General features: G+C 39.2%; 2 protein-coding genes and 2 pseudogenes across 2 annotated transcripts in view; 2 read left to right on the top strand and 2 right to left on the bottom strand.

Annotated features, from left to right (window-relative positions):
- Positions 1–31,748: 31,748 nt before the first annotated feature.
- nxph1 (neurexophilin 1) lies at positions 31,749–109,131 on the bottom strand. The gene is made up of 2 exons (XM_084919539.1): positions 108,538–109,131; positions 31,749–33,741 (listed from the first exon to the last, which is right to left on the bottom strand). Exons 1-2 carry the CDS (start codon positions 108,589–108,591, stop codon positions 32,986–32,988), a joined length of 810 nt encoding a protein of 269 aa, XP_084775665.1. The 5' UTR covers positions 108,592–109,131; the 3' UTR covers positions 31,749–32,985.
- On the top strand, positions 39,770–41,213 carry LOC146362401 (uncharacterized; annotated as a pseudogene).
- LOC146362400 (uncharacterized) lies at positions 54,894–55,836 on the top strand (annotated as a pseudogene).
- Positions 109,132–120,824: 11,693 nt separating the features above from the next.
- Positions 120,825–144,179, bottom strand: part of thsd7aa (thrombospondin, type I, domain containing 7Aa) — a 167,689-nt gene continuing 144,334 nt past the window's right edge. Inside the window, exons 23-28 of the mRNA XM_084919656.1 lie at positions 143,002–143,175; positions 142,659–142,754; positions 140,101–140,183; positions 133,312–133,525; positions 125,091–125,178; positions 120,825–122,984 (exon numbers count right to left, since the gene is read on the bottom strand). Of these exons, the coding sequence (XP_084775782.1) occupies positions 122,897–122,984; positions 125,091–125,178; positions 133,312–133,525; positions 140,101–140,183; positions 142,659–142,754; positions 143,002–143,175 (743 nt within the window). The 3' untranslated portion in view covers positions 120,825–122,896. The remainder of the gene's footprint in view (positions 122,985–125,090; positions 125,179–133,311; positions 133,526–140,100; positions 140,184–142,658; positions 142,755–143,001; positions 143,176–144,179) is intronic.

Genomic DNA, 144,179 nt, shown 5'->3' with positions numbered 1-144,179 from the left:
AGCCAAAGCCTGGCCTATTTTCATCCCAATTCTGTTAATCTATCATTTTGCTGCTGTACTCATGTTTTCAGGTTGAGAAGCGTCCACCTGTATTGACCAGAGACGGGCAGTAACGCGTAACGCGTTACTGTAATCTGATTACTTTTTTCAGGTAACGAGTAAAGTAAGGGATTACTATTGCAAAAACGGTAATTAGATTACCGTTACTTTCCCGTAGGAACGCTGCGTTACTGCGTTACTAAAACCGTGATTTTTTTTGCGAGAACGTCTCATGACAGTGACGTCAGCGAGTGCGACGTTCGTGACAACAGCTGTGTGCAGATCAACAATGGATCATATATCGAGTGTGGGAGAGAGTATGAGCGTGCAGCGTTTAAAGCGTGGAAGTACTGACCTTACTTTGAGTTTGATTCCATAAAAAGTGACAAAAACATTAGCGTCCGCTGTGCGTGGGAAGAAAACTTCTTTTTACAGCGAAAAAAAACCCCTAAACTTCCAAGCAAGCACCGAGTGCGCTACGACGTGATGGGAAACTCACAGAGAAACTCGCGGATTCTTCAACTGACCGCTGCAGCACACCTGCACCAGGATAAACCTCCGCCTACCCTACTCCTGCTTTACAGGTGAAAATAGAGCAACAGGACCGCTAGTCTTTGATGTTATTTATTTTCTGCTGTGTTTTACTTGCATCTATTTGAAAGACTGAGTGTAAACACAAAAAAATATTTTATTTTATGTGCTGGAATGTGCAGAAAATAAGTTTAAATGTTAAACAAATTTCTTCCAGTCAGAGAATGTTGCATATAATTTAATTTTTGCCTGATACATAAAGTTAAAAGATTAAAACTAATAAAACAAGTTTTAAAAAGAGAGACTTTTCCATTTGATTACATTTTGTATGATGGATTATGCAGAAAAAGTAGAATTGGGCTGACAGATCTATCACTTTATCACCTATTCAGGTTGTAAATCGTGTTGTAAAAAAGTAACTAAGTAATTAATTACTTTTGAAAATAAGTAATCAGTAAAGTAACAGGATTACTTTTTTGGGGAAGTAATCGGTAATTAGTTACTGATTACTTTTTTCAAATAACTTGACCAACACTGGTATTGACACACTAAAACATTTATTTAATATAATTTTCATTACTTTTTCTTAAGACATTCATTCGCTTCCTCTACCTAGATTTTAACATGTCTCTCTCTCTCTGGGTGCACACTCCACACACCAGCCAGTTTCCTTTTATGGGCATGCAAACATGTTCACTTCCTGCCAGACACTTCCTGCCAGACACACACACACACACAGCCACACACACTCATATTTTGATCTGTTTCTACAGCCTAATCAAACTCTTATTTTGTATTTACAGTCTATAAACCCTCTGTAACTCTGCTAAATGTTGATATAAAACGAATGCTCTCAGTACACGCACACACACACTTAAATATACTAAGCTCTTTGCATTTGGAAGCATTCACATCAAAATCTTCAGCGTGCTTAGCAGAGCTCTTTCAGACCTGAGGACAATTAACAGTTTTTTTTTTTTTCTTCTCACACCTATCACCATTCTTTAGCTCAGCTTTGTAGCCTCATTCACACAATACTCTCATCAGCTCTCAGAACAATGTGCACCTTTAATCATTCATCCAAATAATAATTTTACACTTCATTTATACATTCACACATTTATATATAACAAAAACTGCCACTGACTGCCAAGATAAATTATTTCCATTACCATATCACATCTTCACTTCATCTTCAAAACCTTAATACCGGTACACCTAACTTTTCGACTATTTTAAAAGCCTCTAAGCCCAGGTTCGCCCACCTTGCTGGTCAATTGTAGCTGTTATCTGTCCGGGACAGCGGCCCGATTTCTAAGCCCTATATTAATTTATAAGCGCTTCCCACAGCTCAACAGGAAGCCCCACTTATTGGCGTATAAACTTACGCCTTAAAGCTTTACTTAAGGCTCACCTGTCAGCCACGTTGAATGGTCACGCCCGAGGCCCCGCCCCTGTCGGTCAAAAAGCACGGTAAGGAAGTGGTCAATGACCACTTGGTTTTTAACGGGTACTCGAAATCCTGCGGGTACCACCCGGACTAACTGGACGCCGCCAGGCCTGGTAACGCGTCCGCCACCAGGAGGCGCTGTCACACGCTGAGCAACCACGCTCCTCGGAGTCTAACTCCTGTCCTGGATTAATTTAAATACATTTAAAAGCATCACTGTGGACTCTGACCGCCAGTTTATTATCTGATGCCCGAGTCGAACTCTGCTAATCAATACAGGGATAAATCCATCCCTTAACCAAATATCCTAACCTAAACTCTTTTTCTTGGCTGACGTAACAAACACTCACATACCACACCAACTTCAAACATACGTCACAACACCTTCAAACTTCACCCTAGAATTAATCACAATAAAATTTGTCAAATACCCCAAACTTTACTTTTATTTATCCCAAATTACCCAAAATTATCATGGACATGTCACCTAAAATCTACTTAACAGATTTTATAATTTTTTTCCAACAATATCTTTATTATTTTTTACATTTTAATGACTTGCAAACAGTCCAACATTCTAAATACTACATGAACATACACTCCTCTCAGACAGCAAACAGAAAACAAAAAAGTCGTCAGATGTATCACTCCATTAAAGGCCTAAATTTGTCATTATCCCAAATCAAATGTCATTGCCCTCAGTCCTCGTCCTCCTCAGATAATACAAATCCTTCTACGAAATTCACAAATGGTCTCCACACCTTCTCAAAAACATCCAATTTCCTTTTCAGTATACACGTTATCCGCTCCAATGGCAAAGCCACCATCATTTGTTTTATCCACTGTGTGATACTCGGTTCCCTTTTTTTTTCCATTTTAGTGCAATTAATCTTTTTTCTTGTAACAAACCCATATCAATAAACATTCTGTCACGTTTTGTGTACCTCATGTTTTCTGGGTACAATCCCAGAATAAGGAAGCCAGGATCCAAAACAACCTCTTTGGATAATATTTGTTTCATAGTTTGTGTTACTGCAACCCAAAAGGAGCCAATGTTCCTGCAATCCCAAATACAATGCCAAAAGTTACCTTTATCTTCATTACATTTATTACAAGTGTCTGGAATATTAGAGTTGTACTTATTTAATTTTTCCGGAGTAACATATATTCGCATTAACCATTTGTATTGCAACAACCTTAGTCTAGAATTAATAGTTTGTTTATGAGCTTTTGCGCAAACCAATGCCCATTGTTCCATGGATATGTCCTTCTTTAAATTATTTTTCCAGGCGTTCAACCTTCCCAACGAATTGTCAGATGTTTTGGACCTAATCAATTTATATATTTCTGATATTGCCCCTTTTTTTGAACTGCTTTTGCTAATTATGTCTTCCAATTCTGATTTTGGTGGTTTGGTGCAGGTATTATTTTGATTTGCTCGAATGTAACTTCTAATTTGGAGATTTTTGAAAAATTGCTTTCTATCTATATTATATTTATGTCTAAGCATATAAAAGGACATATCTTGAGAATCTGTTGCATACAAATCTTGGATTTTTTGGAGTCCTTTAATTGACCATTGTCTAAAAACTTCATCCTCTCTTCCTGGTCTGAAATCCTGGTTTCCCCACAGCGGTGTAAACTGTGACAATACAACAGGTTCCTTCATATATCTTTTTACATCATACAACACTTTGACCATGTTCTTTACCATTGGATTTTTCGCCTTTTAAATCAAGTTTATTGCTGTGTCTGAGAAAAAATATAAAGGTAAAGGTGGATGCAAATTAATACTTTCCATCTCTGACCATTGCGGGGCGTTATTTAAGTCAAAATAGTATCTTATAGATCTGATTTGACATGCCCAGTAATACAGATTTTATAATTTAGTTTAATTTCACCACTACTGAGACAATTTGACGGTCACGATCATCAACTCAGCGGACAAATAATTTAGAATTCATCCAATATGCACAAATTTTGAACAGGCTTGTGCTTACCTTTAAATGTTTTAGACCGGTCTGTTGTCCGCCTCATATCAGATCGCACCTTTGGCCACATTTGTTCTCTCTGGTAACCGGGCGGAAACACCAAATATTAAACGCGATTCTTTGATCCCCATGATAGAACACAGAAAACCCGACTCAGAGTGGTCAAAACATTTATATATTTATTCATCATCTTCCGGAAGAGAGAGCGCCCTGCACAGCCCAAAGCCAGTTGCAGAATCTCTAACGTTAGAAGCTCAAGATGTGTCTCATATGGTGTTATTTTGGTACTTCACACGTCACACATAGTTTCAACAACTCCTTATATGGTACAAGTTCCTCTTTTCTGTCTGGCTTCCTGTATTTATTAATATGCTTGTATAGCTCTACACTAACTTCCTGTTTTTCAGTCTGGCTGAGCACTTAGTTTGTGAGTCAAAAGTGGCCTTGCTTTACAAACCTTCATTATTAAAGTACATAAAACAATATAACCAGCAAATAAGCATTAAGAATATATATTAAATACATGACATACTGTACCTCTCTCCGTCCAAATTGCACACTTCTTCGGGTTGACCGTGAACCCCATCTGCACTGTACAAAAAAAAAAAAAAAAAACTAAAAGAAACCCAAAAACCTAATATTCCGGCAGCTGGGGCGCCAAAATAATACCGTAAAATAACAGAAAATAACTTTCTCATAAAAATACGGGTATTTTCAGTAATTAAAATACAGTTTGTTGCCCTAATTTTGCATGGAATTTTGCCTTTTCAAGTGCTTTTAAACATTAAATTAGGAACATCTTAATGTGATTAAACAATGACATTACCTATAAACAAGGTAAATGAATGTGGCAATATGAATAATAATGCTTAAATTTACAGAAATATACAGTTAAAATTGGTTTAAATAACATTATTTGATGTAAAAAAGTTGTATATTCAATTATATTTGATGTAATACTACAGTACACAACACAAAATAATTTCATTCCACTTTCAAAATGTGTCAAAAACTTTTCAAAAAACTATATATTGGGTTTGAAATTACAACTTACTGTAAGAGACTGTTGGTTTTATCTGTAACAAAACGTCCAAAGAACCCCTGATTATAATTACATCAAGATTATGTTAATTCTTGATCGTATGTTGTGTATGAGCAGTTTTTACATGTTTATTTTACTTATAAGACATGACACATGGTTTCAATCATAAACATGGGTTTTATTGACAAAAAGATAACCCTTCCTGGAACAACCCAAGAACAACTAACACTTATGCATGAACAAAGTCACATAGAAAAAAAAATCTAATTCAAACGCACATTTGAGCACAAAAGAAGGGGACACTGCCACCTCGAATGTTCATCTGCCTCCCCACTGTCACAGTTCTGGGTCATTTTGACCCAGCTTTTTCTGTTTCTTATGTTTTGGTGTTTTTCTGGATTATGATTTATGTTCTGATTATTTAGTGATACTGTTTTGTTTATTGTTATTATTGCAGCTTTAGTTCAGTGTCAGGTCTGTCTCTCTCTGTCTAGTGCGTGTCTTAGTAAAGTGTGTCTTGTTTCCTGTTTTACTTTGAAGGTTCATGTTCATGTGTGATGTCAGTGTGTTCAGTTTTACTTCTCCCCTGTCTCGTTAGCCCTAATGCCTCCCAGCTGTGTCTCCCTCCTGTTTTCCATTCCCTGATTACTCCCCTGTGTTTGCCTTTGCTCAGTGTCGCGTCGTACCATCAGATTTTGCCTGTGTGTTCTAATTTGTGTTTTTTCCCCCAGTTTGATTTCTGTTTTCTGCAGTCAGTGTTCAGTTCATATTTTGTTTATCGCCAGCAATAAAGCTATGGTTTTCAGTTGCAATTTGGTCTCCACGAGTCCTGCTTTTGGATCCTCACCTCCGCCTACCCGCACATAGAGTCCTGACAGAACGACACGACCAGTAATGGATCCAGCGGACTCACGTTTTGCCTCAGAGGAGGAGTATCTCGCGCAGCTGAGGGATTATTGCTGGCGCATACTTCACTCTGTGGATCACTTCAAGAGGCAACTGGAGGTAGTGTTTTTTGATAACTATTTGTCGTCCACTACCTCCACTGTTAGTTTTATGGACATAAAAATATTAAAACAAATAATAATTGATCTGAGAACAAGGCTCAGCTTTGAACTGTTTGGCATGGGCCGTCCGGGGAAGGACAATTCAGCTGCCCTTCTGGAAGCCCTCGCCACTTGGTATTCTCAGCATCAGCGGCCTTTCCCGTCATTATTTATTGCCAAATTGCTCGATCCTCCTTTAAGGAGGTTCAGGACAACCCGGCCAGCATCACGCCTCTTCAGCTGGGGGTCCTGGAGGACCCAGCCAGCACATCCTCAGCCACCACCTGCTCCACCACCTGCAACGTCCACACCGTCGCCTGCAGCGTCACCACCTGCAGCGTCACCACCTGCAGCGTCACCACCTGCAACGTTCTGGTAAATGGAAAGCTCAGATGCCACTACACCCTCAAACAGATCATCGCCAATACAGGGTGGAGGCCTGGCTGGCAAACATGAAAAAATGCCAGTGAATTTTAGTACCAGGGGTACTAAAATTTTCTGTGAATCCACCAACATTATGTCACCCCAAATTGTCACCAGCAATACAAAAGACAGTTGCCTTAGCAATGTTTCCATGAACATTCAGTCCATTTTTCTCCAGTTCTCTAAGATCTGCTATCAATTGAGAAAAAAACTTTCTCATGGCCAAAATGTATGAAATCAGCTTCTCGGCACAAAAGCAAAAGCTGCAAGTTGTCAACAGTGGATCGATGAAAAGCATCAAATTTTGCTAAAGTGAAGCAGACACCAAGCATTTTGTGTTTTTTCTTTGCCGATCCAAGGGGATTAACCACCTCGAAAGCATCTTGATACAGTATCACTTTTAAAGTGAGACCTGACTCAGAATAAAAAGAAGATTGGATTTAAATACAGATCTGTCGCACGCATCATTTAAAATATGAGGTGCACTTTCATTCCTTGGTGTAGAACCCTGTTCCAGCATACCAGCATCTTTTAGCAGAGCTTTCAATGTATGTTTTATGGGTAAATATTGAGCAAAATACTGTTTTCTTTTGTACTCTGTGGAAAGGGCTGAGCTGCAGCATGCATGGATATCTATCTCATCTAGGGTCTTCAACACATCTTTAATTTCTGTCTCAGATCGGTTTTTGTTTGTAACAATGTTTTATGTTGATTCTGTGTGTATTGCAGGCACATTCCATTGAGACTGTTCATTTCTTCTATGATCAGCTGCATTAAAGGAATAAGGTGTTTTGCCTGCAATTTCATGTAAAACATGCACAGATTCTTCATGTACAAACTTTTCATTTGTGCAATGTCTAGTACATCCTCCTCAGGGACATCATCCTGTGACCCTTCGTCTGACTGGCTTTCAGCAACAGGGGACTGAACCTCACTAGGAACTGAAGGAAGACAGTATGAACCAGAGACATGGACAGCTGTAGAGTGTTTGTGCTTTCTAGATAAGTGGGCTGTGAAAGACGACACCACCAAAAAAGTTTTATCACAGTTTTTAAATGGGCAACACACTTCCTTTCTTCTGGAAATGTGAGATTTTAGATGACAGAATAGGTCTTTCAGATCAATCAACTGTTTCTGACAATGAGGTTGTTCACATATAAAGCGTGCTTGCAAAGTCGGACACTGTCACACAGCAGATGACCGTTGATGATGGCGGTAAAAATAACATTTAAAAGCATAATTTCTGAACTAAAACTTGCAACCTTCTGTACAACACACAAACTGATAATGTGGCTTATTTTTATGAAGTCCTTGATGCTGAACATACCCTTTTCTCATTAAAGCAATCTTTTGACATCCTTAAATGCAGCACAATACTCACCTTTACAGCTTATTGGATAAACTCGAAAACTCACGCCACTAATCTGCAGAGAAAGAAAAAAATCTTTGAATCATGAAACCTGCCAAAATCCAAATACATGTATGCAGTGTCTGTTTATATATTGTCAAATAATTCACCTCAGCTGCTTTAGCCTACTTCCTCTCCACAAAATAAAATACTTGGCTTATCCTTTACATGTCCATTACATTTTACAGGGCAAAGCTAGCACAGTGGGCTACTTCTATTTCCTATTTCTCTCACTTCATCACGCAGCACATCTTGGCGCACACGAGCTCTCTACAGGAGTGCAGGTGTGTTGCTAGAGTGAAACAGTTCTTATGTTCCATACTTAAAATCACATTAACACAAATGCATCAGTGGCAGCTGGTCATCGCAGCCGCCTAACGGTGCATTCACACCGAACGCAACAGACGCGACCAAAAGGCGCCAGACGCCCCTAGCTGGTCGCTTGCACATTCGCACCTCGCGTTGGTCATACTTCAAAATATGCAATTTTCACGCGCGTGAAGCGGAAATGTGGGAGGAAGTAGTGCCAGACGGTATGTTTGCAAGATGGCAGCTGTCGAGCTAGCGTTTGAAGAGAAAGTCTCCCTTCTCTATTTACTGTGGAGAGCAAAGCAGCGGCGTAAAGGACGTCCTCGCCGTACCTGGGTCCAACAGGTCCTCCAGAAGCGCGAGCAGTTTGGTGAGTTTCACCACTTGCTCCAGGAGCTGTGTCTGGATGATGGCCGCGTTCAGCGGTACCACTGTCTTTCCTTCGCCCAGTTTGAGGAGCTGCTGTCCTGCGTCGGTCCAAGCATTGCCCGCCTAGACACCAACTACAGGCGCTCAATCCCACCTGCAGAGCACCTGTCCGTCTGCCTGCGGTTAGTAAAACTGTTTAATACGGTAGTCCTTTATTGATACCTGTGCTAATATATGCTAAACTATCCGTTTATACACTGATAACATGGATGTGGTATGCTGTCAGTGAATGCCGTCTGTGTTTACTGATAGCAAACTGTGGTATCCGAGACGCTTCTTCAGTTCTAGGGTCAAATGGTAGAGAGTCCCAGACTTGACCCTAGAACTGAAGAAGCTTCTCGGATGAGTGGTGAAACGTCTTCAAGCAACTTAAAGAATTCCAGACGCTTTTCTTCCCAAGCTCCTACGATGACCTGGATGACTGAGAATCTTCACAGACATAGATGACATAACATTTTCAGCAAAATTATAATTCAAATACTCCTTTGATTATTAATTGTTCTAATTAATTTTAGATCATTTTATATATTCTTTCATAGTATTAAATTTGTATTTAACAGTTCAATCTCTCAAATAACAGACGAATATTTGTGAAATTATGATAAATTTTTTTATTACATTTTATTACATTCACAGTGATTTTATGTTATTTTACATTTGACATGTAAAATCACAGTCTATTTATGTAAATTTAATGATATTCTAAAAAAGCAGGAAAAAACTGTAAAATACACAGTAAAATACTTTTATATTACATTTTGGTTTTTTTTACAGTGTGCCTCAGGGACTCCAGGACTATGTCCACTGACAAGGTGGAGATGGGTAACCAACCAGACATAGAAGTGGTGGAAAAGCAGAGTAAGATGGTTGTGTGATAGATGTAGAGCAGCGGTCCCCAACTTCTGGGCCTCGGACCGGTACCGGTCTGTGAGTCGTTTGGTACCGGGCCGTGAGAGTTGAGGCTCGAGTGTGAAATTTATGGTTTTCAGGGTTTTTATCGTTAACTCGGTTTTCCTGGGTCTTTTCCCGTGTTGTAGTTGTGTGTCTTATTTTGAAAGAAATATTTACATGTTACCATAGCAAGCGGAGAGCATCAAGGGGCAGAGAGGAGGATAATACTCTCAATGTTGTTGCCGCATTTCAGGAAGTAATAAAGTTAAAATGATAGACCAAGACAAAAACTGTGGTATTTTGAAAATATAATAATAAACGCAAATTCACTGTGTAATTACTTATTTTGTTGTATTTATCCACGACACTTCAAAGGCCGGTCCGTGAAAATATTGTCTGACATTAAACCGGTCCGTGGCACAAAAGAAGGTGGGCACCGCTGATGTAGAGTGATGTAAAGTGACAAGGAACATCAGTAAAAAGGAAAGTAAGAAGTTCAACAAATACCAAGGGCTGAGAGAGAAGCTCAGGAAGACTACTGTTGCCTCAAGTGAAGGCAACAGTAGTCCCTGTGGTAATCAGAGTACTCAGGGCAGTGACCCCCAAACTGGGTGAGTGGCTTCATAAGAGCCCAGGAACAACATCCGAGATCTCTGTCCAGAAGAGCGCAGTCCTAGGAACAGCAAAGATGCTGCAAAATGACTGCCAGCAGTGTAAGTGGTGATTTTTAATATATATATATATATATATATATATATATATATATATATATATATATATATATATATATATATATATATCCACAAATTGTTCTGTAGAATTTTTTTAAAAAATACCTTGTTCTAATAGAATTCCTAGAGCTTCTTATTTTGATGAAATGGAGATTTTATGGAAATGGAAATTTCATACTGCTATCACCTCATTTCTGCTTCTAAATAAACTCTTCCTCAATTACATGTTCTGTTCCTGTTGTTGATTATACAGCATGGCGAACCTTGAAAAAGCACTATGCATGAGACCTGAAGTCTCTATCCTGAGGAAGGGTTCTGGTCCTTCCCTATTAATACAGAAAAGTGACAATCATTCATATTTTACAATTAAATAATTATAGCATTTGTTGATTTAATTAGGAACTACTACAAAGTGGTTTGATTTAAAAAAAAAAGTTAAAAAAAAATGCATATAGGATTTATTCAGAATAATCAAAAAAAAAATCTTTTCAAATGGAAAAAATCAATACTGACTGATATTTGCATTTATAGAGTGTACTCAACACCTGCCTCAAATAAGCCACTTACTCACTGTTCTGCCTTTGTTTTCATTTGCGTATGATGGAAAAATTAGTTCTTGTCCATCAAATCAAACGCCGCTGTCACAACCAATGAAGGAGCCCATTTGTTTCTAGACATTTCCACCCTGTGCACTCATACTAATACCAGAACAGTGGGCAAGATAGCCCAAAAAGTCAATAAAGGTTGGACACAGTTCAGTTTCACCCTCAGTTCTCTTTTTAGGCAGAAAAGCATGCTGGGAGAAAAAGCCTATTGAGCTGAGACCTCTAAAGCTTTTGTGTCTGTTTCCATGTTTGTCTAATATCAACTCTCTGTCTGTGTTGTTCCCCAGTTTAGTTATTTACTGTTTTATTTTGGTACATTTTTTCCCATGTGTTTAGATTTACTATCCCTAGTTCGTTCCCGCGATTAGTTCTTGCTGTTCCATATCACCGTCTCTCTTTAGGTGTCTAAGGAATTCTTGGAGCAGCTCATGTCTGGGGGCCATCTTCTTGGTGCATTGGCAGATGTGTTTCATCCTTGATTGTGGCTCTCACACTCATTAATCTTCTCCCTCCCTCTTTCCATTGCTCATAAGGCTCCAAGATACTGTAATTCAGTTACATTAAATGAAATGTATTTAAATGTTATTTATAATTTTATTTTATTATACATTTTTAGCTCCACCCCTTCAGTCCAGTTCCCCCTACACTCTCTTTGCAACAATTCATCTACACTTATACAGTCTGACTAACATCTAAGTATCTTCCCTATAGATCCCGGTGAGGTAAATCAGTGAGTCAGTATCTCACTCACTTCTGACTTACAGCTTGATATGTTGATATATTTGATTTACTATGAAAGTCTCATTTTAATTTGTTTTTGAGTTTGTTTGTTTGTTTGTGCTTTTTGTCTTTTGTTTGTTCAGTTTTTTCACTTTCACTTTTTCACTTAAACGTGTGTGGTTTAAATGTCAGAAATAAATATTTAATTGTTGAATATATTATTATTATCATCATCATTATATGTCTTTTTTAAATAGTATTTTAAATCATATTCTAATGAAAGATTTAAAGACCAGGACAGAAAGCCCGGGGATCGAACCGGCGACCTTCCGGTTACAGATGCGCTTCCCAACCTCCTGCGCCACGGTTGTATAGCACATTTAAAACCAGCGGTACACCACAGTGCTTTACAGTAATACAATTATTTATAGAAAGGAAACATTAACAGGGAATAAATACACCAACAGGTGGAGAGTACTAATTAGCTGCAGCACAGTGAAAATATGTAAAAGAAAATACAAACACAACTCGACTAGGAGATTATTCAACAATAAAATAAAATAAAATGATTAAAACTACATAAAAGAACATTTGCAGGATACAGACACTAACTAGGGAAGGCTAGATTGAATAAATGGGTTTTCAACCGTGATTTAAAAGATTGAACTGATTCAGACGCACAGATGCATGTGGTTGTTGATGCCAAACAGGCTTGTCTCTGTATTTCAGAAACTGCTGATCTACTAGTATTTTCCCACACATCCACCTCTCACGAACAACCAACACTCTAACCCATATGCTCCTTGAAGCTTATGGGTTACAGCAGCAGAAGGCCATGCCAGGGGGTCACTCCTTTCAGCTAAGAATGTGAAATTGAGGCTAGATTTCTCACAAATTCATCAAAATTGGACGATACAAGATTGGATTGCTGTAACCCAACAATTTCCACAGTCATAGATCTGAGTTCAGTAGAACACATTTTGGATGTGGTGGAAGGCAAAATTAGGATAAGCAGCTGATAAACCTGCAGCTATTGTGTGATATTATAATGCCAATGTGGACCAAAGTCTCTGAGGAAGGTTTCCAGCACTTTGTTGAATCTATAAAAACAAGAATTAATTTAATTCTGAAGATGAAAAGTGCTCCGTATGATTTCGTTATTATTGTTTTAACACATTAATTAATTAATGCTGACATGAACCTGAAAAGAAAAAAGTGGCTAGGATAGAAAAATGGAGAAAGGTGCAGGTCATTAACATAGATATTTTCATTTTAAAACTGTTCCAGACGGCAGTGTTGAACTAAAGTTGTTTGTAAGCACTGCAAAGAGTTTTCTTGTCTATTTCAAGTCTGAAGTTTCACTTAAATACATCACACACAATTGATGCCCAAATCACCTACCCAAAGTGGCAGGAGCCTTCAGCAGACTACGCTGCATGCAGCATGTGGGAGAAGTTGTCATGATCTGCAGTGGCAGGTTGCGTGCAGTGAATGAGGTGTGGACCCAAAAGCAGACAATAAGATGTAGAACTGAAATTAACAAAAGGTAAGCCTTTATTGCGGCGGATACACAAACGTAAACCAAATGAGGGAAACAACTAGAGGAGAGACTAACATAACATCTGAACCAGGAAAACCTAAAATACACAAAACTTAGAAATACTTGAAGAGACAGAGGACTTAAATACACAGAAGGCTAACGAGGGAAGTGGAAACACACAGGGAACACAGCTGACGCAAATGAACAAGACGCCACCGGGGAAGCAAAACTAGATACACCGAACAAGAAACACGAGACTGTCACAATGAAACGGGAAACACTGAGACATAGACTAACGCATGGCATAACTTGACACTGGAGCTGAGAGGACATGAGAAAGAACACATGAAGCACAACACAATAATGACACCACTTGGAAGACACGGCACTCAGGAGAACATGACACATAGGGAGGGAAACATGGGAATAGTAGAGAGAAACAAGACAAAAGGACTCACATAAACACAGACACACACAGAGGGACACAGGACAAAGACACAAATGGAAACACAAAATACTGGGTCAAAATGACACAGAACCATGACACAAGTTCAGAAAAACAATAGCAAGACAGTTTAACAGGCATCAGAGCAAAATGGATGGTTACAAACTGCAAGCCACTTAGATGTCAAAAATGTCGGTCTGAGGAATGTTTTTAGGATTGCAAAACATTACGGCATATATGAGCCTCCCTCAAGACACACTATCACAAGAAGAATCTTGTGAAAAAGAGCACTAGAAAAAGTGACTGTGTGACACTTTTCCCCTGCGCTGGGAAAACCTGGCAGAGGCCCTGGTCCACAAGATCTTCAACTTACACGTCTGGCAGAGCTTCAACAGCATTCCGAGGGAGACTGGGGACACTGAATCTGAATGGACCGTGTTCAGCACCTCCATTGCCGTTGCTGCACTGAGCTGTGGCCACAAGGTGGTTGGTGCCTGTCGTGGTTGTTATGTTTACATACACTGCTAAGATGGTGAAGGGTTGCTTTACAGGGGGGACTGAATATGAACATATACTCAGTTACCAGTAGGGGGCTCTGTGACTAATAGTGATAGAAGGATAGAAGAAGAAAAGAGTATTGTGATATGTTTTGGATGGCAAACTATTGCTGAATACACGTTCCATTATAAACCAAGCCCCGTCTCCATTCTTCTGTCGAAACACCACAGTGGTGATAACCCCCGAACCAAATGGTGGACACCAAGGTGAAGGGAGCCAACAGGCTGTAGAAGGACTGCTATCAGGCTTGGTTAGCCTGTGGGTCTTTGGAGGCAGCAAATAGGTATCGACAGGCCAAGTGGAATGCAGCTCAAGCAGGAGAGGAAGAAAAAACTTTCAGACTGCCTCAAACACATTCTGGCAAACCGTCAGGTGACTCAGGAGGGGAAAGCAGTGCTCTTCCTGCACCGTGTATATTGCTTGTGGAGTGCTGCTTACGTCGGCTGAGAACATTGTCGGGCTGAGGAAGGACTACTTCGAGGACCTCCTTAATCCCACTGGCTTATCTTCTGTGGGACAACTCATCTATCTCTGGGGATGAAGTCACCGAGGTAGTTAAACAACTCCTTGGCAGGGCCCTGGGATGGATGAGGTTTTCCCTGACTTCTTGAAGGCTCTGGATGTTGTAGGGCTGTCTTCAATTCAATTCAATTTTATTTATAACAGTCGCATCAAGGCACCTTATATTGTAACGTAGACCCTACAATAATAAAGGTGTGTCTTGGTTGACATGTTGCGTCGAGATCAGGGGTGGTACCTCTGGATTGGCAGATGGGGGTGGTGGTTCCCATCTTTAAGAAGGGGCACTGGAGGGTGTGTTCCAACTATAGGGGATCACACTCCTCAGCCTGCCAGGGTGCTGGAAAGGAGAATCTGTCCATTAGTCGAACCTCCGATACAGGAGGAACAATGCGGTTTTTGCCCTGGTTGTGGAACACTGGACCAGCTTTTTACCCTCTTGAGGATACTTCAGAGTGTATGGGAGTTTGCCCAACCAGTCTACATGTGTTTTGTGGACTTGGAGAAGGCACTGGACCTTGTCCTTCAGAGTGTCCTGTGGGAAGTGTTTTGCGAGTATGGGGTGTCTGGCGCATTGCTATGCCATTCAAACCATATACAATGGTTGCATGAGCTTGGTCTGCATAGCTGGCAATAAGTTGGACTCATTTCCATTGGGTGTTGGACTCAGCTAGGGCTGCCCATTGTCACCGATTCTGTTCATAATTCTATTCATAAGGTTTTTGCTTGAGTGGCCTCAGAATCTCATTTCTACTTTTCGCAGATGATGTGGTTCTGTTGGCTTCATCGGGTGATGGCCTCCAGCTCACACTGGAACAGTTCGTGGCCTAGTGTGAAGCAGTGGGAATGAGAATCAGTACCTTCAAATGTGAGGCCATGCTCCTCAACCGGAAAAAGGTGAAGGTGCCCCCTCCAGGTCAGGGACGAGTTCCTGCCCCAAGTGCAGGAGTTTAAGTATCTCAGGGTCTAGTTCATGAGGGATGCGAGAAGGGAATGCGAGATCAATAAATGGATTGGTGCGGCAGCTGCAGTGATGTGAACGCTCTCTTGAAGAGAGAACTGAGTGTAAAAGCGAAGTTCTCTATTTACTTTATGTACCTACCCTCACCCTACGGTCACAAGCTGTGGGTAGTGACTGAAAGAATGAGATTGCGGATACAAGCTGCAGAAATTAGCTTCCTCCGAAGGGTGGCTGGACTCTCCCTTAGAGATAGGGTAATCGTAAATGGTAAAATGGCCTGCATTTGTATAGCGCTTTACTTAGTCCCTAAGGACCCCAAAGTGCTTTACACTACATTCAGTCATTCACCCGTTCACACACACATTCACACACTTGTGATGGCAAGCTACATTGTAGCCACAGCTGCCCTGGGGCGCACTGACAGAGGCGAGGCTGCCGGACACTGGCGCCACCAGGCCCTCTGACCACCACCAGTAGGCAAACATGGGGTTAGTATCTTGCCCAAGGATATTTGGCATGCAGCTAGGAGGAGTTCCCTGTGGAACTCCACAATTAACCATTGTGTGAGAAGAGGACTCCCCATTTGCATGAACAAATTAGGGTATATTACATAAAAAATTATTGTAACCACTGCACTGGAGTACCTTTAATATCTATGGCATGCTCTAATATTTAAAATAAAATAATAGAGTCAGCAGTATTGGACTCTACACTGAGGTGTAGCAGAACAAGCACAGAGATGAGTCCACTATCTGAGGCCATAAGATGATTATTTTTAACCTTCAGTAACCTTCATTTAGTTTTCAGAACCAGGAGTTCTGAAAACTAAATGAAGGTTAAACTAAACCGTTAAATTAATCAATTAACGGTTTCACAACTATTCTTTCAAGAATTTTTCAGGTAAATGGAAGGTTGGCAATCAGCCTATAATTAGTTAAGACAGCTGGGTCTAGTGAGGTTTAAGTAATTAATTACTGCCAGCTTAAAGGCTTGTGGTATGTTGCCCAGTAATAAAGATCGATTCATCATATTTAAAGACTGAAGGATTAGTTAATGGTAACTGTCATTAACTGTCAGTAACTGTTATTAACTGGGTGACTATTCTCTGATCTCATAAGCAAAAAGAAGATTTCTTCCTTCTCTTTTTAGCCTTCAGGACTCCATTAAGATTAGCAAAGATCTCTCATTATATTATTAAAATGTATTATTTATATACACACAGAGAAATCAAAGTGAACACATATAAAATAAGTTATAAGAAATTTTAAAATACATTTACTGAAGAAATGTAACTGAGTTAAACAAAGAGAGACATGTAGAAATACTGATCTGATCTGTGGGCTTATGAATGCTGAAGAACAGAAAACGTGTGAGAAACAGATCACAGCGCCAGTCATCAAAAACCTCACCTTCAGACCTAAATGCTGTGTGAGAGTGCACTCTAACATGCAGTCAGAATACATGTAATTGCTAATCTATAATCTTTTTAATATACTTTCGCCTTTTCCCAATTGATCCTTTTCCAACCGGAACAGCAGCACCAGAGGCTACATTAATCCTGTTATTGAAAGACTGGAGTGTGGCTCTAGAAATCCAAATAGCTCTTTTACCCTTGTCACCTCACTCCCCACCCATCTGCTCCCTTGCAATTGTCTGTAATTGATATCTCCATCAATGAACCAAAAGGAACATAAAACAAGCCTTTTTTTTTTTTTAGCTGCAATAGGAATTTACTTCCCACTAAGTCTGCCATAATGTATAATAGCATAAATTGTAATTGCCACTTACACTGTATGTATGTATGTATATATATATATATATATATATATATATATATATATATATGTATGTATGTGTGTGTGTGTGTGTGTGTATATATATACATACATATATATTGCCTGTCCTGTCCAACACTGTAGCAATGAGAGTTATTGTCTGAAGGCCAAAAAAATGCCCAACAGATTTATTTATTTTCCCAAGTGGATCATTACAGCTTTTGCTATACTCGTCCATTTAATTGTCATAGTTTATTCGATCTTTATTATTTATTTATTTTTTTACTTTTAAGTTATTACAATCAGAACGGACAGGACCGTGGTAAGGAAAAGAGAAAGATGAAGAAAAGAGAAGTAGGGAAGAGAGTTAACAGAAGGACAGGGAAAAAAATGGATGAATCTGTTTGATCACCTGCTGAAAAAAAAGCAAAAAAGAAAACAAGTAGGGAAACCACAGCTTCGCTACTCTGTATGTATATATATATATATACACATACATATATATACAGGGGTGCACATAAGTGGTCCGCAGGTGCGCGTGCGCTGTCAAAGTAAAAGCCGCGCACCAGATAAGAAGTTGCAACGCGCGTTTGCGTACATGAGTTTAAGTTGTACCCAAACGCGCGTACATAACCAGTGGAGGAACACCAAAGTAACTGCTTAAAGGAGCTTCTTCGACATCTTTAAGAGTTCTAAACAAATGTCTGTCCTCCTCCAGAAAATCTTATGTACGCAAACGTGTGTTTCTTATCTGGTGCGCGTCTTTTATTTTGACAGCGCATGCACACCTGCGGACCACTTATGTGCACCCCTGTATAGACTAGTCCAGAGGAGCAATATATAACACTGGAGTGTGGAATGATATGTTTAGAGGCAGCAGCCAACCAAGATGTGTGAACACCTGAGTCCAGCCAGCGAGAACCACCAAAGCACCTACACTGAGATGTTCCGAGAGAGGTGCAGTCCAAGATGCGATCTGACACATAAACATAGACAAACAGGCACACAACGAAACAAACATGCATTCCCAACCTCATGTGCACATATGCAAATACTCAGCACTCGTCCAACATGGAGACACACAGAAATGAATACATTACACACACTCACACTCCCCAAACATACTCTATACTCCCAGGTCCAGGTACCATCACCCCCAGACCCAGAAGATGTTGCCCTTTGCCCTGGGGTGGAGACAAGCAGACTGCCCGCGGTCCTACAGCATCAGGGAAGCCCAACATCCCAGACCCTCCTACTGCCCCCCCGCCCCAGATGGCGAACAGAGAATGGGGGTGTGAAGACCCCATCCCTCACTCTGCCCACTCATATGTGCTGTTCTAAATTGCATTTAAAACATGGGAGGGTCATGGTACCAACGACCCTCTTCTAGATAGCAGCTGGTGTCAGCACGGCCCCTCCCGAGAACTCAAGGTCCTGCATGTGTAGGGGTGTGATGGAGCGTGAGGAGGGAGGCAATTGGGGATGGGGAGGAAAGGATTGGGGGAGGCAAAGTACCCCCTCCCTGAAGCCAGCTCACCTGCTACATTGTATATTTGCCCTAGTATTTGTTCTCATCTCACAAAATTACAGGAAACTTACATTTCTGCACAATATATTGTGACAAATAGATTTCAGTCTAGAAAATCTAGTTGTCTTTTTAAGATTTATTTTAAGATTTTGTTTTCTCGTGAATAAAATAAAATTTACTATTGATCCAGTTGTCAGAAACAATACATTTTTAGCTTGAGTTTATGGAAACCTCTGACATTAAATTATATTTAGAAATAAGGTTGAAGCTGAGAAGTTGAGTTTTTTCAATCTTTCTTACTCTTCACTTGATTGAGTATCTGCTTGAGTGGATGTCTAGTGTCTAATCAGAGAGATGAACACCCACTTGCCCTTACTTTAGTTGGCTCATCAGAGACCTCATCAGGCATTTCAGAAGTTCCAGAATTCTGTGCATAATGGACAACTTGACGGGAAAAAATTTACTCATACTGAGGAGAAGAAATGTGCAGAATATAAAGCAGTAGATGTGACATTTTCTGACATAAGAAAATTATATTTATGCCAGATTTATCATATAAAAGCAACTACTGATATTAAACACAGTTTTTAAAAAATGAGTGTCCACTGTTGTATATTTAGTGTTAGCCCTATATTTGCAGTGTGTTAAAGAGTGTGAAAATGCTATCTTCTAGTGAAAATAGAATTAATTTACAGTCACTGTACTAAAGTATAACCTAATTTAGCAAAGGTTCTGTTGATTTTTAAAATTAATATATGTTTATTTTTTAAATGCTTTATTTTTTTGTTGTTGTTGTTGTTGTTGTTGTTGTTTAAATTTGACTTAAGCTGCAGGTATGTCTAAAGGCAAATATTGAGAGTGTGAAGGAAGGCTGTGACATCATTTATCTTTTTATGGCTGTATCAGATCATGAACTTAGTTTTAACTCATAGTAAAAAAGATTTGCTATGCAAGTAAAAAAAAAATGAAATGTTACTTGTTATTGCCTGAAATGTATTTATCACTGTAGGACATTGCCATACACTTTAGCTTGACCCCAGAGGTGGAGAAAGTGACCTGCATTTGACCCAGTCAGTAGTCTTATACCTCCCTTATTGTCACCTGCTTTAAACTTATCTTTAAAAAAACTTTCTATTTAATAAACTTAAATCAAAATATGCACTTAAATATAAAAAGAGGTGTTGGAGGTTACAAAGACAAGGCCTGGAAGGGATATGGAAAGAGGGGTGTGTACTTCAGCAGGTAATTAATTCTCATAAATTAAAGCGCTTTGTTTTATCAGACATTTTCCAGTGCCCTGGGGCAGTGCTCGTTTAGACACATTCAGTATTAATTAAATTGTTTTCCGTAGTGTTCTTGAACTTTTTTACAAGGATAACAAACATCCTTTGAGAGGCCCTTATAGCTGTCTCAGTCCCTTGAGAAATGCGTGAAATTAAATATGAGAGTAAACCTTTATCTCTGGTTCAGTCCATATTCACTGACATAGGTCTAATGGAGTTTGAGCATGGGAGCAGTAAGTGTTAAAATTTTGATAAAGTTAGTAAAATGACATTAATTCTGGTGATTCATACCTATGTGTCCCTGTTATATGGGAACCATATGTGACATTAAGATTATATGAATCACAAAATTTTTTTTTTTAACTTATCCCAATTCCCAGAACTTATATCTACATTAACCAGCATCAGATGCTGAGTATTAGAGAAAATTGTATTTAATCTTAGACAATGGTAGAAATAACACCCAAAAAATCTCGAGTAGAATTAAATCCCACACATTCAAAATTCAGGTGAAGAAAGAAGGTAAGGAAACTGAGGCGACATTTCACATTTCACAACTCACCAAAAATGGACAATGGAAGAAAAAGACTGTACTCCATTAGCCTCCACAGTAAGCAGATCTCAGTCCAATAAAACATCAACGGGATGTGCTTGAATGGGGAATTTGGATGAGCAGCTGAGAAATCTGCAGCAAAATCTGTGGAATATTTCCACTGCCTTCTTGTGGTTCTCACATATACACACACACGGGCGGTCTTTATTCTTCCTTCCTTGAGCTTCCTTGTCTTGATGTCTCTTTGTTACCATCTGACTACACTTCTCCAATATGAACGACATTCCAATGTCCTTGCTGTATATCCTGGTAGTGTAGGTCAGTGAATCAATGTCTCATTCACTCTTGGCATACAGCTTGATGTCATCCATGTGGCCACCCAAAACTGAAAAATAATGTACATTTTAAAAAAAAACTGACAGGAAAAGGTCTGGCAGACCCAAAGCCACAACTGAATCAGTGGACAGCTTGGAGGATAAACAGCTCAAAGGACAACAGCTTCAAGCACAGCAAGACAAAGACCCAAAGGTCCAAGCTATGCCAGAACTACCTCAGGAAAAAAGAACAAGACGGTAAACATGAAAATATGAGCGGCCAGCACAGTCTCCAGACTAAAACCCCATCGAGCTGATTTGGGATGAACTGGAAAGTGGAACTTAGGCAGGCAAAGCAACCTACAAGCGCCACATTTATGGGAACTTCTGCAAGAGATATGGGAAAAACTTTCTGAAGACTTTTTGATTTCTATTGTAGAAATAATGCCACGGGTGTGTTCAGTTGTTATATCTGCCAAAGGTGGCTCCTTTGATGAGTCAAAAGTTTAGAATACATTTTGGTCTATAAACTGATTCCATGATGTCTTTTTTAAACTCCAATTACTTATTTCTACTATGCTTTCATTTCAGAGTGCAATGAAACATTAAACTTAAAATTTTCAATAAAAAACTGGAAAAACTCGGGTGTTCTAAAACGTTTCACCAGTAGTGTATATGAACCATTTAAGGTGCATGCTCAGTGAGAATAGCCCCACCAAGGCTTGAGATGGAGAAATACTGGATCCAGTAATCAGTACAGTTGCAGACATCCAAAAAAAGAGTTGTAAGCATGAAGACTTGGATAGTGCCAGGCCCTGACATTATTCACACCTATGGGCTAAAGAAACTAACTACACTTCATAAGCATCTGGCAGCACAAATTAGCTTCTACTAAGCTACTAATGGATGAGACACACCCAGCATGGCTTGCCGAATACCGGACAATCCTGATCTCCAAGGCTCTCCAGAAGAGATTTGTTCAACTACTGGACAAAAAGTCTGCCTCAGAACAACATAGAAACTCCTGTCAAGCAGCAAAGGAGGAAATAGAAGCTAAGATCCTGTGGGACTTCCAGATACAGATGGACAAACTGGTGATGGGTAACCAACTGGACATAGTAGAGATGGGAAAGCAGAGGGAAATGGTTGTAGTGATAGATGTCTTTGTTTTTGTTTTTTTTGCAATTTTTGCACACTGCATTTTATGTAGTCCTGAATTGACTGTCTGTTATATGTCATATGCAGCACCATGGTCTTGGAGCAACGTTGTCTCATTTCACTGTGTACTGTGCCACGGCACATGGTTGGAATGACAGTCAAGCCACTTGACTTGACTTGACTTGACTTATATTCTGAATACTTTGTATTTTTTAATATATTGTCGTGCTTTTTACAACTACATAAATGTACTATTGCTGTGTGATTTAGCATTGACTGCTTTCAGAACTACACATGATTATTTGCAGCAAGCAGATTGCTAATGCTATCCATCAAGTCTAACAGTCTGCAGCCTATGAACTAACCTCAGCTAATGCCAGCTAACAATGTTAGCTCGGTGGTGAGTAATAGCAATAAATCACACAACAATAGAACATCGAAGATACTGAAGTGACACATAACCCTGGTTGCTACCACAACTAAAACAAGGTAGTTGCAGTAGGCTAACGTTAGTTTTTAAAAAAAGAAATTACTTCCAGATATTTCTTTAGGGTTGGAATCTTTTGACACTGAGAGCAGCTTGGTTGCTGGCAAAGAGAGTTTGCATTGAACAGTTAGATTTCGCCCATCCCTTTAAATATGAAGTGGTGTTGGAATTTCCAAGTAAGAAATGCATTCCTGCCCGTGCCCTGCTGGCTCTGTTGTGCTGGCTTCGGGTCCATTGTGCAGCAAACGCCACCAGCATTAGCAGGACGCTTACATTAGAGCCTCTTATTCCATGTTTGTTTGGGTTTCCAGCAATGCGTTGAATTACCAAAATTACAGAGGGGAGGGAGAGGGGACATATGAAACAGAAAAAGACTGCCATGTAATTTATTTCAACAAAGTAACTGGATTCGACTACCATTCCTCGGACTTTCTCCCGTTTGGCTACAGCAGGCAATGAGGTGTGTTCAGGGTGCCTCTGTTAATTTGAGTTTCAATGAAAGTGCCATAAATAGGCATATACCTTTGTTTGTTTGGGTTCACTGTGATAAGAGTGTTATTGTAAACATGTTGCTGATTGTAATTGTTTTGTTTGGGTAGTTCTCACGACGATGATGATGACAACGCTGAGTGATCTTGTCGCTGAATGTTGAATAAATCATCTGTAAACAAGAACTTGTCCATGTGGTGGTTGACGGGAGCGACAGGTACATGTATTCTGTTACTCCCCAACACTGCTCATCCCTCCCCTGGAGAGAAGGGAATTTCCCAGTAGCACTTAGTCAAACACAGTGTCCAGGAAAAACTAGCAGTGCCTAACCAGTCCAGGAGCTCGTCGACCTGAGGTATGAGGTGAGCGTCAAACTGTGACACATCAGTTACTTTTCCATAGTCCACACAGAACCATACTGACCCATCTTTGTTTACCACAAGAACTATGGGGCTACACCAAACACTGTGTGATTCATCTATTACTACCATCTCTAGCATATCAGCCAATTTCTTCCTTGCCTGTGTTCAGGCAATATTTTGGGCTGTGACCTCACCGTCACCCCAGGGCAGATCTCAAAATGGTGCTCTACAAGAGTGGCGCTATCGGGCAGGGGAGAGAACCCATCTGCAAAGCGCAGGATGGAGAGGCACAAGGACAACATTAACAGGCCCAGTCAGGCATTGGATTCAGACCAAGAATGTTTTTGCTGTGACGATTCACCACTACATCACTGTGCTGCCCTTCTGCAGAGATTCTCAACTGAAATTATTTTTTTGATAAAATGTCTCTTTCTAACAATTTACAAAATGCCAAAAAGTAGTGATAAAAATACACTTTCAGTTTACTGTTGCCCTTTAAAAATGTCATGCAATACTTGTGTCATCTGATGTACTGATGTACAGTTTGTGTCTCTATCATGAAGGCTGAAAGCTGCAAGAATTTTAATGATATGATCTATTTATTTGTGTATTTATGTATGAATGTGTGTATTTATTTACAACACAGGTCTGACCTGATGACCAATGGGGACTTCAACACACAAAATGACCAATTCCCTAACTTTCCTACTTGGGACTCCAACCCAATTTCACTGTTTTCCTTTTCCTTGGGACTCCAACCCAGTACTGTAACTTACAAACTTCCATTATCATTACTTCAACTTTCAAACCTCATGAGATTTTCACCAAAATCAAAACAGACATTTACCGGCAATTTTTACTGAATAGACATTTAATTTTTTCATCCAATTCAGCACACTTCGGATAAAATCAACAGGCCTGTGCCTACCTCTTTTATAAAGGTGCCTGTCCACTCAGTTCGATTGCCGGGTCACGCCTGCCCGTCTGGCCACCACGGACCACCGAATTTCTCCGTCTACACCTCCAACTCTCTCCTTCCTCAATCACCGGACGAGCCCCCAAATGTTAAGGGTTCAATATTGAGGACGAGAGTAAAAACAACCATGGTCCAGAAGAGCTTGGTCAAACAATTGATTTTAATGAACACGCGTGGGAGATGAACACTGTACGCAGACAGCATCGATCTCTCTCGAACAGTACACAATCAGTTGTTTTTATACCATCAGGGAAATTTATAATGCCCCCTCATGTATTAAGCAGATACAATATATGCATACGTCAAATCAAAACCACAATGACTTTTAACACAGTTTGAAAAAGCAACATCGCCTCGTCTCCATGCCAGGTGTCTTCCTGTCGCTGCCGGACGCTCGCTTATCGTCTGGAACATCAGGCACACATTCTGCAACAAACTGTTCTTTTGCAGGCACAATTTTGCAGTTGCAAGCTTTTACAAAATATTATTTGAACCTTCACCTCCCCCTGAGTCTAACTGCTGTGTAAGTGTGTGTATGTGTACGTGTGTGTGTGTGTGTGTGTGTGGCTCGACCTCACACAAACTTTGTCTTATGAGAAGAGAGGCCAATTCTCATGTGCATAATAACCTAACTGAAACTATATCTGTAATATGTTGAATAAAGGTTTTAATCAAGAACCACTACTAAAAGCTTAATCAAAAGATATAAATGAATAAAGGACAATAATGAATAACCTGGTTATTCAAATAGCATCCTCCCAACAGCTCCTCAAAGTAACTTACACTAGTGCTTTAATTTCACTTTCACAAACATGCTCAAAAGCCTGCAGTTTCCTGTCTACTTTGCACAGAGTGTACTCAGAGTTAGGCCCTTCTTTTATAACCTACATTTAGGGTATCCTTGTTACAGAATTTCTCTGGAAAAAAAAAACAGACACAGTGAAAACAAATATTTCATCACAGTAATCACTGTTTCCGGCTTAAGATAAAGGTTTTCTTGTCATGTAGAATTCCATTATTGTCTTCTTTACCAAAACCTTACGGGAAGCAACAATCAACAGTTTGGAGAGGAATTATCCTGGCTGTTGTTAAAGAATGGAGATTCAAAGTGATTAATGAAAAGTAATATTTTATGGCAATTAAAATGATTAAAGCTGGAGGGTTTTTTGCTGTTAGTCTGAATTGCACCAGGAATGAGGTGGCAAAGAAGATGAGAAGCAAACTGCATTAGTAAGTTGAGGAGAACTGTATTAAAATGCAAATGTACATCTGTTAATAGTTCTTCAAAAACCAATAATCCCCTACAGTCAGTCATGTGTCAAAATGGTTAATGGAAAAATATCCCAGAGGCACGCAAGGTCCTTTTCCATTCCGCTTTTGATTAAAGCAAAAATTCTCTTCAGGGAAAAGCACAGTTTAGGTCAGGATGGGATTGGCAAAGATGGCTTAATGTGGGCAGGAACCCAAATTCATTGTTCTGAAGCCCCTATTTCACAGAAACGTGTTTCTTCTCAAGGGAAGAACTCTTGTCATGAACATGACACAATACCAGGATTTATATCAGATCTGCAGTTATTACCAGCATTTTTCATACAGCTGAAAAGGACCCAACCTGTTCTAAAAAAAAAACACTGACATGAAATAACGTTATGTATTGATAAATTGAGAGGGAGGGGGTAAGGATTTTTTAGTGCAAAGACCAGTAATTTTTATTTTTTTTTGTAATTGTGATTATAAAGCTAGAAAAGTGAAAGTTGTTGGTTTTAAAGATTAGGCAAATAAATAGGCATATTACATAACTAAGTGATATTATATAGTAGCTGTGGAAAATATATTCTGTAGAAGTATATTAGCAAATGTCATATTAATCCAGCAGCTAATAAAATGTGCACAATCAAAGGTTATTATTATAAGTGATCTGCTTGTAACAGCATACGTGCCTGCACAGAACAGGATGTACTCAGGATGTGCTATATACATCATGGGCCCCATAGTGAGAACAACAGGAAACTGGGGTGAGAGACAGTTGAGATAGCTTTCTAAGTGTTATAGAAGATTACCAAAAAAGGAATTATATCTAACTCACTAAGTTTAACTGATGCATGTTATGTTATCTGCCTACTCATGAAGGGGCGTGAATCCTGACATATAAAACTGTGTATCTAAGTGCTTACTCTTTGAGATAGACACGGAAGGTGGTATTGTGTACATCTCCACATGCATGTTCTTAATAAATGATTGTTGATTAACTGGACCTGCTCTAAGTATTAGTTGTTTGTTCTCAGCCCAACATCAAAGAATTTGGGACATAGCATAGTCAACCTACCTGCATAGTTAAAAAACAATGCATTTTAGCATTCATATTATTATAATACATCAATCATATACTTCTTTTTTTACTTTGTCTGGATTATAATCACAAAGCCTTAACACAATCAGAACTGCAACTGAACTCAATTTATTGTGTTTGATGGACCGCAATTGTATAAAATAGATCCATACATTAAGCTTCTGTCAAATGTATTGTATTTTGCAATAAATGATGATATTTTCTTTTTGCCTTGTGGGGTACAGTGAGTAAATGTTATTAATTGGTACACTACTATCTCAAAAAAGATTGGCACCTTATCTTGTATTTAGAAAAAGAGGTCCCCAGGGAATGCAAATGTGCGAGTATCACTGTGAAGCCTCAAGTCTGGAATTTCAAATGTTACCATTTTTTTCCTTTCTTTCTTTTTTTTCATTAGATATGGACACAATGGCAGAGCTGAGGAGTTGGTATCTAAGGCTGCAGCTCAATACCTTGGATAGCGGAGTATATCCAAGCTTGTGATCAACCAGAGTCCTAGAAAGAGTTATAATCACTCTTAGACTATCACAACTGTTCTTATTGTCTTGGAGCAACTGTAAAGACATAATTTTCTTGGGGATTGATAAAGTATTTTGATTCTGATTCTAACAAGGGGAAGTTTTCTTTAGAAGCATTGTTTGAATTATAAAATTATAAAATACATTATAAAATTATACTAACTGAACATTCTATCTTGTGAGGCAAGTAAAAAAGTAATTTTAAAAAACTGAATACGCTGTTAAGTAGACTGAAAATGGTGACCTCTTACTACAGAGTCTATTTCTTATCTTAAACTAACTGATCAAAAGTGAAGTGGTTGGTTTTCTAGTTTAAAATGCTGACACTGGAGAGAAGTGAAGGCTCTGACAATCCAGACAAATAAAACCAACCAAGACAAATAAATGTAACCAATAGACAGAATTTAGATGTTGACAACATAAAGAGCAAAACAAGCAGGCACATGACGATGCTGTTCTGTATGTTGCATGGCTGCCTTTTCTTGTCATAATTAAACTGCAGTTACCAAATGTCAGTGTAATAAAAAAGATCAGACATACAAATTTGCTTTCTTTTGTTGAACTAACATATTTCTCATTTTAAAATAAAGCGTCTGATAAGATCCACAATGTATGTGTAAACAGTGCCAACAACACCATCTACGGTTCTATTCTTTGCCATAAGAGTGTGGTGAGTTCTTGGCTATGAAACTGTAAGAGGGTAATGATTATACTGTTTTCAACAATACAAATCCAGAGATTTATTAGCTCTGAGAATTTTTCTTCTTGTAATTCAGGTATACTAATGCTCTGTGTACATAGACTGTGGTTGTATATACTGTGATTCCTGCTTCGCAGTTGGTATGACATGTGCTTATGTGCTTTATTAATAGTCAGAATTAATGAAAATAAAATCAGGAAATGTAACTAATCCCCACGGGGAAATTGCCTTTTTACCATGGGTCAAAATAAATTATATATAACCTAAAATGTAATAAAATAATTTAAAACAACTAACAAATATTTTATGGCAAATAATGTATCAAATGCAAAGAAAAACTGAGTAGAAAATGGCTCTCAAAGGAAAGCTGGGGCTCAGGAATTAGCATGAATTGTGTGTTTATGGAAAGGTCAAATGTCAGTGAGCGAGATAGTGTCCTAAATTGCCCCAGGGTTTAGTTACAGAGTGCTTAACAGACATAGAATAAATGGTTATGTGAATGTGTGGGTGAATAAGGATTATGATAGAAAGAGCTTTGAATTTGTATATAAGTACCTGTACATTTACAATAAAGTAACAGTAGCATAGTACCACAGAAACTGAAAGACGTAACAACCTAACAACAAAAATGGAAGCACAGCTAGTAATTTTTCTTTTAAATAATTTAAAAGAAAAACAAGGTGTTGCATGACACAACTGAAGTAGTGGCAAACTTGTGAGATATAAGAGTGACTTATGACGATCACTTTAAGTGCATTTGTATGTAAGAGATCAGGCCATTAGGTGGGTTTTTATTTTTATTTTTTAAAGCCTCCATATCATTATAATGCCTGTTAATTCTGAGAACAATTATAACAATTGTATTAAACAGCTTATACTGTTTTTTTTTTTTTAATTTTCCTTAAGCAATTGTGCTTCATTAAAAAAATGATTAGTTTCTAGTGTCAGTTGGAATTAAGAAGTTCAGCTTTTTTATATATTTGCTTCTACACTGATGGTATGTCGTATATACTCTCCCTTGCTTGTTAAAACTGAGGATTGAGGGTAAAGTTTTGGGAGGCAGCTTCTTAATGAGGACAGCTATAAAAGTACCCCACAGACCTCCAATGAAAACACAAACCTGGCATCCACTTTAATTACTGATAAATTGTGAGCCAGCAAAAGGCAATGGATTTCCCTTCCCTAGAGGCTCTAATCTGTTTAAAGCTGAGTACTGATCCTAACTGCCGAGTTGGAGGATTTGATAGCAGGTGCCACTGTGAAGTCCCACAACAGACGCTATCAGTCTTGCATCCCAATCTCCACATCTCCCGGGGACTGAATTACAAGCTTGCCTCTGTGTGTCCAAATTTCTGCCATGTCTGATCATTCAAATCTGCTTGATCACACATGGCACTAGATTAATTATAGTCAGGCACGCTGCTTATGTGTTCTTATGTTGTCCCTGTTAGTGTGAAGGAAATGTCGAGACAGACTGTTTACACATGCACTGTTTGTACACTGCACAAATGTGAAAATCCAAAGCTGTTTAATTTAGCACAGTGCACACTAAGTGCTTAATCAGTCATTTCTTTAGCCTCAGGAAAAACACAATTTTGTATACTGCTCAAAAAAACATTAGTAAACCGATAAAGATAATTAATTGCTACTAAAGATTATTACCGTTAACTACTTCATTGCATTATAACACATAAAAACTGTCTTATTGCAGAGTGTCATGCTAAAGTTTAATAAGAATCTCTGCAGTTTCTCATTACATTTTAACATGATAATCTCTGTAGTTTCCATTTTAATGTCAAATTCATAACAAATTATCTGCATTCACTGATTGTGACACATTTGTCACACATTCTAGAAAACTGTCAGTATAACCTGTCATTCAGTATAATCTGGTTTCTGTTTTCAGATCTATATCCACCAACTAACTCTATTATAACAGATATGTATCATATGTATGTCGATAATTTACAGTCTGTCAGGGTCTCTGGGTCTTGGAACCAGGACAATGCAGGGTTTTGTGATTCTTCATTTTTATATTAATATTTTGTAGGTTTCCTTTAAATTATATTCTATTCGTTGTCAATTTATTTTCAACTTAATCAAGGTTTTGGAATATTTAGTTATCATTTGTGCCCTGTCTCTGTGGCTGTCCCCTTGGATACAGCAGCTGTCCCAGCTACGCAGCCCAGATAAACATAGGTTCTTTCCATCACTCTACACCAACCAAGCAAAATCCAATGCTGAGTGAGAAGGACTTGTTGCCTCCTGCTCTCTTCAAGTCTGGGAAAAAAAAGACTATGCTGTGCCACAAAATCTGTAGAGACTAAGAATGATAGTTTTATTCTTGAGATGGCTGCTTATAACACATTCTCTTCTGTCTCCATGCCAGACTTTGTTTTCAGTTTCTGAACCGGCCACTACTTGTTTAATTTCCAAGCCTGATAATAAGCCCTTTTCTGGGAGGCAGTGGGGGACTAAGCGTACAACCCGATCCAGCGCGGAGGTGTGGGAAGCCAGATCAGGCGCCCCCCTTCCAGCTCTCCTCTCTGCTCTCTCCTATCTTGTCCCTTTTGTCTTACTCCTCTCTATCATAAGAGAGAAGGCTCCAGGCATCATAAGGCTACATAAATGTTAAAGATGTAAGTATTATTTCTCAGTTGCAGTGAAAAGATAGAAGAAAATAAACTATAGAAACTAAACAGAAGAAAGAGAAATAATAATTTAACATAAACCAGTGACACACTCCGGGGCCTGATCAACCCTGGCAGGGCCTCCTTGGATGAGGGTGTCTAGTGATAATGGCCAAAACACCCAATGAATCCAAGGTCCACTACTGGCGTTTAACCGGAGCCTGAGCCTGTGGGTCCCACATCTGATCTGAACCAGCACCTGAGCATCCGGTGACAGTGGGTCCTGCTCGACTTGAGCCAAAGGAAAAACTGGAATTGCCATCAAGATCAGCCATCAGCCATGCTACCAGAGGTATTCCATCACTTCCATCGACGTTCCTTTGTCAACGGCCTCTGACAAAGGGTTGCTGTTGCCATCACTGGCCACCTACCAAGTGATCACAAACCTGTGAACCTGCTCCCTCACCTTCACAGGCTTCCTTGAGATTTGCACCAATGGACTCCCGGTCAGCCTTCAGAGTTGCACCATCTGTGCCGCTGATCTCCAGAGTCCTGCGTTTGGGACCCACGCAGCAGCCATGACATAGTCCTATTAGTTATTCTAGAGGTGTTTAATATATGTGTGACCAAACCTCAATAAGCACACACATATGTATTTATGAGATACCACCAATTTATTTAAAATTACATTTTTTGTGCCTCTCACTGTTGCTCATGTTTTAGGCAACAAATCTTGTGTTAGATGGGGTAGGACTCATCACACAGATATCCAAGATAATGGAGAAACATTTAACATCTCCTTAATGTTGTGAAAGCTTGAATTTTGAGTGAAACCTCAGTCTTTTCCTGTACTTTGTTGCAGTTCAGTTTATTATAGTAAATTTTCCTTTGCCATTGTAGCCCATTGTCCTACAAAGATGGGTATGATGGTTTGCCGCAAACTTTCAACAAATCATTACTGATTTAATTAACTCACACATACCAGAATTCAATTGATAAAATTTCTGATTTCTTTAATCCATCTCCATCCCCAAACCTTCCCCCAACCCAGTAAAGAAAATTTAAGTCAATACTTTTATTATATTTAGTCAGTTCTAAATCTTCTGTACATGATTTCTGTTTTCATGAAATTCACACCTAGGGCTGCAACATCATTTTCTGTGTTAGAGGAACCAAGAACAAGCATAAATGGACTTTCAAGAGGACTTAGCAGAGGTGGTCAAAAACACAGCTCATGGGGCATATACAGAAGCAGCATAATTTGGATAAACTATGTACAATACAAACCATTCATACAAATTAAGCTCTAATATATAGAATTCAATACATTACATTTGCTATATTAATTGACAATGAACAAGTCTTATCCCCAAGAACCCACTGATCAGTCAGTTAATCCGAAATTTTGTCAGTTCAAAATATAGGCCAGTCATCTAACTGACTCAGTAGCTGGTTAAGTTCGTTATCGCAAAAAGCTCTCTGATGATGACCGAGGACTGATCATCTTACACTATCTGAAAGTCTGTTGTTAACAGGTTTTCTCAACTGACTGTAGAAGAAGCCAGCCTGGTAACCTCACTTATTAAACTACCTCACATTTCTAACAGCATCACACTCACATTTGAATCTTTGTTGTCATCCTCAGCCTCTTTTTCTAATAACATTTGAAGGATAGTTTTCATTCTTTTTAAACAAGGAGCTAATTTTTTTTCCATTATTCAGAATAAAACGCAGAGTGAAACTGGTACAGCAGGGGCAAACAGTCCATATACTATCAAGAGTTAATACACTGTATATTGAAATATGCTAAAAGAAAACAAGGTTATTAACATTCAGTTGGACTACAAGTGTGATGTAAAAATAACAACAAGAAAGAGCAGAGTTCAATAATGAACAATTCGTACTAGTACTAACCCAAGATGACCCAAAGGCCATTGCTTTCGACAAAATTCAGCTGGAATAAATCATAATTAAGGGATAAAATTCTAACTGGTAATCCAAGGTTACTTTTAAGCAGTTTACAATTAGCACATTTTGTAAGAATTGAAAGTTGCTCTTTGCTCTTTCAGAAGATTGAACAGGGGAATCATTTGGGCATAGCTGACACTCAGATATGGACATGTTAAGGGACAGAAGGGCTAACATACAAATGTCTCTGGCCTGGATAGAAGTCCTAGTCTGTTCTCCACTCGACCACTATGTAGTTTGTGAGTGTATGGAAATGTCAGCCAGAGGGAAAGTAGGGAGTGTCACTGTGGTAGTTGTAGTCTGGACACACTTTCTGCACCAGTTTGTAGTCGGTGCTGTAGAAGGAAATGAAGATGCAGATGACTTTGAATGGTTTGGAGCAAAGCCAGGAGACATGGCTCTGAGTTTGCTCTTGGTAGCATGTCTTGGATGGGTCAAAGTTGCAGAGTGTGTTCTTGGCACCCTTCTCAACCTTCTCATATTCTATGCGACAGTTGAAGGACTTTGAGTCCTTGGCATCAATGACGGACTGCTGTGCTGCCACATCAAACTCAACTATCTTTGTTGGAGGGACCAAGCTAACAGACACATTGCCCTGCCCTGTGGAGTTGTGGCGAAAGTAGACACTGAAGGTGCCATTTCCATGATCTACAATCTTACCAGTGATTAGCAGGTTAAGTTTAACTGTCTTAATGTTTGAATGGAAGTCCCCCCAGCCAAACATCTTCTTAAACTTTCCTGTCTTGACCATAGGCCGCCGTTTAGCCCGTGGTCGTGAGTCCTGCAGGTCCGTGGAATTTCTCAGCCAATCCCAAAGATCCTGCTCCAAATAGGGCTCTGGAGTGTCATAGTGAAGATCCAAAGCTGTGCTGTTCTCCTTGCCTTGTAGAGTCTGTGATAGCAGCCTACTGATGGACATTTCCTTATTACTTTGTGTCCATATATGCTTAAGCGTGGATTTCAGATTTCCTGATTTGACAATGTCTGACTTTGAAGGATGAGCACTTGTAACCTGGGGAAGAGAGTAAAAAACATCTATTAGCTGGGAGTTTACATCAATATGAGGATGCTACGTTAGGATCTAGATATCTATGAAATGAGCAAATTGCAAATGAGAAAACATTCCTTTCACCAGGTGCATATCTACACCAGTTAATCACAACGTTAAAAGTTTGAAAATTGAAAACGTGAAGAAAATATTCAAATTTAATGTTTTGTATTAAAACCTTGGACCCTGGTATTAATGTGGATGTTACTTTGACACATACCATCCAGAGAGTCCATACGCATCATAACACAACACCCAGAGGATCTTCTACCACACAACACCCTGTCCCTGCACCTTGGTCCTGGCTTGTAATGCCTGATGTGTCAACGAGCTGTTCTGGCAGTACTCAGGGGATATACAAAATATTTGGCAGGATGTTTTAATTTTATGGCTGATCGATCTTCATGGTACTGTATGGAATGACATGCAGTGTTTACATGGAAGGTTTTGATGCATGGTCAATCATGTGGGTAAGGAAATCCCCAAAAACTTGATTCTGTTCCCCTGGATAAACTGTACATTTGCTTAATGACTGAAAATGGCACCACTGATTAACAGTGGACTGTGGGGTCAGTTTCCTGATCATATGCAAATTGTCATGGCCATTGATCAATGACCAAGAATACCATTCACATAGAGTTGGCGAATGGCTGCAGTCACAGCATTGTAAGATCCTTACAGACCAGGGAAGCAGAAGAACAGCATATGAAAAAGGCTATGAGTAAATGTGGTTATCCCAGCTGGACATTTGTCAAAACTGGTAAGACACCTAAGGGTGCTCCAAGCGATCCAGGAGAGAAGGTCAACGGCTGCCCAGCCAAAACCCTTTATTGATCGCTTATGTGTCTGGAGTATCAGAACAGCTGAGATGCAGTTTCTCTAAACACAGCGTCTCTATAGATTTGAAACCCCCCAAGAACCCAGTGTAAAGTTCACCACAAGGATTGTGTCCCACTGGCAAATACTTTCTATGCCTCCTGTTTTTTAAAATGTGCAAAATTATGTTTCTTAAGGCAACTTTTTACAACTTGGCACTGTTAAAAAACAAATAAACAAACAAAAAAATCCTAAATTGTCAAACCTAAAAGTAGGCTACACATTTCATTTTCTACACCCGTGACACAACAGCCTATAGATAAAGCGTGGATGCTACATGCATATGTATTCTCATCATCACACAAAACCATCTACAAGGTTTTACACATACTGTTAAAATAAGAATGCATCTGCACCGTAAAGATGTCCTAGACTGCCAGAAGGATGGAGATTTAAATCTGTATTATATATATTAATTTTAAAGTAAACATCTAGCAATCCTTTTTTATATGATTTATCTTTTGTTTTTGACAAATGTGAGTAATTTTTCTTCTCTTTCAAGCCTTTCCATGACTAACATGTACTATATACTGAGATCACATCTAACATAGTACTAAATAAATTACATTGAGAAATTGAGGTACAAAGTTTGTCTTTAATCAGCCAAGTCACTCCAGGTAAATAATGTGGTGATCCTCTCTCTTCTCTAATGACTTGAGGTTGACATTTGTATATTTTATTAAAACTGTTTTGTAGATTGTGGTACTGATGCTACATTTGCCAAATTCTAACACCAAATTCATTCAAAACTGACAATGAAAACACTGTTCAACCCTTCTGCTTTAAAGTGAGCTGTCATACTAAAACCCACTTGTGTATGTAAGTGTGCTTATGATTAAAGTGACACTTTTTTTTCAAATGGAAGAAACTTTTATTCCATCCATCCATTTTCTTGACCACATATCCAATTAAGGCCACAGGAAGACTGGACAGGGTGACAGCTAGGGCTGGGTATCGTCACTTATTCCTATAACTGATTCGATTCCAATTCACAAGATCCCAATTTGATTGGATTCGATTTTGCATTAGAACCCTGCAGTAGATCAAAAACTGAAGAAAGGTTTTATTAGAGACATGTAATTTGGTATAATTTATAAAAGTTTAAATTACACTGCACACAACGGTAGACTGGTGCGTAATAAGCAAGCAAATAATGCAGAAAACAGATTTTATTTATGCTTGTTCAGTGAATTTTGGTCAGAGGGTGATGAAACCTGCAGCTTCAGAATCTGTGAGATGTTGGCTTTTGCAAACATGCTGTCGGCGAACAGGGAGATCTGCGCTATAGCAAATTTAGATTCATCCAGCTACCCCAACATAAATGTGAACCATGGAGAATGCTAGAGTACCCAAAGTGAACCTATGGGGACAGAAATAATATGCAAGTTGCACACAGGAAGTCTGTGTTTATTTATTTTTTTTAAACTTATATTCTTTGTTGAAAATCAAACATTTTAAAATGTAGAACACATTTCACAAGTTGATATAGTATTCATTCAATTCAACTCTCTTTAACGCAATAACAATTTAATTGAATTTTATTTAATTAATGCCAAATCAAAACAACAGTCACTTCATGGTGCTTTATGCTATAAGGTAAAGACCCCACAAAATAAGTAGTAAGTAATTAATAAATAATATTCAGGACCTTGCTATTGAAGCAAGTTATGGTTATGCCAATAATGTTTGTTTAAAATCCTACAATGTGGCTGAATTAAAGCAATTCTGCAACGAATGGGCCAAAATTCCTCCACAGCAATGCAAAAGCTTTATTATCGACGATCACAATCACAATCATCTTCTTCATCAAGCAGTTGATTGTAGTTTTTGCTGCAAAGTGTTGGATAACCAATGGTTAAGTTTAGGGAACAGTTACTTTTGACATAGGGCCAGGTAGGTTTGGAAGTTTTTTTTCCACTCAATAAGTGAAATCATGATTAAAAACCAGAGGTTTGTATTTACTTCAGATTTCAGATTTGTTTGATGATCTGAAACATGTAAGTTTGACAAATATGCAAACATTAAAAATAAATAAGTGCCCGCCCAGAAAATATCCTGAAGAGTTTAGATACTTTTACAGAAAGGTATCTTAGTGTAAATGTGCATGTTGTTTAATTGTATGGAAATTACATTTTTATTGGACAGAGTTGTAATTTAACCCTAATGTTACCTTGAATTAACGGCAGTAGCAATTATTGCAAATATGTTAGAATCAGCCAGTCATGTGTTCCTCTAAATACTTTTTTCAGCTTCTAAAGGTTCTAAAACTGTAATAGTATCAATATTATTTTAAATAGAGTGACACGAAACGCTGAAGACCAGTATATGCACTTCTTGAGTCCTTTGAGTCTTTTTACCTCTTTTATTCAGACATGCAAGCAATGATCATCATTTAATTCTTATAAGATACAAAAATAATAGTCATTAATTAATTTTTACCCACAAAAAATGAATAGTTAATGCAAACTTAAAAACATGAAGAGATCGTCCTCCTCTGTTTGTTTGTTTTTTCTGCCTGCTTACAAGATGAAAATTGTTGCATATCATACCAAATTGAAAATAATCAAGATAAAAGCAAAGCTTGGAATAAAAAGAGACCCAAAAAGTCCTAGCTTTGAAAAGACATTCATTGTTTCCAGATCTAACTTAGTAAATCCTGCTCTTGCTCTTGACGAAGGCGGTCGCACTTTTCTCCGCTCCTCCTCCTCCTCTCCCTTAGCTTCCCTGCTTAGCCTCTTATGTCCTTGTCTAGTCTCGTGTTTTTTTTGTATTACTTTTCCCTGGAACACTCTCTCACAGTCTGTACTCTACAACCTAAAGGAGGAATTATGGATTGGATCAACTGGTCCCTAAATGCAATTGACACCCCTTTCTCAACGAGAAGTTTGGGCTTGGGTGAGCCTGAGTGCTGAAGATATCTACCTATTCAGAACCATGGTAACAGGGTTCTGGCTGATCGGAGCTGGCTTGGCCCTGACTTATCGAAGAATTAAGGAAGTGGAACCGGCTGTTCAAACCCCCACAAGGCTGCCCGCTGGGATTGGAACGATGGGAAGAGGCGTGAGTTTCTCAAAATGGGCTCATTGAGTCAGCACGGATACGATTTTGGAAAGGCTACGGCTGCTGTGAATACTCAGAATAAGATCTCTGACTGCAGACTGGATACATCTCGGAAGGGCTAGCTCGGAATAACATCTCTGGGTGCAAATTGGATGACATCTCGGGGAGGCACACTGCCGTGAGTTCTCAGAATCGGCTCCTCGAGCACAAGAAATGACAACATCACAGAACGCAAGTATGGCGAAGCTCGCGGCTCTCCAACGGGAGATTGAGAGACCATTGTTGAACTGTAGAACTGCTTTGAAATTCATATGAGCTGTTCGCACTAAAGTAAAAATCACCATCACTTATGCGGATACCCCTTTGGCGCCAGCTGCGGTCTCAAGGCTGGAGCTGAACAACAACACCCTGATAACAACTGTGTTTAGTCTGTTCCTTCCCATTCCATGCAAGGCCACCTGGGTTGGCTGGAAGACTGTTTACTTAGCCTGGCAGGGCGAAGGACACTGTCTCAGCTGAACTCTGGACACGCACACACATACATATACACTGATATGCACACACTCATCCCCCCTCCCTTTCCAAACGCCTTCGACGCTTATTCCCTTCCGATGCTGACGGGGATCAAGGAGACCAGCGCACAGGCTGCAGGCCCGGATGTACTGTCTAAATCAGCTGTCTCTCACCCTTTACCACCCCTGTTGCTTGTCATGTGTTTCTTTGGTGTATTAAGAGTTTTTTCATGTGCTATGTGCAGAGGTGTTTTTTTTCTGTTCTCAAACTGATCTCCCTGTTGGAGCTCAGTCTGGGGGAGTATTTTTTTCTCCTTATCTTTCCTCGTGTGGTGCATTTTTCCATTGTTATACATCTCTGACCTGTCTTCCCCATGTGATGTTAAACTAGACATAAGAGCGACAGGACTTAGTGCTGCTGAACTGAAGAAGCTCGTCGCTGCATATAACGTCGAGAACATGTTGCCTATTTCCACTGTAGACTCTGAATCATTCCGACACATTGTAGAAAAAATACCAACTAAAAGTGGTGTCAAGCTGCCCCAGAGAAAGTCATTTGTAGGATACCTTGAGAGAGAATATGACAAAATGAACTCTAACTTGAAGGCTACACTCGAAGAGGCAGAGTTTGTTTCCACTACTGCTGACATCTGGACGGTAAATAATAAAAGTTTTATGGGTGTAACAGTTCACTGGATTAATTCCACATTACAGCGCAACAAGGCCGCCTTAGCATGCAAGAGAATTAAAGGCAGCCATACCTATGATGTAATCGGAGCAGAGATTGAAGAAATCCATTCAACATATGGACTACAAGACAAAGTTATTGCCACTGTAATGGATAATGCATCCAATTTTCCTAAAGCATTCAGAGTATATCAGCCCTGTCATTTGGAGTCTGAATCTGAAAATGAAGAAGGTGATGACGAGGAACCGACCTTTACTGATGTCATAGAAGCTCTTTCTGTTATGGTCCTGGGTCATTTTGACCCAGTGTTCTTAGTTTTCCTGTGGTTTTGTATTTTGTTCCTTATGTTCATTGGATTGTTTGGTTTGGTATTTGGATTCCCCTGTGTCCATGCTTTTATTGTGGTGTTTGTTCTGGTACCATGTTCCCGTCCTTTGTGTTCTGTGTTCTCCTCATCCCCTCGTGTATTCATCCTTGTTCTCTGCCTCTCTCTCTGTGCTCATCTCTGTGTACTGTGTTGTGTTTAAGGTCCACATCTTGGTGTCAGTATTTTCAGTTTCGTGTCCTCCCCGCTCAGTCATGAGTAATTGTCCTCAGCTGTGTTCCCCGTGTGTTCCCACTTCCCTCATTACCTTCTGTGTATTTATGTCAGAGTATCCCTTTGTTCCGTGTTGCGTCGTCCCTCTAGGTTGTGTGCATTCCCCCGTGTCTTCCCAGCACCTCAGCTTTAGTTTCTCCCAGTATAGTTTTGTATGACTTCTTATGTTCCTATTAATAAAGACCTGCCTTTTGAGTTTATCCCCGCGTGTCTTGAGCCGTGCATTTGGGTCCTCTCTTGCCTTCACACAGCCGCCGCATGACATTTTCAACCGCATCTGGTGATGCACAGTTTAGCCTCCCTCAACACTACAGATGTGCATCGCACACAATTAACTTGATTTCAACAAGCGATGTTGACAAACATCTAAATTCCTGTGCAGACACCAAGGCTGCATATAGGAGTAGCATTGCAAAATGTTCTGCTCTTTGGACTAAAGGAAGTCGATCAACATTAGCCTCTGAACAGGTGGAGGAAGTCAGCCAGAGGAAACCTAATGGTACTGACATCCACAAGGTGGAATTCCCTGTATGAGGCCATTTCTAGAATCATCACAATTCCCTTGAATGAACTTAATCCCCTCTGTGTAAAACTGGGAATCAACTGCCTTAATGAAAGGGAGTACCAGTTCTTGAAAGAGTACTGTACTGTGATGAAGCCCCTGACAGTGGCATTGGACATCTTACAAGGGGATGAGTGCACCTATGGGGCTTTACTACCAACACTCACAAGCCTGATGTCAAAGACGCTTGCCCTGAAAGATGACCTCTCTAGAATGACAGCCAGCCTTCCAGATGTCCTTGTAAAGGTAAGATTATTATTGGATAATTGCTTTGGGTGGATTTGTTAAATTTATTATACGATTCACAGTGGGTGGATGTTATACTTAGTTTTAAGCAGCGTGTACAATTATTAAAATGATAGAATAAAAGACCAAGTATTTACCCCTTGTTAAATATCAGGGATATTGATCATCATTAATCATGAATATTAATCATAATATCAACAAAACCAAAATTAAATCTCATACAGTATTGATAATAGAAAATATAGATGGTTTAGGGCAGTAAAGCCCACAAAATAATGACAATAGGTAATTATATAGTAAAATACTTTTATTCTTAGATGCATCATATTGTATGTTACGGGCCCTCAAGACTCATTGTGGTGCTGTTCTGGAAAGCCAAGAAGGACTTCTCGCAGCGGCCACTTGTCCCAAGTTTAAACTTCGTTGGCTGAGAGATGAGTGTAGGAGAGAGTATGTGAAGGAGCTCCTGATAACACAGTGTCGTAAAGCTGCTCCTGCAACTGACAACACTAATGTGTCCCAAATGCCAGCCAGCCCAGCCGAAATAGACTTTTTTGAATTTCAGAACCAGCCCACAGAAAGCTTCTCAGCAGAAAAAGAAGTAACCGACTATTTAAGGTCAGACTATGAGCTTGAGATTCTGAATCAGTTCCCAAATCTCAAAAAGATGTACATGAAATACAACAGTCCAACTCCATCCAGTGCACCAGTGGAACGGCTGTTCAGTTTAGGTGGATTGGTGCTTTCCCCAAAAAGGAACAGATTGTCTGATAGAAGGTTTGAGAAGCTTTTGCTGATGCGATATAACCACTGTTTCAGTCCAAAAGAAAACAATAAAACATAGGTCTTTTTCACGGTTGCCACAAAATGAGACTGGATTAACAGCCTAAATGTAGCATGCAACAGCATTTTCTGTTTTGGTAATCTCATTATTACTCCTCTCTGCACTTTACCAACTGTTAAAAGATGTTATTGTTAATTTTATTTATTTTATTTCTTTATTTTTGTGAAGGGATGTGTGTGTATACACAAAAAATTATTTTATGTTATATACTGGAATATGCAGAAATACAGTTTAAGCCTTTATTTTCTTAAAATATGGTGTAATGTGCAGAAATATGTTTAAATGTTAAACAAATTTATTAAAGTCAAAGACTGTTGAATTAATTTTTTTTTTTTGACGCAATGTTTATAAAGTTAAGATTAAAATTAATAAACCAATTTTTAAAAAGACACTTTTCAATTTGATTCACTTTTATATGTTGAATTATGCAAAAAAAAATAGAATTGGGCCAAAAGGTCTATTGGTTTGTCACGCATTCAGGTTGTGTATCATGTTTTTGAAAAGTAACTAAGTAACTAATTACTTTTGAAAATAAGTTGCTCCAGCATAATGTGAATTTCCCCATAATTTCCTTTTTGACAAAGAATATAGTTAGGGTTGGATCAGGTGTCACTGAATTCCCCCTTAGTTACACTGTAATAGGTCAAGGTTGCTGGGGGCTTCCCATGATGATGATTTATTCTTCATTCACCTTTTTTTTCACACACTGTTTATACGCCACTCTGCATTTAATCACTAGTTATTATTAATCTCTAGTTCTCTTCCACTCTTCCTTTGTTTGTCATATCTTCCTCCCCTTTACTCCAACCAGTCACAGCAGATGACCACCCCTCCCTGAGTCTAGCTCTTTTTTTTTTTTAAAGAGAGTTTTTCTTTCCCAAGTTTGCTAAAGCATTTTCTCATAGGAGAAAATGTATTGATTTAACTTACAATCTAAAGCACCTTTGTCATGTGGAGTCTACAGTTTTCATGATTTTCTCCACAAGTCACCACTTCCTCCCTGGTAAAAAACTAACTCTGTCTCTGCTACTTCACAGAGTACTTGTGAGCATTCTGTGTGAGCCACTTGGCTCCACCTCCCCAAACACTCCGTCTTTATTCATTCGCCTGAGCCTGCTTCCTGGGTCTGTATTAGACAGCATTATGACAGCCTTGAGGCAACAGTTGGATTGATTTAGTGCTGTACTGCAGGAAAAATAGGTATTGAACACATCACTAAAAGAACATGTCACCAATTTTCTAAGTAAATATATTTCTAAAGGTGCTACAAAATTCTCACTAGATGTAACAACCCATCCAATCCACACATGCCAAGAAGTCAAACCACTGATGTCCATAAATTATAAGTAATAATAAGGCGTGACCAAGGAAAAAAATATTGAACACATGAAGTGAAAAGGGGGTGCATTTAAAGTTGGCTGATCAACATTTAGACAAGCTTGTGAAATACTGGGACAATATAGTCTGGTCAGATGAGGCCAGAATTGAAATGTTTTGATGCCTTAATACACACCGTGTTTGGATTTTAAGAGTCACTGCATATCGACCCAAAAAAACCATACCAACTGCGAAGTTTGGAGGTGGAAACATCATGGTATTAGGCGATTTTTCTGCAAATGGCACACTTCATATAAGGAAGAATGTATGGAAAAATGTATTGAGACATTCCTGTCTCAAAACCTGCCGCCATCTAACAGGATGATGAAGATGAAATTAGGATGGATGTTTCAGCAAGACTGTCACATGCCATGATACGCAGCACTTTGTTTTTTTGTTGCTCTTGTCTTTCAGGTGTCAAGCCTCCACCTATTGGCCCATTCAAAGATAATTGGCATGTGCCTATTGGCTAATCTGGGCACAGTAGCCCAGCGGTCCCCAACCTTTTTTTGCCACGGACCGGTTTATGTCCCACAATATTTTCACGACCGGCCTTTAAGTTGTCGCGGAAAAATACAACAAATAAAACCTGTAAAGGTACCAAAAAAAGTAAGATTTATTCATAACACACAGGAAAAGACCCAGGGAAACTGAGTTAACAATAAAAACTATTAAAAATAATGATAAAAAATCAATAAAACCCCGGAAAACTACACATTTCACACCTGAACCTCAACTCTTGTTGGTACCAAACGACCGGCACCGGTCCGTGGCCCAGGGGTTGGGGACGGCTGCAGACCAATCGCTTGCCAGGGATTATTACAAAAGAGCAGCTTCCTGGCCAGCTTCTGATGTTCTCTAAACGTTTGTTTGTAGGCTTATGTGTATGTGAACAGAGTGTTTTGGTGGGAGGCTGGACAGGTAAGATTGGGGTACCCCATACACTTGCAACTGGGCATTTATTGTTAAAAACACTAGGTTATACGCTTGATGCCACTTTTGTATGTTTTGACTGACCTTTTTTTGTCAAGCAGCTAGGCAGACCTTTTGTTTTGTGTATTGTTTTATTTAGACTTCAGGAAAGAAGTCAGCCTCTTTTTGTTTTCTTAATTTAATTTCTTAATTTTGATTTGGCTCAACCGCCTAGTCCTCCTCCACCACCCTTTTCTTTTGTTGAGTTTATGATTGTCAAGGCACAGTAAACCATCAATAAAAACTGCCTGACTGTAACCTAGCCGTTGCCCCTCTCCTTCATTAATTGTGGTTGTCTTGTGTTGCCGTCTCCTCCTTGCCTTAGCCCCCACCGTGGTGGTGGTGGAAGAATGAGCCAAAGTCATACTGGAGCAATGCATATGACTATTTTCTCCATACAGCAAGAGTCTTGAAGCTGTCATCACCAACAAACGCTTTTGTACAAAGTATTAAATAATTTTCTGTAAGCGTGTTCAATACTTTTTTCTCTGTGTCAATTCTCATTATATTGTAGGGTCTTTATCTTACAATATAAAGTGCATTGAGGAAACTATTGCTGTGATTTGGTGCTATAACAATTACATTTAATTGAATTAAAATTTAGATTACACATAACTTAATTTATGGACATCTATGATTTAATTTCTTTGCATGTGTGGATTGGATGGGTTGCTAAAGACATCTGCTCAGAATTTCATGTCAGTAGCACTTTTAGAAATACATTTACTTAGAAAACTGGTCACATGTTCAATACTTATTTTACCCACTGTATAAAAAAACATTGAATTGAATTAAAAATTAAATGATGCTCAGGTAGTAGTAGGGGCTCATGGTGTGTAAAGATAATATGCACACAACATTACATCACTAGCAGCCCAAGGTCTAATGTACTAATCAGAAGGTTGGTGGTTCAAGCCCTGTTTGCACCAGTATCTTGGCCAGGAATATTTTGCAAGTATTCTTGGGCAAGATATTGAACCCCAAGTTGTTTTCCAATATTTTCATCAGAGTTTGAACACTAATTAGAAAACATGTAGAAAAAAGAAAAAATATAGAAAAAGTGCTTGTATGAATCTGTTGTACTGGTTAATGAGACATGTTGTATAATGCGCTTTGAGTACCCCATTAGACTACGCCTAGGACATCAATGGGCTTACTGAGTGTATCACCGACTACATAACTTTCTGCACCAACCCCATTGTTCCAGCTCAGACTGTCCATTCGTTTCCCAAATACCAAGCTGTGGGTGACTAAGGACATCAAAGCCCTCCTCAGTGACAAGAAGAGGGCTTTCAGAGGCTACGTCCACACTAGCCCAAATAAATTTGAAAACAGCGTTTTCGTCTCAAAATGCTCCGCGTCCACACTATCATTTTCAGTCTTTTTATCTCAGAGTTGTGCGTCCACATTGAAATGGCCGAAAACGCTTACCTTCCAGTACTGCGCATGCGTGAAACGCAAGACGATTCGACCTGCCTCATTTCTGTCTGCCGTTTATTTACTTTCCGGCTCTTTGAAACGTCGCGGCAAAATGTCGAGGAAAAGTTTTTTAAATGGACTAACAATGAGGTGGAGTTGTTGCTGCGAGTAACACAAAAGTACAAAGTTGCAAAAGCGAGTGAGAATTAAAGAATTTGAAGAAAAGCTATCTAAAGCATGTACAAACTGATATTAATCTTTAACCCTTTGAGGTCCACACCAAGAAAAAAAACAATGGAAAGATTTTTTGTTTGCATTTCTTATTGATTTGGGTGAGTAATAACCACAATCAATATTTTTTTTTCAATAGACCCTGTAGTTTTTAAAATATTGATCTCTATCAAATGGTTGAGATGTCACTTAATGGTAAAAGTATGAAATGTCATGCAAATACAAGTACATTATATAATACAGTTGAAATTGTATTTATAATTATAATTTAATTAATAACAAAAACTATCCAGAGCATTGGATACAGTTTATTTCTAGTAGCATGCCAGTGAACATTGCTGTTTTCATTCCATCAAAGGACAGTATTATATCAAACTACAAAATACATAGTTTTTTAATCTGCAAATGTGAAAAATGTGCTACAGCACAAATACTCACATTCAGGCCACTTCTGATTGAATGCTACTGTGCAAAATCATTTTTGTTTTTAAAAAATAAATAAATAAAAACAGTGCAAATCAAGCACATCTGCATGCGGTTTTGGTCGTTGGGGTCTTATGGTGTAGCATTGATTCTGTGGTCTTGGAGAGCTGAATCATGTTTGTCCAACTCTAGATGCTAGCTTGTTAACTTTTTGAGAGCCATCGGTTTCTGGTCCAGTAGGGCACAGTCCCTCTTGTAGACCAGGTATTAAAGTCAAGGATGTAGCCGAGCAGTGGAATATGCCATCTCCTTAACTTGTAACTTATAACTTATCTTATACAGGTGTAATATCATATCAGAAAGCTTCACTAATGAAGAAACATCAGTGGCTGTCCTAGCTTCATTCAGCAAGAGCCCACAGCGTAGCACTCACCGCATGTCACTGGAGAGTGGCATTAGTCGAACATCCCTTCGGCGGATATTAGCTACTCACAAATGGCACCCTTACAAACTGCAGCTACTGCAGCATCTCAACGAGGATGACCCAGATCGGCGCACAGAATTTGCAGAATGCGCAAAACAAAAATTGGAACAGGGCCCTCAGTTCACGCAGAAGATTTTGTTCAGTGATGAGGCAAACTTTTATGTGAATGGTGAAGTTAACAAACAAAACCACCGCTATTGGTCTGACACTAACCCACATTGGATGGATCCAAGACTGTTGGAACAACAAAAGTGATGGTTTGGTGTGGTATATGGGGTACAACGATAGTGGGTCCATTCTTCATCAATGGAAACCTCAAGGCCGCTGGATATTTGAAATTGCTACATGATGATGTGTTTCCCTCTTTATGCACTGAAGCTGGCACGTTCCCTGAGTTTTTCCAGCAAGATGGTGCACCACCACATTATGGGTGCCAGGTCCGAGCATTCCTAGATGAACAGTTTCCTGGAAAGTGGATTGGTCGTCGTGGGCCAGTTGAATGGGCCCCAAGGTCTCCCGATCTGACCCCCTTAGACTTTTATCTTTGGGGTCATCTGAAGGCAATTGTCTATGGTGGGAAGATACGAGATGTGCAGCACCTGAAACTACGGATACTGGATGCCTGTGCTGGCATTTCTCCTGCGGTGTTGCTATCAGTGTGTGGAGAGTGGGAGAAGAGGGTTGCATTGACAATCCAACACAATGGGCAGCACATTGGACACATTTTATAAGTGGTCAGAAACTTGTAAATAACTCATGAAAGAATAAAGTTACGTTGAAACCAAGCACACCATTGTTTTTCTTGTGACATTACCAATAAGTTTGATGTGTCACATGGCCCTCCTCCTATTGAAAAAACAAAAGTTGTATCCAAGATGGCCGACTTCTAAATGACCACCATGGTCACCACCCATCTTGAGGAGTTTGCCCCCTCACATATACTAATGTGCCACAAACAGGACTTTAATATCACCAACCATTCCCATTTTGTTACGGTGTATCCATATAAATGGCCCGCCCTGTAGATCCCCCTTGATACAGCAGCAAGTCGTGGATGATGCCAGATTAACTTGTTTGGCAGAACAATTTAAAGCCCCACTCATCTGGTTTGTTAGCAGTATACTGGTGGAGAGTGCCAGCCCTTGTGGCTTCATATGAAACCATGACCTCAAACACACTGTGGTTGAAGATGGATGGTATCATGAGTATCATGCCACAGGACCATGTGATTTTTAGCCATATACTTGTTTAGCGTCCATGAAATTATAATTTTGACAACTTAGTAATATTAATTTACCAGCTACTGTAATTTGGTTAAAAGGTGATCAGTTGTGATATTTGTGATTTCCACGTTATTCTTGATTTTTACAATATTTACTAATATTAACTCAGAAAGTTACAAAAATGACTTACTGAGGAAATTATTTCAGCATATTCTTGCTGTGCTAACACTTAATGTGATTTATCAATAGCAATGGATAAACAAAATGGGTCTAGTGGTCTGAGTTTATGGCAAATAATCAATTTTAATAACATTTAGGTTATGTTACCATTAGCACCATAAAGGGACAAATCAACCGTTTGGTTGACCACTTTTTAAAAAAATTATTAAACATTTAATTTCACTTTTTTAATGCTGTCAAGTAGGGCTGGGTATCGTCACTGATTTCTAGAACTGATTCGATTCTGATTCACAAGGTCCCGAATCGATTCAATCCACGATTCGATTCGTTCGGGAAATTTTGCCTCAGACAGTCAGTAATATTATAATTCTGATCACTTATCAGTACATATCTATCATTTTTATATCTATAAAAGAAAGCTGACACTTGTGAGACTTTATCAAAGGTGTGAGCATCACAGCAGATTCCTTTGTGTCAAAGTAACTGAGGATAAAGCACAAAAAAAACATGAAGGCGGTTTTCCTGGTCTGGGTTTTTATAGCAGATGACCTTAAAAATATTGTGCAGTCAAAAACGAAGTGAAGCAGAGCAAAGTTACAGAGGTTTGATTAGAGACACAGCTAAGCATTTTGCAATTTTGCATAATTTTAAAAAGTTAAAATTTGTTCAGTATTGAACAGCAGAAATGAGTCTTTCTTGTCAGAAGTCAAAAAAAACAACAACAAAAAAACAAACAGCGGCCGACACCGTAGACTGGTGGGTAATAAGTAGGGGTGGGTTTTGATTATCGATTTAGAGAGAAAGAGAGAGAGAGCTCTACATGAAGTGTGATTTTATCTTGGTGGAAGCAAAACAGCAAAAGTAAGAGGAAATTCGTGACGATGTTTATGTGAAGCGAAATGTGAAGCATAGTCTGGATCGTCTTTGGCTGCTGGTTCAGTCATTATTGTTTGGAGAGAGATACAACCACAGCTTCAGAATCTAGTGCAAAAAGGACGTAAACACAAAGCGCCCGCCGACGCTTCAAAATCAGTGAGCTGTCAGCTTTCAGACGGCGTGTCCGTGTCCGTGTATGTGCCGTCGGGTGAGAAAGGCAACATCTCACTGATTCGGATGCGCTGGGTCCACATTTTGTGTTTTTGTCTTTGTGCAGAATCCGTGTTCCTGCTCTCATTTACTGTTTTAGCTGTTTGGTGGTTGTAGAAATTTTGTGAGGTTTAACCTGAGATTCTGGCGTTTCGGGCAAAATGCCAGAATCTCAAAATAAATTTATTTTTAAATGAATTTTAATGAATTGATATCACGTTATCCAAGCCAGAATCGATTTTAATTGATAAGTCGATAATCAAAACCCACCCCTACTGTCAAGTGACATACATCTGTTTAGTAAGTCCTCTAACACTATCATATATCAAAAAATTATATCTTCCTATCTTAGTTTAATCAAAAACACTCAAAATATGTTGGATGGTTTTTTGTTTCCGAGTTCCTGTTTGGGAGAAGGATAAGAAGAGCCAACAGTTTCCACTCACAGTGCCTTCTGGTGGATTTTTTTGGCACTACAGATGTAAACCAATTGGTAGAAAAGACTCAACAAGGTAGGTCAATTTCAGTGAAAGCCTCAGTTACATATAAGGCCTGAAAATGTGCTCTACCAATTGGTTGACCAGAATGTTAAAGGGTTTTAATAGGGCTGTCAAAAAATTGAGAGCAAACAAAACAACTGCTGTGTAATGCCCTCCACTATCTTAGTTTAATTGGTCACATGACTGCATCACATGACTAAAATTTGTCATCATTTTCGAAAAGGCTCCGGGTTCACTGTCCACACTGCGATGCGAAAATGGTGTTTTCAAATGATTCCGCTTTGGAGAGCATTTTCAAAAGTAATATTCCAGGGTGGACGGAAGGCCAAAAATGAGGAGGCTCCATTCAGGCAAGTCTGCTGGAGCAGACAGAGTGAGTCCTCGCGTCCTGAAGACCTGTGCCCCCCAGCTTTGTGGAGTCTTTCATAAACTGTTCACGTTGAGTCTGAGTCAGCAGAGCGTCCCAGTGCTGTGAAAGACATCATGCCTTGTTCCTGTGCCAGACACCGCATCCCAGTTGCCCCCAGGATTACAGGCCTGTGGCACATCATGATGACCCTGGACCCTGAAGACCCTCATTCTGGACCAGCTGTGACCTATAGTCAGACCATATCAGGATTCCCTTCAGTTTGCTTACCAGCCCTGGCTCGGAGCTGAGGACGCCATCATCTACCTGCTCAATCATGTCTACTCCCATATGGACCAGCTGGCGAGCACTTTGAGGGTCATGTTTTTCAACTTTTCCACTGTATTCAACACCATCAGGCCAATCCTCCTGGGTGATAAGCTAACAGCAATGTAGGTGGATGCTTCACTGGTGTCCCGGATTGTTGATTACCTGACAGGAAGACCACAATATGTGCGTCTTCCATATTGTGTGTCTGACAAGGTGATCAGCAACACAGGGGCACCACAAGGGACCATCCTCACCCCCCTTCCTCTTCACCCTCTACACCACAGACTTCAGCCACTGCACAGAGAACTGCCATCTTCAAAAGTTTTCTGATGACTCTGTGGTGGTTGGATGCATCAGCAGGGGTGATCAGTCAGTGTACTGGGCTATGGTTGACTCCTTTGTCACGTGGTGCGAGCAGAATCATCTGCAGCTCAGTGTGGCAAAGACCAAGGAGTTGATTGTGGACTTTAGGAAGACCAGGAAACCCTTGACCCCTGTTTCAATCCAGGAGATCAACGTGGATATTGTGGAGGACTATAAATATCTTGGAGTATACATAGACAACTGGACTGGGTTAAACACACCACTGCACTTTACAGGAAAGGACAGAGTTGTCTCTATTTTCTGAGGTGGCTGAGGTCCTTCAACATCTGTCGGACAATGCTCAGGATTTTCTATGAGTCTGTTGTAGCCAGTGCTATCCTCTATGCTGTTGCATGCTGGGGGAGCAGGTTGAGGGTCAACAGTCTAAATAAACTGATCCGCAAGACCAGTAATGTTGTGGGGATGGAGCTGGAGTCCCTCAGGATGGTGTCGGAGAGAGGGATGTTGTCCAAGATAAAGATAATGTTGGATAACACCTCCCACCCACACCCACTAGCCACAGGAGCACTTTCAGTTAGAGACTGAGATTACCAAAAAGCACCATTGAATGACACAGGAAACATTCCTGCCTGTGGCCATCTCCCTGTACAACTCCATCTAATGCACTGTAAACACTGCAATTCGGTCTTTAAGCCTGACGTTATTAGCCATGCCTGGGCCCAAACTACGCTGCAGGTCCCTAAGTCACACGATCACTGCGGCCACACTGAGAGCTAAAAACTGTCTCAATCCTTTCATCTGTAATAAAATTATCAGCGTTGCTGTTCTACCAGGTGTAACAATTAAGTTTAACATCCAGGCATCCATGAAAACTTTAATGGAGTTAGAAGTTAGCAGCGAGATAGCTCGCTAGTTTCCCTCTAAATATAATACACCATGTTCTGACTGAGGGATTTCCGAGACAAATTAAGACGTACAGCTCTGCTATCACTTCCAACATAAATGAAGACAGGAAACTAAACAGCAGTGACATTTGTAGGGTTACTGAAGTTTGGGTAGCTGGTATAGAATGATGTGCTACACAGCTATGTTAGCATAATATACAAGCTGGAGGATGAACGCTAACTTTTTTCCACTCCGTAAAAGTTAACATGAGGGTTCCCGAAGGTTAGGGACAAATGCAATCGCATGGCAGGATGCTGTAAACGGACCAAACTTCAGTCAGGAGAACAACTGAGATAATCCATCCACAATACGAGGTTAGTCATCGTCATCATCATCATTGTTTGTTTATATAGCACTTTAAAAACACACCTGGTAGACCAAAGTGCTGAAGAATACAACTATAAATAATAATAATATAAGAACTGAACAAAACAATAAAATTAATAAAAAATAATACAAATGTCAGTCACCCATAATATGAAGACCCATCTAATATGAAGAGGAAGATTGTTCCAAAGCAACGGGGCCACAGGGGAGAACGCCCGGTCTCCCCTGAGTTTCAGCCATGACTTAGGGACTGAAAGGAGCAGTTGCTCAGCTGACCAGAGGGAACGAGTGGGAACATAAGGCTTCAACAAATCGGACAAATAAATGGGTGCCAAACCATTTAAAGATTTAAAAAACAATAAAAGAACTTTAAAAACGAATCCTAAATTCGATTGGAAGCCAATGTAGAGAGGCCAAAACCGGAGTGATGTGGTCGAATTTCCTTCTACCAGTTAAAAATTGAGCCGCAGCATTTTGCACTAATTGTAAGCGTGACAAAGTGCCCAGCCCACTCCCTATTAAAATGGAATTATAATAATCCAGGCATGATGTAATAAAAGCATGAATTACAGTTTCTAAGTTACGTTTGGAGAGAAGTCATTAACATACTGCTGCGTGGGCTGGGCTATAGTTACATCGTAAGGGTTTAAAAACTGAGCTTTAAAATGATTAGCAGCAATAAAAACCGAGAGAGGCCAACAGTGATCACTGACTGTTTTTAGGGGCTTGTTAAGATTAAATAGAACAAGATACAAAGCATTAAGACATGTTAAATACACAACAGCCTTATTAAATGCAGAGTAGTTTGGGCCGGGAACCAGGATTCATCACGTCATCACTTAAAGACCGGATAGTTACACCCTATTTGCACACGCTCTTTTCTACTCTGTAACATTTGTAAATCTGTAACATATTGTATTGTTAAATAGTTTAGTCTTTTTCTGTTATTATTACTGTATTGGAGCAACTGTAACCCACATAATTTCCTTAAGGATTAATAAAGTATGCTGATTCTGATTCTGATTGATTTTGATTTAAAGTCTCACTTCTACCGCAACCACACTGGTACCACAACTGTTTCTCACGATACTGCACAGTGGTTTTGAATTGCACCGTCCTCATTTTGTGAACGCCAGTGGGAGGGAACTAAAGGATTGCTCACTTACAGGAACACGTAGAAGAGGAACGGCATGTGACTTGTGAGAGGATGCCAAAGTGTGTTCTTTGTAAAATCTACATTTGCCTCCTATATGTCTAGAAAACACAAACATTTAGAAAATGTGATTTGTGGTTCAAACAAAGATATTCCATCAGAGAGTCCAACTACAAGTGCCACCAAACAGCAAGTTGCCACTGTCTCAGATACAGAAGACCCTGATACAGATGGGTCTAATTTCAGTGACCTGTATCTCAGAAATGTATGTATGTTTTACATCAAGCTACACTGACAGCATCTCCTGCCAGCATCTACCATTCAAACCATTGTTGAAGAAATGCAAAATATACATGAACTGGGACAGATGTATACAATGAATGGACTAAGCTCACTTCTAAAATATATGTTAGTTTCAGATGGAGACACTAAATATCTGTGGCACAGTAAAACAATCTGACTTGTTCTCAGCTTGTCACACAGGGCCCATGAGAAGCCCACGAAGAGTTCATCACTTTAAAGATGTGTTCAAGTATGTTGAACCCAAAGTGTTTGTGGATAGAGATGAGAACAGTGCTAAATACTTTGAAGAGTCTGCTGGATTCAAGTTTTTGGCAAGGTTTCTCATATCAGTAGATTCTAATCATGTTTCAAGACCAGATGTTCTCAGTGACTGTTGTGATGGCAACGTGTTTGTGTCAAACACATTTTTTCAGGAAAATCTTCATTGTCTCAAGCTGGTTCTATACCAGGATGCATCTGAAGTAGGGAACCTACTGGTTCTGCAAAAAAGTAAGACAAGGTTTTGGTGGTATACTTCTCTCTACTCAACATTCCCCCATGCCCGGTCAAATGCTGATCACATGCAGCTAGTCTTACTGTGTAGTGAGACAGATTTTGGGTAACTTGGCCATGAAAAGGGTTTTTTTTCAGAACACCTGACTGATTTGAAGGTACTAGAGGAGAATGGGATAACAATGGCAGATAAAACTGTTGTGAAAGGACCGCTCTACTGCATTGCTGGAGACAACCTGGGCTCTCATTGTATTGGGGGTTCTACAAAACATTTCAGTTCGTCTGTGTACTTATGCAGCTATTGTCTGTTAACTTGAACTGAATTTCAGGGTGCTGATCCAGCAGTCTGTGGACCTCAATGGACCCCAGAAACGTATAGATCTGCCACTGAACAACTGGAAAGAGAAGACCTGTCAGAAGTACAGGGGATAAAATTTAGGTTTGCATTTAATTCTTTACAAAGCTTTGATGTTTGCACACCTGGCATGCCCCCATGTCTCGGTCATGTCATCTTAAGGGTGTCTGCTCATACGATCTTGCTCTTTACCTCAAGTACTTCATCAACACAGTTCGGAAAGAGTACATCAAGTGTACTTAAATGCAAAAAAAACAGATGCTTCATCCAAACCTTGTGAGGTCAGTCCAAAAACATTGAGACTTGGTGGACAAGCTGTTCAAAATTGCAACTTCTCGAGACCTTTACCTCTCATAATTGGAGACAGAATGCAGAAACCTTAAGATAATGTGTGGAAGTTAACTTGGGGAGACTCAAGGAGATCGTTGACCTAACTTGTGCTCAGGTTACTTATCTGGATGCTATATTTTATTTGGAAACCAGAGAGGAGCTGTTACTTAATATCAACTTAAGACCTATACACCATTACGTACGACATCATCCAGGACTGATCCTAAAATGTGGCCCTCTCATCAGGCTGTGGACAATGTGCTTTGAGAGCAAACATAGTTACTTCAAAAAATGTACAAGGCATTTGAAAAATTTCAAAAATCTGTGCTTGACTCTTTCAGAGAGACATCAGATGTTTCAGGCCTTTCTTTCTGCTGGGTCAGCGAGTCCCCCAACCTTGCAAATATAGGATGGCTCAATGTTTAATGCTTTCATACCTCCTTTTTTGTACTTTTACAGTCTCAAGCGCTTCGACACCAAACTCTGTGCATTCCTCTCCTGTGGATGTCCTTCCCCCTCCACCCTCAATTTCTCCTTCACCAGCATCATCCACGACTTTTTCATCACCTTCAGGAATCTGTACATCATTAATGCTAAACTGGATAGAGAGATTTGAGATACCAAGGCTCCCCAAGGAGTTGGTACAGAACTTGGAAAGACAGAAAAGACCAAGTGCAAGACAAAGACGAGAAAAGGTAAGGATTGTGGTCTCTGAAATGATGAAGATTTGTCAGAATCCAACCAAACGCAACACTACAGAGATAGCAAAAAGGATGGTGGCCAAGTATCCCAAGTCTCTTCAAGACGTGATTGATGGTGATGTTATTGGACCTGGATATCATTCCCTGGTAAAGCAGCTTCAGGCAGGAGTTGAAAACATCAAGCGACCTGACACACCAAAGGTAAGAAAATGCAAAGCAGCATTAGATGATGGCAATGACACAGACGAAATGCCTTCTGAAGAAAAAGCAAGTGTTCAAGACACATATGACTGTATTAGCTGGTAGCCATGCATTTGCCACTCTCTGAGACCGTGGCGAGTCCGCTTGAAAAAAAGAAGAAATGAAGAAGCTGTTTAAAAAGAAGAAGTACAGTACAGATATTCTGGAAGAACTAGTCAAGTGCACCTATTACACGCAGCGTAAAGATATCAACAAAAGGGCAAGCATCCAGAAACTATGCCAGGAATGGCTCTTTCTCTTCAATGAAACCGGTATGACAGCACATTTTCTAGAAACGGACTGGTGTGAATCTGATGGAGAACTTCCTCACCATTGTAGACAAAAAGGGGGCAGGTCTGTTAAAGTTCCTCAAATATGTTGATGCACAAAAGCGCAAATAACTCCTGAATTCTCTTCTCAAGCTTCAGACTGAAAGAGTTCAGTCCAGTGGTTGCTCGAAAGAAGTCATTGAGATGATGCTCAATGACTTTTGAGATGATGCTTCTTACTGGCTCATTTTGATGAGAAGGAAGAGCTTCTGTTCCACTGGTTTGAGATGACAAGCCTTGCAGAAGATGTTCAGATGGAGAAAGTGCCACCAACACCCTGCGTCGTTGTTTGTGGTAAGTAGATATAGCAAAATTCAACAGTTTTTTCTGCTCTAACTGCCTTGTTCTTGTATTTTTGGCTTGTTTAGTTTCATGTTCTGTTGCTTTCACACTGAAGAGTGGCTAACACAAACAGAAGTTCAGCCAGCAAGTTACGTGATCCAATGATATATGTAAAAAGTATCTCTGTATTATTGTTATTAAAGTTTTTAATTTTTAATTTTTAAATTCTCAGGTTCCTCCTGCTTCGCTGCTGAGACATTCATGTTGAGCATCGACATGAAGATTGTCAACGACCACATCACAACCTTCATGTCTGGCTAATGTTTGGCAGTTACTACAGCTTTAACATACACTACCCCGTGGAACTACAATCAACACTGTAGTTCTTTGAATAGTAAAATTTGTTTTATTATGGATTTATTTTTGTGTTTATCAAACTTAGCCATTTAATATCCTACCTCAGGTTGTTAATTTCCTCAATCTCTCTCTCGCCCTTTTTTTTCCATAAAGGTGTTTGTTTTCCATAAATCCTGAGAACGCACAAAGGTTGAGTCCAAGAAGAAAACTGTGTTCTCGGTCAATCCCAGTCTTCATTCTCATCTCAGACATTGCTGACCATGAGTGGATCTAGTTCTGCCCTTCTTGTTTGAGACAAAGTGATAAAGGTATACTCTGTTACTAGGGGTGCAACGATACACAAAATTCACGGTTCGGTTCGATACTTTGGTGTCACGGTTCGATATTTTTTCGATACAAAAAAAAATGTTTATGCCTTTTTAATTTGTCATTTATTAAAATTATAAATATATATTTTAACTCAAAAGTACAGTTTTTAAATTTAACCCTAAACCTTGTGCGTGTTTTTTATTTTGACAGCGAATGCGCACCTGCGGACCACTTATGTGCACCCCTGGTTATATAGCTCATCATATTGCAGCCACAGAAATTCTTTTGTCCATGAAACCATAAAGCTGCACTTTCTTTTTGCCTTATAGTCTGATTTGTCATAACTTTTCCGTTTTGTGGTAAGCTTTTCTTTGGCTGTCACTTCTTCACCCTGACCTGTCTTATTTGGCTCAGCAGAACTAAAATATATATCCTGCTGCTTTTACACACGCACTCACATAACGCTCAGTGATTCTCTGCACGATCAACCTCTCACATGTTTAAGCTGCGGGAGATTTCACTTGTCATGTTTGCATAGTAAGCTAACGATTGATAAGACAATGTCAGAGGAATTGGTGCAAATTATCATCACACACCAATCAGTGCTGTCGCTCTCTATACACAGTTCGCGCGATTGCAAAGTGAAAGTAAAAAACAAGCGCAAATTCAAACGCGATTTCAATATGTCACATATTGACAGTGGCTCACTGATGCCAATGACATAATTACCCAGCTACATTTCCGAAAGAATGCAAAAGCATTGACATATATTTTTCCTTCCTACGATAGCCCGACGGGCAGGGCAGAGATAGATTTTGGTAGCCCGACTGGAAAAATCGCTAGCCCCGGGATGTCAGGCTAGCGATATTGCGAGCCCTGTATCTGATTGAGGAATCACTCATCTTTGGAAAAGAGAGTTTATTACAGAGAAATGTCTCTTTCCAAAATAAAAGCTATACTATACGCTTCTTCTGGGCTATATTCTCAGCAGCATATTAAACATATCAGGTCCCCATAAGGAGAATCATGTGCTGTCTAAATGACTCGGGTAAAGTTTGTAGCATGCCTGCTTGTTGTTTTTGTCTGCTTCCACTTGTCTTTGCACTAGGATGATGTAAATGTGCAGTCATATTCGTTGTGTTCCCACTAGTGCTTTCAGGTTAATCTCGTTGAAATGACCTTAACGCCACAACACGGCAAATCTCCGTTAACGAGCTACCCCTGATCGCCCCGTGCATGGGGCTAGACGGCCAACACGTTAACGAGCTAACTGCGCTAATGCACTAGTTCCCACCCATGTAATTAAGCATTGCGTGGCACATCCAACATACTGTTTTACTTTAGTCCATGACGTGCTTACCTTCAGGGTCATACGTCACATGAAAACCAAAATAATTCCAAACGCCAGATCTGAATGAGGGTGGGGGAGGTTCAATTTGCCATGTTGCAAGGAGAGCTTAACTTCTGTCTCGCTAGCTTGCCCTGCGCTCTTCCTTCTGACGATGCTGTCTGTGTCGAGCGCTCAGTGGATCTGCGCTCGACAGTGCAGCCTAGGCGGAGTAGTCGAACGCAGATTCACTGAGCGCTCAACACAGACAGCATCGTCAGAAGGAAAGTTGATAAAATAAATTAAAAATTTTGTATTGTTCGATACATATGCGTACCGAACCGAAAGCACTGTATCGAACGGTTCAATATCGATACGAGTATCGTTGCACCCCTATCTGTTACATACTCAACAGATGTTCTGTTGATGAAACAATTGTTACATTTCTGATTTTGAGTGGGAAGTTTTTAACAATGTGAAGTTTTACTAGGCACAGTTTGTAAAAGTACTTGTTCTACTTTTGTGTCACTGTTTTATATCTGGAAAATGTGGTAAACCTGCTTGTTCCAAGAGTGTCTTGGATTTGAATTTTCCTACAGTTTTAAAAATATTTGTATTCCAATGGTATAAAAAAGGTATGGTGCATGTACATTGCTAACATTTTGTGGTTAACCAAAAATTCCAGATGAAGTTCTCAAAACAAGTGTGAAGTTTTTTTGTTTTATTACCTGGTGCAGTTTGAAGATGTACATTTTCAGCGTTACTGCTGAGTTCTGTGTGTAAAATATGTTGATGTAAACTTGTTCCTGGAATTTCTTAAATTCAGATTTTCTTTCAATTATAGAAAAAAATGTTTCATTCTCTATGTCTGCATTTGGATAGTTTGAAAAGACAACATTCTACGTGTGCTGACATTTATGTAGTGAAAACAGCACCAATAACACTTAAATTTATGGTAAAGGTGTCTGATTTGTCTGCTCCAGGTAATGTAAAATATAATGTATGCTGAACTTACAACATTGGTTTTACACAGTTTGAACAGAACTTGTAAAAATTCAGTGATTCTTTACTCTTGCTGTCATCAATGTAACTATTTGCGATTTATTGAGTAAAAAAGTAAACATTTGATGTTTACAACATCAAATATGTGAAATAAAATACTGTCTTGGAAATTTAAGGTGGACATTTTTGTGTTACATTCAGGAATTTGAATAAATTCATAGTTTGTGTATTAAGCTTGCAGAGTGGAACGATTAAAAGCACTCTAGTCTAAAAAAGGTTATCATCCAATAACAGCTGGCTAAATATTTTACTTACACAATATTTGTATGCATGAAATGAAGTAGTTGATAATTCATACTATGAATATTTCACGAGGTAAACCCTTTCATAAAGCTCATGAGAGTTTGTCATGTCATGTTAATTTATAAAGTAAAATTGGTGTTTGTAAATAGCAAAATAATTTATTCAATTATTTCACTATAATATTTACAGGGAAGCTTTCTATTCTTTTTTAACCATTAAAAAAGGAAATTGCAATACATTTTTAAACACAAGTAAATTCTGGTAATTTTTACAGAATAAAATTGAATTTTATTATTTTGACAGTTAATTTTACAGGGAAAAATGTTTTTTGTGGCACAAACTTTATTTTATAGGTTATTTTCATGTTCATGTAAGGGAAAAACATTTTTTTTCTTTAAGTTAAAACATTTTTGTTTACAGTAAAACATTGACCCTAGCACTATTTTTAACCATAACATCAACAATAACCATACGTTCTTACTGTAAAAGAAGAAAATGTTTTACCTTTTAATTTTTTTGGTTAGTTTTTTTAACAGTGTGTGTCGTCTGCGCTTTCAGCTTTATTGCTCAACACAAATGATCTGGGAATACTGGGAACTCTAAATTAACTACGCAGAGTGGAAACACGACAAAGGCACAAAATATGTAGAAACCAGGGGAAGAGGAACACAAAGGGAGGCCTAAAAGTGGGAACTAAGAACAAGACTAAGTAGTCAAAAAATGAGACACAACATTAACACAAAGCAAACCAGGAATCTCATATTGAAATAACTCAATTCCAAGTCCAAAAACTAATGAAGCTACGAAAAACAGACCCAGGACCGTGACACATGTGCAACATGAAGGTATTTAACAAATGGGAAATATCATGTCCAAATGTTACTTGCTAACCTTCTATTTTTCTTGATTTATGTTAAGCCTTTCCCTTCATTCACTTGTCTTACAAATTATAACATGAGCATCGATTGATGAAGTTCAGCAATAACAATGCTACTCTTCCTTACTGAAAGTTTGCAGGCAGAGATGGGATTCTGCCTAGAGAAATGCAGACGCTAATATGTCCTGAGGTACCATAAATCAAAGCCAGCTTTATTTTGTCAGCACACAGATGGCTCAAATACACAGCTCACCTCAATTAAGACTTGAGAATGGAAGCTGAAAGGGAAAAGTGTTTGGAGAGGAAAAGGGGCACCTGTTCGCCTGTCATATCTGGAGCTCTTCTGATCAGTGGCTCTGAGCTTCCCCCAGAGCTGTTTCAATGCTGAATTAATGATGGCAAACAAAGCCAAAGCCTCCTCACAGCCCCTGTGTGAGTTCATTCTCTTTCCACTTTGGTCCCTCTCAACTAATCTTCAGTGTCACACTTAATGAGATTTTCAGTTTGTAAAGTAAGTGGAGCAATAACTCCCCCAGCCCAGACTGGCATCACCATTCCCACCATCTCCTTGAATGCTTTTAAGCAACTACTTCTGCATTTTCTCTCTATTCCTCCTCTTACTAAAGGATGCATTATGAAGGATTATTATTTATAAAAAATTACATCGAATTATTCATTGTCCAAATACTTGGCTGAAAGTACAGATTGTGTGGAATGGATAGCCTTTTTTTTTAACTTCATTTTTCATAATGAGTAGTTTCTTCAGCTTCTCTTTGTGCTGGAGAATACAGTGAAAATTAGATTAATATACATATAAACATGAGCAGAATATAATAAAAATGCAGTTAAAGTTGTTTCCATTAACAAAGCGTGTTTTATTTCATGTAATTACTGTTTTGTTTAGTCTGATGTTAATAATTGTAAGGAAATTTTCAAAAGACCAAGTTAAAAAAAAAGGAGTCTAAGGCTGATGGGTGTTCTTGGTTTCCAAACAGAAATGTTTCCAGTTTAATTATGACTCGAAGATTGTTTTATTTTTACAAACTAAAAACATAACAATGAAATTCTTACAAAATAAGCATGAACATTCAAAAAAATGAAAAAAAAATTCCAGAACAACCTATGCAGAAAACCATGAGACTTCCTCGCCAGTGCTCGTCCTCTTCCTAAACCACACAGGTTTTTATGCTGCCATCGCACTTACATGCTTAAAGTGGTAGGCAGCTCTTTCAGATTCTATCATTACCTTATGTAAACATAACTTAATGTTCAAATTTATTCATCCTGAAAAGATCAGTTATGTAGCTCATCTGTGAATTATAAACCAAACGTAAACTCAATCGTCAATCTGGCACCTATAATAATAATACATATAATAAATTTATTTTTCTGTTATTGTAAACTTTAGGCACTTCACCACAGAACGTTAGTACTTGTATACGGTCCCAGCTTTGATTCTGAAACAAATGTATATTTTTTTCCTTGTAGGGTGGTTGATCAAGTCTTGTTTCTGTTCTCCCAAATGACTTGACAAAATCCACGTAGGCTTACCAGAAAGAGACCAAAGAAACACAGTATCTTGCATGCCCGGAAAATAATCAGGGACTGTGCAAACTTTCTTTTTCAGATTACTGTATGAATGTGTATATAAATACAAGGCCATCTTCTTGACTGTGTTTGTAGTTTGAGACATGTGCACCTCAATATGTGGTTTTATACTGATAAAGTATAATAACTTTTTGTTTCTCATTACTAATATATATTATAATTCAATTAAGCTGTGAAGTTTGAGTACCTACTGATTGATATTAATATTAACATGATAAAACACTAGGTTTGAACAGTAATGCTACAATACTGCTTTATACCTTACCATATATTACCACATCACATCACTACATTTCTTTTTCTATATTTGTCCTTAAAATCATCTTAAAATTAAAAAAGTATATGTACTGCTGCTGCAAGCCCAATTCCTTACTTAGTATATTTTTCCAGTTACTTAAAACTACATTGTGGTTGAATGACATTCATCAGAGAATGCTGGGATTTGATTTTACTTTCGCAACTGTAAAACAATTAGGACACACTCACTTCCTGTGCCTCAACATGTAATTATATTAACAAATATACAACAGAACATTCCTAATAATCAGTAATGAAAAAAGTAAAAACAATTTGATGGTTTTTAATGAGCCATAAAAACAAAACAAAATGAAAATAACAAACATCTTCCGATTAACCCAAGTGTACTCTGAATTTGGAATCACACTGAACATGTTGAGTTTACCTGGTAGGCTTTTGGTTTGTCGTGAAACACAATGAAATAATTGCCCACCCACCAGTAAATGTAAAAAAGAGTCTTTCCTTCTACTGATAAGATGATCCAAAGAGTCCATACAGGTTGCACAGGTCTACCAGGGTTGTATGTCCGCAATTGCAAGGAGTATGATAGAGATACCAGGAGATACCCTATTACATTAGGAAAGCAGGACCGGACAGGGCCATAGAAAAGCATCAACTGAGCCTCAGGACCAATATTTCTTTGGACAAGCAGTAACATAACAAACACCACCAGTCCCTCAGTGGGATTTGCGCTCACAGCCCAGCACCATGCAAATCAACTGACATTCCACAGAGAATACTGGAACTGGCTGGTCTGCCACTGGCATCCTCTTCTCTTCACAGATGAGAGCAGGTTTGCATAATTTTTCAGAGAAGATTACCAGCAGCCAAATGCTCAAAGTATTCTTCTTCTCTTCATCATCTTTTGCTAGGATTTATCTCGAAGAGGAATCTGTTAAATCAAATACAAAAATCCTCAAAACAAAACAGTTAGTAATCAGTGACTGATCCTAGTCTTTACAGTAATGTACAGTTTTTAATGTATCACCAATAAAAACAGCAAAATAGTGGGAGTTTACAAAGAGCATGTTTGTGGTGAGTGCATGTTATTCCTGCACCAGAGCAGTGTGTGGCACCAAAGAGGTTAGGTTAAGCTTCTTGCATTTAGAAATGCATTTATGATCTGTCATGAGGTGTGGAATGAGAGAAATGAAAATGCAGTATTTAGAACCAAGCAGGTTAAGCTGAAAACTAACCTTTAATTAGTATGTATGCAATCCACAGGGGGGGGAAATAAACAGCACAATCTAAAGTTTTTTGGAGAACAGCAAGCACACGAGAGGAAGTTAAAGAATGACCTGAAAAAGAACAAAAGAAAAGCTATGAAAACATACAAGGGAGTTAGGGGAAATGTATATATTATATATAACAAGTCAGAGCAAAACTAAATGCAACACACAAGAGACAGATGACTATATGGAGAACAGAAAATGAATCATTTGAGACAGGAAGTCACAGAGACGGAGATTTTTACACAATACTTAACACTGAAGGGCCACATAGAAGGAACACCACGAGAAGAACTTTGTTAGTCTATTATCAGGAGTACATTACCTACAATATCTACAGTGCTTTTCATATGTATCTATAAAGTGCCCATGAAAAGTCTCACATTGTGACACAGAAGATGAAAGCTGATAGTGACAACAAGACATTTGAAAGCATTGTTCTTTTGAAGTTAACTGCTATACAACACACATACTTTATGATGCATAGATAACCTGTTAGGGTTTTCACAGAAAAACCACATTTATGACAAGTGTAATTTCTGAACATCCTTAAAATGCTTATGCTGCAAACCCACCTTTTTACAACGCCCCTGTACACCAACAAGTCATATAACGAATCCCCTGAAAGAAAGAAAAGCAAACCTTTGGGAATGCAGAGGACACTTGAATAGATAAATCAGACTAAATCCAAAAAAGTACTGAATGCTAACAAGTGTGGAAAAGCTAAACAAGCTAGCATCACCTCAGTAATTAGCTTTGCTAGCAATCCCATTTTCTTCTCAAAATCACTAGCACTAAGAGTTGGTTTATAGTTTAATAATAGTTAGCTGACACCTCTGTTAACTTTATAACTATTCATAGAGATTTGGTGCTAAGCTGGAGCAAAGGCAGTGTCGTATATTAGGATGCTAATGCTACTGAACTTGAGTTTAGTATACTTGCCTTGGAGATACAGTGTTTTCCATTCTTCCCCTTCTGATTGTGAAAGGTCCTTTTTCCTTCAACAAAATTAGCATTGTTTTTGCAACAACAACTTCCTGTGTCCAGGGTGTCGCTTATCCAGACGTTAACTTGTACGGTCCATTTACCATCTTATCTCTGGTCCAAACTATAAATGGTACATTTGCCTCCCTGGAATTTTCCCTTGTTGCTGATTTTGAGTGACAAAACGTTTCTCCCACAAAACGCTACGTCCAGATGAACAGAATCAACTTTTGGAGACTTGTTGCTGATTATTTACAACAACAAAAAAAGTCTTAACCTTTGCTTCCAAAAGACTGAAAATTCCACACTGTTCACTTGTAACATTGTCCCATAATGGCCTCTCCATGAGCTGTTTTGCACATCAGTGTGCCCACTCTGTAACCCTTAGACTTAATTTATTACAAGAACTAAGTAATCACAAAAGTTTTTAGTGTAACAACCCAGACAATACCCTTTGTCGTTGTGCATCAGCATCACAGAGGAACCTAGTCTACTGCTTTGCCTGCATTACACAGGTCTCTACATGACCCAGAGGTGGATTCAGTAGTGTTTATGTGGTTTCCTCATTGGTGAGACATCAGATCATTTACCTCACCATCTCCTTGAATGCTTTTAAGAAACATCACAGATGCTTTTTCTCTCTGTTTGCAACCCCATCCTGGAGGCACCAATAAGGTAGCTTGGAGATCATTTGAGGTGCGTTAGTTTTCAGTTGTTAATTGTCTCTTGACAACAGAGCATGAACTTTGCCTGAAGCCAGTAATTTGAGAATACATGATACAGAAGATGGAAAGTCAGCTACATAAGCTAACGTGGTAACGCCTTGATGTCCTGACGGCACCCTGTTAGCAAGCTTTCCTCAGCTGTTATATGAATTTTCCATGCCAGCATTCCTCAACCATAAATGACAACTTATGATCAAAAATATCATTTTCCAGTCCTTCATCTGTGGAATTTTACCTTCTCTTCCTCTCAGGTAATTACAGTAACATATCCACTTAGGAGGTCATCAGTGCCTCATTGGTAAGAGCATGAAACAAAAGTGTAGTAATGTTTGGACTTTAGATGGGACGTGGCCTAGTGGTTGTCTGCTGACTGATCCATTCTGTAAATACCACATTTGCAGAGAGGTTATAAGAGTATTGGTGTGTTTTTCTGTGTCTTTTTGGTGCTCTTTAGGTCTGTCATCGCAGATATAGCCCAGACAAACCGGAGGCTTCATGTTGCTTAAAGGTGAGTGTGGCAGGTAACCGGCTTCCATGTGGCAGAATGGTTACCTGTACAGGTGTATACCTAGTGCAAACCCCTTTGACCTCAAAACAGTTCAAACTGGGAGAAAAAGGTATAAAAAAAATAAAGGTACTAATTTGTAACTGCCTCCAGAAAATTAATTTCTGATATCGATATCAACAGAATGCAAATAAACAAATTTTTTAAATTTATGCATGTCTAAAGTTATTTTATGCTGGGTTTTTTTAGATTGCTTTGAATCTGTTCCTTTGTATGGAATAAACATGGTAATTGGCAATTTGGAAGCTATTAGCACATCTCCTAGTCTGCCTTGATACCTGTATGTTTCTGAGCCAAGCAGAAACATACAGGTATCATGTATGTTTCTGTCACTCTGTACTTTTTGTTCTAAGTTTTGTGAAAAGTTATATTCAAAGTTACTTAACATCATGGCTAGGGATAGGAATTGATAATAAATTGTAATAGTGATTTCAATTTCATTCTCAATATCACTTATTGATTTGTTTCCTTGTCGATTCTCTTATCGACTCTCATTTGGTTCCACCATTGCTAAGCAGCATATCAAAGACATTAGATCCATGCAGATTAAGTTCATGCAGTGGGTCAAATTTTTGTGCATGTTGGAGGTATTTTCCCTCTTTTTTGTAATCGGTGTTGGAGTCATTACTCAAACAAACTAATTATTACACACATTACACAGAAAACTTTTCTTAAAAGTAATACATTACTTAATTGCTCCAATGAGAAAGTAATTCATTATACTACCTTCGTGTTTCAATAGCTGAAAAACACTGTCTCATAATTACATTTAAAAAATTAAATTTTATTTATTCAAATTTTTCATGTTAGTGAATTAAATCTCTGCTAAACATGGGATATTTGATCAAGTGACTTGCACAACATACCATGAAACTGCACTGAGGACAGAACTGAAGTGAAATAAAGAAGGCAGGAGATCAAAAACACTAAAACCTCACCTTACTCTTTCTCTCGTTTATCTGACAGCAGTGGTTTTCAGTCTGGGGCTGGGCCCCCTTGTGTGCTGCAAAGGTACTGGTGGGCCGCAGTGGGCCGTAGTAATAACAGAAATTCAATTTGAAAAAGTGTGTACAGTTACGTCTTTGTAAAGTGAAGATTTAAGATTAGGTTGGCCCCATTGGATTTTATGCTTTTTAAGTGGGTTCAGCAATTTTGACTTTGTGAATGGCTGCATTGCAGTGTAAGAGATTATTGTTAGTAGGATTTGGTGCTACATACATAATAATTAAAAGGTAACTGTTTTTACATAGGGGTAAATAATCCTAAAACAATCAGACAACACATTATGACTAAGCACCTGCTGACAGTGGGAAGGAAAAACTCCCTTTTAACAGGAAGAAACCTCTAGCAGAACCAGGCTCAGGGAGGGGCGGGGCCATCTGCAGTTGAGGGGGAGGGAGACAGAACATGAAACACTGTTGAAGAAAGCCAGAAATCAATAAAAACTAATGATTAAATGCAGAGTGATATATAAATGCAGTGCATCTGCATTAGTTTGATGTGCGACTGAAGGACATACCCTCATTAAAAGTAATTCCAAGATTCCTCACAGTGTTACTGGAATTTTTAGGGTTGAGTACAATAACCACATTTTTATCTAAATTTAAAAGCAGGAAAAAAGAGGTTAGGGTTAAGGATAGATAGATAGATAGATAGATAGATAGATAGATAGATAGATAGATAGATAGATAGATATGATTCAAACTACTGCAGTGCAGTACCTTTAAACCTATGCCATGCTCTAATCTCTGTAATAAAATATTATGGTCAATTGTATCAAAGCTGCAGTGAGGTCTAAAGATGAGACTACTATCACAGGCCACAACAAGATCATTTGTAACACTGAATAACACTGTTTCTATATTGTGATGAGTTCTGAAACATAACTGAAAATAAACCATTCCTTTGTATAGGAATGGTGAGATACTTATGAATGGTTACATTCATTTTAGTTGTGAAGACATTCATGAAGTCATTTCTAGTTAAGGTTAAAAGAAACCTTGGCTCAACAGAGTTCTGACTCTTTGTCCTTCTGGCTAAAGGGCTGAAGAAAAACTTGGGGTTGTTCTTATATTATTATTTTTTTCAGTCAGTGAAAAAATTGTGAAATGAGCTTCACACAAGGTGCTTTTTTATAGAGCAACAAACTCTTCCAGAGTAATTGAACATCTTTTAATAGCAAGATGCCATTTCCTCTCCAACTTATGGGTCATGTGCTTTTTAGGTACATGTTTGGGAGTTATACCAGGGAGTCAAGTTTTTTGAGTTGTTTTCTACATAGAAGCCACAGTATCCAGAGTAGTACACAGTGAGGATGCTGTTTAGAGGTGCAACGCTATTATGAAAGATAATCTACCTCTGTGGGAGTAGAGCTTGAGGTAGTTGTTCTGTACTTAAGTCGTAGTGTAGATACTACACAGCAAAATCTCCAGTGTTAAATTAACACTAGAGAGTGTCTATATGGGTCCACTCCTCTGAGTGTTAAATACAACACTGTTGAGTGTTAAATTAACACTTTTGACAGTGTTATATGTTTAAAAGTAACCTAGTCAGTTTTGAAAATTAACAATGGCTAACACTGAGCAGTGCTGATTTTCTAGCACTGGAAAATAACTCAAAATGTTAGAAATATTCCAGTGTTAGAAAATCAGCACTGCTCAGTGTTAGTCTTTGTTAATCTTCAAAACTGACTAGGTTACTTTTAAACATATAACACTGTCAAAAGTGTTAATTTAACACTCAACAGTGTTGTATTTAACACTCAGAGGAGTGGACCCATATAGACACTCTCTAGTGTTAATTTAACACTGGAGATTTTGCTGTGTAGTGTTGAAAAGTACTCCAGTAAAGTTGAAGTACTGATTCAACTTTTTAACTCAAGTAAAAGTGAAAAAGTACAGACTCTGACATGTACTCAAAGTAAGAAAGCTCTTTGGTGGACGTTTCTACCAGCTATTTTTATGCAAACCTAACTGAACCTTGCTGTATTAATGTAATAATAAATAGTACTAGTAGATGAGAAAACAAACTTTATTTTGGTCTAAATTGTAATTCTAATAAATATTGTTATCTATTGTTATCAGATAAGCAGAACATGAGCAGAGAAAAAGGAGGGAAATATAGCTCTGTTTTCTGTTGCTTACATCGTAGAGGGTGACTTTGACTCTAACCACAAAATGAGAAGAGAAGAGGTTAAAGTGGGATTCAACACGTGGGGGATGCCCAAAATCGACTGAAATGGCTCCGCGTGGGGAAAGTAATCATAATGCACAATAATTTCCTGTACCGCAACCACAACTTATGGACATCTTTAGTCTATCCGGTGTTGTACCAAAAAACAGAAGAGAAATAAAATGGTAGGATTTCATTTCATGTGTTTCTGTTTATTCTCAAATCGGTTTGATGTTTGATGGCCCGCAGTGACATGAAATAATAACGCCCCTCAAATGTGTCAAAACAAAAGTAACGAGCCTGTTTTGAAAAGCTAAGGATTAGAAAGTAGAGACCCTCAAGTAGAGATTTGTTTATACATGTAGTGATTAAAAGCAAAATGTTGTCAGAAAAAAACTACTGAAGTAAAGTAGATACCTGAAAATTCTACTTAAGTACAGTAATAACATATTTGTACTTCATTAACTGGAATGGATTTGATTATTAAAGTTGATTAATAAACCATGGCCTGTGTTTCAAGGATTCTGAGATTTAATATGACTTGAAGGTGTTAATTAATTTAAACTAATTGTTGATCAATTACTAAATCATTTACCTAAGGATGAGATGTATTTTTTTAAGGAAAGAAAGCAACTGGCCTTCTTTAGTCTACGTAAGTCAAGTGTTTTTGAAGACATTTCTTTTCTTAGATGAAATGTCAAACATCTTCAAAAAAAAAAAAAAACTGACAGAGGTCCAGTTGCTTAAGCTCCTTAGACTACCAAGATGTGGATGACTGAGGACCTAGACACAGTTAAATGTGAATTATTAAAGAATAGGTTATATAAAATAGTTAAATGAGGGGACCAAAAAGAAAAAACCTACAGAGTACAATATCATTTTGGCAAAGTTACACAAAAAATCAGTATTAATTTTAGTGACCTCATGCTCAGCCTCTGGAAGACAATTACGTATAGTCGTTGTTGTCTCTAACTTCATGTGTTCCAAAACAGAATTGTCAATTGTTCCTCGGCAGGTTATGTTAATGAGTGGGGAAAAACTATTTGAAGTGTGAACTGGGTAGTGTACTGGGGGCTTCTGTTTATGACTATGCTTCTTCCTCACTATCAACCAGCCAACCTGGTTTCTCGATTTCTGGGGACAATCTAAATCTTAATCTCAAAATTTTTGTGGTAATTTCACAAATTTAAAGAGTGTCAACCAAAAATCCAGAAAAAAACACATTACATAAAAGTTATACATTGATTTGCATGTCACTGAGTGAAATGCTTTAAGTATTTAATCCCTCATAACCCATCCAGAATACTAGCTTCCAAACATTGGCTGATTGGGAGATTACAGTCAATCAATCAGCCAATTACAGATACTTCTGATTTCAGTTGATCATATCTATAAACCTGTCCATGGAATCAGTTTCTTCCATTCCAACTTCTCTACCACCATAGGCAAGAACAAGGACCTCATAAAAGGACATCAGGGATGAGATTACAGAAGCATGCTGAGAAGGGCCTTGGGTTGACTGTTATTGTGATTTGGCGCCATATAAATAAGATTAAATTGAATTGAAGGTGACAGCTGGTGATGTGATTTGGAAGTGGAAGAAATATGAAATGCCCATTGGCCACCCTTGGTCTGGAGCTCAATGCTGGATCTTGCCTCATGAAAAACGTAGCGCATCAGCCCTTAACTACACAGGAGGAGCTCGTTAATAATCTGAAGACAGGTGGGTCCACAGCCACCAAGAACACCACTGGTAACACACTATGCTGTAATAGACTGAAATCTTGCAGTGCCTATAAAGTTCCTCTGTTCATGAAGGCACATGCACAGGCTCATTTTACCAGTGAACATTGAAATTATTCAGAGAAAGCTTGGGAGAAAATCCTGTGGTCAGATGAAACCAAAATTGAGCTCTTTGCAACAGGGTGACTGAGTATGCTAAGGGTACAGGACAGTGAGGGGCCAATACAGGCCACATACTGTAAAATGCTGACCGAGAATCTCCTTCCCTCACTCTGAACTAAAGTTGGGTTGTAGATGGGTCTTATAGCATGGCAGTCACCCAAAGAAATACTACTAAGCAACAACCACAACATCCTCTTTAGCCACATAAGCAATGAATAAAGAAGTAGCAAATTAAGGTCATGGAGTGTTCTTGTCAGCCTCCAGACCACAAGCATATAGAAATCTGTGGATGGAGCTGAAGCTTTGAGTTGTCAAATCGCAGCCAAGAAAGGATTTAAAGAATTTCTGAGTAGAGGAGTGGGCCAAAATCCACTCCTGAGATATGTGCAAACCCAGTGACCAATTGCAATAAACTTCTTATCACCATAAACAAGGGTTTCACCACCAAATACAATGTCATGTTTTGCTTAGTGATTAAATACTTATTTCACTCAGTGACATGCAAATATATTTATAACTTTTATATGATGTTTTTTTCTGGATTTATTTTAGACATATTCAGTCTCTCTACATTAAAATTAAACTACCAGAAAAATTAGACTGCTCATTTCTTTCACAGCAAACCTATAAATTAATGGTGTTGAAGACTAGCTTACAATATTTTTGAGAAAAGAGTAAGAATATAATCAAGATACTTATCCATCCCTTTGTGACCTCGACACCAGGCTTCCTGTCATGTTCTGTTTTACAAATTAAAAAAACTCATAAATATTGTGTTTTACATGCGATTGCCTCGAGGCCTTATGACATCCTCCACACTATGCACTTGAACATATAAAAGTGATGAGCACCTCTTTAGTAGAATTTTGAGTGTTTTAATCAACTTTGTTACATCTGTGGCGTACCCGGTCAAAAGTCACCGCCATAGAAAATGAATGGGAACCCCCCTCCCCCCCGGTCTTTGACCAACTGAATGGTCTGCTGAATGAAATGAAGACCCACTTTACGACCTACTAAACCACCCACTGAACTGAATTTGGTGGTGAAAAATGTTTCTTACGTTAATTTATGAGCTGTTAAAACAGACCGGTCAATTGTGACTGGAACACTAAAGGAAGGGGGTGGGGGTGCACACAGCAGGAGGGCTAGACTAATGTAATTCCCTTTACTTTGGTGTCCACTCTGCCCTTCTTCATAGATTGCAGCTTGTCCAGAATGCTGCGGCACGCCTTTTGACTGGAACCAGAAGGTTTGCCTCCATCAACCCAGTCCTTGCTGACCTGCACTGGCTCCCTATCAAATACCGCATTGAATTTAAAATTTTGTTGCTTATCTTTAAAATCATAATAATACTGCGTCTTGCTATCTCATTGAACTCCTTAGTCCGTATATCCCCAGGAGAGCCCTAAGATCATCAGGACAATTACTCTTAGTGCAGCCTAGATCTCAGCTAAAGACCAGAGGTGATCGTGCTTTTGTCCTGGCAGCCCCTAACCTCTGGAACAATCTTCCTGCTGCTATTCGCGCCTCTGATTCCATTCATTCATTTAAATCACGATTAAAAACTTACCTATTTGACTGAGCATTTTCAGTTAGTTAGTGCATATTTCCTACATTTTATCTTTATGTTATTTACCTTCTATTGATGTAACACTGTATAAATCCCACCCACCTTATACGTATGAATACTCAGTGATTTTATCTTCTAATTACGCTGAGATGTTTTATTTTGTATTTTACCTCTATTGTTTGCCTTAATAGTGTTTCTTAATGTTAGTTTATTTGTACTCTGTTATGGTCTTATATCTGTTATGTTTTAACCTGTTGTCTTGATATGAAGCACTTTGGTGTACTTTTGGTTTTAAATGTGCTATATAAATAAAGCTGTATTGTATTGTATTCTATAAGTTCTGCATCACTCACAGCATAACTGAACTGCAAATTTAAAATGTCTTTTATTTATCAAAAGAAAAATCAAGTAGATTCCATCAGCACTACAGCACTGAAAAAATGCCCCGGTATATTGTCCATGTCAAACCTCAAACTTCTGTTCATACTTCCTGCTTTCACAATCTGCAAATGAGATCTTCACCAACAGGATCCAGTCTAATGTTTTATTTGACCCTTTCTTATAAACATAAATTTGTTTGTTTTTCTTTCAAGTACAGAGTTTTAGAGAGCTGGATTTAGTGTCTGGAGCTGACCTGGAGTCTGTCTTAAGATTGGGTGGAAGCAGTGGTCAGGCAAAGAAAAGACACACAAACACAGCCATATCTTATTACTATGCAGAGTTGTATCCTTCAGTGAAATTAATCCCATAATCCAATAAACCACCATTTACACTTCCATGACCCCAGAGGACCCCTTCTCAAACCTATGACTGGGTGTAATCAATATGATATAGGAGCTGAAGGCATGAATAACTTAGCTGAGTCCAACACACACTGTAAGAGTCTGATGTTTTCATTTATTTGAAAATGCTTTTCAGTTTGTTACTATCCATATGAACATATGCAGATATACATATGCATAACCAATTAAGATACTTTCATTAAATCAGGAATTCCTAATTAACATCTATTAATGAATGTTAATAGTCAGTGAAGATACAGGGTGGATATACTCAGAGAATAAAACAGGGATCTTGAGTGACAGTTACACCAGTGTATTACCTTCATAGCCATTACAAAAAACAAAGAAACAAATCAAACAAAACAAATATAAAGAAACAAGCATAATATTGCACTACAACAGTTACTCATACTCTTGTCATTAAGTGTTACCACTCACAGGTACCGGCATTTCTGAATTGTTGAAAATTAAATTGAACCACCAGTTGTACCAAAGACAGCTACAGCCTCGGAGCTCAATGACTAGCACCCAGTACTACTTACTCCAATCATCATGAAGTGCTTTGAGTGGCTAGTCCTGAGTTACATAAAGAACAAGAACACCTCCACCTGGAAATGTATCCTGGACTTCCTCACTGAAAGACCTGAAAGACCCCAGACCAACGACTGCTGGCCAACGACTGCACCTCCAGCTCCAACACAAATCACATTATCAAGTTTGCAGATAACACCACAGTGGTGGGACTCATCAGGGCCGATGATGATGTGGCATACAGAGAGGAGGTGCAAGGTCTGGCACTTTGGTGCAAGGACAATAATCTATCTCTAAATGTTGACAGAATAAAAGAACTGATTGTTGACTTTAGGAAGACCAAGGCTGTCTATCTCCCATTCAGTATTGCTGGTGTCACAGTAGAGAGAGTGAAGATAACTAAATTCCTTGGGTCCTAACCAGCTGTATCACAGTTTGGTATGGAAACTGCCACGCATCCGACCGCAGAGCCCTCCAGAGGATTGTGTGGACCGCTGAGAGCATTATTGGCAGCTCGCTACCAAGTCTGCAGGATATTTAGACCTTACGCTGCATTCGTAAAGTCACAAGCATCATGGCTGACCTGCATCACCCCTCCCACCAACTGTTTACTGCTCTTCCATCTGGAAGGCGACTCTGCAGCATCAGGAGCAAGTCGGCGAGACTGTGCAATAGTTTTTTCCCTCAAGCAGTCCGGCTCCTGAACACCATTCGGCCCTCCTCCACACTGGACTCTCTTCTCCACACACTTCTTTGGACTACACTGTACATAACCCTCTCCTCTCACTTCCAATACTAGCACTATTCAGTATTACAGTGTATTGTCTCTCTGTGTACTGTTGTATTTATTCTGTGTACTATTGTATCTATGTATTCTTTTCTATTTCTTATTGTATTTTTATTCAAATACAATACTATTGCACTTATTCATAGTTTATTTTATTTCAGTATATATGTATATCAGTGATTCTTGAGATAAGGGACAAAACATGTCCGCCAGATAAAACCCAATTTGGGGGTTAAAAATATGCATACAAGTACTAACCCAACTGACTAAAAGACAAACCAAGGCAATGTTTATACAACAAAAGTATGATTTTGCATTTTTTATAGATATAGATTTATTTTAAATGGTACAATACATTACCAGTACCTTTAAAGTCCATTGTCCAGAAGTAGGTGTTATAATATTAAAATACAGAAAAATATATTATATAAAATACCAAAATATGCAATTGAAAATTTATTTGTACATATTTTTTAAGTGATTAAAATTGTGTCCAGAGTTTTTGTCAACACCATCAGATTTTTTAAAAAGTACAAAAAATTCAGGAATTATTGTGGGTAGCTTACACTCTGAGGACCCCTTTACAACTCCCTGTTGCTTAGTCCTCTGCATTTGACCCATTCGCTCAGTGATGCAGTGGGCAGCTACCAATCCAGCACCTGGGGAGGTATAGAGACACTACCTTGCTCAAGGGTACATCAGGATAGCTGCTGTTCGGTGGATTTGAACCCCCAACCTTCTGATCATGGGGTGAACACTCTATCTACTGAGCTATCTCTGCCCTGAGATCTGGTCTTTTAAGTGATGACGTAAATCCTGCTTTCGGGCCCAAACTACTCCGTGTTTATTAAAGCTGTTGTGTTTTTAACATGTTTTAATGCTTTGTATCTTGCTCTATTTAATCTTAACAAGCCCCTAAAAACAGTCAGTGATCACTGTTGGCCTAACAATCAGAAACCCTCGTGTTAACTTTTATCAAGTAGAAAAAAGTTAGCGTTCATCCTCCAGCTTCACTGTGTTTATGTTATGCTAACATAGCTGTGTCGCTAGCGGTCACGTAGCACATCATTATATACCAGCTAGCCCAACTTCAGCAACCCTACAAACGTCACTGCTGTTTAGTTTTCTGTCTTCATTTATGTTGGAAGTGATATCAGAGCTGTACGTTTGAATTTTTTCAGACATCCCTCAGTCAGAACATGCTATATTATGATTGGGTGGAAACTAGCGAGCTAACTTCTAATTCCGTTGAAAATATTCTTTTTTCGTGGATGCCTGGATGTTACACCTGGTAAAGCAGTCACACTGATCATTTTATTAAAGATGAAAGAACTTAGATGGTTTGTAACTCTCAGTGATGCCACAGAGTTCCTTTGACTTTGGGATGACGTTTGACGTTTGGACCTGGAAACGGCTAATGACGTCAGACTTAAAGACGGGAAAGCATCTCTATTGCTTAATATATAATTGTGTTGTGAATATTCATCCTTAAGCTGTATAAATCCATATGCTTCAGAAAAATTATAGTAATTACAAAATGGTACATTTCAGGCTAGAATGGCAAAGGGGAACCTGTCAGTAAAGGAACTAAAGAGAGGGAACAGGGATGATCAAAAAAGAAGGAGAGAAAAAATTAACAGCCATCCTGAGCTGAAGAAAGAGTTTCTCATAAAGGAAAGGGAAAGATGGAGAAACAGAGTGAAAGGGGGAAAAATAAAAAACATCAGTGATTTGAAAGGAAGGGAAAAAAGGCAGAAGAGAAGGTTTTGGAAACAAGCACAGAGAGACTCGAGAGAACGAAGGAAAAAAGGAGAGAAAGTCCAGCAGGGTTTAAACACACAACCACAGAGTACTTTAAACACTAACTTTGAGGAATCAAGGAGTAGTAGGCAACACAACTTGTACAACTTGACATGTGCAAATATAGAATTGTTATAAAGTGTCTTGTGATATTACATAAGTTGTTAAAGTTTAATGGTAATTTTGAAAGAAATATCTTGTTTTCTACTAGTTTGTCACCACTGTCAACACCTTGTCAACTCCATAATATGGATTTTTTGTTTATTTTTCTCTTTTGAAGAGCCATATATTTTGCTCCCTCATGATCTTCCAATAAAAATACTTAATTTTCTGAATAAATGTGTCATTTGCACGCTGTTAAATATGACTGTTTCTTAAGGAGATTAAATACAAGCTTCTGAAAATATGTATGACTGTAACAATTAGTTTGAAAACATATGTGCATAAACAGTAGAACAGACAAGCTGCTAATAGTCAAAATAGCTGAAACAACTACATTTAAAATATATATTTTTACATTTCTTTGTGTCTGATGGTGTTGACAAAAACCTTGCACTTCTCCAGCAAAAACATAAATTATTAAAAAATGATACACCTGAGAGATTGTGCCAAAACATGGTTAGACAGCCAAAACTTTGTGTAACGATTATATGTAAATATGTTTTTGAAAAATCACAAAATATTTTTTCAAAAAATTAAAACCCGTTTTGTCCCTAATCTCACGAATTACTCATATATTTATATATATGAACAGTTTGTCCTTCAAGCTCGGGTCCTCTACCAGAGGCCTGGGAGCTTGAGGGTCCTGTGCAGTATCTTAGCTGTTCCCAGGACTGCGCTCTTCTGGACAGAGATCTCCGATGTTGTTCCTGGGATCTGCTGGAGCGTTCCATGTATGCCCTGCCTGCTAGCATCTTGCACCCTGCTGTTATGTGCTGGATTGTCTCAGGGGCATCTCTACACAGCCTGCACCTGGGGTCTTGCCTGGTGTGATAGACCACAGCCTCTATGGATCTTGTGCTCAGAGCTCGTTCTTGTGCTGCCAAGATTAATGCCTCTGTGCTGTCTTTCAGTCCAGCTTTGTCCAGCCACTGGTAGGATTTCTGGATATCAGCCACCTCCTCTATCTGCCGGTGGTACATACCGTGCAGGGGCCTGTCCTTCCATGATGGTTCCTCATCTTCCTCCTCTTTCTTGGGTTTCTGCTGCCTGAGGTATTCACTGAGCACTCGGTCAGTTGGGGCCATCTTCCCAATGTATTCGTGGATGTTCGTTGTCTCATCCTGGACCATGGTGCTGACACTCACCAGTCTCCGGCCTCCTTCCTTCCGCTTAGCGTACAGCCTCAGGGTGCTGGACTTGGGGTGAAACCCTCCATGCATGGTAAGGAGCTTTCTTGTCTTTATGTCAGTGGCTTCTATCTCCTCCTTTGGCCAGCTTATTATCCCAGCAGGGTACCTGATCACGGGCAGGGCGTAGGTGTTGATAGCCCGGATCTTGTTCTTACCATTCAGCTGACTCCTCAGGACTTGCCTGACCCTCTGCAGATACTTGGTGGTTGCAGCTTTCCTAGCGGCCTCTTCATGGTTCCCATTTGCCTGCGGGATCCCCAGGTACTTGTAACTGTCCTCTATGTCTGCAATGTTGCCTTCTGGTAGTTCGATCCCCTCAGTTCTGACTACCTTCCCTCTCTTTGTTACCATCCGACTACACTTCTCCAGTCCGAATGACATCCCGATGTCATTGCTGTATATCCTGGTAGTGTGGATCAGTGAATCGATGTCTCGTTCACTCTTGGCATAAAGCCTGATGCCATCCATGTACAGGAGGTGGCTGACAACTGCTCCGTTCCGTAGTCGGTATCCGTAGCCAGTCTTGTTAATGATCTCAATGAGGGGGTTCAGGCCTATGCAGAACAGCAGTGGGGACAGAGCATCTCCTTGGTAGATCCCGCACTTGATGGTGACTTGTGCTATGGGCTTGAAGTTGGCCTCTAGTGTTGTACACCACATCCCCATTGAGTTCTTGATGAAGGCTCTTAGGGTCCTGTTGATCTTGTACAATTCTAGGCATTCCAGGATCAAGCTGTGGGGCATTGAGTCATAGGCCTCGTTGTAATCAATCCAGGCAGAGCACAGGTTGGTCAGCCTGGTCTTGCAGTCTCGGCTGACTGTTCTGTCTACCAGTAGCTGGTGTTTTGTGCCTCAGATCCGCTAGCCACTGAGCATTGCAGTTATGGGTTGCGTCCTTCTCCCATATGCTCTTCCAGTATTGCTCCGTCTCCAGCCTTGGTTGTGCTGTTCTTGTATTGTTCCCTTGCCACCTTGGCTGGTTCTGTGGAGAACAGCTGGTTTATTCTTCTGTCTTCTATTTCTCCTCAAGCGGTTGGCCAAGGCTGTGAGTCTTTGCTTGGCAGTTTCCACGGCCTCACGTATGGACAGCTTGCTGTATTTGTTATGCACCTTCTTTGTCGCACCTTTCTGCAACTCCGATAGTTGGCTAACCTCCCTCTGTGCTACTTTGATCTTGCCCTCTAGCCTTCTTCTTCATGGAGGTTCAACTCATAGCCAAGCATCTCACTGAGTAGTAGTATAGATTGTTAGTTTCGGTAATGGTGGCGGTAGGTATCATAGTGCTGCATTCACATGCCGTGATTATATATTTCAGGTCAGTTCCTCTCGCACTCAATGATCCTTCTTCAATCGCACTTGGAGCTTGGTACCCAATCTCGGGTGGCTGACCTGGCGTCCTGGCTCCCCCTTGCCATAGCATTTATGTTGTACCTCACCAATCTCTAGCTGTGAGAGCAGTGCCTTCTCCAAAAATGGCCCACTTTAAACCCTGACTATAGCATATGGTTTTGCCTCTTTCATCTCTTTTTATGCAACATCCCCTGGTAATTAACAAATAGGATTGCCTGTCATGTTTTACTGTTTAGGCTCAAATCAGTCTGATGTTTGAAGGCCCGTAGTGACAAATAATAACACTGCTCAAATCCATTAAACCAAAAGTGACAAGGGCATTTTGAAAATATAAGAACTAGAAAGTACATATACTTGTTTAAACGCATAGGAAGAAAAAGTAAAAAGTTGTCAGAAAAATGGCTATTTAAGTAAAGTACAGATAACTGAAAATTCGACTTAAGTACAGTAACAAACTATTTGTAGTTCGTTACATCCTACCTCTGCTTAACACACACTACTGTGCTGGGAGTTCATTTTCAACTAAGTGTATCCAAATAAGTGCTAGTCTTCTTCTCAGAGCTGCAGCATCATCAGAGGATAAAATGAGTGACTAAGACACTGCCATACAACATTTATGTGAATTCTTGTGGACTTTAGCTGTAAATGAACAACAGCTAGCTACGATTAGCTCTTATCACCCTAACTGAAGCCCCTGTGTGAGCGGCAAGGAGGAAGGGAGGCAGGGTTATGTCAATGCTGTTTCCACTGCTCATTTTTTTCAACAGCATAAGCCAGGTTGGTTTAGGTGATGGCTCCTCTTTTCTGGCTGCTAATGGGAAAATCAAAGGCGAGTGTTGCATTTGAACCCAGAGGGTGTAGGCTGTTAAGTGAGGGATGCTTCCACATCTGCTTTTCTCTCTCCACCTCATCAAAGCCAAGAAGCAGAGAAAACTGAACTGTTATCCATTACCTGACAGCTAATTGGTTCTATATTTCCATGTCATTTTAGAGCACTTCAGTGGCTTTAAAATGGCAGAATGGTCACGGAATGTCATTGTATCAAAGCACTCTATTGAGGTAAGGCATGTACCATACCTGAGAAAAGTCACCCATCCATTTCAGATTGGTAGATGTGTCTGGAAGAATGTAATAGTTGCAACAGCATAAACAGGCTAACCCTGTGACAGGATGTCTCACAGAAAGTGAAACAAAATAGCACAACAATGAGACAAATGCAGTGGTTTAACAGAAGTCTTTTAAAATAAATGATGTGTTAAATAGATAGAAAGAGACATTATTGACCCTTATTAGTCAACAAAAACAATAAAAGGGCTTCCGATATTTACTTTATTTGTAATACAACCTTTCAAACAAGTAACTGATGCTTTTTACAAGATATGCATATGACATATATATATTACATATACCTGCACAAGAATTTTATAAATAAATATTCAATTCAGTTTTATTTACATAGCGCCAAATCACAAGAACATTTGCCTCAAGTCACCTTATATTGTAAGGTAAAAACCCTACAATAATGCAAGGAAAACGGAGAAAATCCCAACAATTATATGGCGACAGTGGAAAGGAAAAAAATCCCTTTTAAGAAAAAGAAATCTCCAACAGAACCAGGATCAGGGAGGGGCAGCCATCTGTCGCGAATGGTTGGGGGTGAGTGGTTGAACACAGAACAGAGGATTTAGAGATAAAAACTGCAAGCTGAAGAAGAGGGGCCTGAAATCTGAAGGTTCTGCCTCCAATTCCACTTTTAAAAACTCTAGGAACAACAACTAAGCCCACAGTCTGAGAGCAAAGAGCTCTAATTGGGTAATATGGTACTATAAGGTCATTACGATAAGATGGGGCCTGGATTTGAAGCAGGATTTTAATTTTGACTCTGAACTCTGGATTTAAAAGTCAGCCAATGAATATAGGCAATATGATATAGGAGAAATATGCTCCAGCATTGTGGATCAACTGAAGACTTTTGATGGAGTTTTTAGGACATCCTGACAATAGCGAAAGTACATCTAGTCCAGCCTAGAAGTAATAAATGCACGAACTGAACTAGCTTTTTAATGTTGCTCTGAGACAGGATGTTTTTAATTGTTTTGGAGATATTGTACAGATGGAAGATGGAAGCAGTCCTACATATGTGCATTAATATGTGCACTGAAGGACATATCCTGGTCAAAAAAGGTTCCTCCAAGGTTCCTCACTGTGTTACTGGAGGCCAAGGTAATGCCATCCAGAGTAAGAATCTGGTTAGATACCATATTTCTAAGATTTTCAGGGCCGAGCACAATAAGCTCAGTTTGATCTGAATTAAGAAGCAGAAAGTTAGCGGCCATCCAGGTCTTTATGTCTTTAAGACATTCCTGCAGTTTAACTCATTGGTGTGTGTTATCTGGCTTCATGGACAGATAGAGCTGGGTGTCATCTGCATAGCAGTGTAAATGTATGCTATGTCTTCTAATGATGCTGCCTAAGGGAAGCATGTATAATGTAAACAGAATTGGTCCTAGCACTGAACCCTGTGGAACTCCATAATTAACCTCAGTGTGTGAAGAGGACTCTCCATTTACATTAATGAATTGGAGTCTGATATATATGAATTTAACGACTGCAGCATGGTACCTTTAATGCTTACCTGCTCAGATTTTGAACTGTAAATTTCCAGATTATTTTATTTTATTTATATAATGTATATAATTCACTCACTTACTGCACACAATGTCCTCTTTGTCCTTTGTATATATTCACTCACTGTAAATCTTTCTCTCTTTTTGGACAGTCGAGGAGTGTATCAGGACACATTTCACTGCGTGTTGTACTCGTATAACTATGCACGTGACCAATAAAGAATCTTGAATTACAGCATGTTCTAATTGCTGTAATAAAATTTTATTGTCAACAGTACTGAACGCTGCACTGAGGTCTAGCAGAACAAGCACAGAGATGAGTTCACTGTCAGAGGCCGTAAGAAGATCATTTGTAACCTTCACTAAAGCTATTTCTGTGCTGTGATGAGCTCTGAAACCTGACTGAAACTCTTCAAATAAACCAGTTCTGTGGAAATGCAGAAATGAAGAAAGTAATTACTGAAGTTAACTCAGAAAGATCAATTGGAGAAAAAGACTCTAAATGAATGTCAATGGTACTGAAAGTAGCTGTAGATAATGTTATATGTGTGAGTTGGTTACGAGTAATTTTTTTCTCTAATGGTTAAAATTTTATTTGTGAAGAAGTTCACGAAGTCATTAGTAGTTAACTTTAAAGGAATGCTTGACTCAACAGAGCTCTGACTTTTTGTCAGCCTGGCTACAGTGCTGAAGAGAAACCTAGGGTTGTTCTTGTTACCTTCAATAGTAAGATGTTCTAGCTTTACATTGGGCTTTTTTTATAGAGCAGGAAATGGCTTTTCAGGCTAAATATTGATCTTTTAAATTAGTGACATGCCATTCCACTCCTGCTTTCGAGTTATCTGCCTTAGGGTGTGGGTTTGAGAGTTAGGAATTATGTTCTTAGGAGAACATAATTCCTCCGGGGAGTACCTGGAGTACCCAGAGATGACCCAAACACGATGAGAACATGTAAACTCCATATAGAATTTGCATGTTCTCCCGGTGTTCATTCTTTTAAACTAACATATTCATTATGCTGTAACCAGGTTTTTCAATTATAAAGAATTATTTTCAATTAATTGATGTACTAACAGGGACTTAAAGACAGAGACCTAATGTTTAATAATCCACATTTCACCTTTTTACTACCCATTTTCAAGGATGTTATTTATTTGTTTATTGTTAATCCCTAACACTGACCTATTCAAGGACAAAAAGGCATGTAAATGAAGAGATGAACCAGGGTTGAAGCTACACATTAACAGACAACAGCAAAGAACCAATCTTAAAATGCATGTTTAGGCACTGTTACTAGCAACATTTCATACAAAGACATAATTAGTTAAAAATTTTTTAGATGAATCTTCAAAAAAACCCAAAAACAAATGCCAAAGATAACTTCATTGCGCCAGTGGTTCAAGAGTTGCGGTTGTTTGACCCATTGTTAAAACCATTGGGAGCGGTTTTAATGGGTCAAACAACCGTAACTCTTGAACCACTGGGGCAATTGCAAAATTCCAACAGTTCCTGAAAGCCATAAAGTAGCAACTCTGTGCTTTTCGATTACATCAGGGTCATTACAGTAATTCAAGGCAGGGCGCACTAGCAAACTACACAGAAAACAACACATCAAAAACAAAAACAATAAAAAACATGGCAAAAAGAAACCAAGTGCCCCATGTAATGTCTATTTTCTGTAGACTTCTATCACTCTCATTTACTCTGTTCTCTCACCTTTGTCTTCACAGGCTGCTGTGACATCGTGCCTGGGATTACTGCAATGACCCTAACATCACTAAAAAGCGCAGTGTCGCAGCTTTCAGAAATTCTGTAGGAATTCTTTCAAATGAGCAAGTGGTTCAAGAGTTGTAGAAGTTACAGATGTTCATGAAAAACACTATAAAACACCTGTCTGACGCAAGTGACACATTACGTTTTAGAGGATTAACAGGGAAATAAAGTATTTTGACACCAGCAAGGTGATTCCCAAAAAGCTATGTGCCAAAACCTTTTGCATATTGCACTGACAAGTGGGGGAATACAAGAAAGAGCAAATAAAGAATTTCTGTTCATTTCCAAATAACATTTAAATTTATAATAGTAGATTGCACAGCAGTTGGAAATCGCGGTAGATGTCTCTCTGAAAGTGCTGTAACTGTGTTTAAAGATATAATTAATCCACTATTATTGTCTTCATTGCCTGTGCCAACATAGTGCAGAGCAGCTACCTGAACAATACTACTACAGAGGTCTGTTATCTTGATAACAATTTTACTTCTTCACTGCATATGATTCTGGATACTGTAACTCCTCTGAAAAAGAAAGCCTCAAATCAGAAGTACTTGACTCCCCAGTATAACACTCAAACATGTAGATTAAAGAAGGTCACTCATAAGCTGGAGAAGAAATGCTGTCTCACTAATTTAGAAGATCATCATTTAGCCTGGAAAAATTGTTTGCTGCTTTATTTAAAAAAATAAAAATCTGTAAAGCTAGAACACTGTAGAGCACTGCAGCCAGGCTGACAAAAGGTCGGAGCTCTGTTGAGCCAACTGAATTTCCTCACTAATAAAATTTTAACCATTAGAGAAAAAATTACTCATAATCATCACAGATGTAATATTGTCTACAGCTACTTTCAGTACCATTGATATTTATATGGGCTCTTTTTCTACTATTGATATTTCTGAGTTAACTTCAATAATTACTTCCTTCAACCCATCAACATGTCCTTTAGACCACATTTCTACAAGTCTGCTCAAAAGGTCCTGTCATTAATTACTGCTTCAATCTTAAATATGATCAACCTATCTCTAATAATTGGCTGTGTACCACAGGCCTTCAAGCTGGCTGTAGTTAAACCTTTACTTAAAAAGCCATCACTTGACCCAGCTATCTTAGGGTTAGGCCAATCTCGATCCCGGAACTCGATTTAACAACAATAAAGATAACTATGAACTAAGGACTAGAGTTTCACTATGATAAACTATGATTAGCTAGAACCATACTATGATTACTGTAAACTATAACGATGCTAGGATTAACGAGAGCAGCGCTATGATAGATACTAAATAACAACAAACGAAAATCACAAAATACTGAACATTTCAAACTAGAAAAGAGATTCCAGGGGTTGTGCCTGAGGGCTGGAGTGCTCAGGGGCTGGGGAACCCGATGCGGGGTAACTGCCCACACGGGAACCCCATAGCGACAACCACTGTACTGAAACATCTTTAGTGATTTTCTTGTGCCCGGTTACAGTAGGTTCATCTCTGTGCTTGTCCTGCTAGCTTCAGTGCAGTGTTCAGTACTGACCATAATATTTTATTACAGCAATTAGAGCATGCTGAAGGTATTACAGTTGCAGCGGTTTGAATCATATATATCTAATAGACTCAGATTTGTTCATGTAAATGGAGAGTCCTCTTAATACACTGAGGTCAATTATGGAGTTCCACAGGGTTCAGTGCTAGGACCAATTCTGTTTACATTATACATGCTTCCCTTAGGCAGCATCATTAGAAGACATAGCATACATTTACACTGCTATGCAGATGACACCCAGCTCTATCTGTCCATGAAGCCAGATAACACACACCAATGAGTTAAACTGCAGGAATGTCTTAAAGACATAAAGACCTGGATGACCTCTAATTTTCTGCTTCAAACTTCAGATAAAACTGAGGTTATTGTACTCGACCCTGACAATCTTAAAAATGTGGTATCTAACCAAATGCTTACTCTGGATGGCATTACAGTGGTCTCCAGTAATACTTTGAGGAATCTAGTTATTTCTGACCAGGATATGTCCTTAAATGCAAATATTGTTCTCAGCCTCCTTCCTTTTGCTTAGTGTATAGTCTCAGGGTATTGGATTTTTCATGAAACCCTCCATGTATTGTCACTGGCTTCCTTGTCTTGATGTCAAGGGCTTCTATCTCCTCCTTTGGCAAGCCTATTATTCCAGTAGGGTACCTGATCACCGGCAGAGCATAGGTGTTGATAGCCTGGATCTTGTTCTTTCCATTCTACTGACTTTTCAGGACTTACCTGACCCTCTGCAGGTATTCTGACTACCTTCCCTCTCTTATATACCATCCGACTACACTTCTCCAGTCCGAATGACATTCCGATGTGCTAATGGTGAAGAGGTGGGCCACAATCGCTCTATTTGTCCGTGGCATCTCTTGTCAATGATCTCAATGAGGGGTTTCAGTCCTATGCAGAATAGCAGTGGGGACAGGACATCTCCTTGGTAAATGTCACACTTGATGATGATTTGTGCTATTGGCCTCTAGTCTTGTTTCCATAACACCTTTCACTGGGGTTACTTGCGTATTAGCTTTCCCACAGTGCCCTTTTCTCATTCCTTGCCCACTTTTGCCTTCTTGTTCCATCAGTGTGTCCCGGTTCCTCAACACCTGATGCGGACCTTGTTAATCCTGGCGACGTCCGAGCTAACCAAGCCTACCTCGGAGATGAGCGAGAGAGGGATAACTGAAACCATAACGGATATATATCAGCCAAGTACAGAAATTCTCCCTCAGGGTTTAGAATTTTTTACATTTCTGCTCGTGTGTTAATAATGATAGAACATCATTCATTATTGGACATTGTTGGACTGTAAGGAAATCGGTCTCCTCTCATGAGTACAGAAGCATCAAAATATTATTTCCAATCCTATCCTCTCCTTTAGCTCTATTGCCACCTAAACCTGAAAGAAAAGATGAGGAAGAAAAAAGACATTGGACTCAACCTATAAAACCAGCGAGAGCGCCTAAAAGAAGTCTGCTAACTCAAACACATTCAGATAATGTCACAACCCTTTTTTTCTGTAGTGGGGGAAAGTTACAACTTTATTGCGTGCGCCAATAACTTAAAACTTTAAGCCAGATAGTTTTTTGTTGTTGTTGTTTTTTAAATTTTAGCTGGGTTAAGGTTAATACATTAGGTTTTACTGGGTAATGTGAAACTGCAGGAGACACTCAGTAGAGCCCAGCTTTATTTAGTGTTTGGGTCATCACTCAGAAAGCAATTTTACTACAGTTTACTGTCCAGGAGAACTCCTTCACTGCATTCCATTACTCTGTTGCTCTGGATAGCTTTTTTTCCATAATAAATGAAATCATAATTTAACAATGACACTAGAATCAGGATGATGAATATTTCTTCACAGCATTGTAGGTATAGAGGGACATTCTAACATATGCAGTGTCTTCTACATGGTGGTGGCCAGTGCTTTATTTTTTACAGCAATCTGCTGTGGAGAAGATGTCCCAGCAGCATACTGGGATAAAGCAGACAAACACTTTAAGAAAGCCAGCTCTGTGGTCAGGTCTGAACTTGAGACAGCCCAGCAGGCTGCAGAGAAAAGAATGCTCTCAAAGCTGAAGGTTATCAACTGCACCACCTTCAGTTAAAGACTGGCTGCACCTAAGGCTACGTCCACACATACACGGGTATTTTTGAAAACTGAGATTTTCCGTTTTCGTTTTAAAAAATAATCCCGTCCACACGTAAACGCAGAAATGAAGAAAAACGCTGCTAGGAACATGCCAAAGCAACAGGTGGCGATATATTCCTAACCGTGTAGAAATGTTGGCCAATCAGAAGTCTAGAAGCCTCGGTGGGAAATAGTAAACAAAGCTGGGGTATAGAAGCAGAACCGAGTCGTATGTGTGGAGGGACAGTAACTGTGTGTGTATATGTCAGCATTTAAACACTGCAGAGAGTACAATTAACAGTAACAGTTTTGTAGAAATTCATTTCACCGAAACAATAACGTGGCGCACAGTGTGACGTCACAAAAGGCGCACACCTTTGACGCTGCGTTTTCTGCGTTTTTCTCGTCCACACGTAAATGCAAAAACGGAGTTTTCGAAAATATCCACCCTGGCAGGCGTTTTTAGAAATCTCCGTTTTCAGTGACCGAAAACGCCGTTTACGTGTGGATGAAAGGTGCAAACACAGAAAAATCTGCGTTTTCAAAAATACCCGGGTACATGTGGACGTAGCCTAAGTGCAAGTCTGAGCACCTCACACTGTAAAATCTAATTAGTTCCCAGAACTCAAAAAAATTGAGGAAACTCGTTGCCTCAAAAAAATTGAGTAAAGCTTAGCTAAAAATGACTAAATTAGGACAACTTATTTATTCTGAGTACTCTGTACAAGCTCATTTGTTCCCAGAACTCAAGAAAATTGGATCAAGTTTACGTAAGATGACCAAGTTAGGGCAACTTACTCATTTTGAGTACACTGTACAGCCTTGTTAGTTCCCAGAACTCAAAAAAAATGAGGAAACTCGTTGCCTCAAAAAAACTAAGTAAAGCTTACTTAAGATGACTGTTAGGACAACTTACACATTGCAAGTCTGCAGTTTTAAGAATAACTTGATATTTCTGACTGTACAATTTTAATTGTTTACCTACTGACAAACATTTCAAGTTCAACTAAATGAAAAAAACTATTTTTGGTAACCTGAATATGATTAAAAATAATTAACAACACTTTTTGTAATGATGTTAAAATCAGCCCAACTTTTATTTTCAAACACAACAAAGTATAAAAGCCAACATACTGGACACTGTTCTGCTGAACAACAAACAATTATATTGCCATCACTGTTATAATCTTACAATGAAACAAAGTCTCAGATCTAATTATTCTGAAAATAAGTTTAGGCCTACCACAAGTTTGTTTTGTACTTACATTACTTATATAATCAAAATAAAATATTTGTTGTTCTGTCACAAGTGCAGTCTCCGATTTAAACAACACATTTGTTTTTCATTCCAACACAGGAGCTGGAATGTTGTAATGTTTTAAGGATGGCTTGTTTCCAGTCCAGGCATTACTGCCTCAATGACTATCATGGATCGAGGTGATCCAAATGTAGGTGCAGAAGAAAGTCTTTAACTTCCCTTAGGTACAGTGGCAGTGGATGTGGGTTGGAGATGCAATGAGCTTGAACCTGCAGGCGACCATCTTCACTGACCACACCATCTGTGACGGAGGACTCATCTCTCCTGGTGTCCTGCAAGAAAACAATCATATTTTTTGGAACATGAACTTAATTGCTTTCTTAAAACATTTTTTTCTGCCTTTGGTATAAAACAGACTCCAATTTGGACAATCTCAGGCTCCCTCCCCACCGGAGAGGTGACATTCAATGTCCCAATTGTCAGTCTGGATAGCCCTGACCACCACCCAACACACAATAATGTCATGAAAGCATCATTTTAAAAAGGGCTATGCAAACATGGCCAATGACTTTCATTCTAATGATGTGCAAAATGATTTGGGAACAAAACAAATTATGCTGTTAGAAAACTTGCAGACTTCACTATATACAGTGTAGACCCTCTAAACTAAGTTTGGGGGATGTAATCTTTCAAGAAATGCAGACCAAACTGTTGTTGTTTGTTTACTTACACAGCATGTCTTGTAGAATTAACTGGAGTCACCAGGAATTGGAAAACCAAAATACTTACAACAGCAGGAGTGCTGGTCTCGAGCCTCAAAGACAGTAAGAAGCAAGCAGAGGGAGAAAAAACAGAAAATTTTTTAAAAACTGATTTGATCCTTAATGGCGGTGCAATCATTGTAACATAGAGTTTGCTTATGTTGTTAAATAAAGACTAGATTTGACATTAATAGATGCCACAGATGTTCAAAAGCTGCCACAAAGCATGAAAAAAAATGGACGTCTCCGAAAACGTCAGAGCATTTTTGCAAATATGTGATGTCTTGATAAATCGAGCAGATATTTGAACTTTACATAGCTACATTCTCGTCTGAAAATATCTTAAAAGTTTATTTTGTGACCCAGAAAAAGTAATACGTTTTTTAGCTGCGCTCCTCCGCCATTGCCGCGCTTACAAGTATGCACAGGCTCCGACAACCGGCCGACAAATGCGATCCTCCTTTTCCCCAGATTACCCTTTCTGGGTAACAAAATAACCTTTTAAGATATTTTCAGGCAAGAATGTAGCTGTGTAATGCTCAAATATCTACTTAATTTATCAAAATATCACATATTTGCAAAAGTGCTTCCACGTTTTCGGAGAGCTCTGTTATCCACCAGCGCGATAGCTGACCGGGAGGTCAAGGTTCGATAGAGTCCAGGAGCACAGCTAACTCCTGGCATATTGTTTTCAACCCCCCCTGCACTCTTTTGCTACTCAGGTTAAACATGATATATATAATTAGTTAGTTAGTTATGGCTATGGTTGAAAATACCCCCCACACTCCACCCTACCCCTAACGGCTACACCTCCGGAAGAATTTTGTCTGGGCTCTTATCTCACTTTTTTATTTCAAACAATCAACAGAAAATTTCACCGACATAGTTTTATGTAAGGTTTTTAAGGCTGTGGTGTTAATTTTTAAGTAACATGAGCCCAGCGGCAGCAGCAACGCTAAGCTAACACTAACTAGCTAGCAAGATTATAAACCTGGTGCTAAACTGAGAGAAGCCACAAAATCAGTTTGAATAAGAGTAAACATTTACTCACCAAGTCAGTGTATCAGGTAAAGATCCACAGCCATGACAATAATCTCTTGAGCTGACGCTTCTCCAGGTTTGCTCAACATATTCCATAAAAAATGCTGGCACCATGAACATGTGGACTGATCCGAGAGGGAGGAGGACGGTAGTCACGTGGCATTTTCAAAACACATCTTTCATCCTTCTGCCCTGAGAAGCAAAACTTCCAGCTTACTTTGTTTTTCTAAGTTAAGAAAACTCAAATAAATTGAGTTTATCAGCGTTTTTGCATAAAAAGTACTGGTAACTTATTTAAATCAAGTTCTAATAACAAATTGATAAAAATTGAGTTCAGCCTATTTAATATTTTTAATTAAACACAATATTACATTTTACAGTGCAGGAGGTCCTTCATACCAGCTGCTAAAAGACTGTGTAAAACATAATAAAGATGTGATTTCACTCACTTTTGTGCATATTTCTACGTTAGTTATTGGTTGTATTATTTATTAAAAATACTTTTTCATGCTTTGACATTGTGTTACACAGCTATTTTCTGTACACAACAAACAAAACAAGAAAATAAAGGCTTTGGAGTGGTTTGTAAATCTATTAAAAATGTATTTCATTGATCTATCTATCTATCTATCTATTAGGGGTGGAGCTGAACCCGAATACGGTATTCAGATAGGCACGAATATCGTGTTTTTTACAAATACTTATTTCGAACAAATACTTTAAAAAATATTTGTATTCGGGAACAAGAAAAACTGTATATCAAAAAGCTGAGTTTCCTTATTAGACCGCAGTGCGTGCCCGGATGAGTGAGTGACATGTAAAAGGTGAATGACACAGGCTGCTCCACACAGCAACAGAGAAGACTCGGCTGAGCGGTAAAAGACTGAACTGCATCACTATTTTTGTTAAATAGATTTTTTTGTACCTTAACTGGGTTCCAGAGGCAGTTTATAACTTTAGCCGTGCTGCTCTCTGAGAGGAAGCAAGTACCATGCTCTCCTGAGTTTTAAATGCACTTTAGAACAGCACACAGCAACACTACATATGAGCGGGCGTAGGGAGGTTTGAGGTCTTCACTCACCCCGGTTCTGTTAGCCGTCAGGGCTGGGGGGCTGGGAGGAGGTGCTGGCCGTCAGACTGGGGTCTGGGATGGGGGGCCTCCCTGCTACTGCAGATAAGGAGGTGGTCCGCTTGCCTCCACCCCAGAGAGAAGGGTTACATCTCCTGGGTCTGGGTGCGGCTTGCCCCTCTGAGGGCGGGGGTACCTGGACCTGGGATATAGAGTATGTTTGGGGAGTGCGACTGTCTGTGCAGCGTCTATTTGTGTCTGTCTACACGTTGGGTGAGTGCCAAGTATTTGGTTGTGCATATGGGGGTGGGAATGCACGTTTGTGTCCGCGTGTGCCTGTTCGTCTGTGTCTATATGTCAGGTTGGGTCTTAGACTCAACCTCTCTGGGTACATCTCAGGCCCTCCAAAGTACGGAGGCCTATCTCCCCTCACCACACTCCCTGCCGGTGGCTGATGCCTTCAGACGTTGGTGTGTTGGTGGTCCTTGTCGTATGGGGCTGGGCGCTCATGTATGTACCGGCTCACTCCTGGTGGCCGATTGGCGGGGCCGGGCGCCTGTGGCCCGGCTGGGCTCCTTCCGGGGGGTGGGGTGCCCTCAGGCCTCTGGCGTCTGGGCCTGAAGCTTGGTCCTCTCTGGCACAGCTGGCTGCCGGCAGAGCCCGCGGGCACGCCACTGCAACCCCCTCTGGCCTCTGCTCCGTAGCTGCGGGGTGACCTCTCGTTTGGGGCTCTACTCAGCTCTTCCCAGGAGGGTGGCACGGTTCCCCCCCCTTTGGTGGTCCTCCTCGGGTCCTTGTACTCTGGGGCCTCTGGATATCTGGGGCCTGGATCTCCTCCATACCTGCTTCATACCCTGGTGGACGGGGCTATGGCTCCCCACACTCCCTAGCAGATCGTTACATGGAGAAACCTTTGGAATACAAGCATGCTGATCCACACAGGTGTACACACAGGTGTACACACGGGTGTTCACAGACGCGGACTACACCTTTCTTGGCTGCTGCCTCAAAGCACATTGTGCGCTGTCTATCTTGCGTGCTGCACAATATCGTTTATTATTTAGCATCTACTGTTATCTACTGCTAGCTAGTTTATTGTGATGGTGCTGGTTTTTTTTGTTTTTTATTATGTTGCTCTTTGTTGTTTGCTTTCTCTTCTGTTTTTTTTCTCCATACAGGTGATCCAGGTGGTTTTTTTTTTTGTTTTGTTTTTTGTTTTGTTTTTTCCTTTCTTCTCCCCTTTCTCACCGTCTCTTCTCCCCTTTGGTTTTCTTTCTCTCCCTCTCTTTCATTTTTTCTCCCTGTCCTATCCCCCAGTCATGTCTGTCCCGTTTGTAGCAACCGAAAATAAAATAAATTCATAATTATAATAAAGGTCAATCAAATGGACCAATATGGCAAGGCCATGATGATCCACTTGGTAAAATAAATCCGCTTGGCATCTTTCTTGGCCTTAAGACAACAATTCTGATGGCTAAAGATCCAAACGGGACACAAAAAAAAAAGAAAAAAAAAGTTCGGTTTAAAAGGATAAAACAATGCTTCTGTAGTTGTGTCGAATTGTATGCACTTGTGGGAGTTATATGGTACGTTTAAGTTACTCTGTCTTTTGCAGACAGCAAGATATAGGCTACAGGCTAGTTAACCTTAGCATAGCTTCCCGTCACTCATTAACTTAGCTGAAACTTCCCACATGGATTTGGTCAAACAGAAAAGAGTGTTTCTGCTGCTGAGCCACCTCTTGGTCCTGCACCAGCCAAAGCAACTTGATCAAGTTCTGTGTGGAAGCATTTTACACTCAGTGCTGCAGATGAAACCAAACTGATATGTAATGAGTGCAAAAGTCAGATCAGCAGAGGCAGTTATATCAAACATCTGTCAACATCTGTTATGCATAATCACATGCACTTAAAGCATCGTAATCCTGGTACCCACCAGCACCACTACTAAAGAATACTTACACTATAATGTTAATTAGAAGTGTAACGCAAAAAAAATGGATTTTTAGGCCTATTTTGAATTTTACTCGAATACAAATACAAATACTTTCTCCCCCTCAACAAATACAAATACCGGCTGCTTTGCACATCTATCTATTTATTAGGGGTGCAACAATACTCGTATCGATATTGAACTGATCGATACAGTGCTTTCGGTTCGGTACGCATATGTATCGAACAATACAAAATTTTTAATTTATTTTATCAACTTTCCTTCTGACGATGCTATCTGTGTTGAAGCGCAGGGCAAGCTAGCAAGACAGAAGCTAAGCTCGTTGCAACATGGCAAATTGAACCTCCCCCACCCTCATTCAGATCTGGCGTTTGGAACTATTACTGACAGCACTAGCGGGAACACAATGAATATGACTGCACATTTACGCCGACATCATCCTAGTGCAAAGACAAGTGGAAGCAGACAAAAACAACAAGCACGCATGCTACAAACTTTACCCGAGTCATTTAGACAGCCGTTAGCACAGGATTCTCCTTATGGGGACCTGATATGTTTAATATGCTGCTGAGAATATAGCCCAGAAGAAGCGTATAGTATAGCTTTTATTTTGGAAAGAGACATTTCTCTGTAATAAACTCTCTTTTCCAAAGATGAGTGATTTCTCGATCAGATAGATTTATTTATTTATTACTTTGTTGTTTCAGCAACATTACATTTAAAAACTGTACTTTTGAGTTAAAATATATATTTATAATTTTAACAAATGACAAATTAAAAAAGCATGAACATTTTTTGTATCGAAAAAATATCGAACTGTGACACCAAAGTATCGAACCGAACCGTGAATTTTGTGTATCGTTGCACCCCTACTATCTATCTACCCTATCTATCTGTGTTTGTATGTCCAGGATATCTATCTGATATTGGTCCAGTACTGACCCTGTCAGCTCCACACCTGCATGTGTAACAGGAGAAGCTACTGTGACTTCATTTATTTTTTCATTATGTATCACAGGACTCTTTTTATTTGTTAATTCTTTAATAAATATTAAAAAGTATAAGGAAAGCTGTTTAAGTCAAGTTTAAGGTTTCTTTACACATAAACACTTCCCCACAGTGAGGAAACCGATAACTCATTAATTATTATTAACACTGATATTATATCTATACTTGGTATTGGAAGATCGGACTATCCCTAATAGATTTATGATAGTATTTTGTTAATATGTACCAATGTTTCTAGAACACCTTATATAAGGATTAAATTAACAGACTTGCAACACTGATACACAGACAGAGGAATTCAAAGAGCAAAATGATCAGTTTAAGAGCAAATACTGAATCAGGTCAAAATGTTTGGTTTTAAACTAATGTTTAAACACAATTATATGGCTTACGTTCCTGCTTTCCTTGGCTCATAAGCATGGCTGTTCTAACAGCTGTGACATTCTAATTTAATGCAGATTCAACAAAGGTTTCTTACTACCACTGGGAAAACTGAATGTATTCCTAAGGGTCCAACCCAAATCTCCTGGTTCATACATATTCCCAACGCATCACAACTACTGCACCAGTCTGCTTTCTGTCCACTCTCACAGACAAGAACATACATGTCTTTAGCAGATCATCATGGTGGGGCTGCTCTCTGCGTCCTGAGCTGTTCATGTTTTAAGTAATGACTTGTGAAGCCTGACAGATCGGCCGTGCTCTCTCGGCGCTTCGGACACACCACTTAGAGAGGTGAGCAAATCCATCAAAGCGACAGGATGAATTAGTGCAGAGACACCTCACTACCTGTTCAGAGGAACTCCCATCAGCAGTAATTGATTTTATAAATGCTGTAGCATACACAGAATGAGAGATAAAGGTAGCGGCACAATGCTGTGTGCCAGAAACTGCCCTTTTTTGCTCTGTAAAGTTTCCCAAACCTTACAGAGAAACATTGCAATACAAGGAACATGTGCTAAAGAGGACTTGCTTATCTTTAGTTCAACACTTTAAGACATTTTTTTTCTACTTTGTATTATGTTTGTTGCTATTGGTAACTGAAATATTTTGATTATGGATTTCGAAAATGCATCACTCAAATGAATATTCTCAAGTTGCTGCTAAAACAACTAAGTAACCCTGGAAAAAAGTAGCTCTCCATGTAAAAATATGATAATGGGTATTTGTATCGACCGGGGCATGTGTTGGAATGCCCCTTTTTTGATGGAAATGAAAATTATTAAGCTGCAAAGGGCTGAATTCAAAGACACCCCAAAAATCAAAGTGAAAAACTGTCATGGCAGGCTAATCCATTTGGCTGAAATTTTATAGCAGAAATTTAAAATGGCACTCAGTATTTTGTATGCCCCCCATGCGCTTGTTTGCATACCTAACAACCTCAGGGCATGCTCCAAATGAGATGATGAATAGTGCCCCTCCTTCCAGAGCTGGATCATCATATCACTTATGACCAATCTGACGTCCAACCTTCCTTTAATTCATTATATTTTTATTTTATTGTGAGCAGTGTGGTTTGAAAGAGCTATTTTTTAGCTTTACAATAAAGTAACATATAAGACATACGACAACAGTAGCTGGTATCTCACAACAAAACACAGTTAGGCAAAATGCCAATGTCCGCCTCGGCCACTGTGTTCAATGTGGTGGGGTGACATGGTAGCTTCCACAAACCACCCATTCCTACATATTTTTAATGGATGAATTCTAAGAGAATTGAAAAGGAAATGAATGAGCAAATTTATAAGAATGAACTAATTTGTTGGAAGATGTAATTGCAGTGTAATCAAACTATTTTGCTGAGTGTAACATTATTTTTGATGTATTTATTATTTTTAGTGTACTATACTTTAAGTTTGAATCTCCTTTAAGCACAAAATACACAAATTACACATACACACATACTCATACTAACACACGTGCTAACACAGCAGCCCGTGACTTTTCCAGGAACCATGCCCATGTAACCCCTCTGTGGCCAGGATAGGCACGTGACACAGCATGTGATTAGGTCCAGCACACAAGCCGACTTTGAAGAAACTCAATAAAAGCCGATGAGGAAGCCGTCTTGAATAGTGACCAAGATGGACATCAACATTTCATCTTGCATTCTGCATTTTATGTCTCTCTCTTCCACCATTCCACGTCGTCCTTATCTTCCTCACCGTGGCCTTCTCATGTCTGGGCAGCTGACAGCATGTCCGAGTCCAGCAATGTTCGATCCACTTCCTTGAAAGTTTCTAGTTTCTAGTTACATTCTAGTCATCTAGATGTAACGTTTTCAGTGAGTGAAACATTTTGTCGCGTTTTTGTGCTATATGGCAAACAGTGAGGGGAAATACATCTGATTGCAGGAAAGGAATATTGGAAGTCAGGGGTCACCTTGATAAGAAGTTATTCATGTGGCTCTGAGAGTGTGGAGAATGGAGAGTCAGAAGAGGAGATAACAAGACAAGGAGTCTGAGAGTCGATAAATAAGGAATAGAGATAAGCAAGGAACAGAAGGTCCCCTGCTCTACTTCCTTTAAAGGATGAATATCATTGTGCTGACTGACAGCTGTCAGCCACAGAAAAACACTCCTCATACCTGTTTTTTCTCCCCTCTGCTGTGACTGGAAGCCATTCAGAGGCAATCAAATCTAAAAATCAATATGGCCACAATCTTCAGGGCTGCAGTAAGTAATGAAGCACTGTCATTTGCTGCAATGGGGACCTGATAAGGACAATCATTGGCCTATTCCATCGCAACAGCCCTTTGCCCCACATAGCAAAAGGGACACAAATGTCTTTGCCTGTAATGTATTGATTAATGAAGCAGTATAAACAACTTTTAAGTGTGCAGTGACATTAATTTTATCATTCAATTGCACTGAATAATTTTTTATACTGTGCAACAGTGCCACCCTGGGGTGTGTGTGTGTGTGTGTGTGCGTGTGTGTGTGTGTGTGTGCGTGTGTGTGTGTGTGTGTGTGTGTGTGTGTGTGTGTGTGTGTGTGTGTGTGTAGTTTCATATTAATGGAGAGAGACAGGATATCCACCACTTGCACAGATCTCAGGAGGGGATTTCGGTGCACTCCTCATTACAGAAATTCCATAAAGGGATTAGGATTTTGGGCTGCCACTTGGCAACTCAAAGCTTTGGCTCCCTCCACAGATTTTCCTTAGTATTTTGCACACTAGCTAGGCAACTCCATGACCTTGACATGCATCTTTTTTTGTCACTCCTTTGTTACCTTAGTGGTATGTTTTGAGTCATCGTTGTACTTGAAAACCCATTTTCAGTGTTCTGATTGACGGATTCTTATCCAAGTTTTTATAGTACACGGCCTGGTTCATTGGCCCTTCAATGTGATTAAGTTGTCATGTACCCTCAGCAGAAAAACAAACCCAAAGCATAATGTTTCCTCCTCTGTGCTTAATGTGGGGATGGTGTTCTTTGGGTTATATTCAGCATTCTTTCTCCAAACCAGGTGGGTCGAGCTGATACAATAAAGTTTGATTTTGGTTTCATCTGACCACAGTGCTTTCTCCCAAGCCTTCTCTGAATCATTTCAATAGTCACTGGCAAAATGAGCCTGCACATTTTTGAACACAGGACACTTGTAGGCACCGCAAGATTTCAATCCATTTTGGTGTTGTGTGTTACAAATTGTATTCTTGGTGACGGTGGACATCTTGCATCTTGAGATCCTGCATGGATGATAGATAGATAGATGAGATGGTACACACACACACACACACACACACACACACACACACACACACACACACACATATATATATATACATATATATATATTATGGCACAAACATGCAATTGCAACCCCACATGCGTAGTACACTCATAAAGAAATGCAGCACATGAAGAAATGTAAATGTTTTAAAACTCAATCTTGGACGAACAGGAGAGAGCTTTTCTCTGGGTACAGAAGCAGATAAACGATTGTTGACACAGAATATTATCGACACATTTACATTTGTTTTGAAATTCACAAGTAGCATTATGTTTTAAAACTAGCTGCACAAGCTGGTGAATGACCTCTTTTTAGTTTCAAAGACACATTGAGAGGGTACTTCCCAAAGTCTGACTTGCATACGCTCATCTGTTCAGTGTACTCGTCAGTCATGCTGGTTACCAGAAACACTAAATTACAGTTAATTGAATGATTAAACTGAGTTTGCACTGCAAAAACTTGTCAATGATATGGGTGTTTAAATTCTTCGTTACCAAACTGTATGAACTAATGTAACTTACAGGTGAAATAGTGTATCGATAGAATTCAGCCTAGAGGGCACAGTGATTTCACCCAGACGCACATCCTGGAATCCATGATGTCAGTAAAAGCACAGTTAAAAATGTCAAGTTTGAGAGCATGATTAACATAATTACCTCATGGGCTGTAAACATTACCTTCAGATGGCACCTCCCAGCTACAATAGTGTAGAGAGACAGCTATGTCATATTTCACTGCCATATTGGATTTGTGTTCAAGTTGCACAACTCACCCATATATGAGCCTCTCTGCACACTTCATTGAGACAGTGCTACACTTCTTGTGCCTTTTTAAAAAAATGTTTATTTATTTATTGCTTCCCTTGAAGCCGGCCACAGTTGAATTGATATGTCAGTTTTGTTTTTCTTCTCCTTTGTTTCCATTTAAAAGTTTCTTAAATTTTTTTTGAATACAGAATGTTTATTTGTTGTCAGTCTATTTGTGTGGTTGTTACACAATGGTTTAATGTAGTTCAACCTATACAGAAGAAATGATATAGTGTATGTTCGGCATTTTGTTTAAGACTTAGAGAGAGAGTGAATTTGTTTTTAATTTACTAAATTTTAAATGTAAATTATTTATTTGGAACTGACCAGATAAGTTTAGTTTTTCATTTTCTGTGTGTTCTTCTATAACACTTCTGTTTTTCAAATGTTAAAAATAAAGATTTACATTTATCATACATACCTATGAAATGTAAACTATAGATAAAAGATAACATAGAATATAGCATTGATAATTTGACAGCACATTTTCTATGGTTAACTTTTGACAGAAAATAATAAATCAAATTTAAATCAAAATTAAACTTTCTCGGGTTTTCTCAGGAATAAAAAGAAGCCTTTAAGCATCATAGTAATCAGATTTATATTGTTAAATATATTGTTACAAAACAAAAAAAATAAACCAATAAATAAAACATTTTCTCTTGTGCCTTACACAAAGACTGACAATTTATTGTTCCATCTAAAGAAATAAATAAATCTATGTCATCTGTTGACAATTGTGTAGTGTGCTTTTCCTCAGATGCATTATATTTCAAGCTGTTTGCTGAGAGTGACAGTGACAGCACAAACAGTCCATTCTGGTAGACATGTGGTATTGAGGACAAATTGGAATAATGTACTCATGAAGCAGCCTCTTCCCTTTATCCTTTTCCTCTTCTTCTCCATAACTCACATTTCTGTTGTTTCATCTGTACACTACAGAAACTGAACCAAGGGTTTCAAAAGCAGTTCTGTTGTGATTGGAGATTAAATGCCAGGGTTTTGCTTTGATTCAATATAAATACTGGAGAAGAATAATAGATATTACGGAGCCCCGCAGGGGACATGGGAGAAAAAAACAATTAAGACAGACTTTTTCCCGAGTTTGTTTTGCGAGACCTCGCAAAAGTTTTGCGAGATCCCGAGTTTGTTTTGCAAGATCTCGCAAAACTTTTGCGAGATCTCGCAAAAGTCTGTCTTAATTGTTTTTTTCTCCCATGTCCCCTGCGGGGCTCCGTAAGATATAGATATAATATCACATGAAAAGCAGTCTTGTTTAGAATCATTAACTGAACCTTAAGAACTTTTGATTTTTCTCCTCTTAATAATTGTGATGATTAAGTGTGATTGATTAAAATATCCTTAAACAGGACATGAAACACTACACATATAAAGGTTAATTTACACCACTTACACGACAGCTCTCAGAAACTGACACAGATGTAACACTGTCTGTGAAGCTACATTTGAGTGCTTAAAGTTTAAAAACATGTTTAGTGCCATCTTCTGTCAGTACGGAACATTACAACACCTCGTTGGTTGGTTGGTTGGTTGGTTGCGGTCAATAGGCATATATTAATTTATGTTAGTTATATAATAACAGAACCAATAATCAACGATATGCTGTCCACTTTCACTCTGTCTCTTTAGCAGTAAGTGGTTTCCACCCGTGGAAGGCTGGCTCCAAAGTTGTAACGTTTCCAAAGTTTACAGATGATTCGGTTCATGAATTCACGATTGCAGTAGACATGCTCGTGAGTGAGGCTTGCGCTCATCTTCCAGATGATGTTCCCAGCTGCTGATAACCACACTAAAGATGCTCTCTGTCATGACTTCAGCCATTTGAGAGGTGCATGAGCCTCTTTGCAGGACAAACTCAGGAAGCGGAGATAAGAGTTACTGAAATAATCATCTAATCAAAACAAGAAATTGGCAGATTAGTCAGCTACCAAAATGATCTTTGGTTGCAGCCCTACTATTGGGTATAGATAAAAGTATTCTTAAGGACAGTGATAGCTGTTGCTAATTAATTTATAATTCTTGGAAAGGTTCTTATCCACACCAGCAAATTCTCACTCCAAAATACTAAATTTAACACCTCCTAAATGGTAAATGGCCTGTATTTGTATAGCACTTTACTTAGTCCCTATGGACCCCAAAGCGCTTTACACTACATTCAGTCATCCACACATTCACACACTGGTGATGGCAGCTACATTGTAGCCACAGCTGCCCTGTGTGCAGCCTTAATGGCAAAGTTCAGAAAAGAGTATCTAACCTTAAGAAATTAAATATGTTGTAATTAAAACCCTTGAGTATTATATCATGTTTTACATATTGTGTATTATATGTTCAATTTTTTTCTCTTCTTCTCTTTTTTCTTGCTTGCTGACTGTTCATTAATCTGTCTGTGCTATGTGACTCCCACTACATTTCCCTTTCTACCCACCAGGTAGCACACCATTATGTATAAACTAGCTCAACTTCAATAACCCTAAAAAGAAACCTGCTGTTGTTTCTATCATTATTTACATCCAAAGTGATTTCAGAGAGCTGTATGCTTTATTTGCTGTGTTTATTTATCCTTCAGTCAGAGCATGGTATATCATCTTTTGACGGAAACTGGCTAGCTCATTAATTTATATGATACTCACACATTCACATTATATCACATTATATCTGTCTGCATCTATATCTATTTCTCTTTGTTGCTGGCAGAATTGGAACCTTGATATGGTTAAAGGACTTACCTCTAAATATAAACAATTAGCACACCATGGTGTTTTGATTTCCATAACTGATTACCGATGATATCAAAGTTAAGTACGAGTTGTCATTATGAGACCAGTTAATCCGATAGTTAAGTGGATGAGTACCCTGTGGACAGTGGAGCTTTGTACTGGACAAATGGGAGACTTAAAAATGGGAAAACAATTTTTTTAATTTGAAGACTTCCATTTGATTGGACTATTTTGTGAAGAAGAGTGAGTTAGGATTATTAAGGGTTAATTGATTCAAATGGTTTACTCACATTGTGGTTGTGTCAAAGGTTGCTTAACACATTTGTTTATTTGTTTGTTTTTCTAATAAGTTTAGGAGTGTCTTAGAGGTTTAATGAGTTGTAATATAGAAAACAGCTTAAAAATGAAAATCTCTACTGACTTTGAGATGAACACAATTCTTTACCAGCTCCTTAGATTTTACACTGTTAAGAAAAATCCTCCCTGATTTCGCTGTAATGATTTCACACAAATAGTGCAATAATGTCAAGCAATATATGGGGCTAATCCCAAGTTTTGAGAGCACACATAGGTATTCATCACTCACTCACTTTTTTCATAAGTCATCTATACATGTGTCTGCAGTGAAGTGACAGCACCCACATACCCGAGCACTGTATCCCAACAGGATGGAAAGATCTAAAGTAGAAGATAACGGACATGGCTCGTAATTCCCATCAGTGGATGCTGTGACTGCTGGACTGTGCAGCAGACAAGAGCTCAGATGGCAGATCCATCACTGTCGAGGCAGTGGAGGGAAGCATCCCCCCCCCCCCAGCACAAACACACACACACGCAGCCATTTTAACTATTTCCACCACTTCTCCTCTTCCTTCTGCTTTGATCCTTTTATTTTCTAAAATGTTTGATAATGCTGTGACATTTCCTTACTATATATATATATATATATATATATATCTTTAGTAAAGTATATATGGACAAAATTGTGGTGTGTGTGTGTGTGTGTGTGTGTGTGTGTGTGTGTGTGTGTGTGTGTGTGTGTGTGTGTGTGTACCATATCCACCTGTGATCAGGTCACATGTTGTGATCATGATGTCTCTTAATACATTTTAAACTTGGAATACTTTGAAATGTGTTTATAATAATAAAATGAATCATTATAAATTATTTGTATAAATAATGTTAATCTATTATAATAATAAAATAAATAATAATAATAATAGTAAAAATGACACACCAAATTGCATATTCTCCTGCTTTCATCCGAGATCTCTGTCTAGAAGAACACTGTCCTTGGAACAGCAAGGACCCTCAAGCTGCCAGGCCTCTGGTAGAGGACCTGTGCTCAAGGATATGTATATATATATATATATATATATATATGTATATACATATATACATATATATATACATATATATATATATGTATATATATATATATATATATATATATATATATATATATATATATATATATATATATATATATATATATATATAAACTTGGCAGCAGAAGAGATGCATCTAACAAACAGGTATGATGCTGTATCCACCATTTATAGCTCTGTAACATGAGCTCCTGGATGCTGGGTCCAAAAAACCCTCAAAAAATCTGAATCAACCCAAGTGAAACAGTTTTCAGTTTGAGCGCTGTAGGTTTGTGCTATCTCTTTAGCTGCAATGAACCAAACACATGGCAGACTCCAGAGTTACATGAATACCTGGAGATGTAAAGCAGGTGGAATGAGGTTATCTAGTCCCTTCCTTCCTTTAGAAACACTTTGCTTCATGGGCTGCTTCAAAGTGCTGCTATCAAGGTGTCACACACTTCGCCATAAAAGGATTGCTCTATGTGGAGAGGGGAGCAAGTGCTGGGTGGGGGGTGGGTTGAGGCTTCCCTCAGGATCAAACCCAGGTCGTAAGCAGGGCTGGATTTTTCAGAACAACACCCTTCAACGATCAGCTCCAGCTTTAACCTTTGAACTGCGAACACGATTGAAAATCTGGAGCAATGCAAGGAGCAGAGAATAGAGGCTGTAGTCATTAATCACACACTCTTACCATTTCAAACATAATGCACTAGCAACACACACACACACACAATGACAATACTACCATTTTCTATGGCTGCAAAGTCTGCGGGGCTGTTGTGGGAACATTTAAGGTTGATTCCTCTCTCCTTTAACATCAACAGAGATGCAAATCTAAGGCACATATCCCTCATTTGCCCTCATCTGGATGTGAATAATCATCCCTGGATGGTGCATGCAGAGAAAAGAAATAAGCAATGGACTTAAGTGCCGATTCCATGCACCACAGTAGGTGCGATTACCACTGACTTTATGGTAAAACACCAAGGTCAAGTGCTGTTTTGACTGTTTGTGGGAGAAAACTGTCTGAGCTCAGACAATCTGGAACTCACAGGCAGGATCACAGAGGTTACAGTTCATGCAGTGTGAAAACTGAGTCTCCTTGATGCATCAATTTAAAGTTCTACACAATCAGTCTACCTGCCCAGACGCACAGCAGTGTCCTGATTGAAGGTCAAAGGTGAACTCCACACATGAGGTTCCAAGATTAATTTCTAGTTGTTTTAGCATGGGCCTTACATATACATATATATATATGTGTATGTATGTGTGTGTGTGTGTGTGTGTGTGTGTGTGTGTGTGTGTGTGTGTATGAAGACATTTTAAATAAAGTACATTTAAATAAATATTGTGAAACATACATATATATATATGACAGTATAAAAGTGAAAGCAAAACAACTGCCCCATAAATTCAAGTTCTTTATTATTTTTTTTACATAACCACTAAGAGAAAGAAAGGATTTTTAGAAGGATTCCAGTGGTTATCTATGCAGATAATGACCTTTAACATAACTTGCCTATCATTTGTTGTAAACAAAGAACTATTTATATTCATAATAAACAAACAACAATGATTTATCACACAATCTTATGATTTGTATGATATTCATTTAAAGATGTAAAACTGGCTCCAATATATAAAATAGACTAAATTCTCCAATAACCATTTCATTACCACTGCTGAATGTCGTTTTAATGGTTGATAGACATAAAAATGAAAATACTGTCCAATACAGATGTTTGACTAATAAACCAATGCAGCCTAATATCTCAGATGTAGAATAAAATAAACTTGTAAGGCAAAAGTATTAGATTGGTCATTCATAAATTTCATGAAGTAATTCATAAAGAATTTGATATATTTAAACTTGAAAATAATTATGAAAAAGTGAGTCATTTATTTGAGAAGTTTCTTTATGTATTATTTATTTCTATTTTCATTTTCAAACAATAGAGAAAAAGTCTGGATTTGAATCACAGTTTGATTCTATCCTTCCATTATGTTTTTTCCAGAAGAATATTTTTATTGTTTGCTTTTCTAATGGGTAGATATATCTAGTTTTACTAATTCTTTTAAACCTTCTCTAATGAATACAGTTTTGCCATAATAATTATCTTTCTTGATGCCAATTGAAATTCTAAATAACAACGTGGGGAGTGGGGAAAAGGTTTTAAAATTCTTCAAATCAGTTATTTATTAATCTACCTTGCAAAGCAAAAAGAAATAGTGCTGATTTTTATTTTAATCATCTCTGATTTGTGTTATTGTTGGAAGGACAGACACTATAAACAAGAATGAAACCGACTGTGATAAACTGATTAAATTTTCCTGTCTGCTAAAGATCAAAATATCAAAGGGTTATCACAACTTGTGTGCTTTGGGACTGGTGCCATGAAAAACACGAGGTTTTATTTCTGTCATTTAAAATAAAAGGTTAGGGGCAGCATGGTGATAGGATGAATACTCACAGAAAGAAAGTCCTGGGTTCAAATCCAGGCAGGGACCTCTTTTGTATGAAGTTTGCATGCTCACCCTGTGCTTGTGTGGGTTCTCTCCAATAAGACCTGCATTTTGGCTTGTTGAGGATTCTAAACTGACCATAGATGTATATTAATGCTACATGAATGTGGCTTGTACTAAAGCCCTTCAAGTGGTCAGTAAGAATACAAAAGGACTATATAACGGACTAAATAATAAAGGACTATATTCCCACAAAACCTACAGAAGCACTCTTCAACCTCTCCGAAAACAAATGGAACGTTTTTCCGAACAATCCAAACCTCCTCGTGAATCTTCACATTGCAAACCCCTGATGTAGATGAAATAATTCACAGCAGCTGGTGACTAGTCACTAAAGACTCAGTGGAGTCACTAAATGAAAACCAGTGAGTGTAACAGAGCTGGGTAGCTGGGCTGAACTGAGACCACTAAGGCAGCGGCAGGAACAGCAGCAGTGGGGGAATTGCATTGTTGTTATCTGAGACTGAACTCTGAGCCCTTTTGTACTTGGCTCTTTCCAGCAGCCAAGCTCTCATAGCTCTAAAGTGACGCCTCCATGCTGCTTTAAAAGCTAAGTAGCACAAAGGTTGAAGAAGGAACTGAGAGAAATGTTCACTTAGTCGACATCTGGACTGAAAAAGGAAAGCTTCACACATTCAGCAGCTCTTACTTGATGACCACACAATGCACTTGTCCACTTGTGTGTGTATGTGTGTATTTATCTTCAGTTGCACAGCATGTGGGCATTTACAAGAATCCATTTGCTATATAATTCAATTAATGCTGGCCCGCTCTTGATTTAAGCTTCAAACAGCTCAACGAAAGCATATTGGGCTTTTTTTTTTGTTGTTGTTGTTTTTTTTGTTTGTTTTTTTTGGGGGGGGGGGGGGGGGGATTATAGAGGAATGTGGATGTGAAGGTTGTGCTGAGAAGGGGGTCAGGAGAACGGTGAACAAGTAGTGGAGGTAGTGATAATAGGCTGGTCACACTGTGTAAGGTGTGCTGTAGTCATCACAGTGGGACTTTCTTTCCTGCCTCCCATACAGACAGTTTGATATTGTATCCAATGCACTGGTTTATAATAACACTTTAATAGGACTACGACGACTGGTGCCAATGGGACCACTGCATCCTTTAGTCCCAAGGGTGAGAGGGAAGGGAGTAGGGGATTGGGAGGCAGTAGCAGTGGTGACAGTGGGAGTTACAGACCCGAAAGACCTCACTGTGTGACAGTATCCTGTCTCAAGGCCAGTTTGGTATTTAAGCTGTTGTCAGTGACTCAAATCCTTAAATCTCTCATGTTGTCAGAATTTCTATCTATTAACTATAAAAATAAGTACAAGACAAACTGATGAGATCATCCAACCACACAAAAGAGTCACTACAGCATCAAATAATAATACAACATGAGCCAAAATTAAAATAAATAGAATGTTCCAGCAAGATAATAAGATCATTACCACAAGAGGAAAGGTTGTGTAATTAATATAATATAATATAATATAATATAATATAATATAATATAATATAATATAATAACGGGCATAGGTGAGGTCCCTGAATTGCATAAGTGGAAAATAAGGATGGGTGTGTAGACATATTTAAACAGTAATGAAGAAACTATGACACTTTAATGAAATGAATGCACTGTAATTAAATATAGTTTTAGATTACCGTTTCATAAGGTGTCAAAGAAAGACAGAATGAAGCTTCAAAATATTATCCATAACAACTGTTTAAATAAATCAATGTGAACACTACACTTACATAAATAATTGTAATAATAAGATGGAAATAAGACGGGTGAAAATTAAATAGTGGACATTTTAAGTAAAAGTCCTGCTGTGTCTTTTACATGTGCAGCGGTCTACCTAGACTGTGCTGTTATCGGGGTCAAGGCACAGCTCTCAGACAAGAGGCTTAAGCAGAGACAAGAGCCTTTAACACAAAATAAAACCATCAAAGTTCAGCTCTAATCCTCGTTGCGGTGGATAAGGCTGATAGTTAACGGGCTCTATTATAAGCTCTGCTTATCCTAGCCGAGTTGTCGGAGTGTGTGTGTGTGTGTGTGTGTGTGTGTGTGTGTGTGTGTGTGTGTTCATTCCATACTCAATTCAACATGCCAAACAGGATTTATTGTACTGTGAATTGACATTGCCATTCCACAATATTTAAAAATGGATATTGTGGAATGTGTGACAATTCTACAATAAATTCACAATCTTTTTTAATTACTATAACTGATACCATGCCTCAAAATTTGAAACGGGACAAGGAAATATTAAGGGGGGATTTCAGAGAGTACTCCCCAAAGATTGGAGTCCACTTGCAAATTAATGTCAAGAAGAGAATGGTGTCAAAAAGTGGTCACACAACACAGGCTTCTAAGTTTAGTTCACAGTGACCATTTCAATTTTAATTTTAAAATAATCTTGTGTTTAGGCCTGTTATATTTCCTGTGAAGTCTCCGTGTTTCTGTGTATGCTTCGGAGTGTGCGCTCAATGATTTCAGCACCTTGGCCAGCTCCCCTCCGAACCGTGTTTCCCCTATATTTTATTTTATTTTATTTTAAATAAACGAGTCATGTATATTGGGGGAGGGGGGGGGGGGGATACGACCCATAATACAGCCGCAAAGCTGATACACAGATATTATCCGGGACAAAGAAAGGGAAAGTTACTTAAATACGGCTGTGTGTTTAGTTAGTTGGTCATTGTTTATTTAAAATAAACAAACCAACAACAATTATGATTTCTTAAGTGACTACAGCTGTTTTCAGAGAACCTGAAATTACCCCGTGAATGCTCTGCTTCAATGAAACGGAATATTGTCTGCAATATATATATGTAACTCCACTGTTATGGCGTTTGCTCAGCTAAATTAAAGACTTATAGAAGACGAAGAAAAAAATGAAATAGAATCAAATTTATGTTTCCACTTTTTGTTTCCTCAAATTATACGAAATATCAGGCCCGAGAATAAAGCTTATATCTCGCTCTTTTCCAAGTAGACAATCATCAACAGTTTGTTAAATCACGTTTGTGCGGCCAGATGAGCCTAAATCAGTATTGTTTTTGTTTGTTTGTTTGTTTGTTTGTTTATTGTTTATTGTTTGTTGTTTTGTTTTGTTTTCTTGCTATCTCAAAATAAAAACCCCACTTATGACTAGACTTGTATTATATGAACCCGAAGCTGAATTGGGTCTTTTCAAGCTAACACGTTGTTAGTTTTTTGCGAAATATGTTTCAGTTGTTTAATCTGCTCACAGGATTTATTTATTTATTTATTAAGTAGCTAAAGAAATCATTCTAAAGTATGCAGAAAAGCTCATTTGTCACATTTCTCAAAACCGATCCCAAACTCCAACTTCCGTCTCCCGTTGCTTTCCAGCCTAAGAGGCTCCACAGTTTGCGTAAGACGACCCGACTGATCGGGAGTTTTGGTTTGTTAGGGCGCCCTCATGAGACATTTCTACTGCTGTGTCTGTCTGCAATCGAACATGTAGGTGTTACAATTTGTACCTGTTCAAAATGAAAAGTATAATTTTAAAACATACCATGTAATATATTTGAGGGAATTTCCTTCGCGCATATTACGCACAGCGAATTTGAGCGTAAGGCACACCTGTCACAAGTCCTACTGTTCCATAGTTATAATAAAGTGTGTATCTAAACTTTGAATTCCACTTCTATACTTTAAGCAGTGCAATATAAGGTGGAATCCCCCGAACAGTCGCCAGTCTCACTGCCAATGTAAATGCATTTGGAGTACGCACGCTTGAAAGGGTAACAGACCTCACACAGTGTGGAAACAACAACAAACACGGCTTTTCTTCTTCCTGACAGAATAAAACTGAAGTGCAGAAAAGTTGAACTAGAAGAAAAATCTAACTCACCAGGTAAAGCGCAGGCGTCAGAAGGAACACGGCGCACCAACACGTCACCTGCATCCTCCCGGAGCTCAAACTTCCACTAATTTCCCTCGGATGGTAGTTTCGGCTTTGACGACCATAAATCCACCTTGTATCCACTTCACAGCACAATCAAGCCCATCAGCTGCCCAGGCAACAAGGAAACAACGAACCCCATGGCAAGAGAACAAAGCAGAGTTGCAGATTGGGAACAGGATCGATCGGCCGGTGAGGCTGCTGCCGCGGCTTGACGTTAGAGGGACCAGGTAGCGACAACCAGCGCTTACTTAAGAGTTAATCCAGGTAGAGGGAGCAGGAGGGTCATAGTTGTGAGCACGTTCAGGTCTTGACTGTCTAATGGCCAGCACGCTCAGCGGTTGGAGCGTTCCGATCTGAAAGGAATGGCGAGGCTTTCTGCTTTATAACGCGCTGCTACAACACAACCAGGGAGACTCTCGCTCTAGGGGGGAGGGACGAGATGAGGGGGAGCAAAAAAGGCAGGGGAAAAAATAACGGGAGTAAATTCCAAGATGTAGTGAGGAAACATTAAGTTTCCCTCTCTCGTGTTTTGTAACAGAGGCTTGTGGAGAAAATGCTGGTTACCTTGGTTGTGGTTTGTGCGTCTGATATAGATAAATGAGCTGACATTCTGAACTATGATGCCAATAACTTTAGGCAGCCCCCCTTCAACAAGGGCGCCTCAAACCTAAACAAACAGAGCACAGTAGCTGTTGTTTAGAATTCCCCTTTTCCTGTATATTTGCTGTTAGCAGTCTTCTTTAAAAAGATTTTCAACCACTGTTCAACACCCATCCTGTTTATTTAGATGCAATTTAAATTCAAGCATGGCAACAACACAAAAATCAACATGAAAAAGAGACCAAAACTACTTTGACTGAACAAATTAAAAGTTAAAAGGCTTCAGATTTTCACTGTATAAAATCTAGTTTAACACATTTTATAGCTAAAGTTTACATTTACATTACAGCTTCTTCTGTAATATTACTAATACAAATGAATACACTTGTATTTTTTGAATAATCTGCTATTTTTATTATTATTATTCCTTAGGGATGCATCAGTTTATTAGTATTCTTAACATTACTATCAGTGACCCAAAGTCTTCCAAGTAAATCACAATTAAAACTGTACAATTTTTTAAATCTGTTTGAGCATATCGTAGGTAAAAGATTCAATGAAAATAAACTTTTGCAGAAAACCAAAGCAAAATGAAACTCTAATAAACACGCTATCCCAGTGCCACTCACCCAAAGGACAGTTCCTCCTAAACATGGCTGTGTGTTTACGTGTTTCTGTATGTCATTCTGTGTATCTGCTCACCATGCTAGCAGAAGCGAGTCAAGGTGACTGAAGCCTGCTTAGATGCTGAGCATGTGTTTCTGGTTTGTGGATAGACAGATAGGATCCTTTCTGGCAGTGAACAGACGGGGCAGGGAGGTGAGCAGAAAAGAAAAAGGCGAGTGGGGGCGGGGGGTTGCGCTTTAATAAATCCCCAGCAGGCTCATTGCTACAACATTGCAGTGGTCTGGAAGTGTCACCATAACTCAGACAGTGGGGCTGATGGGATCCTGCTCTGAATGGTCCAGATAGCCTTCACAGGACCAGCATGGCATCCAGTGGTAGTGAAGGTGAAGATAAATCACGAGGGCCATCTGACTTCCATTGTGTCTGGAATGAAATGCATTCTGGTCTACAGTAAGGCAAAGGGCTCACATTTCAAGGTAAAATCCACATTCCCCCCTTGTTGATCAAATGTTTCATAGAAAAAAATACTATTTTTCAGTAGGACAAATTTGCTGAAGTTGAACCGGACCTTTGCTGTAGATTGGCCTCAAACGGCAGTGAAACCCAAAGTAAAAATGTTATATTTGCAGTTCTATACATCAGGATTTTCCATTAAAAATTATTATGTTTAATTTGTTTAAAATATCCATATATTATTGGATATGCAGTAAATTAAAAAAAAAAATGTCTATGCTGGGTATACAAACGTATTGTTAGATTGGTAATTAAAAAGGTTGCCATGAGGACTGTAACTGAGATCTTTCCCTTTCCTTAACCATGGTATAATTGCCTTACATGGAAATTCCAGGACGGGAACATTTTATAAATATGTGATTCGACAGAAGTGAATTGCTGTGCTTGATCAATGTGTGAGTATCACTTATTTTTATATGCTGAATTCCTATTTCATTTTTCTTTTTTTTAATGTTTAGTTTATAATGGTGCACGTTTGTAGTTTCCCTGTCTATTAGTTATTCAGACACAATTTTACACTTAGGTGAAACATTGAAAATTGAGCTTTTTGCCTCATTCGTTCAGCTCGATGTTGTATTCATGTTACGTTGGTAGATTTTTGTTTGGCTGTTTCATCAACGAAACAGTAGAAACTGGATGTATACATCCTGCAAGCATTATGTTTCCACATTGAAGACTCGAGTTCATTTAAGTGAAAAAATTCGCAGCTTTAATCACCATATTTTGGACATTTTTTAAACCAGTGTAGCGTTTCCCTCTTTAATTATTATTATTATGTGTGTCAGGTCAGTCAAAATTTTGGCCAGTGGCCAATAAAACAGGATGTATTTCAATCAGAGAAAATAATCAAATGTAGATGGGGTTCAAATAATTTAGTTGATTTAAAAAGGCCACAAAATGAAAGTCAGTTAAGGGAATATTTGGAATTTTCTCCTCCAAATGTTTTCTATAAACAAAACAAACAAATACTATAAGGGTTATAATTGGAAAATGACATAATCAAATAACAAAAATAATCCACATATGTTAGCTTTGAATTTATGTTGAATGATGTCCAGTGGCAACTTATCTGTATAGCCTCCACAAGTGTACAAACCAATGCAGCTCATCACATATTAAGGTCTGAGTAGCGCCCTTAAGTGTCACATTGTAGTGCAGAGAAACAAAACATTTATTGTCATAGGTTGCTACAGTCAACGCTGGCTGTAAAGTGTGTCTTTCATTTCATGGCCCAATCCTGAAAATATGAGGAGGCTGGCAAGGAATGAGAAGAATGCTTCTCATTTAGATGACAGCCACAGAGTCAGCTAAGGGTGGCTTGACCTTGCTGCAGAAACAAATTAATAAATAAATAAAAGATGAATTAGTGTGGAGAAGCTATTTTGTGCATTTGGAAATGTTTCAGAAGGTGTTCACATTCACCAACAGAGTTAGTTAGTGAGAAAGTATGAGTCCCATCGCCTTTCAAGGGCACTATACAGCATCAGTGAAGCAGAGAGAGTTAAAGCTCAGCTGCTGAGTTGTGCCACTGTCACAGAATGAGAACCATTCACAGGAGATATGTGGACACGTCCATAGGCTGCCAACCCTTACAAAATGGAAGAAAGACTACATTTCTTACTTCTCAATCAACCACCTGCACTCCTTCCTCTTTCCAGAACCAAGCCATCTTTCATTGACAGTGCATAATCAGTAGGTCAAATCACTAATTTTCAAAGCACACCTTTAGGCGCCCATTCAATGCTGGGGGGAAATTATAGGGTAGCTTCTTCCTAATAGCTTATCATTGAGCTACAAAGAGGAGGAGCAACAGATAAAGACAAGAGAGAGGAAGAGGATGATTGCCCAGCTGAGTGATGCTGGCGTCCGGTGGCATGAATATGTTCGGCTGGCTTGGCTCCACCGCCGATTGTGAGGGCAGATGTTGCTTTGGGCCCTCAGGCATGGCCGTGATGCAGTGGCAGCAGGTTTGTCCAACCAGCTGCCGTCTCTAGTGTCATTCCACATTTGGAGCAAGGGATAGGAATCAAACTGGGCTTGACCAAAAGGGCAGGCTGTGGGGGTGCTGGGTGGGCAAGGGTGGGGGTGGGCACTTCACACCATGTGTGGCGACAAAAGGCCTGGCGGTCTGCAGTCAGGCTCGGGCTGCCAGTGCTTTTCAAGATGATGTTAGGGGTGGGCGGGCTGAGGGGGAGCTGACAGAGACAAATGGCTGAGCAGAGTGCTGGTCACAGGATGCAGCTGCTACACATCAATCGCTTCCTCATCACAGTTAGAATGACTGCCAGCTTCAGCTTTGAGCAAGTAGGTTTATTAGAGGGTATGAATACGGCTTCAAGTAAAAGCCACACAGAGATTTGAAAGTTGCGTCTGATAAAAACTTTAAGGACTTAACTTCTGTACATGGCTTCCTTCTTTATGGTTTGCTGCCATAAACCCAAAAAGGGTCTGCAATAAGCTTCTCAAAGAATAGTTCAAAGTATAATTCAGGTTTTTCACAACTTTACTTTTTCTTTACAGTTTTGGTCACTTTTTGAACAAGACTTTCTCTTCAAGGTTATTTCTGAGATTTGAGGGATTTTTAGAACACTGTAACATACAGGATGATTTTTTGGGGCAATGTTTACAGTAGATTTAGCAGTTATTTTACTTTGCAACTAGAGTAAATCCACCCATGATCAGTCTCAAATGAAAACAATTAGAAAGCCTTCCGCTGCTGCTCCAGTTGAAATTTCACTGTCAAACGAATCTTCCGGCTAGAGTATTTGACTTACCACTTAATACCCAAATGAAGTGTCTGGATAGCATAACCATTTTTGCCATTTTTTTCAACAAACATGAGTTTGGTAAACATTGGCGAGTTGTGTGCATTCTGACATGATTTCTGAGATCACCAAGTTCACAAAGTCATTCTTCATCACCATCTGGTGCTGCAAAAACTGTTTCCTGATATTTGGCAGATTTATATGATTCACAGCACAAGATGAGAACTTTTCTGTGATTTTGCTCTTTTACAGATCACTGTACTGCCTAATTTAAAACCTTCTCATGACAGACAGCTTTCCTGGGCTGAGGCAGTGCTTTATGTATGTATGTATGTATGTATGTATGTATGTATGTATGTATGTATGTATTTATTTATTTATTTATTTATTTATCTATCTATCTATCTTTGGACATTGGAGAAATTTGAAATAAAGAATGATGGAAATCTTTTTACCAAATTTTAATGTCTCTGTAGTTACAGCAAAATCACTGAAGTAGATTTTACGAAATGACTTAATTGATCAGGGCAGGCTGTAGGATATCCTTTTCTTGGTTGAGGGAATATAATTGGAAGACAGAGACATTGTTATGTGAAGTGCTGATTAAATGAGGGGACCAAAACCAATCATTATGTCTCTTTTTACTTCCCAGCATCCAATCATAATCAGAGGCTCTAACAATAAAAGAAATGACATTCCTTCAACAGCAGAGGACAAAAAAGTAATCAGTGGCAGAGTAAAACAATTAGAAAATTAGATTTAATTGTCTACGCACCTTCCTGCATTAGGACAGAATCACTGCCTTCAAGATCCCTCTGCAACACAAAGCATTGTGCAGTGAAAATATCAGCACAAGCCACAAGTCTGCAGCATTCTAAGCCCAGACAGAATGACTGACCACACAATGTGATTCCAGTTTGAATGTTTTCAGCAACATTTTTTCACGGCAGAGGTTAATGTACACTGACCTATCCCTCTCCAGCTAACTGCTCCTCCTTTGTCTTTTAGTGAAGCAGGAGTACAAGCGCAAGCTATGAGCCATGTCAGATAGAGACTTAATAAGGTTCAGACGGCTCCAAAGGTCATCCAGCTTCTCAAAAGAGCAATAAAACTAATTTTCAGTTAACTGAATGTTGTATTTGAGGCTTGTATCGCTGCATGTCTTCAGTCAGGAATTAATAGGCAGCACCAAACCAAAATCCAGGTCTAACTGGGCAGTCTGCGTACTTTAAGCGATCTTTTACTGACATCTGCTGGTGAAATCAGTTATTACTGCACTAAAGTGTAATAATAATTAAAAGATTGACTACAATGTTTTCTCATCAAGTTTTCTCTCGATGATTTTAGTAATTAATTGATTAAGTCAACCAGTAACAATGCACAAGAGATCACATCAGCAAACTGTCTTGACTGCTCTTTGCTCAAAGTTGTTAAGGATTTTAATTGATATCATATGTGTTTCATAACTCAGCACAATAACTGAGAGGTGGCCGGACCACAGAATAATACAATGATCTATGAGCATTGTGGTTAGACAGATATTCAACTTTATGCATTATAGAAACATTTTTTTAAAATTAGTATCAGTTTGTAATCTATTATCACACCGAACATTTTTATTTCATTCACATTTTCAATCAATTATAACACCAAACTGTGCACAGTGAGTCCGGTGTCCGGCTCATGTTTCTTCTCCTCCAGTCGGGCATCTCCCTGAAAAGAGCAGAAAAACAACTGCTCCCTACTACTGCAGTTGTTACAGACATGCTTCCTCTAGGTTGGTGTCAACCTTAACCCGACACCTTCTGTGCCTTGCTGCGCTATCGCCAGTGCAGGAATGCCATCCTCCCATAACCCCAACACATTCCTAAGGCAGCCTCTCCTTGCTTATGCTCTATGTTAGTGTCAGTGTGTACCAGTCTACCTTCAGCACCCTCCTTCCCATCATGGAGTTAAATACTTGCAACTAATAAGGAGTGTATCAACTCTATTATGAACATACACTGCAAGTAATGTTAAAAAGAAACTTTATTAAAATGCATTTGTAACAGGTTTCTTCACGACAATGCTGTCCTGCAATCCCAGAATTTATGGACCAGTAGAGGCAGCACATTTGCTTTTTACTGGCAGTCCAGGGATGACCTCTGCTCTTCTCTGCATCTGGCTGATAGACGAACAACAGCACAACCAAGACCAGTTGTAGCAACAGATCTTTCTGCAGGCAAAGTTATAACATACCAGGAGCTGAAGTGTAACCCAGTGTTAAGAACAACGAAAAGTGTACACTGGAGCCACTGTCTGTGTTTTTTTAGGAGATCTTTCACATTTCTGGACGGGATTAATCTTCAAGAAACAAGAAGTCAACCAGCAAGCACTCGGGACTAGGGCTGGGCCATATCATACCGTTCACGGTAATACCGGTATAATGTTGGGCAACGATAAAAAAATGAAATATTGCGATAGAATATGGGTAAAACGCGCGTGCGCAGAGCCTTTGTTTTCTTACACACATGGCGGAAAAAGCATGGCGGCAACGGAGAATGAGAAGGGCGAAAGCGGATCGTTGAATGAAACGGATGAACCAGAACTGGTTTGTAAAAATGCTGCAGCTTCAGTGGTGTGGAACTGGTTTAGCTTTCGTCCGTCAGATACACAACAAAGCACTAGTGATGGGTCGTTCGCGAACGAAATGGCTCTTAGAGCCGGCTCTTTGAAGTGAACGACGCGAGCTGGCTCCTTATCGCGAGCCGTCACGTGGGTTGTTTTTTTTTTTGTTTGTTTTTTTTCTTTCTCTCACCCTCCCTCTCGCACTTTTTTTCTGCTTCACTCTGCACACGAGCCTTGTGCTTTAGGGCGGTAGTTACACTCAGTAGCACAGGAACAGAGCAGGAGGGAGAGAGAGAGAAAGAGAGCCAGGGACAACAACGTCACATTAGAAAGGCAGGGCTCGCAAAATTTCAAAATCCCTGGTAGCCCTTCGGGCAGGGACTCTTCAGTTTTTGGTAGCCCAAAATAAATTTAAGTAGCCCGAATAAAAAAGAGAGCAATTTTTTGATTGATGTTTTGTTTCCGTTACAATATTATACTTTAATGTATAATATTGTAACGGAAACAAAACATTAATCAAAAAATTGTTTAAACACAAATTACAACATTGTATAAAAATTACAATCATCAACTCAAATACTTGGTTCTAATTGAACAGAAATTTCTATGAACTTGTAAGAACTGTGTAGGACATGAATCCGTCTGTGTCAGATCCTGAATTTGAAATTTCCACTGAAGTCACGGGAAAGAGGCAAGTGGAACCAAGATCGAGGCCATTTGCTTTTTGAAGTTTGCAAAGACTGCTAAATTGTGCCAGTGGTAGTTCACTCTTTGCAACGTAGTATGCTATTCTAAACTGATTTTCAGGTTTATTTTTAGTATGTTATTTGCAATTGGTGTTTGTTCTGGGAAAGATATTGCAGACTGAGTAATAATGCATTTCTTGCATTTCTCAGGGGTTCTAATGGGGGCCTTTCTTAAAATGACTGGTCCCAGTAACAAAGGCGCTTGTCGACTCAGAAATCGAGGGAAAAGCAACAACACACCCGGCAGAACATTATGTTATTTACACGGGTGCACATAAGTGGTCCGCATGTGCGCATTCGCTGTCAAAATAAAAGACGCGCACCAGATAAGAAGTTGCAACGCGCGTTTGCGTCCATATAAAAGGCACTGTTTTTGTCCGCTAGAGTGGGATTTTCACGGCACATTCTGCACCACATCTCTGTGCGTTCATCATTTGTTTGAAGCCAGCTCACCTCCTGCAACCACTTTTCCGAGAATATGTGCTTCTTTTGTGGTTCGGACTCCTTCTGACATTTCTTTGGATGTGGAGGAAAACCAAAGTAATTGCTTAAAGGAGCTTCTTCGACATCTTTAAGAGTTCTAAACAAATGTCTGTCCTCCTCCAGAAAATCTTATGTACGCAAACACGCGGTGCAACTTCTTATCTTGTGCGCGTTTTTTATTTTGACAGCGAATGCGCACCTGCGGACCACTTATGTGCAGCCCTGGTTATATAGCTCATCATATCGCAGCCACAGAAATTCTTTTGTCCATGAAACCATAAAGCTGCACTTTCTTTTTGCCTTATAGTCTGATTTGTCATAACCTTTCCGTTTTGTGGTAAGCTTTTCTTTGGCTGTCACTTCTTCACCCTGACCTGTCTTATTTGGCTCAGCAGAACTAAAATATATATCCTGCTGCTTTTACACAGGCACTCACATAACGCTCAGCGATTCTCTGCGCGATCAACCTCTCACATGTTTAAGCTGCGGGAGATTTCACTTGTCATGTTTGCATAGTAAGCTAACGATTGATAAGACGATGTCAGAGGAATTGGTGCGCAAATTATCATCACTCACCAATCAGTGCTGTCGCTCTCTATAAAACAGTTCGCGCGATTGCAAAGTGAAAGCAAAAAACATATTGACAGTGGCTCACCGATGCCAATGACATAATTACCCAGCTACATTTCCGAAAGAATGCAAAAGCATTGAAATATATTTTCCTATGATAGCCCGACGGGCAGGGCAGAGACAGATTTTGGTAGCCCGACTGGAAAAATCGCTAGCCCCGGGACGTCGGGCTAGCGATTTTGCGAGCCCTGAAAGGTATAGTAATCATCCACAACTATTTTCAGTTGCAGATGATAAAGGAAGAAAGTTTATTCATGCGGGCCCATATGACAGAGAATGTGCATGTTCTTTTTGTTTTCATATTTTAATTTATATTTAATTGTGTTGTGGTTTGCAGTGTTTTGTGTTGTTTCACTTTAAATTTGTTTAAAAGGAAAAAGCTGAAAATTTAAATAGTTAAAAGTTGAAATGTGAATAGTTGGTTTTTGTATTATATGATTTATTTATTACATTTTATGTGGAGTGAATAAATAAAAGTATATTTACGGTGGCCCCTACAGACAAAGCACATACAAACTTCAAATCACGTACGAACTCTGAAGCACGTACAAACTCCGAAGCATGTACAAACTCCAAAACACGTAAAAACTCCAAAACACGTAAAAACACGTACAAACTCCGAAGCACGTAAAAACTCAGAAGCACATAAAAACTCAAAACACGTACAAAAGACAACAGAAGTGCTCCAGGATGCTAGGGCGCAGTGTTGAGCTTTTGTTACCTAGTGGCTACACAAGCCAGCAAGTACCAACGACCGGATTTGGTGTGTGGTAGTAACAGGTAGATGAACTTTTTTTTTAAATTATTTGAATATATATGAGTGCCTGTGTATAAATACACAAACAATACACATATGCTTTCAATTGTGTAATTTAAGTGATCTAGTAGCTCTGCTTTGGAAGTTCAGTTCATGCTAGAAATGTGTTTTGGAGTTTGTACGTTTTGTCTCTAGGGGCCACCACATATATTTATAAATAAACATATATAAATAAAACCACTTTTTTTACGTTAGTAATTCCTTTTGTGCATAATTTTATATTATTGTTAATAATAAATTAATTAAAGCAACAAAACAACCTGAAGAGCCGGTTCGGAGCCGAAAGAGCCGGCTCTTTTTAGTGAGCCGAACCGAAAGAGCCGGATCTCTAAAAAGAGCCGGAAATCCCATCACTACAAAGCACTATTTTTGGTAGAGCATGCTAGCGGGCCGTCGTTATTACCGTGTTTTTGGAAAATACGGCACTTAAAATCAATCCTTTGATTTTTCTGAAAGTCGTCAGCGCCCCTTATAATCCCGTGTGCCTTATGTATGAACTCTGGTTGTGTTTACTGACCTCGAAACGATTTTATGTACACGGCGCTCGAAATATCTGTCAAATGTTGTAGTACGACTTTGCTTAGCTACGAAGCCGCAGCGCTTGATGGATTGTCAGCGCATTGCGGCTATCGTAGGCAGGAGCCTCGCAGAGTTATACGTACTGTGCTTCAACATAATATTACCGTATTGTGAGTGTATAACCTCTTTTTAAGTTTTGTGGATATTATACATGGTTTTGCTGAGGATATGTCGGGAAATGCCTTTTGGTTTTGCACTGTTAAATTTTTATATAACTTTAATGCACATAAAAAAAACAGCTGCTTGTTTAAATGAAAATACATTGATGTTTTGGTTTTTTTGCACTAATAAAGTTGTGGAGTTGAAAATTCCGAGAGGGGAATTACATATATATATATATATATATATATATATATGTGTGTGTGTGTGTGTGTGTGTGTGTGTAATTCCCCTCTCAGCAGTCTATCCTTCAAGCTCGGGTCCTCTACCAGAGGTCTGGGAACTTGAGGGTCCTGCACAGTATCTTAGTTGTTCCTAGGACACTGCTCTTCGGGACCGAGATCTCTACACAGCCTGCACCTGGGGTCTTGGCTCGTGTGATAGACCCCAGCCTCTATGGATCTTGTGCTCAGAGCTCGTTCCTGTGCTGCCATGATTAGTGCCTCTGTGCTGTCTTTCAGTCCAGCTTTGTCCAGCCACTGGTAGGATTTCTGGATGTCAGCCACCTCCTCTATCTGCCGGTGGTACATACCGTGCAGGGGCCTGTCCTTCCATGATGGTTCCTCCTCTTTCTTGGGTTTCTGCTGCCGGAGGTATTTACTGAGCATGCTGTCAGTTTCTTCCTAATGTATTCGGGGATGTTTGTTGTCTCATCCTGGACTGTGGTGCTGACACTCACCAGTCCCCGGCCTCCTTCCTTCTGGTTAGCATACAGCCTCAGGGTGCTGGACTTGGGTTGAAACCCTCCATGCATGGTAAGGAGTTTCCTGGTCTTGATGTCAGTGGCTTCCATCTCCTCCTTTGGCCAATTTATTACCCCAGCAGGGTAACTGATCACGGGCAGGTGTAGGTGTTGATAGCCTGGATCTTGTTCTTACCATTCAGCCAACTTCTCAGGACTTGCCTGACCCTCTGCAGGTACTTGGTGGTTGCAGCTGTCCTAGCGGCCTCTTCATGGTTCCCATTTGCCTGATTTGAATTGAATTATGTTACTCTTATGTTACTCTTTGTCAAATACATTAAATTGGTGCTTTTCTTTTGTTGTGGTGGGGGCATGGTAGTACTCAGACTTCAACCTTCATCGACATGCTCCAACCTCAGGTTTCCAACTTTGTAGAGAAGGATTCAGCAGCAGGATAACACATGTCAGTGCTTTAAAAAAATCTCAGTGCTTTAAAGAGTGAAGTACTTCAGACTGGAAAATAATAAGGACTCCTGACTGTCACCTAACCTTAGACCTACTGAGTCCTTTTGTGACTGAGAATCACAAAAGGACTGATAATCTTTTGTGGTAAAGCACCTATGACCTCCACATCGGAAGCAGCAGTTTAGGTGGTGGTGATGGCGTCTGACTAGAATGCCTCCTGGACGGCTCTGAGGTGAGGTGTTTCCAGCATGTTCAAGCGGGAGAAAGCAGGTACAGACCTAGGACACACACACGAGATCTTTGGCATCTGCCCAGAAGAGAAGCTGGTTGGGGAGAGTGAGGTTTTTTCCCCTCTTGATAATTATAAAGAAAAAGAAAAAAGTCAACAGTGATGATTCAGTTATTCTGTGTGCTACATTACTTAATTCCAGTTATCTACAGACTTATATTTGTAATGACTGTCAGGTAAAGCCCTAAACCAAAGACCAACTTATTTGAACCTTGTGTGAATACCTGTACTGCAATTTGCATGATTTAATATGTTATTAAAAGAATTAGAATAATATTTCCATTGTTTATTATCAGCAATTACTCAAATACATACAAACAAACAGTAGGAAAACTTGACTTATTTGTCACAAGCTTATCATGTTTAGCGCACCCACATTCACACTTCCAAGTTTGTTTCTTTTCTTTTCTTTTTTTTTAAAAAGAATTTTATTTACAAATCATTTTCCAAGAAATATAAATTAAACATTCCACTGATTTACTACCAACAAACTCCACAGAATATTAAACTGCCATTTTCCGGCAATGTCTCAGTACTAATAAATACAACACTATCCATTCTGAGTGACTGGACCTTCAGCTTACTTCAGCCATTTTCACTTTAAAACATTCCTACACAATTATTCTTCCTAAAGTCTTTGAAAACAATAGAAAAGCTGGAAAGGTTCTGACATCATCCTCTGATACAGAAAGTTCAAGGGCTGAAAGACCAATTAGTTTTCAACATTGCTGAAGACTCCATAAACTGATGGACAATGAACATTACACTGGAGAGGCAATATCGGCTGGCAGAGGTCAAATTCAAAATGAGTCAAAAATCAAAGGTATACAGAAGACTTTAAGGGAAGAACCACAGAAAAAAAAATTCCAATAAATTATTTTTGAGGATAAATAATATTTTTAAGCTACATATCAGAAAGAAGCCAGGCTGAGAGATTCCCAAATTCACCACAAAACTGGTGCAGAACCAAGCTTAAAGATGTACACTTGTAGCTGATCGTAAGTAAATAACAAGTGGTCCAAACTTAGTAGCCACTGGTAAAGCCATTATTTTCAATAAAGAATTAAAAACAAACAAACAAACAGCGCTAAAGTCAAAAATTTGGTGTTAAATATAATATTTCTTAGATGGACTCAATTGAGAGTTCTTGGGGATGAAAGAAACAATTTGATGATGAACTTATCTTCCATGTTTAGTTTTTTTAGACTTTTTCTTTGTTCTTTCCATGTAATAATCTAAAGGCTTTCATGATGTTTGAATTTTCCACAGAAGATTTTGATGTATGTTACGTATTTACAAAGATAAAATCACACAACCCCCAACTGGTTCTGAAATTTGGCCGCCCCTCCCTGAGCCTGTTCTGTCAGAGGTTTCTTCCTGTTAAAAGGGAGTTTTTCCTCCCCACTGTCAACAAGTGCTTGTTCAAAGGGGGTTGGTTTGATTGTAGGGTCTTTATCTTATAATATAAAGCGCCTTGATGTTGTGATTTGGCACTATATAAATTAAATTGAAATTAAAAAGGTTGTTACAATTAGTAAAAAAAATGTTAGAGATTAACTGGCAGAGTTTGGAACATTTAGCTAGACATAATAGAAAGATAAAGTTGAGACCACATTAAAAAAAATCCTATTTACACAAAGTCCCATCAAATCATGTAAAAAGAGGCAATAGAAGAAAAATAATTACAAACATTGGTGAGTTTTCGTTTGCAAAAAAGCCGCCTTCTGTACATTTCTACAACATCTGTATTGAGACAGGCATACCTAGACCTAAGTACATATCATGCTGCACTAATATAGTGCAAAATTATCCCTGAAAAATGGAGAAGGGACAGGCAGGCAGAAGTGATGCTGTCTCTGGGATTTATTAAGCTCCTTTTTGTCTCCTCGTCATATTGTTTCTTGTGAGATGCACCGAAGCCATAATGACACTCAGGCCTCCCAATGTTCATTTGACACAGAACAAGTGATATCAAGGCAATGTCACTGAGCGGTGAAAAAAATGAGGGAATGATTTTCACAGAAGTATTTGTTCTGCGGAGACACTATTCAGTGACTGTTGTTTGAATATTTTGGGCAGTGGTAGATGGCAAAGAAGCAAAGGAGGACTTTCAGCAGGAAACAAAGAATCCATGAAGGCTCTTGTGAAAAAAATGCCAAAATGAACATTTAAAAACAGATGGGGAAAACTAGGCTGCTAATGAATGTGGTCAGTCTTGATCTTTGAGGTTCTTGTTTTGCATGTGAACGAGTCTCAGCATTGGCGCTGATATCAAAGGGTTTCCACGGCGATGCCGTAAGTTCTGAAAGAGGACAAATGTTTGTATGTTGAGCAGGAAGACTTCTACATGTCTGCATCTCCATCGTAAGCCAGAGTCAAAGGCTTCAGTCTGTTGTTCATCTGGCGTCTCTGTGGCTTCTTTGGCTTTTTGCTACAGAACAAACAAAGAACAGGTGAGGAACAGTAAGACAATCTGATAGCAGCCACCTGACAGTAACTTCCACTCATGACCAACCTGTTACATACGAGACATGATTCTGTGTTTCTGTCATATCTGCCTTAAAAACAACACCACTGTCTTTGGAAGTATATCCATCAGTCTTCAGCTGTCCCTCCTCATTTATACCCTGTTGCTAAAGAGGAGAGCTGTACAAAATAAAGTCCTTTATAGTTTTCAAAATTGGCTTCAGAGTTATTGTAACTCTGGGATAACGTTTAGCGTTTTCCACTGGTCACTGAGCACAGGTGCTACACATTGATACATTACCACATCACTATTTTCTAAACTTTGGTTACAGTCCTGGTAATATTAACTTAAAATAAACATTAAAATGTGCAAAAACGGTGCATTTGCTCTGCAATATGAGAGAAGTTTAAATTCTACATTTCCAGAGGTTTCTTCATATTGAAAGGGAGTTTTTCCTTCCCACTGTGGTCAAGTGCATGCTCATACCAAATGGTCTGATTGTTGGGGTCTTTACCTTGCAATATAAAGCACCTCGAGGCGAGTGTTGTTTTGAATTGTTGCTATATTAATAAAACTGAAGTGAACTGAATTTAAATTGTTTAACCAAGACTTAGTTCAACTAATAAACTTGTACAAATATGATTCAATATTTTCACCACAAGGTCAACTTTTCAGCTTTTTGCTGTCAAATCAGCAGCTTTTTGGTTTTCTCACCTCTAGTAGGTGATCCACCGAAATGATTGAACAAGCAATCTGGATGTTTGGGAACATGTCACGTAGAGAATAAAAGGAGTTAAGTAAGGCCTTGACTACGTGATAAGAGTTTCAAAGGGAGCTGGGTGTGGCAGTGAGTGCTGTAGCTCTGGATGTTGTTGTGATGATGGAGGCTTTGAGAGCTGTGCCTCATATTGCTGTTGCTTTTCCTGCAGCTGCAGTTGCTGTTTGTTGCACCACTTTAACTCCTCTTGCTCTAGTTTCTGGCAGGCAGGACAGGTATAAGTGCAGCTGTTTTGCTCCATCCAATAAATCCTGTCTGAGGGGGACTTGGAGCTTGACTTGCAGCAAAGGCAACAACCACAACAACTAAATAGAGTGTGAGAGGGTAGAAAGAAAAAAGGGACAAGACAAGACAAGAAGGAACAAATGATAAGGGAAACAGAAAAATGAAAAACAAAAACAAATGAAGAAATAATTGTGAGCAGTGTTGTGATGGAGGTCAGATCCCATGTCATTTTATTGGATGATGCTCTTTTTTCATAATATGGCCTTTAAATAGACAATGCAAGATGGAAGACAGGCGTTACACTTCATTCTACATGAAAACCGAAATCTAAGAAGTCTGTTGACGTGTCGTTGATTTAATAGGCGCACTGACTCGCCTCTGTCAGTGCGCCCCAGGGCAGCTGTGGCTACAATGTAGCTTGCCGTCACCAGTGTGTGAATGTAGTGTAAAGCGCTTTGGGGTCCATAGGGACTAAGTAAAGTGCTATACAAATGCAGGCCATTTACCATTTACCAATAGATCGGACTCTCACTTTTGAGCTTAGTATGGCTTAGTGATCAGGTAGGCAATTCTTTGTTAAAAACAAATTGCTATCTAATCAGTGAACATGATGTCAGAGCCATTATTTAAAAAAGAAAAATCCTTACTGACTCGTCCTTATGGTAGCCAAACTGGCCAATATGTGAAATTCCCGACATCAAAAATAATCAAAAAAGTTGTAAGATTGTTGCAGGATGTTAAGATTCTTTTGCAACATCCAATCTGCAATAGCAGATGGGTGCTTCATCATGACAGTGCACACTCACAGTACACTGAAAATGCTCACCTGCTACAGATTTGACTCCCTGTGACTCGTCCCACTTTGATTTTTTAAGATTCTATTTCATTTAGTAACTTTATGAGACACAGTACAAAATCACTAATTGCTAATTAGTGAACTACATTTTAATTTGACTTTCTTTCATGGTGATCTCCATCACATCACTTAATGTACATTATTGACATCATGAGGGAAAAAAATCAAATTGATGATGAAGTCAGAGCATATTTCAGATGTGTTACTTTACCATGCTAAGTATGTCATGGAGATTATAAAGACAAGCAGCACAAATGCTCCTGCTGCTACTCCATACACCCAGGTTTTCAGCTTCCCATCTGCAGAGACACATACACATAGACAGCAATGGTCAGCACTTACGATTGGACAGTTTTATTTAGACAAAGGTGACCCGAGTAAATACAAAATGCAGTTATTAAATTATGACTTCCTTTATTAAATGAAAAAGTTTATCTAAGGTTATCTGCAAAAGAGCCCTCTAAACCTAATATCGGGTTATCAGCCCTCCCTTTTTTCTCTCTCTCTCATTCTATTCCCTTTCTTCTTCTTTTTTTATTTTATTATTACTTCCCCTATCTTTTGCCAACATAGCTCACCCTCGGTCAGCTCCGGCAGAATAACCACACCGATTACAATGTGAATAATGACAGAAAAGAAAAGAAAAGAAAAGAAAGATCACACTCTGTGTTTTACTTGTATACCTCATACATCTCTAAAGTTAGAAATATCCTGTCTCAGAGTGACGCTGAAAAACTAGTTCATGCATTTATTACTTCCAGGCTGGACGACTGTAATTCATTATTATCAGGAAGTCCAAAAAACTCCCTGAAAAGCCTTCAGCTAATCCAAAATGCTGCAGCAAGAGTCCTGACAGGGACTAGAAAGAGAGAGCAGATTTCTCCTGTTTTGGCTTCCCTTCATTGGCTTCCTGTTAAATCCAGAATTCAAAATCCTGCTCCTCACATACAAGGTCTTAAATAATCAGGCCCCATCGCATCTTAATGACCTTGTAGTACCATATCACCCTATTAGAGCACTTCGCTCTCGCTCTGCAGGCCTACTTGTTGTTCCTAGAGTATTTAAAAGTAGAATGGGAGGCAGAGCCTTCAGTTTTCAGGCCCCTCTTCTGTGGAACCAGCTTCCAGTTTGGATTCAGGAGACAGAAACTATCTCTACTTTCAAGATTAGGCTTCAAACTTTCCTTTTTGCTAAAGCATATAGTTAGGGCTGGACCAGGTGACCCTGAATCCTCCCTTAGTTATGCTGCAATAGACGTAGGCTGCTGGGGATTCCCATGTAAGAAGGAGTATTTCTTCTTCAGTCACCTTTCTCACTCACTATGTATTAATAGACCTCTCTGCATTGAATCATATCTGTTATTAATCTCTGGCTCTCTTCCACAGCATGTCTTTTATCCTGTCTTCCTTCTCTCACCCCAACCGGTCGCAGCAGATGGCCCCGCCCCTCCCTGAGCCTGGTTCTGCCGGAGGTTTCTTCCTGTTAAAAGGGAGTTTTTCCTTCCCACTGTCGCCAAAGTGCTTGCTCATAGGGGGTCATGTGATTGTTGGGTTTTTCTCTGTATCTATGAAGCGCCTTGAGGTGACTTTTGTTGTGATTTGGCGCTATATAAATAAAATTGAATTGAATTGAATGTTTGTATTATATTATTTTTATGAAACGCTGTTAACTTTCTATCAGATGTAACAGGACTCAAACCTTTTTGTCCCATCAAACCACAGAATATTTTCCAAACAGTCTTGAGAGTCTCAAACAAAAAGTTTTATACTTCATCAGTATAAAACCACATATTCAATTCAATTCAATTTTATTTATATAGCGCCAAATCACAACAAAAGTCGCCTCAAGGCGCTTCATATTGAGGTGCACATGTCTCAAACTACAAACACAGTCAAGAAGATGGCCTTGTATTTATATACACATTCATACAATAATCTGAAAAAGAAAGTTTGCACAGTCCCTGATTATTTTCCTGGCATGCAAGATACTGTGTTTCTTTGGTCTCTTTCTGGTAAGCCTACGTGGATTTTGTCAAGTCATTTGGGAGAACAGAAACAAGACTTGATCAACCACCCTACAAGGAAAAAATATACATTTGTTTCAGAATCAAAGCTGGGACCGTATACAAGTACTAACGCTCTGTGGTGAAGTGCCTAAAGTTACTAATGTGCCACAAACAGGACTTTAATATCACCAACCATTCCCATTTTATTACGGTGTATCCATATAAATGGCCCACCATGTAGTATGCAGATTTGGCTGAAGCAATGCAGTTCTTATAAAACAACATATGATCGTTATGCATTTCTTTGTGTATGGTAAGTCCGGTTTTCTTGAACAGATGTTCCAGTTGGCGTCCTTTAGCTTTGAGATGATGCAGGTTAAGAGTAAACCATGGTGCTGAACGGGTGTTTAAGTGGAGCAAATATGTTAAGAAGGTTATGGAGGTTGACATTATAGTAAGAAACAAGTTCATCACGGGATGAGGAGCTGCGAGTAAATGGAAGGTCATAAATGGCAGATGAAAGATCAGCAAGGTTAATATTACTAATTTTCCTAAATGTGATGTCACAGGGGAGTATAGGTTTTAGAGGCTGGTGCATTTACAGTAAAAGAAATAAACATATGATCAGATTGGAGAAACAAATGGGCTTTACAGTGAGTGGGGGTAAGGCCAGAGCAGCAGACCAAATCCAAGATATGACCTTTAGAATGAGTAGAAAATGTTATGTATTGAAGAAGCCCAAAACTTTCCAGACAAGAAGTAAAATCTCTGGAAAGAGGGATTTTACCATTGTCCATATGGATATTGACGTCACCAACAATTATCAAATTTAGGGAAGGTACTGAGAAATTAATAATAAAAAAAAGCAGCAAAGTCATTTAAAAATTCCTTATTTGGCTTAGGTGGTGGGAGTATATACAAGGAGCTGTATTGCGATGTATTCAAATGAGTGGAAGGGTGGGGAAGAGACAGGGAGAACTTGTGGTGAATTATCACGAGGCTGCCGCCCCTCCCAGAGTTGCGAGATTGACAGATGTAAACAAACTCAGATGGAGTAGAGTCATTAAGTGAAACAAAATCATTAGGCTGTTGCCATGTTTCAGTCAAGCAAAGAAAGTCCAACTTACGGTCCGAGAGGAGATCCTGGACAAGATGTCCCTTACCGGTAAGAGCGGATGTTTAAAAGACAGAAGTTGATGCTGGAATTACGATGCCAGGCTTAGCCGACCTAACAAGGTGGGCCAGCACATTGTGGTCAACAGTCCGGACACTATTGAGTTAGTGTCATTGGTATTGAAGTTTCGCCGAAGCCCTCGGTGAATGTACATGTGGCGGGGCTTGAAAGCGATGTCTGGATAGAGTTAAATCAGAATCAGAATCAGAAAGACTTTATTTATCTCCAAGGGGCAATTAAGAAAGTAAAGCGCCACAGGTAGAGAGTTAGGAAGCGGAGTTGCAGAAGTTCAGAGTACTGAAGTAGAGCCGTCGCCGGGTGACGAGCGATGGAAAAAACAACCCAGGTGAGCACGGATCACACAGACACCCTGTGGATCCACATCTTGATCAGGGCTGCTGCTGAATGTAGACGGTTGGAAAAGGCCATGAGGGTAAAAGACCGAGCAGGCAGCTGGAGTGCGAGCAGTAAAAACCCACAAATATTGCAAAAGCAAGTCAAAACAGGATTGTGCTTTAAATACGCTTAAAATACTTCAGTCAAGTTGTCATCAATAACTTTAAAACAAAATAAAAACAAATAACAACGAGAATAAATCGGTGAGCAGCGGCAGCCAGATGTGCCAGCGTTCATTCAGTCAAAAGACTAGTGTCTGTGACAGCAGAGCCGAAGCACTGGTGTGGCCGGTATCGGACCTTTAATGCTACTCGGGTTCCCAGATTTTATCAGAGGAGGCAGGGTAGCCACCTGGATAACAGAGGCAGTTAGTGCTGGCTGAGTCTCACAGATCGGCTTCATCCGAACTCTGCAGTGCCTGCTGGGTAATACTCATAGGATCGGAGGTTAAACAGTGAGCTCATCCAGACTTCCTTTATTGAGAAGCTGGTTCCACCAGAATTACTCTTTTGATCTGTAATCTGGATCTTAACCTGCTCCGGAGCAGGTTAGGTGTGCAGCATGGGTTAACCCTGATGTGACCTGGATAACCCAAAATCCGGCTTCGTAGTACAGGCCTCTGATCGGCAGTGTTAGGGTAAGTGAATCCAGATAACAGAGAAATCCTGGCTGTGCTGAACGCGTTAACATGAAGCTTGCTCGGTGTTAACAGAAGGAAAATGTTGGCTTGTTATTTTTCATCACAGATGTTTTAGTCTAGCCTGAGGACTGTTCCTTTTTTTGACATTTTAAAACAATAATTTGCATGATTGTATTGACACACATTAGCATAAACCGGACTTTACAACCTCTTCATCAGGTCAAATCAAACCATTTAATGTAAAAACCAATAATGCCGTGTTCCAGATACCTGAGGTCACTCCTGAGCAGAGATGGGCAGTAATCTGATTACTTTTTTCAAGTAACGCGTAAAGTAAGGGATTACTATTGCAAAAAAGGTAATTAGATTACCGTTACTTTCCCGTAAGCATGCTGCGTTACTGCATTCCTAAAACCGTGATTTTTTTGTGAGTGTCTCATGACAATGATGTAAGTGAGAGAGTATGAGCGTGCAGCGTTTAAAGCGTGGAAGTACTGACCTTACTTTGAGTTTGATTCCGTAAAAAGTGACAAAAACATCAGCGTCTGCTGTTCACTGCGTGGGAAGAAAACGTCTTTTTACAGCGAAAAAAAACACTAAACTTCCGAGCAAGCACCGAGTGCGCTATGACGTAATGGGAAATTCACAGAGAAACTTGCAGTTTCTTCAACTGACCGCTGCGGCACACCTGCACCAGGGCAAACCTCCCCCTGCCCCACTCCTGCTATACAGGTAAAAATAGAGCTACAGGACCGCTGAGTCTTTGATTTTATTTATTTTCTGTGTTTCACTTGCATTTATTTGAAAGACTGAGTGTAAACACAAAAAACTTTTTTATTTTATGTGCTGGAATGTGCAGAAAATAGGTTTAAATGTTAAACAAATTTCTTCCAGTCAGAGAATGTTGCATATAGTTTAATGTTTGCTTGATGCATTTTATATGATGGATTATGCAGAAAAAGTAGAATTGGGCAGAAAGATCTATCGCTTTATCACCAATTCAGGTTGTAAATCATGTTTTTAAAAAGTAACTAATTAGTTTTGAAAATAAGTAATCAGTAAAGTAACGGGATTACTTTTTTGGGGAAGTAATCAGTAATTAGGTACTGATTACTTTTTCAAGTAATTTGACCAACACTGCTCCCGAGTTAGCGCGTTCCAGACAAAAGCAAAAAAAAAACAGGTTTGTTAAGTTTGTTAACTAAGAATATAATGTATATAATGTTGGTTCCCTGTCTCGCCAGCTGGCTCACATTGGCCCACAGTGTTGTTTTTGATGTTTTCCATGTCGCTCGCTCTCCTCTGTCTGCCTGGGCAGAACTCATTACTGGGCTCCCGCTTTTGGCCGACGCATCTGCGCTGATGATCGGCACCTGCAGCTAATTAGTTCCTGTTTTCCCTGGCCGCTATTTATGGTTGAGGCTCGGAGCAGCTCATCGCTGGAACGTTGAATGCCCCGAGTTCGGAAAGCCCCGGCTAAGTCTAAGTTTGCTTTTGTGATTGTTCAGTGTAGTGTTAACACTCGCTTCTGTGTGTCGGTTCCTTGGACCCCGAACGATGCCACCTTATCCCAAAGTCCAGCCAATAATGCGATTCACATTCGTATATACACAGCTAATCAACATCGTTGACAGGTTATGACAGCGTCCTTATGTGCCGGTGTTTTAGCGAGCAAAGCGGCTGATGTGGAGTGAAGCCACGTTAATGACAACGTGTACAACCATTGGAGATGTGAGCAGGACAGACGGAACAACTGACGGGAAAAGTGTGGACTTTATACCAGTTTTTAAATTGTGTTGATCGGCCACGTAAAACCAGAGTTATGATAAAAATATCTGCAATGTTTGGTTTTCTTCCTGAATACTGTCGTTGTTTATATTTACTGCGGGAAGAAACGGTAAAAACTGCGTTTTATAAGGAAAACGCTCAAAAGCCTGTGAGCAAAAACAACACCAAAAAACCCCAGCCTTTCCTATTGGTGGAAAAATGTACCATGTGGACCAATCAAAAAATGATATGGCAACATGGCATTTAGTTGTTTAGGAAGGGGGAAGTTGTGACGGGAAGAGTGACTGTGGTGTTTGGAGATGTGAGAGATTTGCGACGTTTAGCACAAATCTTGTGTAGTTAGTGTGTAGTTAGTGTGTAGTTAGTGTGTAGTGTAGTCAATAGTGTTGTTGTGTGTCAGAACAATGAGGCGACTGCTGAATGTTACAGGTGTTACAGCAGTGATACATCTGCTGCTGTCAGGCCTGCAGGTATCAGGCTGTTGTTCTCCTTCATCTCATAGTGGACAGAAATTATTTTTTGGAGTGGCACAAATAATTTGTGTGGCATCAGATTTGATGCAGAACAGCTGATTGTTCTGTAAATAGTTTGAAATGTTTATTTAAAAAAATGCCTTGGCTGCATTTTTAGGTAAACAGCTGCAAAAAACTTTGTTTGCATAACTCAGTTACTTTTTTGAAGAAGTAACTATATAATTAATTGCCCAACATTGGTCATTATTTACTGTATTTTGCAGACAGAGAGTTACAGACTCTCTCCCAGACCACAGACTCATAATACAAGTCAGAGCTTTATAATAAATAAAGAAAGAAAGTTGTGTTTTCAAAATTGGAGTTGAAGTTATTTTTACTTCCAATAGTGTTAACATGCTACACAGGTCATGAACAAGATTTTTTTTTAAATTTTCATTGTAAGTGGGCTAAAGCAGTTAATTAAAAGTAGTCTAACATAAATGCTGTAATTTGATTACTTTAATAAACATGTAACTTGGATGGATTTGATGCTGGCGTGACCACAGTGCACACGTCTGCTGTTGCTCACAGTGGTCCAAGGGACGCTCAGGGAGTTTGTGTGTTCGCTCAGACACATGAAACATTAGAGGGGACATTGCTCACCAAATGACTGATTATGTCTGCCCTAAGCTGACACCAGCTTGGAGCCTCAAATTACAGTTGATCCTATAAACAGCATGATGCACTTGGTTTTAAAACCCCCTGAAGACCCCACAGCTTATGCTTGGCTGCTTTTTTATTGATTTTAGCTCTGCTTTTAATACTATCCAGCCTTTTTCAGAACCTAAAACAGAGGACACACAGCTCTATTATTAAATGGTAAAAAATTATTTTTTCACAAATGTTTTAAAAATTGTTTTTAAAAATGTGCAGTTTCGGTTGTATAACTATGTTGGTTTTCACGTTGGCTGGGTGGGCTCTCTCAAAAAGTCATGCTTCTGTCTGAGCATTTTTGTGTTTCCTGTTTTAAGCACATATAAGTATAATTAGACACAAAATAATAGCTTGGTCTGGAAATTTCTCAGTAAAATGGAGGCTGTTAAAAGTGGTGCAGGCAGCCACGAAAATTATAGTCCAGAAAGCCCACAGCCCTTATCAGAACAGTGTGCATTACAGCAAGCCACAGGAATTTTGTGCACTCTAAGTCATATCCTGTACTTGCAATATGAGCTGTTACTTTCTGACAGAAGATTTGAAAATTTAAAAGGTTTAAGAATTCATTTGTAACTTGCTCGATTAATGCTCTGAATAACTCTAAATGGTTTGTAGTTTGTGGGAAAAAAATCAATTTGGTTTAAATATATTTTTTTATGTATGTCCTTTGTATGTGGTTGTCGTAATGCTTGCCCTGTTGGAGTCCAGAACAAATGTCCTCTTTGGAAACAATAAAGTACATTAAAAGAAACGAATGAATGAATATTTCTGTGGAAGCTTCTGATTTGATCCTACCAGTGCTTAGGTTTCTGCTATAGTCTGTTCCTCATCTGATCAGCAGGGGGCAGCAGAATATAACATAACGTAATATTTGGAATTTGTCCAAATTTTTCAGTGTTTAAAAAAAAATTCCCAATGTAGCCTCAAGGTTCACAATAGTACAAAGTCTGTAATAAAAAATCTTTACAGTCAAAGAGATTTTGACTGTAAAATGTGTGTTTAGCATGGAGCCTTCTTCTATGGAGGCAGCATGTAGTTTTATTTTGATTTTAGGTGAACATTGCATTAGTTTCAATTTTTATTAATATATATATATATATATATATATATATATATATATATATATATATATATATATTATAAATAAATTACAGAAATCATTTTAACATTTCTGAGATCAAACATTGCATCCACATAATGGGCTTCTTGTTTAAATATATTATCATTTCTTATAGACTTGACAATTCGAGATGGCTCTGTTACCTGGACCAAAGGGCTGCAGGAACCAGGTGCGTCCTGCCCTGCCTGGTGAGCTGGCTGCAGGTTGAGTGGGGTTGAAGCCTCGGATCGTCTTAACGTCAGCCTTGTTGTCACCTGCAGTGGGGATCTCTAGCACTGGAATGACAGTGCACTGGTCCAGCAAGCCATCAGATGTCATCACTTCAGTGTAGCCATCTTCACAGCCACACACACCCGCCTGAAACAGGAAAGAGAAATTTCGTAATGCAATCTGTTATATGAAACTATGTAAACGAAACTCTGAGCAGCAGAGATGTGCCTTAGGTAACACAAGGAATAAAAGTTTCTGGAAGTCAAATTATTTTCAAACTGCTTTAAAAAGGGAGAAAAGACGGCTTTGTGGTGATTATTCACAGCAGATACCAATCAATCAACATTTTTATATTTTCTTTTTCCTTTTTATGGTTTGGTTTTGGTATCTGATAGTTGCACTGACCAATTCATTGCATTACATGTAAAGTTGATAAACTATGAGTTTTTGAAAATCCCCAGATTAACTTGCGTTGTTTTGGAGTCTGTTTTAGAGAAGTTAAGTCTTCCTGATAAACCTGTAATAAGAACACTGCCTGATGTCAAGCAGTAACTGCTTCCACAACTGTGGCAGAGCGACTGCAACGGCTTTGTTGCCTTGTTTGAGGACGTCATGCCTCTTTTCCACTAGTACCTACTAGAGATGGACCGATCCGATATTACGTATCGGTATCGGTCCGATACTGACCTAAATTACTGGATCGGATATCGGAGAAAAATAAAAAATGTAATCCGATCCATTAAATATCACGAAAGCACCTCACAAAACTTGCAACACGCCGTAACTCGCCTCAGAACGTTAGCACGTCGGAGCAGTATGCATCACGTGATAGAGCGGCTGTGGCATGCGGGACCTGTCGGAGGTCTGGCTGAGCATTTGGAGCTTCGCTAGCAACCCTGCATTTCATCTCCGACAAAGTTATCCCCGAGAGAAGTAAAGCAAGTGTGTAAGTCCATCTCTGAATGTTTGTAAAGCATTCCTGCGTTAAGCTTAACAAACGATATATGGAGCGACTGCCTCTTCTTGCTGCTACTTCAATCATGAAACTGCTTAATGATCAGCTGATCGGCTTTTCTGTCGCGAGTCCGTCTCTCTTGTTTGTTTTTGGCCCACTTTGCACCAGAAAGAGGAAACCAGTGGATAAACAACAGCAGCACGTTTAAGCTTGATAAGCTGTTGTTAGAATTTATTTAATATTACTTTCTACACCAGGATCTTTTTCTACGTAGCTGACGCTGGTAACTGTGCAGGGGCGGATCTAGCAAAGTTTAGCCAGGGGGGCCGATAGGGCATTAACAGGGAAAAGGGGAGCACAAAGACATACTTTTCTTTCTTATTCTCATTTAAAATGTCTAGCTTTTAATAAATAATTATCTGACACCCAAAGTTTTAATTTGATGTAAAATGAATAGAAGTCCATTACTGTATATAGTAACTATTAAGTCTAATATATATACCCTAGTAAGCTATAGTACTTTTTCCTTTGGGAAGGTACCATTTGTGCAGTCTGCAATTTTGTTGAAGAAAGATGTTGAATCTATTTAATATTTCTTGAAAAATAATTGATTTCTGTGCATTTTTTTTCACACTGCATCAAATTAAGGTTGATTACGTCGATTAAGCATCATGAGGTGGAGCGTGAGGGGTGGTTCCCTATTTTTTATTTATTTACTTTTGTTGTTGCTGGGAGTTGGAACCCTATTAGTTAGGTTGCTTAATATTTACGCTAAGTACTCTTTAAAATACCAGAATAGGGAGGATGGAGTAGGTTTAAGTTTATTAGATTGATCAGTATTGCTGAACTATGAAATATTTTTTTTTGCATACAGGTATAACAGAATAGCTTTAGTGTAGTTGTTGTTTTAAACTTGAGTATGAACTTATACAAAATGCAGCAAGAGATTTAAAAAACAGTTTTGTTGATTAAAAAACACTATATCGGATTCATATCGGTATCGGCAGATATCCAAATTTATGATATCGGTATCGGTATCGGACATAAAAAAGTGGTATCGTGCTATCTCTAGTACCTACTTAGCTCAAATTGACTCGACTCGACTCTACTCAGTCTACGTCATTTTCAATTACAATTGAGTAATAGTATAACAACCACCTAACGTGCATGGGGTTGTTATAGCAATGCAGCCAAAAATCCTGTGATGTCACTTGCATGGGACAAAAACAACACACAATCCAGGGCATTGAGGCCATGGTATACGTGCTGCTAAATCGTTGGTAAGTGTCTGGACTTCATTCCTGGACACGGTGCTGATTTTTGTGCAGCCAGTTCCCACGTTGCCAGGTTTCAAATTTTGATTTTTGTGAAGGAGTCGCTCTAATACCTCAAGTGATGCCACTGACTGACCAGTCAGTCTGTTGATCAGATCAATTTAGATAGTTTGGAACCTGATCGACTAGGTCCTAAAAAAGTACCTAGTACAAAGTACTGTCACCTAATGGAAAACCCTCAAAAGCAAGTAAAGTTGAGCCGAGTAGGTACTAGTGGGAAAGGGCTAAGAGATCTTTGCCAGTGGACTGAAAGTCCTGGGAACTGAATGTCAATGAGTAAGACTGGTAATATAAGCTAGGGCTTGTCTATTAAAGGCCATTATTAAAGCTTAAACTAAATTCTAAAATGGACAGGAAGCCAGTGCAGCTAAGCCATGACTGGAGGGATATGCTCATATTTTTAGCACCAGTCAGCAGAGTTGATGCAGAATTTAGCATCATTTGAAAATATGTTAACAGAGACAGTGGGAGACTGTATAGTATAGGCATTATTGTTAACTGGTAATAGTTATTTTTGACAAGAGAACAAAATAACATCCAAGTCTTTTACATAAAACTTGAAATATGGGTTGAGATGACCTCAATTTCTGGCAGAAGTGTTTCTAGATTTGAAGCTGGTCTAAAACTGATTTGGTTGCAGTTATTCACAGAAAGGGTGTGGGTCACTATTAGAGAGTCCTGAACCACTTGGCTGATAGTGACCCACACCCGTTTTCATACCTTGGCTCATGTGATTAGGCAGATGATCAATAGCGGGTCAACGACCCTCTTAAGGGGCACTCTCAATAGGGCTTAAAAATCTGGGACTCTCCACCATTTGCTCTTAGAACTGAAGAAGCTTCTCAGATGAAAAGTGAAAGGTTTTCAAGAAACTTTAAAAAGTCCTGTCGCTTTTCTTTCCAAACTCCATAGAGAGCTTGGCCGTGTTTTTCATCATTGAAAATTTCTGAAAATGAAAAGTTGAAAATGCTGAAAAACCAATGCACCAAGTGCCAAATTTCAACCCAGCCCTTGGAACTCCAATTTTGATTTCTCAAAATTCTCAAAACACTTAACCATACCACTTACAGCTCCCAGGGACTTCAGTCAGAATGCTCTTCATAGACTGTAACTGTAAAGACCAAGTTCAGCAGTGCTTTTAACTGTATGTTCTTATAATGAAAGTATATCCATGACATGACATGAGATGCACCTATGACACACGTCTGTGAACACGTATTTCTATTTGTTTGAACTACACCTCTTCTGAGAACATGTTTTTGTATTTGTTTTCTGTTGAAGGGCAATTTCACTATCAGTGTGTGACTGGCCTGACTCTTTCATACATACTGAAGAAAAGGTTTGAATTGATTTGACTGAAAATATTAATGCAACACTGAACAATATTAAGGTAAGTGAGAGATATGTAGTTCTGACTGACCAAAGTACAAACTTTTTTGATGAGTTGTGAAATTCAGTTGAGAAATGCATCAAAACTAATTAAAAAATATGTAGACACAGCAGTGCGTACAAGAACAATGGGAAATGTGTGTGGGGGAAAATGTGTTCCACATTTGAGAACTACTCAAAGTGATCAAGAAAAACTGCAAAATGAATTACACATATGAATAAACATGCTTTAACTCAGGTATCATTCTTTTCAGAATTTTGCTGGACTGCAGATTCTTCACTGCAAATGAAAGAACTGAGAGCATTGGCAGTTATTAATTCAATCTGATATTACAGCATGACAACAGTCTGAGGAAAGCACTTAAAGGCCTTCACTCTCTGAGTAACAATCTCCAGGGTGGGCCATTTATATGGATACACCGTAATACCATGGGAATGGTTGGTGATATTAAAGTCCTGTTTGTGGCACATTAGTATATGTGAGGGGGCAAACTCCTCAAGATGGGTGGTGACCATGGTGAGCATTTAGAAGTCGGCCATATTGGATACAGCTTTTGTTTTTTCAATAGGAAGAGGGCCATGTGACACATCAAACTTATTGGTAATGTCACAAGAAAAGCAATGGTGTGCTTGGTTTCAACGTAACTTTATTCTTTCATGAGTTATTTACAAGTTTCTCTTTGTTCACAGCCATTGACATGTTGAAGAGGTTAACACGTGAGGAGCAGATCGAAATTGTGTTGATATCTGGTGAACGCAGTAGCCGGGTCATTGCAGCAGGTTTCAATGCAAGACACCCTACAAGACCACCCATCTCCCATGCTACAGTTAGCAAACTGCTTGCTAAGTTTCGTGAAACTGGTTCAGTGTTGGATTTGCCAAAATGTGGACGCAAGAAAACTGTCACTAATGAAGAAACATCAGTGGCTGTCCTAGCTTCATTCAGCAAGAGCCCAAGGCGTAGCACTCGCCGCATGTCACTGGAGAGTGGCATTAGTCGAACATCCCTTCGGCGGATATTAGCTACTCACAAATGGCACCCTTACAAACTGCAGCTACTGCAGCATCTCAACGAGGATGACCCAGATCGGCGCACAGAATTTGCAGAATGCGTAAAACAAAAATTGGAACAGGGCCCTCAGTTCACGCAGAAGATTTTGTTCAGTGATGAGGCAAACTTTTATGTGAATGGTGAAGTTAACAAACAAAACCACCGCTATTGGTCTGACACTAACCCACATTGGATGGATCCCTCCAAGACTGTTGGAACAACAAAAGTGATGGTTTGGTGTGGTATATGGGGTACAACGATAGTGGGTCCATTCTTCATCAATGGAAACCTCAAGGCCACTGGATATTTGAAATTGCTACATGATGATGTGTTTCCCTCTTCATGCACTGAAGCTGGCACGTTCCCTGAGTTTTTCCAGCAAGATGGTGCACCACCACATTATGGGTGCCAGGTCCGAACATTCCTAGATGAACAGTTTCCTGGAAAGTGGATTGGTCGTCGTGGGCCAGTTGAATGGCCCCCAAGGTCTCCCGATCTGACCCCCTTAGACTTTTATCTTTGGGGTCATCTGAAGGCAATTGTCTATGGTGTGAAGATACGAGATGTGCAGCACCTGAAGCTACGGATACTGGATGCCTGTGCTGGCATTTCTCCTGCGGTGTTGCTATCAGTGTGTGAAGAGTGGGAGAAGAGGGTTGCATTGACAATCCAACACAATGGGCAGCACATTGAACACATTTTATAAGTGGTCAGAAACTTGAAAATAACTCATGAAAGAATAAAGTTACGTTGAAACCAAGCACACCATTGTTTTTCTTGTGACATTACCAATAAGTTTGATGTGTCACATGGCCCTCTTCCTATTGAAAAAACAAAAGTTGTATCCAAGATGGCCGCCTTCTAAATGGCCACCATGGTCACCACCCATCTTGAGGAGTTTGCCCCCTCACATATACTAATGTGCCACAAACAGGACTTTAATATCACCAACCATTCCCATGTTATTACGGTGTATCCATATAAATGGCCCGCCCTTTAGTCTTAAAACCAATAGCCTGCCATCAAGAGCTAAGCATGACAAACGTTTTCGAAGCCAATCACATGGACATCTGGTAAATGAGAATCTCTTCCTTTGGGATAAAAATGCTCCCTGCATGAGTAATTAATAAGATGTACTGTAGAAACATGACCTACTGACCTGAACTACTGAATAACATGAATAACCTCAAACAATCACATTTCTAAAGGTTTAAAAAAACAGAAATAAAACAGCAGCCATTCACAACTCAAAAGTCCAAGTCCTGTAAGGTTTAGTCACATATCATGATGCCATTGCAAGTTTCACAATTTGTTAACAGCTTCTCTTATCAAATGTCTCAATATCTCGAAAATAAGAAACCTCCTGTCTCAGAGTGATGGTGAAAAACTACTTCAGTCATTTATTACTTCTGGGCTGGGCTACTGCAATTGATTATTATCATGTTGTTCTAAAAGCTGCCTGAAAAGCTTTGAGTTGCTGCAGCAAGAGTACTGACAGGTAATATAGAGAGAGTCCTTATTTCCCCCAAATTGGATTCTCTTCAGTTCTCCCTGTTAAACCCAGAATCAAATTTAATTCTTCATATTCAAGGTCCTGAATAATCATAAACATCTTATCTTAAAGACCTCATATCATCCCAATAGAGAGCTTTGCTCTTGGACTGCAGGCTTACTAGAAGTAAGAAGCAATAATGATGTGTTCTAATATAATACAACTATGAAGCAAACAGCAGGCTAGTTTTCTGCTTGTCTGCAACTATATCAGAATGAGAAACTGCTCGTGCTGGTAATGATGGTCATCTACACTGAATTTAATATTTGTAAGCATAAGCTGTTCACAAGAATGTAGAGCCTGGCAATGGAGCTAAAATAGCTCTATTAGATGGGTCTCAAATCCACCTGGACAGTTACTCAGTGGCACAGTGGAAGCTGAAGATTGGATCTGACCACAGATGTAAGAAAAATGAATGAATTGACTTCATCATATACTCACCTCTGTGCACAGGGACTGTGGCTTGGTGCATGGTGGGTTACACGATCGGTCTGCCTTTGGTTTGGCTGTTGTAAGGCATCCACCTGTGGAGTAAAGTTCAAAAGGTCAAACCAGAGGTTTGATGTTCTGCTTGGTTCTTTTTTTGCTTATTGTTTATACTGACTTATATATCTTTTTCTAATATCTTGAGCCTTAGTTCTTCATTTGAGTTCCTGTTTATTTGTCTTTGTAATCTACTTAGGGTTTACTTTGTATAGTCTCTTGCGTTATTTTCATAGCCTTCCACCTTCCTTGTCAAGTATAAGTTATTTGCAATAAACCAAGAACCTCTCAGGTTGTGTCAGGTTTCTCAGCAGCACAAATCCTGTCACAGTGTTGACCAAATTCCCGAAGTGATTTGTCAGACCTGTGGCATGATCCTTTGTGGATATCTTTGGAGCTGCAGCCAAGGTCTGCCTGTGGAAGAGTGGGCTCTGTATCTGCTCCAAGCATTGCAAGGCAAGTTTAAGCACGTCTGTGATTTTGGATCATCTGGGGCTGTCCTCTAAAGATCACCGCTGCCAGTTCCTTGGAGGGCCAGATGAAAGCGTGTGATCGCCCCTTTGACTATACTCAGAGGCTCTGGGAAGCTGCAGCGAGGTGGCCTCCCGGCACCCTCCATATTCAGTAATTCAGTATGTTCTGGACCTCAGTGTTGACTATGAAGTGTTGTGGTCGTACAGGGGTCACACAAATTAACCACCTCCTTAAAGCATGGAGAGAGGGAGAATCCATTTCTCCTGTTAGATTGGTAAAGGATAGAGATGAGTTGGGGCTGGAGGTGCCAACTTCAACCATTCCCACCTCTCTCCTTGTGACCACCTTCTAACATTGGCCCAGTGAGCAGATGTTGTGTGTCTGTTGTCTCCCCTGCCCAGTTGCACCGCTCTCATAGAACACCACTTTGAGACTAACCCTGGGGTGGTGCTGGTTTCACAGCTCTACGGGTTACCTGAACACAAAACGTAAAGAGTTCAGAGGGAATTGGCTGAAGAAAGATGGGTCTATGGATTTTTGATGGATTTGACCAAAGGTTACTGGCAGATTCCCTTTTCTCCAGAGTACAAGGAGAAAACGGCCTTTTCCACTCCGTATGGGTTGTACCAACTGGTCATCCTTCCTTTCCGCTTGTTGGCGCTTCGGCCACTTTCCAGCAGGTGCTGAGATGCACACTACACAGGCTGCCACCTATCTGCATAATGTTATCATCCACAGTGACACCTGGGCAGAGCATATGCAGCGGGAAGTGTGTGGTCAGATGAAGGGAGGTACAGTATATGGGGTACCAACTGGGAGGCAGGCAGGTGCACCCCAGATAGACAAAACAGCAGCCATTGAATGGACTGATTCTTACATAGTACTTTTCTACACTGAGCACTCAAAACATTTTGCACAACTTGCCTTATTCACCCATTCACTTTTCTCAGTGGTCTTTCTATGTAAGGGCTTCTATCTTACATTCACACACAGTCATATTCTGATGGATGCACCGAGAGCATCTTGGGGTGAGTATCTTGCCTAAGGATATTTGGCATACAGACTGGAGCAGATGAGGATTGAACCACCAATCCTCATCTGCTTCCCATTTAATAGGTAGCCTGCTCTACCACCTGAGCTACAGCTACAGCCACCCCTGAATGTTGTGTTAAAATGCCCGTGAGTAGGCCATGAGTTGGGTAATGGGGCTGTGTGCCAATGGAATGTGGCTTTGCGGCTCAGCTGCAGGGGAGGGGTGTAGTCCAGTGGGTTCAAAGGCAGTGCCTGAGGAGGCTTGCGGACACAGCTGTCAGCAATGGTCTAATGATGCTTAGAATAAAGTAATGGGAATGATGTAGACAGTGTGCAACTGACACTGACAGAAAAAATGCAAGTCTGCAAAAGCATGGTGATCCAGCAAGGCTACTGAATATTTATTAGGTTGTGGGCTCTGGAGGAGAAATCAATATTAATATTCATGAAAGGAATGCCACTGCTTACAAGCAAAAATCTATGAAAAGGGAATAACAATGTGCATTGTGCCAATCACAGATGCAAGGGCCAGCACAGCATCTGGAGCATCAGATCTACTGATATTTCTTCATGTATACAAAAATATGAATGAATTGGCTATTTGGAAAAGAAGTGGATGCAAAGTGCTGATGGTGATGGACAGCAGGCTTCAATCATCACTGTGGCACTGCTGGGGATTGAAACACATCTGTTATTTGGATCTCAAATTCTCTTTCCAGTAATGCTTGTGGGGAAGACTGTTTTAGGAAAGCTTATCCACATTGTCACCCTGCTAATCACAGAGCAAATCCCCATGTCAAAGATTTATTGCGGCAACTCATGCACACACTCACATTTACATCTGCTCTGTCCAGATCAGGCTGTAAACTGGTCTACAATGGCAATTTGAGCATTCAGTAAATCGAGGGTTTTAAAGAACAGGCACTGAATTGGGAAAAGAAAAAAGAACTGACAGGGAGACTGTAGCTCGTTTAGTTCATTTGTTCACTCAGTAAACACGTTCTTATTACCTGTGACATTGAGACCATCTGAACGCTCACACCAGACGTGCCGAGACGAGCCTCTCCACGGTCCAGTTTTCCACTTGTAATCAAAACATTCACCGTCTACAGAAAGGATATAATCAGATGTTTTTGTTTAAAAAAATGTTTTTTTAAATTTAAAATTAAATTATATAAATTATATGAATATTGTTTGTCCTTTTCACCATTTTTATTTTTTGTGTAGCTTACACTTACATTTCTTAGTGTAAGAAAAAAAACAGGAAAAGGGACAAAACTATATCAGTGCTTAAATGTCTGAATTAATTGCAGTTCACATTAAAAAACATCCTTTGACTGGGACTATTGTGACCTGTACACGGTCGTGCTTCAAGCTCTTGTTCTGGACACTGCAGCAGGTTCTCTGGATCCTGGGCCACCACGGCTCTAGATCGAACTTGGACTGAACCGAAGCCCAGGTCAGCTCCATTTATGCAGCTTAGCTGGCATGAACTCCAAACAGTCCAGTCTGTCAAGTAGCACTCTCCTACAGAACAGAAATCAGTTAATCAGCACACCAAAATGCAACATCACTGTATCATGTAAAAACTAAGTTATTGATAAACACAGTGTCCATAATTAAGAATCCATAATTAAAGTTTTAAGTGTTAAATTTTAAGTGTTAAGTGCATATCCACAGCCTATTCATGGCTTTGGGAGATCATGTGCTGTTAAAATGTAATATTAAGCTAGTTAAAGGAAAATAAAACGTGAATGAAATGGCACACAAATCTTACACATTATACATTCTTTAAAATGAGCATTATGGTAGCCATCCATAATGTTTAGAAAGGCACTATACAGTGGTTATTAAATATTTACAAGTATTTATACCTATTTCTGGGGGTTCCATCCAGGAGAATCTTTAAATCAAGTTTGCAAACTGATTTACTAAAGAAATCAAAAAAGCTGGTCTCATTTTTCCTGCTTGATATAGTGGAAGTCATCGTGTGTCGAGGAGGCATTGTGTCAGGGTCCTGGGTCATTTGACCCAGCGTTTTGTGTTTATCATTATTATCATACTATGTTCTGGTTTATTCTGGTTATGTATTTGGGTTTAGACTTTGAGTTCTTCATGTTTTGGTTCTGTGCTTCCTCTGTCTGCCCGTGTGTTCCCTCCCTGTTGCTATGTCTGAGGTCTTGTGTCAAGCTCGTGTCTGTGCATACCTGTTGTTGTTTTTCCTGTTTTACTTTGATAGTTTCTGTCCTGTGTGTAGTGTGTCTGGTTTTGCTTCCCCTTGTCTAGTCAGCTTTGATTAGTCCCAGCTGTGCTCTCCTTCTGTGTCTCATGCCCTTGTTATCCCAGTGTGTATTTAAGGCCTGTGTTTCTCTGTGTCAGTGTCGCATCGTTAACGTCTGCTCACCATCCTCCCTCGCTGTGTGTTCCGTCTGCCTGCCTACTAGTTTAGTTTTTGTATTCCCAGTTCAGTTCAGTTTATGCACAGCAATAAAGCTGTTTAAGTTCACCTTTTGTCTTTGCGTTTTGGAGTC

The sequence above is a fragment of the Perissodus microlepis genome, chromosome 22, assembly GCF_051167445.1.
Source record: "Perissodus microlepis isolate ML-2025 ecotype Zambia chromosome 22, ASM5116744v1, whole genome shotgun sequence".
Classification (NCBI taxonomy): Eukaryota; Metazoa; Chordata; class Actinopteri; order Cichliformes; family Cichlidae; genus Perissodus; species Perissodus microlepis.
The sequence above is the reverse complement of the archived record's forward strand: the minus strand, read 5'-3'. Positions and strand labels throughout refer to the sequence as shown.

Bases quoted from the DNA above. Each gene is read 5' to 3' on its own strand.
- nxph1 (XM_084919539.1), bottom strand. From the start codon at position 108,591: ATGCAGGTGACGTGTTGGTGCGCCGTGTTCCTTCTGACGCCTGCGCTT. The intron at 33,742-108,537 runs GTGAGTTAGATT...TCTCTTCCCCAG, and splicing joins TGACGCCTGCGCTTTACCTG to GTTACAAGTGCTCATCCTTC.